A 121,896-nucleotide genomic window follows, 5' to 3' on the forward strand; every position below is an offset into this window, starting at 1 on the left:
GAATAAATACAAGAGAAAGAGTTAAAACTAAAGTACTGCAGAAAATTGAAAATTACAGACCTTTACTTAAACTAGAACTCCTAACTAATTGACTAAAAAATAGCTAACCACTTCTACAATTATTCCACAACTATTATTACACATAACAGATTTCTAAAAAATAAGAATAACAAAGACAACTTATAAACTAAGAGTCGGCGCATACATATCATATAATTACCGTATTTCATTCAATAGTGGAGAATTTTTAACGGCCTCGATTTATTTGCCACTGGCCAGATTAGAAATTTAAACTTCAGAAATAACAAGAGTTATTGTTAATAACAATATTTGCATCATGTTTCATGCAAACATATTATTGAGATGTCAATAATTCGACGCATGAATTTCTCCTGGGCGGCCAAACCGAGAAAGCAATGTTTACCGCACAGCAATAATGCGACACCGAGGCAAGGCAAAAAATGACAGGTATGTCGTAATATCATTTAAGCTTGAACAAGAGTGTGTTGATTACTATCTTGAAAAGATACTCTTTTGCGTTTGTGTACGAGTGGCTTGGCAGTGCATCGTACTACTACAACCCAAAATATGGACTCCTCTTTTTATTACCTACCAAACCTCATATCACAATCATAGAGATTATTATAGTAAATAAGAAATTCAAATTTGTTACACTATAAAATTAAATTAGAAAAATAGTAAAGAAGATTAACTTATTCTATTCGATTTAAAAATAGAAATTATTAATAATAAATTCTAAATTAAAACTAGTGTTAGCGACAACTGTTTAATATTTTAATATTGATTTAGTTATTTAAAAAGTTAATTAAATATTTTAATATAATTGTCGAGAATTAAGAAACTATAAGCTGTTGTGCAATATTTATATCAAAACCCTTCACTGAATCATAACATCCACCGTAAACGTTGGACCACAGTATGTGGGTTGGCGCCTCTTCTTTTTCTGAAAAAAGAAAATTGAATTCAGATATTAATTTATCTTTTGTAAGAGAAGAGTTCAACAGTACATATCTATGCTTGGTTTTTTATGTGCCAAAAGTCAAACTATGACCATATTTATTTCACGGAAAAGTCGAGAAACAAAATAGCTACTCCACTGCTATCATCCATTCACCACATACATATTAATATATGTAATATTTAATTATAATTTTATATTTAGAATAATTAATTCAAGCTCATAAATCAAAGTGTGAAATTAAAATTATCTATTTTATGCTATAAAATAAATTTACCACATAGTTTTCTTGGAGAAAGGAACAAGACAACTATCTTACACATTTGCAACTTATGGGCCGAATGACTTCTTTATATAGGGCTTCATTATGATTCTTTGGGCTATTTAGATTGGGCTGGCAAGGCTTGAACTCCGATTTGGATATTTCATGATATTATTGGTTTTTTTTTTCAATCTTTTTCTTTTAAAAAGCCCAGCTCGTTTATATTAATGAGTATATTTTCCCGAGCATGAAGTTACTTGGATCTCTGAAACAAATATCATAACAATTGTATTTATATCTAAAAAAGATTGCTTACAAAAACACTCCTTTCAAACTAAAAGTTTTGTGAAAATAGGCGCCTCTTTTCTCCTCAACTTGTAACCTTTGTTACCTGAAGCACGATATAAAACATATTTACCGTACCAATTGGTACTATCTTAGCTATCCTACAGCTGCAGAAAAAGTGACTGATAGCATCTCTCTAGTTCCTACAATTAGAAATGATAAAAAAGAACCGATTAAAAATAATATATATTGTTAGATTTTTAAAAATAACTAAGGGTTCGATTTTCTGTTTTTCATCACCTTTCCATCTTCTTTATTGTCATTTTCGTTATTTATATTATTCATTTAAAAATTACGATAAATATCAACTAAAATTTAATAGAAAAATATAACATGATGATATTCTATAATCACATTGACATAATAAATGATAACTTTCAATGAATGATTGGTAAAGAAATGATTAAAAAGAAAACTTATGCAATGTTTTTTAACTTTTTTTCACCTGGCCGATTAAATGCATTTTTATTGTCTACCACTTTATTTTTTGCATGGACATGCATCTCGGTTAGAGCACATCGATAAATAAAACAGGAACTCCAATTATTAACCACACCTTTAACCTTTTCGTGAAAAGAACTTTCTTGAAGAAAGAAATGTATAGGGATAATCTTATGCGGTGGTTGGATATGAAGTAATTATCTAAGTTAAGCTTCGATTCATTGCACCAATTCATGATTTTTCAATTGTTTGGTCACTGCTGTGTCTTGTCATGAAAAAAGTGAGAGCACATAGAATTCCATAATCACCAAAAGTTCATTTTAGATTCTGAAATTGTTCATTTCAACTACCTTTCAGGATTTCTAAAAATTAGAGAAAATATTCAACTAACAACTTTATTTCAAGGAATAATTACACTAATAGCCATTTATATTCTCCCTTCATTTCAATTCAGGTACGGAATTTCTTTTTATTTTATTTAATCATTTAATTTTAATTTTTTATAATTTAGTCCCTTTTAAAAAATTCATATGTTATAATTTTATTTTTTATTTTTTTTACCAATCTTTAATTACTAAAATGACTAAACTGTAATAAAAGTTAAAACTAAAACATATTAGATTGACATATTATTATCTAAGCTTTGTATATATACTGTAATAAATAGAAAAATGATAAGAATTATGAATATTTTAGATTTTGATAATAGATGATTGACACATATTTTATTATTTAAAATTAATAAATATATTATCAATCATCTATCAGTTTAATATATAGATAAAAACACATATCAAGCCTAGATAAAAAAACTTCTTTTAACAATAAAGAAAGTAATGCTTCGTCTAACTTTAAAATTTCTATCATTTTTAATAAAAAGAATATATAGCTCATATTTCAGCTTTAAACTAATATCATATGATTGATATAATTTGATATCTCATTTGTTTATTGATATAATTCACATTTCACCTATTTATTTGATGAGTATATAGATTGGGTTTGGACGTGTCACATGCGTGTAGTCCATAAACTGTCAAATTAATGTGCCTTTCTGAGTTTTACAATTGTAAGTTTCAAACACCTTTGGCAAAATGTGTTTGATGCTTTCTTAATAAGAAATGAGTACAAAATAATTATAATCTAATTTAATAAAATTACTTGTAAAAGAATACAAAGAAAGCTTGTTCATAAAATGAAAGTCCGGAGGATTTGGCATCTTGAATTTTGTGTTTATGTCCTTAATTGTGTGTCATCTTTCATTTTTATTTCTTGTCAGTGTTGTTGAGACGTAGAACTTCAAAATAACTCTCACTTTTAAAATCTTCCTCTACTTTGTTTGTTCTTATTCTTTTCATATTAACCGTGTTTATTAAATAAATTAACTAAACAATTTTAATTAATTTAATTTATTTCAGTAATTAATTACTTTGACCAGGCTTGAAATTTTAGGCCGAAGTCGGCATTCTGGGCCTCAATTGTTGGACCACAAAATTATGGTTGAAACATCCATCTCAATAGTTTTCTTGATCTTGTAATTGTCAGTGGAAAAACTTTAATTAAATGTATCACATACATCAAATTGCTCAATATTATATTAGGAATTGAAGAAGAGAAATTCTTGAAATTATGATCTACAAAATGTAAAGTTTGCTGAAAACGTTAAAGTCAAAATAATAAAAGAAGGACAAAAACAAAAGAAGAAATTGAAGAGAAAATATGAAAATTATAATCAAATTGCTCGATTTGAACTCTACCCTTGTAATTGGATTCATGAAATATATCATGAAGTTTTCTCCACAATATATTAAAAGAGAAAAAGAAAAACATTGAATTGATAACTAAAATTATATACTTTCAGAACTTTTCAAACTTGTTTAAAACGAGGTAGCTAGCTAGATTTTCTTGTCTGAATGCATGTTAGAGACTGAATGGCGATATTGGCACGGCTCAATCAGATTAAAGAACTCAGCAGGCAGCTGAGTGCTTCGATTTGATTGAACCATGCCAACATCAGATTTCCTCCAACTCTACATATTATATACGTACATGCTTTTTATCAAGAAAAACGAAGCACCGCCAATTAATTTGCATGCACCAATTTAATCACGACGACATATAAAAGAAAAGGGAGATCAGTAACAAACCAAGAAAAGAAAAAAAGAAGAAGAAGATGTATATAATATAATAACATAACAATAAGAATGGTTCCACAAATCTATGCTTTATATAAGCAATTGTAATGAGATATAGGAGTAAAATCTGTTGATTGTGTATGTTAATAATTTGACCACTATTCACCGAAAGGTTCCCACCTTGCTTCTTTATTATTATTATTATTATCATTATTATTTTTGGTTACAGAAAGTTGCTACTTTAATTCTTCTATTACACCTAATGGTTTGGGCAGGTTTGATCTATCAGGCGTGTCGGATAATTGTTGGAAATTACAACAATTATATGATTCTGCTATCATTAATTGGTTAATAATTGTCATCGCGTTGCTGTCATCCTATCATCACCATTCCTCAAATCTCTCTTCACCCTTTTGTGAAGAAGAAGATATATTTGATGTCATTGCATTTTATACTAAAAGTGTAATAGAACTAATAGTTACAGTAAATCTATCCAACCCAGTTTGATCCGGATTAGAAAGGGAATTATGTAAACTTTTCTGATTTTTTATGTATTTATATATAATGGTGTAAATGTGTAATGATTTGGGTGCTCTTAGTAAAATTTGTATTTGAGGTTAGAGTTTTTCTTTTCTTTTTTTAGAGTTTGAAATTTAAAATTAATTACTTGTCTTTATCTTAGTTAATGCTATTATGCATAAATTCTAAAGAGAGATTTTTACCTAAATTTAGTATATACACCGTAATTAATAAGAAAATGATATGTATGTATGAGTGTTTCACATTTTAATATTGAATAATTGACACATATTTCATTATTTAAAACTAATAAATATGTGCTAATTATTCATCGATTTGATGTATAGATGAGCTTATACACCAAATCTAAGTAAGAATTTTTCAACTTTAAATAACTTAATATCTCTCATTTATTCAATACTTTGATTTTTTTTTCTTTCTGTTTTATTATCTCTCTCTTCTTTTTTTTTTTCTTTTTTTTCTGTTTTTTAATCTATATAAATTTTCGCTCTTTCTCTCCTTCTTTGGAGTTTTCTTCTTATTTCTTCAAATGTCAATTAAGTCAATAAAGAAGAGCAGATAAATTATCTCCCCATGTTGCTCTTTTCCTGAGATTGTTTGGGAAAGAATCCTGCAGGCCAATCTCTTTCAAAGAGGTTGTTTATGGTGGAAAAGAGAAATCAATAACTTCTCTAGAAAGACAGAGGTAAGTCAATGTCGAGTTGTGTCAGAAGATAAAGCCTTTTTATAACATTCTTATCTAACCTATCAAATGTTATAACATTTTTATCTATTAGATTTGACTATAATTATTCTAAATTTATTAAAAATAAATTCTAATTTTCATAATCGAGTAAATCGTCATAAAATAATAATATTTTAGACATTCATTTTAAATTTAATGCATATAATTACTCAATTAATTAAATTAATAGAATAACATTTTAAGCGTTTATTTATTTGGTGGAATTGCCACGTATGAAATTAAATACGATTTTACAAAGAAATAGCTAATTTCTTTCTCAATAAAGATGGGAAACATGCCCAATATCATAAACATGGCCTGTTATATTTGCCCAACTTACGAGGATTCTAATCTGAATTTTTATTGCTTTGCCTCTTTAAAATTATCTTTAATACGGTGTAGTTAATTCAAGATAAATAAATGTTATAAAGCCATGAACTTGAGACTAAAATAAAAAAGAAATGTTCAATTAAAGAAACTGAAAATTGATGATGAAGCTAATGTTTTATAAGAGAGAGAAATTACGTAATGAAGACAATGACGGTTTTGATTATGGACTTTCCTATTCACGGATTGCAATAAATATCCTCATCTGCCTACTAAATATCTAGAGTTGGATATTTATTTTTCAGCATTCAAAAAGAAATATTATATTGGTCTACCTTAACATTACACTAAATCATAGTTAAATATTGAAAATAAAAATTCAATATTAAATTTTTATTGAATAAGAAGAAAATATAGCACACTCAGGAATATTTACTTTTTCTTTTTTATTTATTATTCTAGGTAAAGCAGTGCAGTAAGATGTTGGTGTGCTAATTGCAGAGGTACAGAGATATGGCTATGCAAGTGCCTTAATTTCCTTAACTAATTCTGCAATAAACTTATCCTGAATTTCTTCATTTAACAAGAACTCCCTCCACTTCTTATGGTTTGCTCTTATGGATTTACTTGGCTCTTTCTCAACTTCCACCATCACTCTTCTCACAGCTTTGTCAATATCCTCCTTCCCAAAGTACCCATCTTCATTTCTCCTATTTACCTCAACCCCAGCCTTCATGCACTCGGAAAAAAGCTTGGAGTTCAAGCACTGGTCACCTTTTAAAGGCAGCAGCACCAATTGACAGTCATTGATCACGGCTTCAATTAAAGAGCTAAAACCTGAGTGGCACAAGTAGCATCCTACACTTTTATGCGCTAAAAGAAGCTGCTGTTGAACCCAACCTGTATGCACAATCCCTCTATCCTTCGTCCTCTCCAAGAATCCTTCTGGCAAAGTCCTGTTGATCTCGTCATACGCATCAACCCCAACTGAGAAATTCATGATTAGAATAAATGGCAAACCAGTGAGTTCCAAACCAAGAGCAAGCTCTTTTATTTGGTCATCTTGCAAGAACGTTTCGCTTCCAAAAGAGCATAAGATGACAGATTTAGGAGGAAACTGGCCTAACCATTTATCCCATTTTTCCTCAAGCAAACCTGACGTTGGCTCAGGGACAAGAGGGCCGGCCAAGAGAACCCGTTTCTGAAACTGGTTCAATAAGAAATTTATATAAGGTCCTTCCATTTCGTTGCATGTCTTAAAGACAATGGCATCACATTTATGATGGCCTTCGGTGACTCTATCGAATACACTAGGGCCATTGTCAAAATGCTTAAATACATATGATATGTTTTGAGCTTGGAATTCTTTCATTGAAATAAGTGGAGATGAAGGAAACCCCGTTGGCGGTTTCATGAGATCGTCAACATTTGTTGCGGTAGATCTAGCAGGGACCATAATGTAAGCTCCAGATATGGCAGAGAAAACAGAGAATCCTATTGTTTTAATACCAAGTTCAGAGGCAATTTCTGGTATCCATTGTATAAGGAAATCAAACAGAATGAAATGGGGTTTGAGTTGAGATAAAAGGGTCTTGATTTGAGGCTGCATGAGATCTATAGCCTTCTTGAAAAGATCAGCCATGGCTGGAGTCATTTCTGAAGTGTTGTCAAGGCCTTGAGGAAGACCCGCAACAGGAGGGATTGAGATGGGGATGATCCTGGAATTAGGAGTTGGTAAAAGAGAAGACTTAATGCGAGGGATATTACCTGAAGCAGATAGGAAAGACACTTCAATTCCATGTAGAGAAAGCTTGTTGCAAAGCTGCACAAATGGATTTATGTGACCAAATGCAAGCCATGGAAACATCACTATGTGAATCTGAGATGGGATTCTGGTGCAGGTGGACATCTTTGTTGTTGAATGTTCAAGTGCTCTTACTATCTTTTTCCTGAAAATGACCAAGAAGCTCGCGTCATTTAAAGTGAGAAATACATAGAGAATCAATCATCTGCTTGAGGTGGTAGCTAGATCTTGTGGTTGGAAAAGTTTGCTAGGATTAGTTGAGTTACAACTTGCAACTAATGGTCTAGTAAAAAGTTATTGCAATCGAGACCGATTACTCATCAATGCAGACAATACTGACGGTGCAGTCAAAATTTTTTACTGATGACTTACCTAAGAATATAATGAAATGAGCCTTCTAGAAATCCTGCAAAGGAAGAAAAGTTAGAGAGAATATAAGCTTACCTTTACATATCCTTGCCTCTCCTAATCCCAGTAGTCTAAGGAGATGTCTTTTTATTTAATAATATCATGGCCCATCCGAGCTACTTTGCCTCTCCTACCTTTATAGGATTCAGCTTTCTTTGTCCTTTTTGTATTTGTGGTGTCATCATTTACTATTCTTTGATCATATAAATAAATGCATTACATAGCTGGCTTGGAGTGAACCGTAATTCCAACTGAAATAATGTGCGAACAACCTCGTCGAATTTTATTTTTTTTATTGAAACTTAATATTGAATAACACCAAAAAAAAAAAACCGAGTAAAATTCTAAAAAAACCAAAAATCAGACTGAACTATTCTTGTTAGGACCGTTAGATTATTTTTTATAAGTTCAATTTAGATTTTATAAAAATCAAAATTATATCGGTTGAATTTTATATTAAAAAATTGAAATCCACTCCAAATCAGCTTATTGTTTTTGACTTTTTCATCAAATCAAGCTCAGACAAATTTCAATGGATTTGCATGCTTGAAAACAAAACCAATAGCCTAATCCATTAACCAATCATCAGTTACAGCTGCAGCTAGGGTTAGAGCACGGATCGGTCCAATTCGGTTATTTATAAATCATCAGTATCGTACCAAACCTCGGTTCTTTTAAAATTGAAGGTACCAGTATTGTACCAAACATAAAAGGATCCATACCGTATTGTATCAATTTTTACGGTTAAATATAGTTCGGTTCGGTGCTATTTTCGGTTCTAAAAAATTTAAAAAACACAATTTTAATCTCATCTTTAATCAAATACATATAGAGAAAATATGATTACCAACCTAAAGAAAGTAGCATGAAAATCTGAATTAGAATTGTAATCTCATTCTTGAACAACCTGTTTTGCAATTCAGTCATTTGCAAATATAATAATTCATTTAATGTTCAAATACAAACCATTAAAATATATGTTACTGCTCGCATAAAAATATTTTGTAGATGGCAATCATTAAAACAAATAAATTTACAAACTTTATGTAGCATTAAGTCCAAAACATTATAAGAGCTCTAAAGAATACAAACTACAATCTAGAACAGCAATATAACAACTTCAAATCCAAAAAAGAACATCAGCTCCACAAAAGAAGAACATCAGCAACATGAGTACTCACCCCAACAACTGTAAAAAGAAAAAAGCAAATCAACTAATAAAATGAACCATAATTTTTTTATAACTTAATTTTAACCAAAATTAAATTAACAATACTATATACATTATATACAAAATTAGCAATGACAACACAGTTATGGGAAGAGAGAGCGCTAAAGAGGAAGACGTCTACGCAAGCCAACTCTTACTTCTCCATTTCTGCGAGCCAATTATGCGTGGCGCTAAAGAGGAAGACGTCTAGGCAAGCCAACTCTTGCTTCTGCTTGAGCAACGACAGCATAGTTTTGGGAAGAGAGAGCACTAAAGAGCAAGACGTCTACGCGAGCGAACTCTTGGTTCTGCCTTTCTGCGAGCCAATTATGTGTGGTGCTAAAGAGGAAGACGTCTAGGCAAGCCAATTTCTTCCTTCTTCCTTTTGATTTTTTGTCCACAAATTTACTTTATAAATTTTATTTTTCTGAATTGCAAAATAGGAGGTGCGGTGGTGTGGTCTGTTCTAAAGAGGAAGACGGTGTGTTCAAATTGTTAGGGGCAGGGTTGTAGTATGTGGTAAGTGAAAAATGTATTAGGGTTAAGTTAGTAGATAGTAAATTTAGTATTATAGTATGTATTACAGTATCAAGATACTATATGATATATTAATATATATAAAAGTACATTATAATATAGTTATTTTTAATATGTTTTATTTTTTTCTTATTTTGATAATAATTGTTTGAATTATATAAAATGATAAATATAAAATAATTTTTTATGGAGTAAAGTATTTTATAATATTATAGTTATTTTTAATAGGTATTATTTATATAATATAAATAATTATTAATAAATATATATAAAAATTCGGTTCTACGGTTTGGTCCGGATCAGTACAAGACGGATAGGTTCTAGTACGGTTATGGTACGGTTTTTACTAAAGAACCAGTACCATACCGTAATAGTAAAAAAATCCAAATCAGTTTAATTCGGTTATAAAAAAATTTGGTTATTTCGATTATGGTATTTTTTGATACGGTTATTCAGTTCGGGCGGGAATCACCGAGATCCATGCTCAGCCCTAGCTGTAGCCTACGTTGACTGTGTTTCTGATATGGCTTTGCATATTTTATAAAGAAAAAGAGTGTTTGCATTTTTATAATATGAGAAATTAGAAGATTTCAAATGAATTTTCTGTTTTACTTTTTGTTTGCAAGAAAGCTGAAGAGAGAGAAAGGCAAAGCTGATGAGTTTTTATTAGTGAGAAAAGAGACATCTTATTTGTGATTTAGAAGTTGGAAATCTGCGGTTATTTATTTTATTCAATATCTAAATATTTATAATTCACCTCAGCCTTAAAAATTAGCCTCACTATTACCTGTATGTTATATCATAGCCTGCAAATTTCTCCTTCTCGCACGAAGGTTCAAAAGGCCCAAGAATCCTTCAAAGTTCGCTAGAAAGCAAGAGAGGATTCTAGAACATTCTAGCATCATCTGGAACATTCTAGAATAATATAGAAGCATGTAAAATATGCAGATAAGTATGAAATTGTATAGAACATTCTAGATACTTAATCTTAGCCATTAGATCAAATGTATCATCACCGTCCATTGAGGAGGCGGAGGCTTATTGTAACACCCCAACTCAAACATCCAATTGTATAGCAATATATATATAATTAACTTTATAAACATAATTTATTACTTAGTTACAATATACATTCATAAAATATAAGTGGCATAACATACTTAATATACATAAGGAATATTTATACAATAGTTTAATTCACACAAGTACCCAAAACGCCACAATGCTTGAGATAACTCCTCTGACCCACCTGATAATGTTGATTGATGCAAAGAGAGCAATGCACAGCTAAGGCTATCTACAACTGCACTAACCTGAAAAAAATTATTAAGGAATGAGCTAGTGACTCAATAAGCATTTAATTTACTAAACTATAGTATATTAGGCTAGAATTATCAAGTCTTTATCAAATACAAAAAATTATACAAACACTTAACTGACAATCACAAAATCAACCATTTCAATTATTCTTATAAACAAATAATTTCATCTCACATAATGCAAATAATCTCAAACTCAACCAAGTCAAAAAATTCAATTCCATATTATTTCTATCAAATTAGGATCAGATGACTCATCTTCACATTTCCTCACATTTTCATATTTCAGTGACCACTTGACAAGACTATCCGCCCGGCTCAGTCTTGCCATTTTACATACTCGGGTAGCTATCCGCCCGGCTCAGCTTTCCCGATCACACAATATCCGATCAAGAGTCATCAATCCTTAATCACAATCAATTCACTTCACAACACATCACAATCAATTATCTTTACAACAAGCCAAAAACATAACCATTATCAACTCAGTCAACCAAGAGATTATCAAGTAATCAAACAGCAGTTCCTATTCAATATACACAAAGTTTAGTCTATTAAATACTTACCAAAATTTATAGGATAACAAAGTAATCCTATTCTTTTTCTCTTACCACTTCCTTGCCTTTGAACGAACATATTCACATGTTCAATACAAATACAATTCAATCACAAGGCATAAATATACATATCTTTAATATCGATAAAATATCACATTTCAACAAAATAACATATATTCTTGATGTTAATATGATGCATGAGATGAATGACAATAAATCAACATATTTGTTGATGAAGGCAGCTTGTAGGTACTGACTTAGAAATTACACCAAAACTTATGTACAATTAATAAAAATCTCATCTTTTTTAGAATTACACTTCTATTTTTATAGAAATCATAGTAGAAAGAATCACTTCAAAATCATTGGTATAAAAATAGTTATGGCATTTTCAATACAGCTGCTCCAATTTCCATTTAAACAGAACAGTAAAAAGTTTCCTATTAAATGACTAGGCAAAAAAATAAATTTTCTGATGAAACTCTTCAGATATAAAGTTAACATCCTAAAGTTTCTATAGACACTAATCTTACTCAATTTGGACTTCTCTAGCTCAAGTTGTGAAACATAAAATTAGTAACAAATTTCTGAATCCTAAGTCCGATTTCTGCTTAAAACAGTTTCGAGCATGCCATATTAAGTTCAACATATCTCAAGCTATACTCAACCACAAATTATGAAATCTTACAGACATATACTAGATATATAAATGAACAACTTTCATGTTAACTATTTGCTTGGTTCAGCCTCTAAATGCCTCAAAATGTCAGCACAAAAACCAGGTCACCTGCTGAACCACAAACAGAGCAGCAGCAAATTGTTACCTTATAAGTTCATACTCACTCAACGTTCTGAAAACCCATTTTATAGAAATATTCCTAAAACAGATACCTACAACTTTCATGTTTGGAAATTTTCGAGATTAAGCCTCTAAAGTCACGAAATCATAGGTGAAAAATTCTGCCCATAAATTTCTGCTTCAAGATCACAAGTAATAGCATGTTCACTGTTGATTAAACAATTCTAAAACACATAATCATCAATAATTTCATATCATTAATCCTAATTTACAGCAAAATAAAGAAATTAAAATTACTCACATTTGTTTTCCTTGATTATGAAAGCCCAAATCTTTCAAACTTATAAGAAGAAATAGATTTTCACTTACTAAAAGTTGTAGAGTTTGATTAGAAAATCTAGGTTTGAAGAAGAAAAGGAGAAGAAAGAGAGAGACAGAGAAGAAGATGCAATAGAAAGTATATGTAAAAATGAAGAAATAAAGAGGTGGTAAATTGGTGTAAATATAGAAATTTTGCAATTTAATCCTCTTTCTTTCTAACTTTCCAATTTAGTCCAAAATCATTACTTTTCAATTAAATCAATATGTAACTAAATAATTTATTTATCTACCACATAGTATAATAAAATAGGTCATACATAATCATGATGCAAATGATATATTTAATGACATGCTAATGAATATTAATTATTAATTAAAAATAAATAAATAAATTCGGTTGTGACACTTATATATAGCTTAGAGATTTCATTTGTAATCATCAAGTAGAATCAAGCTTAAACAAGCAAAAGTTCAATAGAAGAGCAAACAATTTCTCTCTCTAAAAGCTCTCCAAGCTTTCTTAAGTTCTCTATTGTTCTTCTTGCTATCTTAGCTAGCATTCAAAGAGTAAGGCTGACTAGCTTACTTGTCTGCGTGTAGAAAATAGCTAGTGCCGCACGGTTCATTGGTAGAAAAACCAAGCCCGTGACAGTTACCACGCGCACTAATATTTGGAGTTTGTGTTGTTCAGTAAAAAAAAAAGTAAAATCTTCTCAAAAAAAAGAAAGTTAAATTAGAATTAGGAGATTATGTGTAGTAAAATTACTAGTTCAAATATCTAAAAGGTCCTATATAAGAATAATGACTACACAAAGATAAAAAATTACGGTTTCAATTTGAACCAGTAATATATTGAAATAAAATTTCTATTGTAATAAGTTATACATTCTTAAGTCACACTTTAAAAAAATATTCTTTTATATAGAATATTTATATATATTTTTAATAAATATATGATTATATTATATTTTTTCTTACTGTAGTATTGTTTTGCCTCATCAATCTTATTTGTATAATATCACAAAATATTTACGTATTTTATCTCTGATTACTATCATTTCTTTCACCAATAAGATTAAAAATTAAATCTAAAGAAAAAAATTTAGTACTTAAATCTCTATTAAATTATAATTTTCTCATAATTATAAATTTTATTTGTCTGAAATATATGTCTATGACCATTGAGAGGTTTATAGATAAAGACTAAAAAAGATATTAGATTTTGCATTTATATTTTGACAATGAAATGAAATTTTTAGGTGATGAAGAGAAATAGAACAAATAAAATGAAATTTATAAACTACTGATGGGTCAATCCTTATACAGAGAAAGTATTCCTATTTTTCATTGTAATATTAATTCCTTAGATTATCTTCATATTGGAAACCAAATTCGACTAGAAGTACAAAATCCTCGCTTGACCGAACCACTGTTCTCCTAAACGAATTTGGACTGTTATTAAGTAGAAATTTTTGTCATTTTGAAGGGTTTAATTGATTCTTATTAAAGAAATCGTTCAAACAGACATAAATTAACCAAATAATATTTTTGTTGTAATTGGGTTATAGATTTTTAGTTATGAAGGGTAGTATAAGATCTACATAGCAGGCGAGAAGATTACTCGTATAGTTTGAGGATTATATCAATCTATTTTTATATCTTATTTTGGTGTGTTCCAAAAAATCATGCATACAAAGAACATTATTTCAACCGGATGCAACTAGTATAAATATTAAGAAATGAAATTTTTTTTATTTATATCTACATTAGAGTGACACATATATATAAATATTTTATATTTTGATATTAGATGATTAACACATATTCATTTATTTAAAATTATTGAATATATATCAATCGTTTATCAGTTCGATATATAGGTGTCAACATACATCAAACCTAGAAAAAAAAATATTTATTTTCTATTAAAAATTGTGTGCAGTTATAGAGTATACTTATTTTTTCTAAAAATATACCTTCGCTTATAGATTAAGCTAGAGGAGGAACATCTAATTATTATTAGAAAATATATATTTACTTCAAAAGTAAAGGAGGAATAAGAGAAAGATATTGATGCTCAAAACCACTGCAATCACAGTAACAGTAATCTCACAAACTCTATCAGATTCCCAAAGATTGAGATTTTCGTACATATGGGAGGAAACTTCAATGGAAAAGAAGCTCCATAGCCGAGCACGGGATTTTTCTCTGGCCTTTTGGCCGGAAAATAACCCTTTCCCTTTAATACTTTTTATGTTTCTATGAGCTTTCTCTAATAAATTTTAAATGTTACTTTTACTTAGTGTTAGTTGAAGGACTACATATCCTCTCTTTTGCCGCGTATTAGTTGGGAGACTCTATTCTCTCTCTTTTCTGCATTGTAAATCTACAGATTTATTATGTCTTTTGGTCATTCCTTTGATGGATATGGTTTCTTCTTTCTCAAGAGATCCTTGCCTTGATAGTCCTCAGTATGGATCTGGGATCTGGTTTTAAGGTTTTGGATGGAGCCTCCCTTAGATGCTTGGTACATTTATTTGTTGGAAGAATCCATTTAGCATCGACATTGAGTCAATCATTGGTGGTGACGCCTGAAGCAGAGAGTGGTGGTGCATTATGGCACCGGTATCGAACGGCGCTGGAGCTCTAGCTACCAAGAATGCAGCCACAAGTGTAGATCTTGTTCCATTTTCTGTTAGATTTGTACAGTGTTAGGGTTAGCCACTGGGTTTGTTATTGGACCTAATTTTATATCTTGCCTTTTCAGGCTTTCCCATTATTTAAGCTTGTATTAAGCTCTCCCCATATTGGACTCTTGATTTGAAATGAATTATCATTTCTATTGGTAGAAAAAAATAAAGGAAATTAGACCGTACACGCTATTTCTTTTTCTTTTATATTTATTCGCTGCATTCTTTTTTATGCTTTCTATTTTTTTTTTTTTTACATTTACATTTTTGAGCTAGGTTTTATTATTTTTTTGTCTCTAACCGTTTCCTTCACTACTTCTACTTCTCTCTCACACCATTTTTTACTTTTAGTTTTTGATTCTGCGATTTTCTCAACATTTTCTTCTATTTTTTTTTTTTTTCTCTTTCAATCTCTATCTAACTTCTCATTATTCCTTCATCTTCAGTGATTCAATACTTCATGCAAGTGATTTTAAGAGTTTCATTTTCTGTTTTTGTGTGGGTTGTTATGGTTCATATTTAATTATCATTTTCTCTAAGAAAAAAATTTCATTCTAATTCATAAATTATTAGAGATTTAATTTATAGATTTAGGTCTAATGGGTAAGAAAAAAAATTCTCGTTCTACAGTATACAGTATTTACTGTACACTTTTAAAATTGTTATTTGGTAATAGAATACCCTTTACATCAAAGTTTATGTATATGATATTTTCTTCCCGATGTCCGTTGTGATGAAGAAAAATAAATATTATTGCAATGTTTGTATATGAGAAAAAATATAAAAGATTTTTTCATAATCAGTAATAGTCGCAGTATAATATATTTGAAATATACTAGTTATATACTCATTATATACCTTTTATTGTTTACTTTTAATTTTTTTTTTATATGCTTATTGTAAGTATATACATATTGTATACCTGCATATACTCACTAATTCTCAATATATAAATTTTATACAATATATATATGAATAAAAATTATTTAAATATTAATTTCCTATAATTTTATAATAGATACTTATTACCTGCCTCTATATATTTATAGTATACTTTTTTCTCCTAATATATACTCATTATATACTCATTTATAAATTTTAAAGCTTATTTTATATTTTATTTTTAACTAATTTTTATACTCTATTATTGATTTATTCTTTATTTTTTATTTATATCAATATAATAGTCAATACAAGTACTTTATAGGATATATATCTATAACATATGAATTTGAACCTATTTTTGTAAAATTTCAAAAGATATACTTATAATATACTTCTGTATATTCATTATATATAATTTTTTGGGTTCTCTATAGATAAGTTTTGATTACTTACTTACCTTCATATGAAAACTTAAATTCTTTAATCATCTTATTCTACATGTAAATAGTTAAATAAATCATATAATATACTTGTTTTAAAGGATTTTAAGGTATTTTTTTAAACAACAACTAATCAAAAAGATAGATGGATGAGATTGGATTATCTGTTTTCAACTCTCTGTTCTCTCATTTTCTATTATTTATTGCAGATTATTGTCGAAATTGCGATTGTTTATTTTAGATTATTTTAGAATTCTTTAGATTTTAGTGTGTTCGATTTTATTTGAATAAGTTGCTACGATTTTTTTGGCTTTTAGATATGTTGTTTTTGAACAAAACACATCTGTTTTTGCATAGGTAGTATGCAAATAAGTTTCTTGGCTTTGGAACATATTTTTGTAAGATTTTGGAGACGGTGGTATAAAAGTTAGCAGCTCTTACTTTTAGACATTCTTGTAAATTTCCAAAAAAAATAGTATTACCAATGTTATCTCTGTTTGCTCCCTTAATTAATGAGGGGTACAAAGTAAATGCAAATTTTTCGTTTTATGTATATATCTGCATCCAAAAATAGTTTAAGAACTAATTTATTCATCGTACTAAATGTTAGGGGCATAAATGCTTGTATTTCTTATTTATTATAACATGTATAATGCAAAGAGAGAGTGATAAATTTACTAAAGCTCCTTATGATTATAGTGTTATTAAGATTGATCAATTTAGTCTTTTATAAATTTAATATTCCTTCTATCTCATACTAATTGTTTATTTTTTAAATAATTTTTTTTAATTATCTGTCACTTTTATATAACCTTAATTTTTTTTTCATATTTTATCCTTATATTGTAATAAGTATAATAAAATTTGCAATATATATAGAAAGATAATTTAGCTAATTTTTCATTATAAGTAAATCTATTAAATGTTTTCTTAATTCATGTGAATTAGTAAAAAGTGACAATTAGGAGGGTGTATTTAACTAAAATTTTTATAGACTTTTTTAAATGAATTACTTTTAAAGGTTTCTAATTTTCAATGACTTACACATAAAGTTATGATTTTATGAATGACTTTCACAAATTTTACTTAAAAATACTTTTAGAGACATTGATAGACTTTTATTGATTTTCATAGACTATTATTTATCTATTATTTAATTCTTTAAAAATAAATTTAATCATTTTACAATTCTTTTTTTTTCTGTTATTTTTCTTATGTTTACTTTAATATTATTCCACATAATGTTATATGGAACTCCATATATAAGTAACGGACTTCATTTCATTGTTGTATTAAATTCATACTAATTTTAAATTTTTTTATCTCACAACATGAACTATTTCTTTTGTCAAGAGAATGATTTAAAAAAAAAAAGAAATTATCATATTACAATTTATCTCAAATTAAACTACCAAATTCATGTCATTCTAATTATATTTTATTTATTACTTATTTGATAAATACTTAAACCAATAATAATCACACTTGCTAGTTATTTGATAAATGCTTAAACCGACAATTACGCTTACCAACAGAAAAAATTATCCAAATAATCTAATAAAACCTAGAAGTCTATATATGGTGGGGTTGTTTGCTCAAAATAATTCATTAAATCTTTTATTTAAAATTCATATTTTTTATACAGGTCCTTTAAAATTAAATAAAAGCTTTTAATTAATCTTTTGTATGTGTAAGTACAAGAAAATATTATTTGTAAATAGTTTTTAACTTCTAAAGTCTCATATAATTTCTTATATTTTTGAAAATGGAGAATATAGCAAAGAGAAAGGAAGGCGATATTGCAGGAGAATTTGAAAAGGAGAAAAATGATATTTTTTTTTAAATAAATCTATTGAAATGTTGAAGAAAAGTGAAAGAGAAATGTTGAGAATCTTTATTCATAATAATGCATAAAAAGTCATTAAAAATATGTAAAAGTCAATATTTATAAAAGTCAATGACTTTTTAAATACTAGCTTACTTTTAAAGACTTTATAAAAAATGTAATTGAATATCTCTTAATTTTTGAAGACTTTAAAAGTTCTGATTGAATATACCCTCCTTAGTATGGATTAGAGGGAATATAACTTAATAAAAAAGATAATAAAGGACTAAAGCCTTGTTTGGGTTGATGGATATCTGGATTTATGCAACTTTATGAATTTAAAATTAATGAATTTAAAATCTATAAATTTTAAAATTTTCATCATTTGGATTAGCATAAAAACAATAGATTTATTTACAGTTACAAATAATTTTGAAATAATATAAATATATTAAAGATAAAATTGAAATAAAAAAAGTATCATAATAATCTATCATTTTTTTTTTTGAAATGATAGATTTTGTAATTTTTCACATCATATGTAAGAAACTAAAACCTAAAAAAATAAGGAATTTTAAAGGATAATTTTTTTTTTTAAATTTATACCACTTATTTTCTTATGAAACAATGAATTTAAGATAAATTCATAAATTTTATAAAACCTTTCGTTTAAGATTCCTCAATCCAAATGACTCCTAAGGATATAGTTATTAGTCTTAGCTATTACAAACTATAGTTATTTTATAACACCTTATTATTACTAAAAACTAAAATATAGTGAAGAATTCTAAAATATATTAAAATATTCTAAGCTGAAGAAAATTAAAAGAAAGACGAGGGTTCAATATATTAATTGGTTTAGAATAAATATTAATAAAATTTATTTGTAAAGTATTAATTAATAATAATAAACCAATTTAATTATTGCTTTAGAATTTTAGATAAATTAGTCTAATTTAGAATTAGTGTTTATAATTCTAAATGTAATAATTATTTTACTTTTTTTAATTTAATATAATAAGTTCAATAATTAAATTTGATGTGTATCGCATGTGAATAAAAAAAACTAATAATTATTAAAAAGATGGGATAAATGTTAATCATATCTAATTCAAAAAATGTGAAACATTTAGGCTCTACTTCTATAGTAGGGCAATTAATTAATTAATGTCATTATTCTGCATATTATAAAGAAAAGAAATTGCAGGGCGTTGAATTCATTGAATATTTCCACTCAGATATTTTGCTAGGCTACTGCAATTCCACGACATACACTTACAGTGATATAGACTGATTCAAGAAACCACCCAAACCAATGGATAAATATGAATTCTCAGCAGTTATCTATAGATCTTTTTTTGGATAGTAACATCCTAAACAGAGAGAGGCTTTCAGTCTACTCTTTTGTATGAATACCTATAATCTCTATAATATATAAAAGTATTCATATTTATATATACTAAGTTTTAATAGTTGAATTCATTATTATTAATTTTTTATGTAAATTTTTGTATGCATTAATTCGAATATTAAAGAATATTTACTTAGACTAATTATTATTTTTATACTAATTTTATAATAATAACAGTCAAATTCTTAATTATTTTACAAATTGTGTTGCTAAGTTGCTTCTTTTAGAAAATTAATAGAAAAATGCATGAAATAAGCTAAAAGATTATAATCTATTAAATTAATATTTTAATTAGGAGCTACTCTGTAATACAGTAAATAGTGAATATTAAAACTATAGCTTTAGTAAGTATTCCCTTATACCATTGCTTGAAATTATCTATTTTATACATTCTTTTCAAAATTTATTTATAGCATGTTCATTAATGATACACTATTCACTCTTCTCATAATCAATAATAAAAGATAAATAGTTTTCTTACTATTATAATGTAGTTGATATCAAGATGGCACATATCTAGCTCCGTAAATTTAAAATCATCATAAATTGAAGAACATATTTAAATTGAATGATTCATTAAACAACCTCTTGTCAAATTCATATTTCTTTTTAAGATATTTCTATTGATTGAGAAATTTTAAAATTGATTCATTTTCTTTTCACATATCAACAACTCAACTATAATGCATATGCACAATTGTATCTCTATTCACGGATATTTAATATTAGTAGAACTTACATGAGGTATTTACATATTAGAAATTATGTAGATTGTACATTATTAAAATAGTGTTTCAATTACTTTTTATGTTATTTGCATGAGAATTCATTTTTTTCAAGCTGCAATAATAATAATGCTGAAGAGATATATTCTTAAAGAAAAATTAATTTCAATTTGTATAAAAAAACAAGCTAGAAATATCTTTTTAAATAAAAAGATCTATTATTAAGATAAAAGATTTTAAATTAAAAGAAAATATGAAATTGCTTAAACTAGAACTAAATTGCCATATTACCCCATTTTAAAATCATTCAAATAATTGGACGTGAATAAAAGAATCAAATAACATACATAACAAATGACTTCTTTTACACTATCAAACATCGACCTCATTATACTATAATTAAAATAATTAACTTTTTAGATAAATATATGTATATATAATTTTAGATAATTATAATTATAATGGAACTCATTTAATAATTAAATAATATCATATGTTGCGACACATAAATCATTTGACATTAAGGTCGGGAGATAAAATATAGATTTAATCCAAAATAATGTATTTCAAGGTCTTTAGAAGTTGATTCATTGTCTTAAAACCTGAATTTTCAAAAAGCATTCAACTTGATATTTTTCTCAAACTAACTTTTAGAGATATGAAATTTTCATTAAAAAAATCATATTATCATTAGAGAAAAATCTTAAAGTTTTTTCATTACCATAATAATTTAATATATTTGCAAGTTTGAATATAAATCATACTCAAATATTTTTATTTATTTGTAAATGTAAATATAAATTATTATTTTTCATTTATTCCTTTAATCTAATTTTCAAAAGCATATCAGTTTGGCCGTCCACTTTTTATATTATTTTCTTAATTAATTGATTTTATTTATGTTTATAGTTATTTTTATTTTTATTTTAATATTATAATTTATTTGTTATATTTTCAATAGCATGCCTGATATGAATTACCATATGCACTTTTTAGTTATTTTGATTACATCAATAGTTCAAACACGTTAATAAAGTATTCTAATTATATTAATAATTTTATTTAACTAATACTAATTATTATATAGAGTTAGATATGTATATAGAGTTGTTAAAAACTTCAATAAGATAAAAATTTGATTGAATGAGATATCTATTTATTAGAGAATTTTTGTTTTAACTTAAGATTTGTGAATTTTAAGTCAACAATTTTTGATATTATTTTTTGTTTGTTTTCTTTTTTATTTTGTTTCACATAAGATAATTTAATTAGGAAATTACTATATTATTCAATCCTTATTGAATGACATATTAGGATTATATGTATATATATATATATGCAGTTTATAGGTGATCAATAGAAACTCTTGGAACTCTTTTTGCTGACAATCTAGTGCGAGATTGAGATTGTCAAATAACTCTTTCATGGCTCCTTGCTACTATTATAATATTTACATCGAATTTCACTACAAATTGCACCTGCAACATCAATCTTTAATGTTAAATTCTATAAAATTGTTAATGCAACAAAACTACTTTTGGAGATAGAGAATATGGCTTCACTTTATTTTGTCAAATCCAATTCCTATGTCAGTATTCTATCAGCTGTTAGAATGCCAAAAGTGAATAGGGTCCTTCGTGGAAAGATCTGTGGGGTCAATAGAATTTTCTTTTGCAAAAACAAGAAAATGTTGAGCCAATGCATTATAAGTAGAGAGAATTTCTTTAGAGATTTAAGATAAAAAAGAAGACAAAAAACTTGCTCCACTTTCTCATAATATTTGTGGAATACAGTTCTGTACATCTAATCCTGAATCTACCAATTTGGATAAAAAGCAAATGAACTTTTTGATCCACAATAATATTCTCTGACTCAGATGAGATCTTGCACTTACTGCAGTATTTTCATTCCGATGCACAACTTTGTCTCTTATTGACACTTAATTAAAGGTTAAGTTCAAATTTTAAACTTTCTTTTTATCAGCTTTTGTATGTAAATAAAGGTTAGTAATCAAAGGGTGCAATACATTACGAGAAATTCTACACACAACGACTAATTAAATAATTATTGCTTATAGATTGTCTGCCATCACTTCTAATTTTACTTATAATGATTTATTACACTAATTTATTTTATTAGTACGGATGACTAAGAGTTCTCTTCGTATACTAAAATTAGTTCAGGAAACTCTTCAGACTTCATAAAAGAATAAAAATGGCATAGTAGGAAAAATACAGCTTCAGATTGAGTAATCAAAACTTGCGAAGAAGCAACAGGAATCGAAGCAGAAAATGGAAATCAGTGGTGGATGGATAAAGAGAGATGAAAATCAGGCGGAATATCTTCCCCATGACTATTCAGCAAACTTGATAAACTTTATGGCTGTGTTGTACATGTCTGATTAAAGCAAACCGAGCCCAACTTGCATTGCATCAGTAGTATTACAGTATCCTTAACCGTAGCTTGATCCATCACATATACAAAAAGACTACTGCACTTACTTTGATACCATTCAATGGGTCAAAGAACCATCTTATGGACTTATTCTCAATCCTGTGCTAAAGGGTGCATTATAATCTAATTTTCTGTGTTAAAAGGGAGAATTATTTAGTGAAGTATCATCCATATGTGGAGCCTATGACACTTCGAAACCAGCCAAAGAAATAAACAGGAGTTTTTTCGAATTCAAAATTTTCTCCGATTTTCAAACTTTTGGTGCGAAATGTTTTACACACTGCCAAAAGGCTTAGTGGAAATTAAAGGTAAAATGCAGAATCTTAGTATCGTCTCTCTTAATCTCTTATAATTGTATTAATTTTGCTATTGGTTAACAGTATCCTTTTTCCTGGTTTTGGAAAAGTTCTTCTTCTACAAGTCGCAAATGCTTTGAGTGGGACAAGGAAAGGGGTGAAAAAGACATTAATCTTATCTAGTCCCACCCATGAACGAAAGGTTATTTTTTCTTTTTAATTGTCTACTAGACCAACAATTTGCACTTTCCAAATTCTGATATATAATTGGGGAATTCTATACACATACACATAGCAAAATTATTCATTACACAAAAGGTAAAATTTCAAGAACTCATGTTATAGTACTCCTGTTGTTGGAATATGCCTTGAGCATAAACTACACAACAAACATTGCCATTGTTTCACTAGTTAGTTACATTCATCTATGATCTATGATATTGGTTGAAGGATACTTTTCCATTACAGCCACTTAATGCACAAGTGGATCTTGAAGATGCATTACCCATTAATTCTTACCTCATCCTCATGGCTACCTGAAGCAGTACTGAAAAGTAAAAAGGAAACAGAAAAAAGAAAAAGAAAAAAAAAAAAGAGAAACCTACAATTAAGATTATTATTCTTCTTGCCTCTATCCAATTTGTAGTCTAAGTTAAAAGTATCAAAAACTGTTCGTGATTTTTGATTTGCTGCTTTTTAACAGAAAGATCTATAGACTAACGTAACGAAATATATATATATATATATATATATATATATATATATATATATATATATATATATATATAACTTAAATAGAATTTTATATTTAATTCTATTAAAAAATGATTACACCTAAATCACAATTTTACCTTATAAGAAATATATAAAGATGATCAATGATCGAACTTTATACATTTAAATTAGATGTTATGATACTATAATAAAAATAATTACTCCATTTAAAAATCTAAATTATTGGTTGAGATCCAAAAACTAGTTTATATATCTCTAATAGAATCTACCAGTTATAATAGAAAAAAAAAAAAAAAACTCGTTACGATATTAGAAAACTTTGAAATGCCAAAAAAGAAAATTGCATCTTCTAAAGCAGTATTATTGCATTTTTAATTTATCCCCATGTCCCTAATTTGATTTGCAAGTGAAAGCAGCTTGATTCGCATCTTTTCTTTAGAAGAAAAAATATCTAGATAATGGGAAAATGTTAATACAGAAACATCTTAAAATTAATTATTCTTTATTGCATGCCTAACTGATAATGGTATACTTTGTCTGTTGGACACAAATTCCCCTTGACAAAGTGTGTAGGAAGGTGCTAATCTTTGGGGGGAAGAAAGATATTAAGAGAACTCGAGTTTGTTTTGGCATTACATTAATGATTATGGAATCATATAAAGACAGGAGTTTTCTGTTATCCATATCTTAAAAAGCATTATTTATTTAAAGTATTCAAATAGTAATTGGTTATTTTGTATCTTACCCATAATTTAGTCCCAGGATTTATAATTATAAAATTAGATTATAGATATGCTTTCAAGATATTTTAGAATACAGGCTACCTACAGGGACCACAACTAGCTAGTATTCTCATGTCTATCTCTGTATTACCTCAATAGAATGCTCACATACGTACAAGAATAACTTGTCCTATATAAAGGCCACCATATCCGATGAAAATAATCACCCATTCAACAATTTCAGTGACTAAAACTTTCTAGCTAGCATGGAGTCCAACCGCAAGCGCAGAGTAGGTTTCATGAAGGGCAAGCTGATGCCATTCTATCGATCGCCCAAGCCGACCACTACTAATGTTAATCAGTACAGCAGCAAGGTTATTAAGCCTAGTCAATCATCCAGTACTTATAACGTTGTTCATCATCACCATCATCATCAGGACTATATTATTGCTCCGCCGAAGCAGAAGGTCTCATTTGTAGTACCTGCTGCTGCTGAGAACAACCGCGCCGATAAGTTATTAAGCCAATTGGATAAGCTCTATGGGATTTCTGTGGATGAGAGTGTAGATGTCAGAACTGCTACTTATATCTCTTCTGTTCAAGAGCGTTTCAAGCTTGAACGAAGCAACTCAGAACGGGTGAAATTTGAAGATAAGAAATAACGATTATTATTATTATTATAAAAATACAGATAGCCTGTCCTGCAGCAAGTGATCATGATACTTTATAGTAATAAATATAGTATCATTTCTGAAGAGAGGTGTGTGTTACATTTATTGTTAATTAAAAATCTCTGTAGGATTAGGGCTAGATCTTAGATTAATGCATACGTTTGCATTGCTTAATGAAGTACTCATGAGAATTTTATCTTAACTATTCATTCTGTATTTGAACTTTCTCACAAAAATGAACTATGCTTACCGAAATTGATTCTATTATACATTTATGTCTAATTCTTAATAATATGCCTTTATCACCCTTAAAAACCCAGGTCGGGCTTAGCCGGGGGCTTGGATTTTTCTTAAAACTAAGCTTAAGTTTGGCCAGCTTTAATTACTCGACATTAAAGTTTTGATTTACAATTAAAAATATATGATTTCTTACACTCAATTTATTATGTACTTGGAGCGTCAATGACATAAATTATCCTTAACTTAAATGTCCGTTCTTATTGATAAAATTTGTTAAGCTGCTCTATATACTATTTACTAAACAAATTGCACCTCCTTTATAAAACAATAATTTCTTACAAATGTATTAATCAATAAATTATCAAAGTCCTCTCGTTTTACACGTTATATTACCAATTATGCCTTTTTATTAATATATTATTACATCTGTTCCATTTAGTATAATCAAATTTTATACATATAAATATGTATTAAATAAAAAATTCAATCTAAATCTTAGAAGTTAAAAGTATTTATAATCAATGGTTATGTAATATGCAAGCAGAAACAAACAACTCCATACACGAGCCTTGACGGGCTAAAATATAAATAAATATATATCCACTATAGCTTATGCTTAAATATTTAATTAATAATATAAAAAAAGCAATGATTGAACTCTCGACTTCTTAATTATAGATGCTTTAATAACAAGTTGGTTGAAGTTGCTAGATGAATCTCTAACAATAATTTTATATCTCTAAGAGTTCCAAATAACATTAATTAAGGATGAACGAGTGAAGAAATTTCACCTATTTTATTATATATTGTTATTTCAAATCGAATTTATTAGGTTAGTTTCAATAAATGTTATTTTTAAAAATGGCCTATAATTAATAAACTCTTAAAAGGTCGGACCAAGCAGGTCTAAGAGACAAATTATATATCTAATTTGAATTTTTATTTTCCTAATTGACCATATGAATGTTCTAATTGCAAATTTCCTTTTTTGGATATACTGTCTTAAAACATTTTATTATTTTTCTTAATTTTACTAACAATTTATTTTCTTTATGTATTAAATATCAAAGTTATAAATTTCATTCCCGCTGTTTTCCAGATTTATCATTAGAACGAAATATATATATATAATCCGAAACAGAATGCCGAAATACTCCGGTACCGAAATATCTTGTTATAATATATTTATAATTTTGGACCATTAAAATACAACACTACAAAATTATTACTCATAATCTAATTAAATAACATATTAGAAAGCAACAAGCAAACATAAAACTTTTCATTATTACAAAATTACAATAATAAAATTCTTTTTAATAATACAATAGACTAAAATACAAAATTTATCTTGTGGTATAAAATTATGAAAATCAAATTACATAAATCTTGAGTTGTTATTACTAAATAATATAAATTAAATCAAAAAAATATTTTAATGAATTAGTAAAAAGAATGCATGGCTATTGTAGAGCACAAGATGAGATGATAGATAAAGATAAAGAAATTAATATACATGATTTTAGATTTTTATTTTTTAAAAATTTTAGATTTAATTTGTTTTTATCGATAGAAAAAGAAAAGATTTTATCGAGTTAAATATTGTCGAACTATTTAATTCAATTCAATGATATAATACTTTTTATAAAGTCATTTTATCTCGGACTATCTTGTTAATCTCGGCCAGAATGACCATTTCAGTCTAATCTTGATCGTTCTGGTCAGAGATTTTGGCCGATACAGAATAAAAGATATTAAGTTCCATTTTTTTTTTTAATAAAATGAAATATTTTGACCATTCCAGTTGGAACGGAACGGATTCAATAACCATGTTAATATGAAAACTTTTAATGTTTTAATGTTTTGATTTGTGTATTAAAAATCACCTCTAAATATCGGTTTAGAAGATCCAAACTTGCCTCTTTGAAGTTTTGTTGGATGCACGTAGTAGAGGTATGTATTTCCTCTAAGCAGCTAACTATTAGAAGTATTGATGATTAATTGAAAAACACATAATTTGCCTAAGATATTGACCAAGCTACCTTAATCATATTTTACTTCGTGAGAAACCCACTTTGGGTGTCTTTCTGAGATTAAGAATTTAATACAAACCCCTAATATTTACTGATGTTTGCCTGATGAATTTCTATGATCAATGAAGAGTGTGTTTTTATTTATAAATTCTAAGATTACATTGTTTGATGATTGTAAGTATATATACATGAAGTGCAACGGTAGCCTAATCTATACTGGTTGCCTTGTAAACTCTATCCAACGTTCCTTTCTGTTTAGGGAAGGTAGAAGTGACTATTCCCTGCCACAGGGATGGTTGCTTCCTTTTTTTCCTGCAGCCTGTGATGAGTAGCTCGCAGGCTTTCCCGAGGCTCTCTTTCCACTGCTCTTCCGTTACAGTCTTCAACACTCCCCCTCAAGATGGGTTCGTAGAGGTTAATCGAACCCATTTTGCTGAGAATGATTTTGTGACTATTTTTGTTGAGGGCTTTTGTAAAGATATCGGCCAACTGATCTTAGCTTCTCACGAATGGTGTTTCAATTTCCCTTGATTATACTTTTTCTCTGATGAAGTGACAATCCACTTCAATGTGCTTTGTACGTTCATGAAACACTGGATTGGATGCAATGTGACGTGCTGCCTGATTGTCGCAGTACATCTTCATAGATCCTTTACATTCAATCTTTAAGTCCTAGAGTACTTGCTTGATCCAGATAAGCTCACTGGCTATAGAGGCCATGGCTCGATACTCAGCTTCTGCACTTGACCTTGCCACAACATTTTGTTTCTTGCTTTTCCAAGTCACCAAGTTTTCTCCTACGAAGGTGCAAAAACCTGTGGTTGATTTCCTATCACAGCTTCCTGCTCAATCTGCATCAAAGAAGCCAACTATGGTGTTAGTGTTGTTTTTCTTCATCCAGATTCCTTGTCCTGGGGTGCCCTTGAGATATCTAAGTATCCTGTCGATAGCTTCTGAGTGACTAGTACGGGGTGCGTGCATGAATTGGCTTACCATACTCATAGCGTATACAATATCAGGCCTTGTGACGGTTAGATAAATTAACTTTCCTACCAGACGCTGATATTGGCCTATGTCTGAGACAGGCTCACCATCTTTTAAATTAAGTCTGACATTGGTTTCCATTGGAGTGTTGGCTGGCTTGACTCCCAGTTTCCCTGTCTCCTTTAGTAGGTAAAGGACATACTTCCTTTGAGATAGGACCAGTCCTTTGTCTGACTTGGCCATTTCTATTCCGAGAAAATATGACAGTTGACCTAAGTCTTTGATATCGAATTCTCTTTTTAGACTTTGCTTGACCTTTTCAATTTCTTGGTCATCATTTCCTGTTATTATGATGTCATCAACATATACAAGGACAACAATAGTATGTGAGTGTGCATGCTTGACAAACATAGAGGAATCAGAGGTGCTTTTACTGAAATTAATATTCAAAAGAAAGAGGCTCAGTTTGGCATACCATGCTCGTGGAGACTATTTTAATCCGTAAATTTCCTTTCTTAGTTTACATACCAGAGAGGAATCCGATGAAGATTTATGGCTGGGGGGAAGAGTCATGTAAACTTCTTCTACTAGGTTTCCTTGAAGGAATGCATTCTTTACGTCCATTTGAAAAAGGTTCCACCCTAGGTTAGTAGCAACAGATAATAGAATTCGAACGGTGTTCATTTTGGCAACGGGGGCAAAAGTTTCTTGGTAATCAACTCCATATGTTTGAGTGAATCCCCTGGCTACTAACCTAGCTTTGTGCCTCTCAATTGTCCCATTACACTTATATTTTATCTTGTATACCCATTTGCACCCTACGGTTTTTTTGGTTGGTGGTAGAGGCACTATGTCCCATGTGTTATTTTTTTCTAGGGCTTGAAGTTCTTCTTTCATGGCCTGACACCATTTTGGGTCGGTGTTGGCTTCATAAAAGGATGTGGGTTCGGTGTGAGCTGTAATATTGCTTAGGTAGGCCCGTTATGTGTTTGAGATGTGATCATATGTGATGAAGTGTTGGATTGGATACGATACCTGGTGAGACACATAGTCTCAAAGTTTTACGGGAGGGCGAGTCTGTCAAGTGGATCGTCTCAAGGCAATTTCTTCTTGAGTAGCTTCAGATCCATCTTCTAAATTCTCGGTGTTGTCACTTTCTCCCCTGAAGGAATTGCACTTGAGGGAATATTTGGTTCTGAGTCCCCTTCGGGGGGAGCATCCTGATTCGGTTAGCTGTAATCAGAAGAAACAAAGTTGTGCAGAAATAAAGGAGTGTGTGGCCCATGAGTGTGTGTAGAAGGAATCTGAGGATAGTTGGAGTCATTTTCTTTAAAGGAGATATCGCGAAATACATAAGTCTTGTGAGTGGAGGGGTCGTAGCATTTGTACCCCTTTTTTTGTGAGGAATACCCTAAGAAAATGATTTTAACGGAACTTTGTCAAACTTATGGTAGCGTTTGACATGGACATAACAAACGCAGCCAAAGACTCGGATGTGCCCTAATTCTATTTTGCGTCCTTTCAGAATTTCTAATGGACTTAGATTCTATAAGGTGACGCTTGGTAAACGATTAATTAGGTAAGTAGCAGTGAGAATGGCATCGGACCAATAGATATTAGGGACATGATTATGAAAGAGCAAAGTCCTAGTAACTTCAAGAAGATGGCGATTTTTTCATTCAGAAACTCCATTTTGCTCAGGGGTGTTAATGCACATGGTTTGATGCAAAATACCCTTTTGTTTAAAAAAATCAGAAAAATATTTGTTGACATACTCAGTACCATTATCTGACCGGAAGATTTTAATGTTGGTATCATACTGATTTTGAATAAAATGAAAAAATTCTTGAAAGTAAGTGAAAACCTCATTTTTTCCTTTAAGTAAAAAAACCCAAGTAGTGCGGGAATAGTCATCAATGAATGTGATAAAATATCTGTAGTGATTATAAGTTTCAACAGGGGCAGGTCCCCAAACATCAGAATGGATTAATTCAAACGGTTTGGTAGAGACAGAGGAAGATAAAGGAAAAGGTAAGCGAGTATGTTTTGAAAATTTGCACACATCACAGCAACTAGAATTCAATTTATAACAAAATAATTTATTTAAGACAGAATCAGATGGATGCCTAAACCGCCAATGCATCAACATGCCTTGATTGACAGTGGGAGAGGCTGTGAGGCATTAGCTGGTTGGGTTGATAAGATAATACAGCCCTTTTTTTTGTCGCCCTTCACCAATTGTCTTCCCTGTTACTCGATCCTGAAATTGCACTGACGATGGTGAGAAAATAACATTGCAATTTAAATCACGAGTTAATTTGGCAACAGATAATAAATTGGATTTAAAATCAAGTAATAATAATACATTATGCAATTGTTTATTAAGTAGCATGGTGGTGCCTTGGCCATAAATAGTGGCCTTATTTCCATTGGCGACCGTCACATGTTGGGAATCAGCAATGGGTGCAAGATTTTGCAGATTCATTGGATTCCAGGACACGTGATCGGTGGCTCCGGAATCAATTATCCATTGATCATTTTGATAAAAATTTACAGTTTTTAAAGAAGAGTGAGATACCGAACCTGACCTATTTGACTGCTGTTGGTCCATGGCTTGGATTTGGGACATCAAATGGGTGAGATGTATGTTGGAAACTGCTGGGTCGGGTTGTTGGGCCGGAGCAGATGGACCGGGTCGAGTCGAGGTAGAACCGGGTGGGGTCGGGTTGAACGAACCGGGTCGGGCCGGGTTGGCGGAACCGGGTGGGTCGAGAAAGAAAAATCGGATCCCATATACCCTTTCCATTAGGGTTTTTTCTTCCTTCTCCTTCTTCTTCTCTCCCCGCCTCCCCTAACCTCTTCTCACCTGCAGCCTCAGCCGATCACTTTTCTCCTCGCTCCTCTCTCCCATCCCCGAAGATTTGGTTTTAGCTTGGGATGAAGAAACCAGTAGGCGTCGCGGTGATGACCCTATTTTTTATAGTGGTCACACCGTTCTACGCTGCTTGGTTCTCTCTTTGGCCGAGCCACGTCGTGGGTAGGGAGGCGTCGAGTGGAGCAAGCGCGGTTGTCGGCAGTTTCGAGTGAGAGAGAGGTGTTCATAAGGCTTCGGCGAGTTTCTTTTCGCTGGATGATTGCAATTGCGGCATCTATTTTCGGAAGCTCGGTCGACAGGAGGATTTGCGATCTCAAGCTTTCGTAGCTCGAGTCCAATCCTTCCAGGTAAGTGTAAACTAGATCTTGCTCAGTCCTTTTTTGAATTTCTTGTGAATCTGTTGTCGGGGGAAGATAATTTTGAAGCTCTTCCCATCTGGTAAGAATTTCTGTGGCATATTCTGAGCCACTTTTCGTCCCTTGAGTGATTTATGCAAGTTCTTGTTTAAGGTTGAATATGTGTGCGAAGTTTTGTTGATGCCCGTATAATCCTTTTACTTTTGTCCGTATTGCCTTTGATGACTCTAACAACATGCGTAATCTTGATATTTGAGGTTCCATGGTGTTGGTTAACATTGACATTACCATGTGATTGTTGGTTTGCCATTCTTCAATTTTTTCTGCTTCTTCTTCGGTCGGGGCCTCTGGTCTCACTGGTTTGGGTCTGGGTTTTGTTCCTGTGACAAACCTAAGTTTCCTCCTGCTACTGAGGCCGATGTAGGCAAATTTTGACCATTCAAAGTAATTTTGATTTCCTTTCAAAATTACACTGGTTAGTTTGCTGTCGTTTTGAGACATTATGAACTTTTTAGTTCTGAGCAGAAAAAGAAAGGTTGGTTTATGTTTGATTGATTCTTCACAGGTTTGAAACCTGCTCTGATACCATGATGAATTTCCGTGATCAATGAAGAGTGTGTTTTTATTTATAAATTCTAAGATTACATTGTTTGATGACTGTGAGTATATATACATGAAGTGCAACGGTAGCCTAATCTATACTAGTTGCCTTGTAAACTCTGTCCAATGTTCCTTTTTGTTTAGGGAAGGTTGAAGTGACCATTCCCTGCCACAGGGATGGTTGCTCCCTTTTTTTCCTGCAGCCTGTGATGAGTAGCCCTGCACAGGCTTTTCTGCCTGTGCAGTGTCTGAGGCTCTCTTTCTAGCTATCTTCTGGTTACAGTCTTCAACATTGCCGTTTGTAAAAAGGAAAATCCTAGGACTTCATGCTGAAGCTTAATGTATTGTTTTCTTTTGGACTTGAGCACAGGCCAATTTCAGATCTAATATAACAAATCAAGTTCCTGGCTGTCTTAGGCATACGGAAGAAGAGTCCAAGAATTGATTATAATTCATAAAGGCGAAAGCCAGCATCATTTTATTCTATGCTTAAGAAAAAGAGGTACATTCAGTACTGTTGTTGAATCAGATTATCATACTGCTTCACGTGCCTCTTTGCAAAAGTGGAACTCTTTTTCTAATTCTAAATCAATCTCTGGACTTTGTGATTTGTGTGAAGTTAAGAGAAGTGGAGAGAGAATCTGAAATCTGGAATGTCCCTATATACTATGAAAATATTTGGAGCTTTCCAAGGGCACTATGGCTTGTTTCGCAAGAGGGAGGTTCTATTTCTAATCTTATTTTTTGTATTCCTTTCTTCCAAAAATTCTCTCTATATATCAAAAAATTATTTAAAAAGCCTATCGATCGCAAAGAGAAACCAAAGTTGTCTAGAAGCAACTAAGTCGCATAAAGACAACAAATATATCACTAAGTATCCTAAAAGTGACTCGATTGCAAAAGAGACTAAAATTGCCTAGGAAGTGACTAAATCACAATAACACAGTTGCCGACTACTTATGGAGAAACAGTACAATTATACCTGCCTATAAAAATCACAGAAATAAAAGAAAATTGTTAATTAGAAAGTTACAGTAGGAAGACCATCAAGGCAAATTATCTCCGATGGGAGGGAGGAGTAACAGTCGACGAGCTAAAGGTAGAGGAATAGACAGCAAACGGAGCTCCAGGCGTCTCAATCACCGAAGCATAATGTTCCTCGTCGACATAGATCTTATTTTCCAAAAAGGACAAGTCCAGGTCAGGGTATCAAACACGGGTAGGATCTGATCAACCAACTCCTCTATCTTCAATCAATCTAAAGTCTTCAACCTCACGCCTTATAATGCGCATCTTCAGAAGTCTTCTCCTCCCCTACGATCGACTCAAGAGACTTGCTCTGGTCACTGGTCAGCTCAGCTTTGATCTCTATTCTCCCAACCCTTGCATTGCAACTGCAAAAACGTTCATGAAAAGAAGAAAAAAACAAAAAAGTATAATCATGTTTATAGCAATCAACTCATTCTTCCTAGGAAATTTCTTACTTCATCTTTGTACCACTTGCAATAAGGCTGATTAAGCTAAGAAAGATTTTTCATGAGTCCATTTATAGTCTTTTCGTAGTAATTAAATTAGTTTGATTTCAAAAATATGACTATAATTAAGAAATCTACTATCCAAAATATCTATTAAAAATGTTATTATCTAAATAAATAGTTGATATTTATTTGTCTATATACTTGGTGCATTATATGAACTCATAAAAGTTATACTGTCGTTTCATAAGCCATTAAGCGTAAAATTAATGAGAAGTCGAGTTGAGAGAATTTTTCTTTTAATAAATTAGCTATAATCTGGATCAAACTCGAATTATTTCAGTATAAGTATGACTGAGCTAAAACTTATTGGTACTAAAACTTCTGAGCTACTCGTCAGTCTGGAATTCTTTTCCTATATTGACACTTGACGATAAATACTCAAATTATATATTGAAAGACCATAAATTGTTTCTAGTTGAAGAATGGAGCAGAGGATAAGGAGGAGTCAGGGTTACTCTTAGACCTCTGCTCCATTATCATTTAAAATCCTGAAACCACCTCCACTTGCAATTTCTAGAAGGACTGCAGAAAGCTTTTGACTTTTCTCTGAGAGAGCAACACTAGTCTACAGGTCCCCGTAATCTGTTTGAATTTATACGAACTTCTCAAGGCTTTTCGTTGGTTCAATTATGAATCTCTTGCACTTGGATACTAGTAGTAGTAAATATAATTTATCTTCAGTTTTTGGTTCTCATGATTCTCTTTCACTTGGATACTATTAATAAAATTCGTAGTCAGGTTTTGGTTCTTATTGATATGTTGGATTTGGACAAAAGAAATTGCTTGCCTTCTTTAAGTGAGTCTAACACTTCTAAATAAAGCAAGCCAACAACTCAGATGCTTCCTGAACATCAATAAACCAGATAGAAATTACTGATCGTCAACTTTAGCCACTCAGCAGTACACTGCAATCTTGCTAGTAATTAATGTGATGCGGCTAAATAATACAATCAATGCAAATTGAAGAGCAGAAAGTGAATACGTGCAGCTAAATTAACCAACATCCAGAAAACAAAAACCTACCCGAAAAAAAACACGACTAGCTGATCAAATAATTAAGTAGAGGAATCATGACAAACAAACAGCGGGCCGAATATCATCAGTCATCCTGTAGTGATGTGTACACCAATGGCAATAAGAAAAATGGTGATGAGGCCAAAAAATATGATGGTATGGACAAACACAGAAACTCCACTAGTTTGCAGATTGGCGAACTCAACCACTCTGCTATTTCCTGGTAGCTGAAACAACACCCCTGGCGACAGCACCACAAAAAGAACTACAGCTATAACCACTGGACCCCAATCCGCCATTCGCTGCTCTTCTTGCCAACTTCCTTACACCTTTCTTCTCTTACTTGCACACAGCACCAGACACGAACCGGACTTTGAAAATAAATGCGGAGCTCCATACTTATGGTCGGAGAAGGACAAGATGACGAGTTGAAAAAATCTAATTAAGGACAAAGAATAGGTTAAAGATCAAAGCAAATATGCAAGGAAGAGGGCATCGGTATCAACGGTAGTCTGATAGCTAAATTCCTACAGCGGACGGCGTATATTCTAACACGCTATTTCCAAATCTTTTTTTAATTTTTTTTAGTGGACGGCTGTTTTCTACTGACTAAATAAAATACAGTAGATTTTTGCAGTTCTAATCGCATGTTCAGGTAAGTTCAAAACGTTTGTTTGCATTTCTTTCCTTTAATCCCTCATGCATCTGGCATCTGCCATCTCATTTACTGTGAAGTTGATGTCATAAACTCGTATGGCCTTCTTAATTAGTTTTATCGAGATAAGAATTCTGCATGTGGTACATAAGCTATAGGTGGCATACATATACAGGGCACCACTCTGGAACAAGTTATCAACGTGGGCCATTTGTTTCTTTTAAGTCTCTCTTTGTTGCTTCTTGTTTGAGCAAATAACGAAGGTGGGTGCGTGTCCTATATATATATATATATATATAGGAACAGGCAAAACAAAAACGAATAGGAGCAGAAAATGGAAGGTTATTTTTCAGATATGAATAGGTGTTTTCTTTGCTTTTCTGTTCTTAGAAAAAGAAAAGGCACTCCAACCAAAGCCTCCAAGGAAATGCGACCAAAGTGCAGACAGTCAAACCGAGTCCCTTGTCTAGAGAAAAAGAGCTTCCTTTTACTATCCCAAATAACAATGTGACATCAGGTTCTGTTACTTAAATTTCCTTCAGTACTCAATGTTTCTGTTTTATGCCCAAATCTATATCCTTGATTAACCTTATCATCCAACATTAATATTTTAAGAACTAATTTATGCATTACTATGAGAATTGGTCCTCTTGAACTAAATGAGTGAGCTGAGTCATGTATTTGTGTTCATCAAAGATGATAATATAAAATGTAATTCTCAATCACCATATATATTTTTCTCCAAAGTTCTAGCAGCAAATATCTCGCATGAACATGTAATTATAATGAATGATCTTAAATTATAGTTCGTTTAAATCCGGTCAATACTTAATAGCTTGTAGTTAAATAGTAAGACGTAATGTTTAGCACCATATTTATCTGTTAATTGAATTTACCCACGATCATTCTTTTCTGCATGATACTAAAAAATACAGAGAAATGAATGTTCACGAGACTACTGAAATTTGGTTCAAGTCTGATCGAATTGGTGATCTAGGCTCGAGCTCAGTCTGAATACACAGATCTATAGTTTCATCCATAAAAAACAAATAGTCAAGTGGGCTGAACCAGAAAACAAAAAAAGAAGAAGAAAAAACCTTAAGCAAAAGCTCCTATGATTTTTGAGCCATGTAATTACTTGAGCTGAGCCCATTAAAATCCCCTATTGCTGAGGGTTATCTGTACTCTAGTTTCAGGTCTTTTTGACCATAAAGAGAAAGACTAAAACCCCAAAAACAGGAGAAAAGAGAAGTATGCTTCTTCTTCCTTAATGATCAAGGATACAGTTGTTTAATTGCGCTTCTAAAGAAGCTGAACAATGCAATAAGACAAGACAAGAAGCAATTGTACTATTAGCCAAGAATTAAGAGGACCTTTACACATGCATAAGCTTGTCCACTTCCCTTTTATTTTCTTTTGTTATTTCTTTAATAAAGTCTACATCTTCATCAATCTCTAAAGCTAGCAAAAAGAAGCCTTCAAGTGGTCAATTATTACAAGTTAGTGAAATAAAAGTTGGCTTCTTTCTTTCCATACTCATAAAGAAAAACCCACTATAGAGGCATACCTTTCCTCTCTTCTAAACCTACCCACACCCCCTTCTTTCTCACTAAGTTTCGCATCCCCATCTCCTTAATCACCAAGAAAATTAGCCCTATTCGTTTGCCTACATATTTGAATGTTGTATCACTGTCCCCTTCTTATCTATTCTTGAAGAAGTATTCCATCTCAAAATCCCATATCTCAATCCAAGTTGTTAAAAAAAAATAGAAAATCAAAGAAAGAAAAGATGAGTGCTGATTGGGGACCAGTTGTTGTAGCAGTGGCTTTGTTCATCCTATTGTCACCAGGGCTATTATTCCAGCTACCAGCAAGAACAAGGGTTGTAGAATTTGGGAACATGAATACAAGCGGGATTGCTATTTTGATTCATGCTGTAATATACTTTTGCATAGTCACCATTTTGATTGTTGCTATTGGTATTCACATACATGTTAATTAATTCATTCCAAAAACTTGTCAGGTTTTTCCATTTTTCTTCTTTTTTCTCTATTCGTCTTCCCTGATTTGATCTGACAGCATGTTAGCCGCTTCTGTAAGTCCAAAGCTATGAATTCTGAAAGCAAAGTCAATCACTTCTACTCGCATATCATATGTTTAAAGTTCTTAGAAGTAAAGTCCCTCATTTCCAACTTCTCAATCTTGCGTTCGTTCTTTTTCTTTTTCTTCTTTTCTTTATTTTTGGTTAACAGAAAGGATGGGAGGAGCAGGCTTTCTCACCCATTACACTCCTAGCTAACTGTTGCTGCCATAACTGGCTCTAAATATAATGCACATATTGAAATGTAAACTTTAGAGGTGTTTCATGTTCATAGACAATTAACCAATGAAATGCTAAATGCTACCTTTGAATCCTTTTCCTTTCTCTTTTTAAATCCTTGTAATTGTCCAGGTTTCAGAGGTGAGCAATAGAACAAATACCTCCTTAATCAGTTTTACCAATGGATACGATTTACAAACTAATCCACGATTTTTGTTTCTTTTTCTTCCTTTTTTTATTCTCTTTTGCAGACTGCAGAGTTGCATTACAAGGTCAAAATGACATAAATCAACTTAGAAACGTAGTATATAGACAAAATCACGAATTAAGCATGTGAACAAGGCTTGAGACATATGTATAATTAAATAGCAGCTAGTCATACACACCACACATTCAAAAATGAATCTTGATCTTGTTCAAATCCAAGAGCCACACAACCTGAAAGTTTCTATTCTCAAATCAAAGATCTATGCTCTTATATTTCACATTCATATGTATAATTAATTGAATGGAATTAGCAGCTCACAACATAAAACCATAATCAACTAACTACGACAAAAGAGCCCATCTCCTTTTAATCCAAGATTGATATTTCTATAATAGAAAAAGAAAAGAAAAAGCAGAGAGAGAGAGAGAGCAGAACAGAACATAGATCTACCATCTTATCACCATCGCATAAACATACCGGGTAGATCAACCAGCATAGATATGAACATGAACAGCCAAGATGAGAATAGCATAAAGAGTGAAAAAGATAAGAGTGTGAACTGCTATAGCTTTGCCGTTAGTCTTCAAGCTTCCAAACTCCAGAGTTCGGCTGTTTCCAGGTATCTGAAACAAAAGTCCAGGCGTTAGCAGCAGAAACAGCACCACTCCTATTAATACTGGCCCCCAGTCCGCCATTAATTTAATATGGCGGTCCTTCTTCTTTTTTCTTTGAATGGGAAGTAAGTGCAGAACTATAATGTAATTGTTAGCTTTAGAGAGATGAGGGAGTGAAGAGGATGTTGCAGAGAATGCGTAGCGACAGCTGGGGTAACTATGGCGATTGGAACTACTTGCTTCCTCGTAGTAATAACAAAGATGCACGCTCAGCAAGTCTTTCTTTTGTATTTCGCTTGACTAGGAAAGAGGCGGTGCACGCGAATCTAACACTATTTTATCACTAATCAGTAATCTCCTAAACAATATTAAAGAATCAACAAAATTAATTCCCATCCGTGCATCAGTAACGTTATCTTTTCAATTTAAAAACCTTGAGCTCTAATTTTTCTTTTCTTTTTCTTGAAATAATAATGTATACAATGAAAATTTAATAATAATTAATTATATAATAATATTAATAAAGTTGGCAATATCTAAACGAGAGTTTATCATTCATAATCTTTTCATAAAAAACCTTCAATATCGTAAGATTTCTTTTTTCTTTTTTAGAATTATTAATTAATATAATTATAATTAATTATAAAAATAATATTAATTAATAATTATATTTATATATAATTAGACTAGAATTATATAAATATGAAGATTATAAATTATTTTTATCTAACATATTTTAAAAGTAATCTCTTTTTATAGTAGTTGTCATCTTTTAAAATTCATAAAATTTAAATTAAATCTTTTATCTAAAAATATCTATACATAAATTTATTAATATAGATTAAGTATATATAATAACAATTCAATAGAATATATGATTAGTATTATTATATAAATAGAAGATTTAATAGTCCATTGATATATTAATTATAATTCTATAGAATAATGTGTAAAATGTGCTTTATCCATTATAAAAAGAAACGCCACTTTCTAATTTTTCGATCATGCAAAATTATTGTTTGTCTTTTTATTTAATAATTAACAGTTAATAGTCAAAAGAGTTTCTATTTTAGCATAAAAATATTATCATATAAAATTAAATCTTAATTTTCTTGTATCGAAATATAAGTTTTTATTAAATGTATTTTGAGTTTTAGTATAATGGACCTCTTATTCAAATTTAATTAATTTTAAATTAAATAGTAATAATGAGTAAATTGTTAAGTCCAATAAAAATAATGTAAATAATTGATATTTAGAATATTTAAGTAAAATATTTTAGTAAAAAATAGTAAAAACGGATGATATATGATATTAAACTAAATTTATTTTAATTTCTACGTAAGTGGAAAATATATTTTGTAAATAAAAAATTTTGTTAGAAAAGATCTAAATAGAGAGAATACTATAAATAGAAAACAGGAAATATTACAGTGAGAGAAAGAGAAGGAGAGAATTAGGAGTAATTATCATATCATATCACAATTGGCATATATAATGTCAAAACGAGAAAATGATAGGCATATATAATATTAATAGATAAAATATTTTACGATTTAAATAAAATATAGTCCTAAAGTTAAAGGCATCGCAGTGGTTGTGATGTAGGATAGTAAAGGACAGCCGTCGATCTTCCCGACATCGAGATTGAGGCCAGAAGTAGCACATAAGAATGCCTATAATCAAAAGAAAAAGAAAAATCCACTAAAACCCACCTTAAACGACCATCCATCAGTTTTCAAGGGATCCACTGTTCTTATTAACAACTTTAGCCTATAAGAAGACAAAGACAGTCAGAGGAATAATGCACTAAATTAGGAAAAAGAGATGTAATTAGATTTTTTTTTTATCATCTTAATCTTTAAATGTATTTTAATTAAATATTTGATATTATAATGTTTGATATAATTTAATACATAATTTTATTCAATATATTTATATATACTGCATGTAAGTATTGAGACATTATCTAAAAATAAAATTTAAATATATTTTAAATTAAATAAAATGATAGGTTAGAGTTTAAATATTTATTATATTAAATTTAAAGTAATTAAATAATTAAATTTATACATCTATTTATGCAGTCGGCCGTTCTTTGACTAGTCTTGTGTGGGCCTTATTTTATTTTCTTTTTCTTAACAAAACAAAAAGAAAAAAGAAAGCATAATAAAAAGAATATGTATGGTTTAGGCAAGTTGCAAGGGATGGAATCAGGAGATGATCTGCAAGTTATTCGAATTGCTCGTCGAGAAACTCCACCTCCTGCTATTGCTTAAGCTTTCTTTGCATATATTCATCTAATAGCTTCTAAATTTAGATCCATCTCTCACCATTTTATTTATCATTCCTTTTAACACTATAGCTCATAAAATAGCTCGGGATGTATCCAAATTTTAATTTTTTTTATTTTTTTTATATTATCTCAATTAAAAAAATTTATTTATGATAACGCATGTATGGATTATATATATATATATATATATTTTACAAAAAATAAACTGAATACATAATTCGGACTTAGTCTAAATGGTTAAACATTTTATTGTTGAGAGAAAAAGGACAGGATTCATTTTTTTTTTTAATTTCTGATATTAAGTGTGCTATCACTATATACTTAATTATGGTCTCCCATATGTATGTATATACTAATTATGAATGGTGCATCCCACCAACTAATTATTTTTGAGTCTATGGAATTGTAAATGATTACAAATTTACAATTAATCATGGTTAACTGGAGAAAGTGATGTTCTTTGCCTTATCCAACAAACCAGAAAGTCTTGTTAAAAGTATAATACTCCAATATAATAAAGTGAATATTTGATCATGATAAGGTATTTCATATTTTAGCTTTTTTGTTGGAATCCTATTCTTCCCTCCCTGCTATAAAGGTCTTTTATTAGTCATTCTTTTCTATACCCTTCACTTTATTCTTAATTCTTCTTCTCCTTCTTCTTTGTACAAGTGTAGGTTTTGAAGAGCTGAAAAAGTGAAACTGGGTTCCTATTATTATTAGAAGAAGAAGAATGAACGATTGGGCTGCTCCTCTGATAGCTGCTGCACTGTTTGCATTTTTATCACCAGGTTTGGTTTTCCAAATTCCAGGAAAGGAAAGACCGTTTGATTTCATGAACATGAAGACTAGTATAGCTTCAATTTTTGCTCACTTGGTTATCTATGGTTTGTTTCTTATTTTGTTTTTTGTGGTTCTTCATGTCCATCTCTACGTCTAGGTAGCTCACGAGTGATTACTTCTGTTTCATGCTCTACTAGCTAGCTAAGAGCAGGATGATGTTATTCTTCTCCATTTGTCAAATGAGAACTGATTTGGGTGAATATATAGATATATATATATATAAAATTCCTAGAAGGTTACTTATTAGTTCTTATTATCGTATTTCAAGCAAATTCTTTTGATTTTGTCTAATATTCGGATGACCCAGCACAATTTGCTTTTGATCCAGCATGACCATCTTAATTAGTCATAACAAGTTCTTCCGAGAATAATCAAATGATTTGTTATCCAAAATTGTGGCTTTTGGTCTTCACATAACGAAATGGGTCAAGAGAGTCATTTGAGAGGACATAGCTCAATGGCCATAATTGTCTCAAATTGAAAGCACTGTTGATAGCCAAATATGAGGGATATGTTAGTGGTGGCAATCATTATTATTAGAATATTCTAATAAAAAAATTCTAGCCTATAAATAAAAAAGACCACAATGTCTTAATTAGAATAATATAACAATTATGATCCGAAACATTAATAATCAGCGGCCTCTTCACAAATCTCCAATTATAAACGAAAGCTCTTGGCTGTTGAGGGGAGGGATTTACTTTTACTCAATTACTCGTACGCATCCTGCGAGGAAAATGCTGGAGTGATGACACAACACTCACGACCAAACTCTTTAACAACTTGGATGGCTCCAGAAGACAAGAAGATGGTTTATTTTGCAACCAAAAAGGAGGGATTGTCCGTTTCATTGATTCTGAGGGAATCACTTGCCTCTGCACTGGATATTACATTATACGGTTGAATTAGGAATTGCTTAATCATAAATATTTTTGTATTAAGTAATAAAAAAACCTGATTAATATATTATAATAATTATACAACAATTGAGACCGAAGTGAATTAAAAGGTGCCATCTGGATCACTTTTCAGCTTTAATTGGTTCACTGCAGTTTCCTATGCATTTGATCGGAACTTGGTGTTTCTAATTCCAGAACACATGAAGCAAGTCCACAAATTCAAGCTCAATTAAATGTATATCCACCTCATCAACCCCATCTCATTGACAATTGCACATGTAAACCAAATCTACAACATCATTCGCTCCTTCCTGGATTGCCTAGAAGCCACCAAAAATTGTTTTGCCTAGTGGTACTAGAGTCGATGAGCCGATCCAATTCTAATCACTAATCACAATCATAACCCAGTTAACCAAAAAGTTTAAAAAAAAAAAAAAAACCTGAATTTCCAATTCCTTTGCTAATTATTAACAGATATGCTGGATATAAAATGAATTTTTTTGCTTATGATATAATCCAGTCTGTTTTTACTGATGGTAAAGAATTCAACTTGCAATCAGAAGGACAAAGACGTCACTGCATAGAATTACACATTCAGCCAAAGATTGTTGAAATCAAGAAATTCCACACCCCAACAAAAATTAATTTTCTACATTTGATTCTGACAAACCAAGTTCATATTACCAGCACAAATCCTCAGAAGTTCCACACAAGAAAAAAAGAAAAAGATCATGAAACCACATTGCAGTTCCAGAAAATTAGAATGATTATGAACCAATATACATGTGGACTCCAACAGCTAACAAAAAGATGCACATGAGAGCAAAATATAGGATGGCATGAACCAGTATGGAAACTCCACTAGTCTGAAAGTTGCCAAACTCAATGAATCGGTGACGACCCGGAATCTGAATCAGCAAACCTGGTGTTAAGAGTATAAACAGCACAACAGCAACAAAAACTGGTCCCCAATCCGACATCTTTTTCTTTCTTGATGATGATCTACTTAATGTGCGTGTATCTCAGTTCTCTCAAGTGATCACTCTCGATGGGACTATTGATGACAATGATAATAGAGTGAAAATGGTAGGAAAGATTGTGATTATAAAGATGTGGTATTTCTTTAAGAAGAAGAGACAAAGATTGATGACTAGGAAAAGCAAAGGTTAGAGAATCAAGCTATTCAGATTCATAGTTCCATAGCTCATCTCATCACATGCATTACATCAGAAGAAAGGAAGCTTCCAGGTAAATACTCACTTGCTACTGGTAACAATAAAAACAAGTGAGAACTCGGCATGGAACAAGTACAAGATCACACGCACAGCCAATTCTAACTCTTTTTCTTAGTTACCTAAGCACAAAACTAACTGATTAAAACATGGTGCTAATTAAAAAGCAACTTTATATGTTTTTCTTCTTCTTTTTAGTATGGAAAAGCTCATTCCAATTGCTTGTGGAGTGGAGATCCTGATAATGGATGTCTTCCATTATAGCCACCGCTATACTAAAGGGGCTCTTCTTCAATGATATTGTTCAATTTGACATGTCTCTCCTCCCCCCACCCCCCCATCCCCCACACCCCACTAAAGTCTTACCAAATTGGTGATTTTCCAATTGACAATGATGCGGATTTTTCATCTTTTTTCTTCTTTTCCTCGTAATCAATGATGTGGATCTTTGGTTTTGCTTCGTCACTAGGAATAGCCTTTTGGAGTCCACTGAAGTCTCGTGCTTTCAAATAGAAAGTATTTAATTATTATTAATTAGCTATTCTTCTTCGTGTTGTCTACTCATAGTTATTATTATATATTGTTACATTCAATTTATAAAAAAAAATTAACAAGAATTTCAAGTTTTATAATTATTTATAATATTTTACAAAATAACAATAAATATTTCAAAAAAATTATTTTAAAATATTGTTAAGACAATAATATAAAAACTATTTCAAAATTATTTATTAATCGATTTTTGATATCATATAAATTAATATTATAAATATAATTGATATTATTATTTTTGAGATTATAAATTATTAAATAATTGATCTTATTAAAAAATTAATTTAGTAATTAATATATAATATTGAAAACATAATTCAAATTTCATTTTTAAAAATTATAATTATTGTTTAATTAGAATATGACTTATTTTAATTAATAAATTAATAAAATAAATTATAAAATTTTGAATAAATTTAAATTTCATATGTCAAAAGTAAATAGTGAGACACAAGTGAAAAGTATATATACGTATCAAAAATATGTGTTAAAAAAAATTATGTCTTAAAATTGATATAGTATATATATTGATATTTTACACTATTCATTGAGCAAGATTTTAAAATATAAATGGGCTTAACATGTGAGAGGCCGAGATTACTTACTCGGCAATTCTAATTCTGCAAATCGTAAATCCAACACTTAAAAAAGGTAAAAAAAGAATACGACATCAGCTTGCCTTATGAAATTAATTTCATGATATACAATTGAAAACTGAAAGAGTCACGTAATAATCTTTTGATGTTTCAACTCCCGAAACAAAGATACTTCTCTTATTGCCAAGCAAAGGACTTTCTCAAGTTCATTGAGGAGCATAAAAATTAAAAAAAAAAATGATATTAATAGCTACAATCTGATATGATCAGACATTGATCAAATAGCAGAAAAAAATATAAAAAATATAAAAAAATAATCAATAGTGTATGTGAGTTAATATAAGATAGAATTTATTTGGTCTTAAAAGCACATACAGAATTATGAAAACAAATTTGATCATGGAATCAGTTGCCAACTTTTGAAGAATGATCCATTCTATATTCCATTTGAATTATACATGAAGACAACTTACTAGCACATAAAATTGTAGTTACAAGAATAAGCTAAGCTTTAATATGCTTGTACATATGTACTACCACGCTAGCATCTTTTCAAGAAAAATATGATCATAGCTCATATTACTCTACAAAGACATTCAACGCAATATCTTCCCAGAAAATGAAGAAAAAAAATGAAAAATTCGTCGACAGCAGGGTTCGAACCTGCGCGGGCGAAGCCCAACAGATTTCAAGTCTGTCTCCTTAACCACTCGGACATATCGACATTGTTGAGATATCATCAAAATCTATGTAAAGCAAATAAGCAATAGAAAGAATAAAGCAATTTGTATTTTCCTTCCGAAAAGAAACTTCAGAAATAATAATTTTCTGACAAAAAAAAGAAGAAGTAGAGAAATAATATATTAGAAAATTGATTAGCAAAAGCAGCCAAATAGACAATTAAACAATTGATCTTCACTGCTGCTAGTCGGAGTATTTGACCCCACTTTCACCTACCAATACGGATAAGTTTTAGTAAATACTAATTAGTCTTTGCTAAAACAAGACTAAAAAGCTGAGATGAGAAAATTATTTTATTGTTGGACGAGATATCACAATCATTTTAGATCACATGAATCACACCTTTTTCGTTATTTCTTCGTGACTGCTAATCACAAATGATTTTTTTGACACCTTAAACAAATACCATAAAATCAGAAACACTGTTTGATGTGTGAACTCAGCACTTAAATGATAATAATAATATTATGCAGTTGAATGAGCTTAATTAGTTAAAATCTCTCTTAGTTTAGAAAATAATAATTTTCATTCGTAAAATATATTATAAAAATATGAAGAAAAATGATTAAATTTTCATTAATATCAAATAAAATACTAAACTTAAAATATTTTTAAATCTTTGCAAATAAAATATAGATTATTCTTAATTAGGGAGCCTAGACAACAATTCTCCTTACAGATTATTGACAATTGGTCATCGAGTAGCTAGCCACGGATGGTACGAATAGAGAACCAACGTGCCACATTAAGTTTTTTGTTTTTCTTTTTAGAAGAAAATTAAGTTTTTCTTTACTGGTCAACGTATCAATTAAATTACATAGAGATCTTGAATTATAATTCCTCAGCTAATAATTGATATTTAAAGATATATTTATATATTGGTTGTTTATAAAATTACAATTTAAAAAATTTGAGAATGAGTGTCATATATATTGAAATTTATATTTGTGGGTTTGAACTCAAACATAATATATTAAAACTACTTCCAACTCATCGTAAATGTATTAAGAAAGTGTCTCAAAAAATGTATTAAAAAATATAACTATACAAAATATATGCTTGATCCATAATTCTTCTTTTCTTTGGCATCGGATAAGCAAAGCAAAACCAGCTCAGCAATTGAGACCTTTAGTTTTCTATAATTCGGGCTGATCCAGCACACAACAAGTCTAGAACTTGACATGACATTGGAAGTTTATCCTTATTTTGGAGGAAAAGAACAAATAAAATAATAAAATTTCTAAATTCAAATAAAAAGTGTCATAACAGAAGATTGATAAGTTGTTGGAGTAAAGATGGAGCAAAGAATTTTAAGCCATTAGTATTAGATGTTACTCTCTTTCGCTTTCTCACACGCACATATAGATATCCTTTTCTTTTTCTTATTGGCTAATTAAGTGGATTTTTAATTCGTTATTTTATACACACAAGAAGAAACCCAATAAAAACAGATAATAAATGGTGGGGTGAAGCTTCGGATTTCATTACAAATTGTAGCATCAAAATTTGGGCTTTATTAGGTTGGCGATTCGGTATTTATTAGATTGAATTATAATAGTAGATTCAGTAAAACTGATCATTTGGAAAGAGAGATCGTGGTCGACCATGAAACAGTAAAACTGATTAGAAAATATAATTTAAATTTTTTAAAAAGCTAAAATCATTAATTTATGATGCGAGTTAGCCTAAACGGATATCTTCATACTCGCACGAACTCACCTAAAGTTGAATAATGACCAATCTATCAAAAAATCGGTGACTCTAAGAAGATGTTTTGTTAAGGTATTAGCCATCCTGTTGAAGGAGTTAAGACTAATACTCTATTTCTTAAAGGATGTGGTTAGTCCAATTAATGATTCTCTCCTTACATAAAAGACTTATCTCCTATAAAAGAGGAGAAATAGTATTAACTAAAATACCATTTCTCAACCTACAAATACACGGTTATATAATAAAAAAAGGTATCTAACTACTATTCTACTAAACACTTGTAGCGTTTGCCATCATCAAATATTAATTTGATTGTCGGAATATTTTTTTTTAATATCATATTTGGAAAGAGTAATTTTTCAAATACCACATGTAGAAAATCTTAACTCGCTAATTCATCGTATAAAGCGGTATAAAGATTGGATAATTTTTTACTTGTATCAATTTATATTATTAAATAAGAGTAAATACAATTCATTTGCCACTTATATATAATGCAAGTAAAAGGGTTGCACTTAAAATTGTATGATCCCTCAATCAAAAGAACATTTTAGGTACAATAAGAGACCAAAAAAAAAAAAAAAAACTGGACACAATTAATAAAATGCACGTATGAGCATCTTGTTGAAGAAGAGCAAAGTTAGAGACGAGCATAAATAGCATTAAGAAGAGGACCCCATTACATGCATGCATGAGCAGCAATTTAATTAATTAACTGCTATTAGAACTAGATCTGTGTCCCATACCATCTTTTTGTCCATTTTCGTCACAATCAAAATACAAATCCACATATGCTGTGTATCTCCGTATATATTCATACCATTTTGGATAAGAAAGAATTCAAATGAGATGGTTGTCTTGTCTCTTAGTTGTAGAATGATTTTATCCGGCTGTTTGCGGCCGGAAAGGACGTTTCTTAATAGTGTTTCTAAGTTCCATAACGTACTGCGTAGCAGGGTAAATTGTCCTTTTCGTATTACAATTTTTTTTGGATAGGTATAAAAAGAAATGTGGTTTTAGCATTTAATAATATTTAGTATGTAATTTCTTTTAGATAAAAGTTTGTTGTAATTTTACTATTTGACAATTTTTAGTATGTAATTTTTATTGGAATAAAAAATATTTTATTATTAAAATACATCGATTAATAAAAATTTAGCTATTTGTACTCCAATCGGTCATTAATATTATTTTTTTGTATTTAATAATATAAATTTAGAGATTAACAACTCAAAATGTTATTGTTTGACTATTAAACCAATTTTATTATATCAATAACTAATTTTAAATAATTTTTTAAACTGCTATTTGATGGTAGAAAAATAAAATTAAAAATTATTAATTTCTAAACTCAAGTTATCAAATACGGACAATAAGACAATGATGACTAATCAAAGTAAAAATGATTAAATTATTACAAATTGAATTTTTTTTAATAATAAAAATATATTTTCTTATAAAATTTATAACTACCTGTCTCTCTTTGTTTTAAAAAAATTACATACTAAAAGGTATAAAATATTAAAACATAAATATTTTTCATACTTATTCACTTCGATGGTTGATTTAATCATGGGATGATATTTATTTGTTTTAAGCCACAGTCACAGCTCACAAACATATCAACTAATTTAAATAGTACCTATACAAATTTTGTTTATTTTTGTACTATAATTCTGTTATAAAGAGTCAATTGGATTTGTTTATAATTTATCACTTTTTTTCATAAATATATAATTAAAGCAATTAATTTGGAACACACAAACTAAATCTTAAAGTACATTTTCAAACTCGTGAAAAATAAATAAAATTAAAATAGTTACATAATTGAGTGCAAAAGTGTTTTTTTTCTCTTTTAATAAAAAATTTGTAGCCATTTCATGGCTTATTACAGAGAGAAATGGGATATAATCGTCGCATCAACGAAGTGAAGGGCAGAATTAGAGAGAAAAAGATGCAACTTAATCAGTTTGTTTGAACTAGGATTGTTCTTTTTGAAGAGTAGAAATTGATGTACCGGAAAAGGACCAGACGCTGTAGAGAACGTGGTCTCTTTTCTTATGTAACCCTCAACATATTTCACACGTGGTTTCTTACATTCATTTATGAAGACACGAATAAACTCATGAATCATTTGACGTCATAATATATCGCTAGCTGACAAAGAAATATCCCCTGTAGTCTTCTCCAACTAATATTTTCTACATTATATGGAAAAGAAAATCCTACTTTTATTGCTGATAGATTAAAAATATAAATTCTTATCTAAAACATTTTTATTAAAATTTATACAAAAAACTATAATTTCAAAATATAAAGTATAAAAATTAATTTTTATTGATTAATAAAAAATATTTTTAACAACTATTTATTAAACTAATAATTAAAACATACACTACAATTTGTGACGCACCAAATTTGAAAAAAAAAAATATCTTTTTTGAAATAGAGGAAAGAGTACCGTTTATGAATTTTAATAGAAAAAAATACTTTTTCTCTTTTTATTTTTAAGAAAAATATCACATTAAAATATAATTACCTTTTTTTCAAGGTCGACTCATATTTTACTTAAAAAAAGAAGAAGGAAGCTAATAGACAGATTGGACTAGCGAGGTAACAACAGAATATATATTTGTCAAAAGATTTTTAGTGTGCAGAACATGTGCTGTTTTATATTTTATTTTATTTTTTCTGGTTGAAATCATGGAATAGTTTGACAAGCAGAGTTGGTGATAAATGAGAAGAGGACAACCTTTCTTCAGCAGGGTCCAGAGCTATTAAAAATGAAAGGGAGAACATGTGCATATTTATTATGAGAAATGAAAGACATGTTTACAACAAAATGATTGTCTGTCATAATAAAATTTCAAGAAGTTGAAAACTCTACAATAGAATTTCCATAGTACAAGCAAAGATAGCATTATCTTTTTCGTTTCTTGGGCCAGTCAAAATTCCCACTCTTTTTCTTAATCTTCATATCTTTCAATAATTGATGTCTGAAGAAAGATGATTGTAATTTTGCTTTTCCCAGTTAATGTTGGCTTAACTCAAAAAAAGAAAGAAAGGAAAGAACCAAATGCATATTTGGTTATGCAATACATCTCAAAAGTAGGGAATACATATCTGTATGTTTAAGATAATTTTAGGTTTTCTTTCTGTTATGGCATTTTCCCTTCTTCTTTTACCCCCCTCTCCCCCTACCCCCCAAAATAAAAAAGATATATTTGGTTCTATTAGGCAGTCATGCTCATGTTAATCTTCTACTTATGTAGTTATATATTTCGGCATTTAGCTGGTCGAGAATCTTGAAGATAAAAATCCATGGACAATTTATAAAAATTGGAAAAAAAGTGCCAAAGACAAAGCATAAATCCAACTTGTGCTATTATATATACAAAAGAAGCCAATCTACTTATCTCATCCAAAATAAATGACCAACTTTACTCAAATATACAATTACTCCTGCTTGTATCACAACTAACAAAATTTAATCCTAAAGTGTTTCTACACTTTAATCTTTGTTTATGAGAAATATAATTATTATTTGATTATTACTTTAATCCTGATGTTATAATAATGCTAGTTCTACTTTAGATTTTTCTCACAAAAGAAAATACCTACTTATTCTCAAAGTAATTCTCACGTCGATATATTGGATTAACAGAAAACTAATATGCATTTGATATTAATTAATACACTCCGTGTGATTAGTGCTAATTCTGAATGAAGAGTATGTCAAGATAACTTCAAGGGTGTTTTAGAAACTCTGAAAAATCTCATCTTCTCCCTAAAATATGGCGATCAGCCGCATAGAGAGAAGCCATAGCCGAATCAAATGAGCTAATAATAGCCAACCCAGAGGATAGAAACAGTCAAAAATGTCAATTTACCTGTAAAGAGAAACCTAAACTGGATCATCTTCTGCCTGTTTTAGATAAAACAGACACTCGCTATTTATATTTTTACAGCATAATGCAACACTTCCCACTTACTTTTTTTTTTTTTTTTTGTTATGGCATAATTCAACGCTTCCATCTCCATCTTCTGTTTTTTGTTTTTATTTTTTCACTTTATCTTGTCGCGTCAGGCCAAGTGGCATTTCTGCAAATACATCCAACAGTGATGTGTCTTTATGTACATAGGGATAAAATACTGACCGATAAAACACAGTGCTTCATTTCATCATTATCACACAGTGTTTCATTTCACCATTAGCATCCTCTGTTTCTGAGCTTCTGTGTTATTCCTTCTTCTTGTATATTTATATAGAACCTACAATTAAGCTCATATCTTGATATATATATACATACACACATATATATATATATATATATATAAAACAAGCTGATCTTGGTTCTTCTGGGCTATCCTTTTTCTTTATTTGATCAAATTCAGGAAAATAAAGATTTAGAACAAGAACAAGAAACATTGACTCAAGAAGCTTCCTTTATCTGTTGTTGGTTCGGTGATGATGGGTAGATTACAAGAGAGACTTTATGCGTTTATTAATAATAGATGGCTGGTTTTTGTAGCTGCAATGTGGATACAGTCTTGTGCAGGAGTTGGGTATTTATTTGGTAGTATATCACCTGTTATAAAGAGTTCTTTGAATTATAATCAAAGGCAGCTTGCTAGTTTGGGTGTGGCTAAGGATCTTGGTGATAGTGTTGGGTTCTTAGCTGGCAGTTTATCTGAAATCTTGCCTTTATGGGGTGCTTTATTGGTTGGTGCTTTGCAGAATCTTGTTGGGTATGGCTGGGTTTGGCTTGTTGTTACTGGCAAAGCTCCAGTTTTGCCTTTGTGGGTTGTAAGTATTAATTAATCTTTTGATTCTTATCACTGTCTGTTGTTTTATATGATTTGAAATTGATGATTTAATTGGTCTAATTATTGAAAATTGATCTTTGCTGAAAATGGATACCTTGCACTCCAATTTTTCTTTCTTCTCATTTCTGTTACTGCAAAATTATGATTTCTAAAGGCTGAGTTCTTCATTGGGAATTTTTTTCATTTTATTCTACTATTTTATTGGAGTTTTCTTTGTGTTGCTTTGAGTCTCCTTCTATTTGGAGATGTTATCATCAATGAAGAAGATGCAAGTCCTTTATTTCCTTTTTGTTCACTCCTTACATTAACTTCAACATTATCCCTTTCTCTTCTTTTTTTCAATGTGATTTTGGCTGATTTACGCGATAATTAGGGTGGTAATCTGAAGTTGCTTACTGAGATTTCATTTATCTTGAATTGCAACCTTTTGTTTATTTAACTCTCACATAATTGCTGAATTGAAACAGTCAATTACATTCTTCAACAGTAGTTTGTTACCACGTTAGTTAGTTATTCCATTTCAGTTCAGATTGTACTTCTGAAAACAAATTGTTCCTTTGGCTCATATTTTGTCGCTATGCATGGACGAGTTCTAGTTTATGACTGATACGGCTCTTTTCTGTTAAAACCATATGATCTGCGTACTTCTGGGAAAATGTAGGCTTTCACGGAGTTTCTGTACAAGTTCCTTTGGTCGTATCATAAAAGACTACGCGTATGGTGTACATGGGAAATCTTTTTCCTGCCTCATAATGTACTTCTTTGTGCAATGGATTATTGAAAACTATTGAACTTCTGATACTGTAACAATGGAAGCAAAAAGGAGAGCTGCATCTTATTTGAACAATTAAATGACTTATTTGTACTGTAATATGGGAATTTTAATATCATCAGACTTAGTTTTTCCTTGATTGCTGATTTGACGTTATCTTGGCTGCCAAATTCACCTCCTGTATTCCTGTATACTGTTTCCACTATTTTTTTTTTTTCTTGGTTCAGGATATTTAGGAAAACCTTTTGTATCTTATATCCTGTCTTAGTTTAGAAAATGGTTTAACATAAGTTCATTATGCAGATGTGCATTCTTATATTCGTGGGGAACAATGGTGAAACTTACTTCAATACAGCTGCTCTGGTTTCTTGTGTGCAAAACTTTCCTAAAAGCCGGGGTCCTGTAGTTGGAATACTCAAAGGCTTTGCTGGCTTAAGTGGTGCAATTTTGACCCAAATATATACAATGATCCATTCCCCCAATCACGCATCTCTCATATTTATGGTTGCAGTAGGGCCAGCAATGGTAGTTGTCACTCTAATGTTCATTATAAGACCTGTGGGAGGTCACAGACAAGTTAGACCATCTGATGGCACCAGCTTTACATTTGTATACAGTGTATGCCTTCTATTGGCTGCCTATCTAATGGGGGTTATGCTGCTTGAAGACCTTGTTGATCTGAGCCACACTTTAATTATTGTTTTTACAGTGGTTTTATTTGTTCTCCTTTTGCTCCCTATTGTGATTCCTATTTGGTTGAGCTTTTTCCATGAACCTAGAGATCCGGCAGAAGAAACTCTTCTACCTGAGTCAGAGAAACAAGAGGCTGGAAAATCTGAACAAGATGGTCATGAGGTAATACTTAGTGAGGTGGAAGATGAGAAACCCAAGGAAGTAGACCTGCTTCCAGCATCAGAGAGGAAAAAACGAATTGCACAGTTGCAGACAAAACTATTCCAAGCAGCTGCAGAAGGAGCAGTAAGGATCAAAAGGAGAAGAGGTCCACACAGAGGCGAGGATTTCACCTTGATGCAGGCATTGATCAAGGCAGATTTTTGGCTTATTTTTGTCTCACTTTTATTAGGATCAGGATCTGGGTTGACCGTCATTGATAACCTTGGTCAAATGAGCCAGTCTCTAGGTTATGATAATACACATATATTTGTGTCCATGATCAGCATTTGGAACTTTCTTGGTCGTGTTGGTGGGGGTTATTTCTCTGAGATTATTGTGAGGTAAAAACGAATTTCGTTTTCTTGTAGATATTTGAATGTATCTAAATGTGAATTTTTTTATTGGAATATTGTTCTCATATATATATTTGATGATACTCAGGGACTATGCTTACCCAAGGCCAATTGCAATGGCTGTTGCCCAATTTGTTATGGCAATTGGGCATGTATTCTTTGCTTTTGACTGGCCTGGCACAATGTACATCGGGACTTTACTAATTGGCCTTGGCTATGGGGCTCATTGGGCAATTGTGCCTGCTGCTGCATCTGAGTTGTTTGGATTGAAAAAGTTCGGGGCTCTGTACAATTTCCTCACTCTAGCCAATCCTGCAGGTTCACTCGTCTTCTCTGGTCTAATTGCCAGTAGAATATACGACCGAGAAGCGGAAAGGCAAGCTCATGAGCACCATATGCGGACTGCAGGATCACTCTTTTCAGGCTTATTTGGTCCGGATGAGCCACTGAAGTGTGAAGGTGCTGTATGCTATTTCCTTACTTCCATGATTATGTCAGGATTTTGCATTATTGCAGTCATATTAAGCCTGATTCTTGTGCATCGGACAAAGATTGTCTATGCAAACCTCTACGGCAAATCTCGAACTTGACTCTTGGAAGAGAACTCGATCAAGCTTTGTACCTAGACTACTACATCCATTTTATGGTGGTGTTTGTATACTCCAAGCAAGCTTTTTGTGACTTCCTCATGTTTATGAGAACACACGTTGTATTGCTAGAAAGACAGCAGAAAAGGCCTACTCCAGAGCAGTTCTCCTATGAAGTCCCCAATCTTTTTCCATTTTTTTGTTATAATTATATTGTTTTTTTACCTGGATGCAACCATTTACCTTTGGGTGATCATTATGCTTTGGCATGTTCGAAGTGTTGTAGATTTTTCTCTTGTTCAATCAATTAATGATTCTCTTCATGATTTTCTTCATCGTTTTTCTTTCGGAGACAGTAATATAAATGATTACTGAATTTTGTACTTTTAGTTCCATTTTGCTCACAAAATTTTAATTTATTTTATATGATCCATTCAACTTCAATTTTGGTTACAATTTAATTAAATTCTCAATAAGAAATTAATACGTCTATTTTATATATGCAAGTAATATACTTGTAATAGACATCTATGCATTATCAGATTATTAATTAAATGATCCTGCAACCATAACTGAAATTTTACAAGTAGAACAAAGCAATAGATGAATTGCATCAAGAATCAATGTTGGTACAGTCCGTTCTTATTCGTCCTTGGTTACCAGTCTTGATTCCTACTCTACCAAGCTTTCTCATGGCTGTGACAAAAGCTCCATTAAATTCTCCTTCGCTATTTGCAAAATCAATGGCAGTAGACTTCGATGAAGGGTCAGTAAACAGCACCTGATCTGAAGTAAACAAACCCTTTCCGGCAACTAAATTTTGATAATACACATTGTCAAAGATTCGCGGTGTCGTTGGGTCCATGTCTACGGCTATAACAGGGTCTACATTTTGAGGACATGCATCCATCAGCTGCTTGGCATAGTTTGGATCCAGAGTAGGATCCACAGGGGATGCTGGAGAGAACGAATAAAGGCGATTCGCAAAGCGATTGCAATGAGAGAATCCCAATGTATGGGCTCCTGAAAGTGCAATCATGTCGATTTGGCTAAGGTTGTTTTTGCCAAACATGTCGTTAAGTTGCGAAAGCGTGAAGTCTGGTTCTGGTAAATTTCCTACCACAAGTGATGCTTGAGATACCAAGCTATCACGACGCCCCAATTCTACACTGAATGAAGGACCTCCAGCCTGAAAAACATTTAATAATTACCATGCATGACGATCAGTTAAGTTATTTTGGTGCTATTTAATTGTGCTCATACTAGCTAAAAGTAAAAGAAAAACAGTGCGGCGTGAATCTACATCAACTTTGTTAAGTTGTACAGAATTAATGGTAGGTTCCTTACCAGGACTACAACATCCCTGGCAGCAATGGCTATAATATCTGCACAAGAGACCACCTGTGGGCATTGTGCTTCTACTGCTTGCTTTGCTTTCGTTACGGTGTCAAATCCATCTCCTGCAAGGGAAAGATTATCCTCAGCATCTTTTTCCGCACCTCCATTTGGTGATGAAATCATAATCGAGGCATCACAACCCTATGATCAGGAACAGGCAAATAAGATTACTAGAAAACCGAATCTTATAATTACTTGTTTTCTTTCTTCTTATTTTTCTTCTCAAATTGCGAACGCAACTGTCCACAAATAATATGAATAAACAAGAGTATAATCAACCAACTACTCTGCCCATATAAGAAATAACTTCAGATATTGAAACATTTACTACTGTCAGAATTTAATTTTGAAATTAATCTACTGTGGCGTCTGGTGAGTTTGAGTTTTATTATGACATTCTCTGGCAGTAAAGTTAAAAATAGTTTTTGAAATTGCTAGGTGCCCCCGATGAAAAGTTAAATCAGTTCTTTCATAAGTAGAACAAAAGAATTTGACTTCAAAATTAACATTTTAGATTAATCGAGTAATTAGACACGCAATGGTAATTCAATTAAAAATCATCGGAAAGAAAAGAAAATAAAATGATGGACAAGTAATCTACGTCAGGTAGAGGTGCAGGTTCAGCCCTTCTGATCAATTTCCTATTACAATAACAATCCAAGCAAATAGGTTGCAGAGAAGACAGCAAATTGTAACAAACGACCCAAAAAGGACCATGTGTCTGCGGCCACGGGGAATAGAGGGCTGAGACAATAAAGGCGTGGACCAGTTTTAATTGTTTCCACAATACATATGGATAACTTGTAGTAAGAGGAAATAAAAGTGTCAGGCCTCTTGAAAGGGTCATACTCGACGTATGATCAAATAAATATATATATAAAAAGAAAGGGAAAGTTTCTGCCTTAATTTACTTTTTTAAATAATTAACGATGCTTAGATCAACTTTATATACATTTTTACTCAGCCACTAATTTGTTCGAGTCTAAAAATACACCCCCACGTTAATTTATATATTCATAATTTACCTCCGAAAGTATTGATCCAAAACGGTAAAATTGAAAACAAATTCAGCTAGCGCACTAATTAATCTTTCATCGTTTTTGGAGTCTGTATAACAAGTCACCCAGCCAAATGGAGCATCTATGTCAAACATATGCTAATTGAGTAACATGGTCATCATTCTTATTTGATATAAGAACTCCAGAAGAAAATGGATTTTTCTGAGGAACGAACATAATCGTTACTTTATCTACAGTAAATAAATCATCACTGGATTATAGAAACATGCAAATTCATCATGCGTGAACAAAACCAGCAAATGAACGAGGAAAAGATAAACTTAAATTGGTATATAAAATGAATATTGTTGATCATTACCGTGACAAAACAATCATGGAAAAATAGACGAAGAGTGGCTGGGATTGTAGTGAAGGTCTGCCTGAACTTTGTGGACACTACCTGCTTCACTATAGCTTCCACATTCGGACAGTTAGAGCTGTAGAAATTCTCTGTTAGTTGCCCCTCTCCTCTACCTATCATCGAAGAAACTATTATCATTATCATTATCATTTTCATCATCAGCAAATCTCTCCTTGCCTCCATTCCTTTTACCTGCATCATTAAGCTTAACCAACCTCTCTCTATATCTCTCTCCTTTTGGACTATGACCTCTTATTTATATAACCAGAGTATATTATTTAATTATTTTAATAAAGGAGAAGAACTAGTCCAAATTAATAATCCTCAGTAGCCCACATGAAAATACTAGCTAGAATGGGTTTACTTGAAAACTATATATTTGAAAGCCAATAGGGTCATCTAGACCAGCAGTGTGATATATGATTCGTTCCAAGTAATCCACGTATTGAGTAAATCTTTGTTTTAAGCCTACAAGTCAAATGAAGACCTTTTGCTTCTTGGTATTGTAAAAACTGAAAAGCTTGGGTCTTTTATCTTTTTATTGAATTGGTAGCTGTTATTTGTTGTAAATTAGGTATGCTTACTAGATGGGATTAGGACTTGAAATCGGACCATGACCTTCCCTTGTGAGTTTGAAATGACAATGACACAATAACAAATCTGTTATTTTAATATTGAATGTTCACATAAGAAATTATATAAGCTGTGGTTTATACTTGAAGTAATGTGTTTAGCTTTCTTATGTAAATTTACCTGGCTAGTGCACCTCAACAGTTTGTTGTTTGACACAGAGTATTCAGAAAAGTCAAAGCTTTCCAAGATGTTAATGCCCGTTGGTGGAAGAAGGTGCATCAGACATTAGATAATGGATTATTGGGAACATTTGTTCTCATGGACTATGATCATGATTTATATTAGCATAATAATTAATTAAGCAAGTAAAAATAATAAGAATCAGTTGGAATGATAATTGGATTTACTTTCCTCAATCAATCATTTGGCAAGTGTACCTCTTCTTGATTTATTTATAAACTTAATTTTGAAAATGAGTTATTTCCATTTAATAATTAACTGAGTTTTTTTATATATACATCTAAAATTTCCCAAGTGATGTATGTATTAAAATCCTTCAATATTGGCATAGGAATTTATGCTGTAGGAGCGAGTATTAATTCATAAAAAAAGACCTAGATTAATCAATTGGGCTTAAACTATTCCTTATGGCCAAGTCATACCGTCTTTTTAGATAAAGATACATTTATAAATAGATTAATGCCCTTTTGTCCTTTTTTTTTTTTTTTAACTATAAGTATTAACATGTCTCTAAAATTGGATGTTGTATAAAGATTATTTCTGAAAACATACATAGTTGACAGAAATTAGGTAATTATTTATTTGAAATTGTTAGCTTTAAGCATGAAGCATGATCCCATTAGTTTCATTATTCAATTTTATTTTTTTAACAATCATATCCAATTCACTCAACCATTAGTATTCAAATCACTCATAGTTAATTTAATCAAGTCACATCAAAGTCATGGCTAATCAGCCTTTAGGCCCATCTAATTCATTCCCTCTTTTTAGAAATCGTCAAAAAAAGTAACTACTATATGATTTTGAGAAATGGCAATAACGTGTAAATTAATTTTCCTTTTTTTTTTTGTTTTCTTTAGCGAATGACAGTAACGTGTTTAAGCAAGCAAGATATTGTCCTCGCACGTGTTATTGTATGCAAGAACATGGTCTTTCATCAAAACTAATTAGAGTCCTCTTATTACAGAAGATGGAAGTAAAAAAATGCGTTGACCATATATCGATACGTTTTACTGTTATACAATTATATTGTAAGATTATTTCAAAGTTTCCCAGAGGTTGCCACGAGCTCTTGAATGCTCGTCAATCAGTTATTGGTTAGGGATGAAATAGGTGTTGTGTTATTTCTTTGTCCCTCTGTTCTTTCTTTTTCTTTTGCTGTTAGCCTCCTTTGTATCAAAAGAAATTCTCCAAGCACCAAAAGAATTGCTATAATCTTTTAGTTTTTTAAGAGGTCGCATGTGACTTCAGCTCATGACATTCAATATAAGGTGTGGGTTCTTTTCAATTAAACGTTTAATTTCTCAAAGCAAATTGTATATAGTATACACATTCCCTAGGTCACTGATCATTATCATTCATGAATATACTGTTAAAAGGAAAAATAATAATATGTGTTAAAATCGTTAAAACAATTAATTTCATTTTGTAAAAAAAAAAAAAAAAAAAAAAGTGTTGATCTGTAAAATGGACAAGCTTAACATCATGTCTAAGTTTTCATTCTGTAAATGTTTTCTTTTCCCAGTTTGCAAGAACGAAACAAAAACATCATGTCTAAGTTTAGAGCCCAAAATATTCATAAGGCCAATTATAATGGACTCAAAATGGGCTCGAAACCTCCAGAATTAGACTTCCCCATAAATTGGGGAAAGAGACACGGAAAAAAGAAAAAGAAATATACAAACTGTCTCAGTCTCTCAACGGTCCATTTCAATTTTGATTTTGAAATCAGAAAACAAAAAAAAGAAAAATCTGTTGTACAGTAGCAGAACGATCACTGATGGCCATGGTGGTAGATGTAGATACAAAAGGAGGAGAATTAGGGTTTCCGTACTGGACACCAATTCGTCGACGTTTTGGCCCTGAATCTCCTTTCTTTGCTTATGGCAACATCGAAAGAGAGCTTCTTGCCAAACAGGTTTTATATCTTTGTTTGGAAATTAAGAATGAGTGTAAATTAGATTTTGTTTTTATGCATTTTTTATTTTTTTGAAATTTGATAATTCCAGATTGCATTGGATTTAACTGAAGATGAGAAACCTCAATTGCAGAATTTGATAGATGAGGATGATAGGTATGCGTTGGTTTTGATTAAATTTCTCATTTTCAATTTTTCCTGTTTAGTATGTATGTATATTGACTATTCAGCTGGTATCTGATATTGTTAATATACTTGTTGAATCATGAAGGGCTAGTGTATGTATATGTACTTAATTCCTTATTATGAATCATTTGAAGAGGAAGTGCAATTATGGCTTTGCTTGGAACACATCATGTGCAAGAGTTCAATTGCATTGAGTAATCATGTCATTATTTTGGTATGATTTAACTTCTTTCTGAATGCCTTGTTTTTTAATAGTTGGAAAAATTTGAATTCTAGCAACTATGGTGTCTTTAAACATGAGAATGCTCTTATTTGTTTGGCCAAAATACATGGTTTTGACAACTTGGCGACTTGATTCTGCTTGAGAGAAAAGATCAGCATTTCAAGTTTTGTACTTCTGGAAATGAGAATAAGCAATTTCAGGGTTTTACAATTAATGGTTCATATACCTACTTGTAGATTTATTCCTCATTTTCTACTAATCATGCTTGACCTCAAAAAACCATTGTTTGAGCAGGGAGGTTTCCTGTCCCATTGTTGGATGCGGCGCACACTTGACATCTTTGGAAGATTTTGAAGATCACTACAATGCGCGACACACTGCATCCTGTTCAGTCTGCTCTAGAGTGTACCCAACTTCGCGATTGTTGGGCATACATGTATCTGAAGCACATGATTCATTTTTCCAGGCTAAAGTTGCACGTGGTTACCCCATGGTATATCTTTTGTTAGATAGTTATTTTGTATTCTCTTTTTTAGTTGATCTCTTAAATTTCTTATGCTTCATTTAATTTTAGTTGAGCATTTATGCAGTTAATTACTTTTAACAAGTTGTCAATGCTTCTATTCATGATTCCTTATTTCCTGGCGATTATTTACATTTGCTGCTCACTTATAATGATTTGATTATCAACAATACCTATACCGCTCCATGATGAACTATAAGAATCGCTTAAAAATGGAAAACAGAAAATAAATGTGGGAATAGAAGTGGAGTACAATTACACTCTAGGGATGGATGGAACAATTGTTTATGGAAGCCAATGTCTTTCTTTTCCTTTTTGTGGACTTTAATTGTCTCGCTCTCTTATATCCAAGCTTGTGTCTAGAGCCGACTAGCAATTGTAAAACTTCTGTATTTGTGCATGTTTATGCTTCTTATCAAAGCTATGTTGTTCAATGCTGATATTGTTGTGTGCTTGTGTGACAGTATGAATGCCTGGTGGAGGGATGTGGTCTTAAATTGATTAACTACAAGAGTAGGCAACAGCACTTGGTGGACAAGCATAAATTCCCCAGTGCATTTGAATTCTTTAAGAAAGCCCATCCATCCAAGAAAGCAAGACAGAAGCACAAGCATCAAAGAGTGATCCCAAAGGAGGAGGCTCCGAGCAAAATGGAAGTAGAAGGTGAAACCATCGATGGCCTCGTTTCAGCAGTCTCTAGACTAAGTACTTCAGATTCATCTCCTTCATCTATTAGCTTTGGTCGCCGCCACAATCGTGGGCTCACATTTGTCCCTCGAGCTGTTCAGCAAGGAAACAGCAAACAAACTGGAACAAGGAGATAGCCGCCTCATATGTAAATAACTTGCCTGCTTCCACCAACAACATCAATGGGTTCTCTTAAGTAACTAAGAATCTGATTACAACAGAGATGTAGGAGATGTCTAAAATTTCACTTGCATGATTGCGCGAAGTCAATCGATGGGGACAAGTCAGCTGACTGCTAAATTTATTTATTTATTTTTTAAAACAGGAAGTTTTCTGCTTGTTGTTTGCGGTAGTAGCATTACTTCATCCAGGCATTCGTGATATTTGTTCCGCAGAATGATATTTCACTTGTGGAGTTGAAATGAATATGGAAAGTTTGCTTCGAGGAAAAGCAGCAATTGGTGGTTAAACAAACATCAATGTTATAAAATTGATTTGATTCTTGTGCAGCAAACCGAGACACAAACAAGATAATTTTCTCTTCTTTTTATTTCCTTCTTTTGTAATGCAAAAGAGAGAGGCATTTGATTTGTTACATAACAGACAAGTCTTTGGTCTTTCACTTGAAATATGTATGATTCCCCTTTTTTTCATTATTAATTGGACAAGACTATCCCTCCACTAAACGCACCGTTCTCAATACAAAGACCAATTTGTCCAGTTAACTGAACAAGTAGCAGGGGCATTTCTGGTCAAAATCTTAGAAAAACTCGATGTATATAAAAATGGTAGTTTTCAATCTCCGTTCTTCTTCAATCTGTTAAATAACATAAATCTCATCGCCAACCTCTCAGATCTCAAATTCTAAATCTAATTATCAAAAAGGATGGACGCAATTGATTCAGTATTGGATCCATTGCGAGACTTTTCCAAGGACAGCGTCCGCCTCGTCAAGCGTTGTCACAAGCCCGATCGCAAAGGTTTCCTTCTTATTATTGTCATCATAATTTCCTCCTTCTGATCGTTGTGGATTTTGATTCAAACACATATGTTCTTGCAATTTTTGATGTTTGGATTTTGTGATTGTGTTGTTGTAGAGTTCACGAAGGTGGCTTTCCGTACAGCGATAGGATTTGTAGTGATGGGATTCGTTGGTTTCTTTGTCAAATTGATATTCATTCCTATTAACAATATCATTGTTGGGTCTGTTTAGCTTAAGGTAATTGTAAGTTGTTATTATTATTATCTTATATTTACACGCTTTATTTATCGTTGTACTCTTTGTTTATATGATGGTTAAAGTGATTAATTTACTACATTAGGAATTTAAACTTTATTTAGCTCTTTTTTTTTCTTTTGTTGTTTCATTTACATAATCTACCTAAACCTACAGGAAGATTTAATCATGGAACGTGAGGTTCCAATCATTAGGAATTTAACTTTTATCTAGAAAGTTATTGATTGTGTATAATTTACATAGACAAATTTGAGCAAATAGAGATTTACCTTTTCTTTAATTTTGAATGTGTGCTTGTCGAGAGATGGTTGCTACATGAACCGGATCTCAATAAAGTAGGTAATTAGTATCTAATGAGCCTATTGAGCAACTTAAAAATATGGTCTATATAAGCTTGCCCCCTGCCCACCCAAGAACTTTGTTAACCAAAGAGCGGCTGTGTGGATCTAAGTTGGTCTTAAGTTGAAGATAGAGTTGCTTCTTGCTCTTGCTTTTGTGTTTTCACATCCAAATAAGAGAACATAAAAATCGTGCGGTTATAGATAATGGCTGCACTACATCATATTCACATACCTTTACTAGGGGAAAGTTTTTTAGGGAGTTTGGTTCATACAAAGGTTAACCTCATCTTCTTGATATACTGTGTTGTTGGAAGCAAGCCTTAATATAATTTTTATGTTTGTGCTGGATTGGGATGTCTAATGTTTATGTTAATGTTGCAGGTCAACTTGGATTTGCTACAATGGAAAATGGTTGTTCATTAGCTTGATTACAATATCCAGAGAAAACCTAGTGTAGTGAAAAGGAACATTGTTAGTATTTACAAACTTTACATTGCTTTGGTTGTTTAGATGTGCTAGACTATAAGGTTAACAGATATGATATGCAAATTTCTGGTCATTTGCACCTGGTGATCTGATCTTGGTTTCCCCTTTTCTTTATTCTGGTGGTATGTTTGGAGTTATCCCTCAAACATGTCAATCAGGTTCTTTTATAGTTCACTTCAAAGTGAAGGAACTCAAAAGGAGTTTTTTTTTTTTTTTTTTTTTTTTTCCATTTTTTTCATTAGCTCCTGATAATCTAAAGTATCAAGGAAAAGATGTACTTCGTAATATATGATGTTTCTGAAGTGTGAAGTATAATTAATATCTGCTGATTAACTTTTCTTCCTGGCTCTGGTTGGATTCCCTAAGTTTTGGACTCCCTGCACAATTTATGTTAATGAGGCATAATTCGCTACCCAAATCCTCCATTTACATTTCCTGTTCCTAGTTTGCCTGCAATTTAGATGCTGTAGGGAGCAAATATGGACATCAGGCTCAATAAGCTCATTTGCTGACATGCACAAGTCGCTATAAGCTCTTGCTTAGAAAGCTATAGATTTTGGGGTACAATGACCAAGCTTGCTACAGCTTCTTGTCGATTAATTCCAACATAATTATCAAGACTTGTTTCATACCATTTACAGTTGTACCTAGCAAATTACAGTAACTGTGTTTTCATTCTAATGATACGGATGCTAAAGCAGCATATAGTATCATATGCACTAAATTCAAACCACAGACTGAACTCGCTGTAGCAAAATGGAGATTGTATTGAAGTAGACAAGAAGAAACTAGAATTTGCATATTTAGTACAGCAACTATGAACACATCTAAAGAGCATTAATAAAATAGAAGCCACTGAAGTAAACAATATTTTCATGGGTTTGCCAGTTAAGGAAAAAGACAATCCAAAATTGGAGTCCCTTTCGGAATCAACAGTCAGGGTTGTCATCTGTAGCATCAACGTTGGAAGCAAGTACCAGCTGAGGCTCGGCAATAAGGCCTTCCTTTCTAGCCTTCTTACGTTCACGCTGCAGCCTAAAGTACTCTCTCTTTCTTGCTCGATAGCTGTTAGGATTCTCAGGCTGAACTTCCCGTGGATAAACACTCACCTGCAGTCAAAATTCAATGAAATGTGTCATTGGAATACGCAGCATTAAGAATCGCACTGTGAGGTTCAGAAATTCACAAGTCAAACCTTCTTCCTGTCAGGTCCAAACTTCTCAAATTTTACAAGTCCATCAATCAACGAGAAAATGGTGTGATCCTTGCCAAGCCCCACATTTTTCCCGGGATGAAACTGAGAATATTGTCAAGACAACCAAGGTCATACAATTCTTTTCATTTAAGAAAACATGCAGAGTTTTCATGAAGCGACATAAACATGCAATAACCTTGCATTTTGCATCCATGCATTTGAATATGAAATACTAACTTTTGAATATTAGAATTTCAAATTACATATAGATATGTGTGGTTTCAAATCGTCATTAACTAGGCGTTCAACCTTACTATGGATTTGTCTCAAATGATCGTTAATACAGTTCCATGTGGTTCCCAAACAAAGTAATTGTTAACAAATCCAAATGAATGATTCAAATCTTGATGTCCAGATGTAGCATAATGCATATGGATGAAGTTAAAGTGGAATGAGAATAGAAGCAGTGTATATATGATGTTGAGGAGCAGTGTTTTGATATCAAATTCAACAACAGAAGAAAACCTTATACCAATTAGGTATGCGAACACCATGTCCTCATTCAATATTCGGCTACTCAAAGATTAGCTACCTCTTTTGAACTTTCAGACCCAACAAACAACGAACTTCGACATCATTCAATTGGCCTTTCAGTTGGCAGACAGTTAAATCTCACAATCACATTGATCAAAAACTCCTTTTACTACTGAAATCACACCTATAAATTTAAAATTGCAAAATTGTTGATTTTACCTTGGTGCCACGCTGGCGGACGATAATAGCGCCGGGTTTGGCAGCTTGATTGCCGAAAATCTTGACGCCAAGACGTTGGCCGGGAGAATCACGGCCGTTCTTTGTACTACCAGCTCCTTTCTTGTGAGCCATTTCAATTGTTAATGGAAACGGAGCCTTTAACGGCAACGAAACGCAGTTTCTTGAAAGCGAAAGATTCAATGTTGTATCGCCTTTGAAAAAAGAAGAGCTTGAAGATAAAGAGAGACCTTTGAATGTGCCTATTAGATTGAAGCTAATAGCACCTGCAGTAGCTATTGCTGCCATCCTTTCTCTTTTTTTCAATTACCTGAAGATTGGAAAAGCAAAAACAGAAAGAAAAAACAAAATTAATTATATTTTCTTTTAAATTTACGAAACTGAGAACCGTTGAAGGATTGCAGAGCTTGCAGTGAGAGAGGAAGAAAGTAAGGTTCCAAAGGAAGGAGAAGAAAATGGGAATTGATAAGAGCTTTTATCTTTCGACTGAGTATGCACGTGCCACGTTAATGCACGTGAGAGTGCTCCATGTAGCAGGAGCAAGGGGAATAGGATAGGTTTTTGTTGATTTCTAAGTAAAAGATAATAATTAATTATTTTGGTTAGATAGTAAAGTTAATTTATATTGAGAATAGAATTTTATTTTAATTTAAAAAATAAGTTAAATTCTAAATGAATTTCAGATTTAATAATAATTTATAATTTAATTATAATGTTAATTTAATTTTTTAATTAATAGAAAGATAATAGTTAATTTTATTAAAATTTAAAATATTTTTATATAAGAAAAAAAAAGAAAAACACAGATGGACTCGTGCATTAAGGCGAACCTCACAAGATAGTAGGACTGAGCACGGATCGGTCAAATTCGGTTATCTATAAATCACCAGTACCATACCAAATCTCGGTTATTTTAAAATTAAAGGTACCAGTACCGTACCAAACATAAAAGGATCCAATACCGTATTGTACCAATTTTACGGTTAAATACAGTTCGGTTCGGTGCTATTTTCGGCTCTAAAAAATTTAAAAAACACAACTTTAATATCATTTTTAATCAAATACATTTAGAAAAAATATGATTACCAATCTAAAAAAAGTAGCATGAAAATCTGAATTAGAATTACAATCACATTCTTGAACAACCTGTGTTGCAATTCAGTCACTTGCAAATATAATAATTCATTCAATATTCAAATACAAACCATTAAAATATATATTACTGCTAGCATAAAAATATTTTGCAGATAACAATTATTAAAATAAATAAAACTACAGACTTTATGTAGCACTAAAATACAAGTCCAAAATTAGCAAAAAAATATTATTATCGCCTTACTGTGAAAGTAACTTGATTAATATTTAACATGTGAGTATTAAAAAAATTCAAACTCAAATCTCTTTATTTAGCATCCATAAAAATCAGTAAAACTTTATCACCGTATAATAAATGTTAAGAATTCTCGTACACCTTAGATTAAAAAATAAAAATAAATAATATATATGTAAAAACAAAAAAAAAAAAAAAAATCACCTGCTTTTCCATTAAAATTTACTAACAATGGTACTCTGATCATATGACCCAGTTCATGTTCGTCTTACTACTCTCTATTTCTAGCGTCCAGTCTGGAATAGCACAAAACAATACAGCTTTTTTAACTCTCCTGATTACTCAAAAGTGGCATTCGTGCCGGTCGATCCAAAGAAGATAATCAGTGATGTGTTTTATCATCCGTTAATCAGTCCAATAAGTACTGTCAAAGGAAATGTTTAATTCACATTAGAGGGGCTGTAATCAAATACTTTCTTTAAGAGCTTCTTCTAATCCTGATGATGCAAAACTGAGAAATATGTTAATAATACAATTAGGCAGAGATGCTTACGCTTTGCAATAGAACGATTATCTTAACTCCAAAAATAAAATTATGACCTGGTTGACATCCTTCAGATTTATCTTTATACAGCAACACTTACCCCTCTGCATCGAAACACAGTATTGCAACAAAAAAAGTTCATTGCATCTGTTGCAAACTTATGATAAGGCATATTCGCATTGCAATTGGTATCCAAAGATGAAATTTTGGGGGCATCAGATAATGCAAAACAAAGCAATAATATCTGCAGCTGAACACAATGGAGTCAAAAATCCAACCACTTGCTATAGTAGACACAAGTTTGTGGAGAGATAATACCATCAGGTGTACATTGACTTATACGCGGACAAACTCCACATGGAATGGAAGCCATTGCCCCAATTCTTGGCTCTCCTCCAGTGCTTCCCTTACCAACGCATTTATAACAAACTTTTCCAATTGGAATAAAACTAAACTCTCCCATTCCATTACTCTTAACTTCTATGAGTGCATTATCTAAAACCAATGCCTTCACAATCTCTTCAATTTGCTCTTTTGTTAATTCAGTATTAAAGATTCCGCTCCTTTTGATCGAGTCGGTAATTCCTTCCAATGTAGCAACTTTCAGCTTAAGTACTTGCTTGGTGCAGACCTCTTTCAAGAGCTTTATGAACTCCGTATCGAGGTTCCCTTCAACATACCATGCCCCTCCAGTTATTTCCTTTGATGGTTCAAATTCTGTTGCCATGTAATGTTTCCTCCCCTTGTTTTGAATGTTTACCACCTCTTTTATCAAATTCTTGGCCTGAAGTACCTTTAGGGATTTATTTACCACATTGTCAGGAAGGTTGGTTTCCCGTTTCATGTCTCGTGTCCAAATTCCCATATCTTGTTTGCTCCATATCACATTATAGAGGGTGCGTTCATGTTCCGTCACAGATTGAGCTGGAGAACTTGATTCTGGCTGTTTCCGTTTTAGTGCCTGTGATCGGTTCATTCCTATTCAAAGGAATGGAAAAATAAGTATATCATACATGGGGTACATCAAGTAAGCAATTTGAAGGTACTTCTTCTGCAAGGAACTATACATTGAAAGTTCCAGCATATGCATCAAAAAGCCATACAAGCCTTCCTTTTCTTTTTCTTTTTTTGATCAAGCAAAAAGTCATGCAAGCCTAGTAGCTCTATTTGGCTGCTGAGAAATCGTAAATAAAATTGAGCAACAAGAAGAAATAAAACTCTCAATCTTTACACTTATGGTCATATCTTCAACAAGAGAAAATAAAAAATCTGCATCAACTATATCTACTACCCTTGCAATCAAGCTGAATTCACATCTTATAAAACACTTTAGGCATAGAAGTCGTTAATCTATTTTCTTTAATTATCCAACTGTCCTCAATCTTATTATTGTTGAAGGAGATTTCGATGCAAACTATAACATTCAATTTTATGTTAAACTCTCAAAACAGATTGTCAAACGAAATCTCTCCAAAGCTTTAAGGAAATGACTTTTGATTCAATAACAACACCCTTATTTTTGTTTTCTATGCACTCCAAATCTAACTGCAATTGCAACAAGCAATTCAGTTGTCATTATATAAGTTTTTCTAGCTAGTGAAAGCTTTATTTTCTTCGTAAAAGTGGCAATACATAGAGAAAGATATTTCCTTGCTTTTAATTTAACAAAGATTAAACAAAGAAATAATTTTCATTTTTTCTTTTAGGCAAACAATCAAACGCCTTATGCTAAAGAAACCAACAAAATGGAGTCCATTTATATCATACAAGATATCGAAAAGGTTAAAAGAATCTTACTTGATGGAGAATGAGACGTCAAGTGTTCACTAAAACCTAAGTTTTTTAATGTTCAGGCTCGGCTCGTGAAAAATTGACTGAGCTCGAGCTCGGCTCATAATTAGCTGCATAATATATATAAATGAATTGCACTCAAGCTCGACTTGTTATTACCTCAATATTTTATATAAACGAGCTAATTTCGGGCTCGACTCATATACAAGCTCGAATTCACAAAATAAATAAATTATTTTATTCACAAAATAAAATATGTAAATAACTTCCCAAACCTAAATAATTAAACCAAGTTCTTGACAAAAAAAAAAAGAATTTAGCAAACTCCATAGTAGCAAATAAGAAAACAAAATTACCAATAGCAAATTAGAATACAATAAAGAAAACTCCAACAACAACATGTCATAACACAAGTGATATAAGGCAGCTTGGAATAATCTGAATCCTGCAAAAATAATGAACGATTTAATACCTCTTGGATATTATAATCACTTGTTGAATCCTTCTGAGAAAGGAATACAAAATCACTTGTCTTAATCAAATTTGCAATGTGTAAAAACATCAAACTTTGGCCTGAAACAATAAAAAAAAGAAAGAAAAAAGAAAAAGAGAAACAAACAAGAAAAGAACGACATAAACACTAGTAGAAGTTAGAATCATTTGCGGGTGGAAAATTTTCGAACCAAATGTTTCATAGATGATAATATTGGTCGACTTGAATTATTTTAATGCAATACTTTTCTATTATAAATTATAAATTATTATTAAATCTGAAATTCATTTAGAATTAAACTTATTTTTTAAATTAAAATAAAATTCTATTCTCAATATAAATTAACTTTACTATCTAACCAAAATAATTAATTATTATCTTTTACTTAGAAATCAACAAAAACCTATCCTATTCCCCCTGCTCCTGCTACATGGAGCACTCTCACGTGCATTAACGTGGCACGTGCATACTCAGTCGAAAGATAATAGTTAATTTTACAAAATTCAAAGATAATATAATAAAGATTATATAAGAATTAATTTATATATTAGACTAAACTTTAGCTTAATCTTATTTTATTTGGCTTAACTACTAAAAAAATCCTATATTTTGCATTTGTTATCAATTTTAGTATGTAGTTCTAATTTTGTTTTTAAAATTTTAATGCCATACTTCAATATTGATTTCACTTTTAACCTTTAGTAAAATTATTTATTAAATTTTTTGATCTGGCATAAACTCCGGTAATAATAAAAAAGAGTTGAATCAAAATTAAAGTTAGTTAACCTCTTTCATTACTAAAATATTATCATTTAAGCATATTAAATTATTATTATTTTTAATTTTAGAGTTTTATTAATTTAATATAATTAAATCATAACATTTTAATACAGCAAAAGTAGTGACTCAGTTTTTTTTAGCAAACTCCATACTAGCAAATTAGAAAACAAAATTACCAATAGCAAATTAGAATACAATAAAGAAAACTCCAATAACAACATGTCATAACACAAGTGATATAAGGAAGCTTGGAATAATCTGAATCCTACAAAAATAATGAACGATTTAATACCTCTTGGATATTATAATCACTTGTTGAATCCTTCACCTGGAGAAAGGAATACAAAATCACTTGCCTTAATCAAATTTATAATATGTAAAAACATCAAACTTTGGCCTGAAACAATAAAGAAAAGAAAGAAAAAGAAAAAAAAAACAAACAAGAAAAGAACGACATAAACACTAGTAGAAGTTAGAATCATTTGCGGGTGGAAAATTTTCGAACCAAATATTTCATAGATGATAATATTGGTCGACTTGAATTATTTCAATGCAATACTTTTCTAGCTAATGGAAACATAGTGTCTGAAACCCAAAAAGTTCTTTGAGTAAATTGCGCACAGCGTTTAACATAGAAGTTCACCTCTTTTCTTTTTTTTCTTTTAATACTCGGAAGCTAGATTTATAACTTGAAGGCCATTAAACTAAGAAGATATCAGTTTTAAACTACAAACAGTTCAATAATGCAGTTCAATAATGCAACGGGAACAGCAATAAAAATGGCAGCACTAAGACAATATTTCATCGTTAAAATAGTAAAACAGTATACCAACCATACAGTATTTCATCGTTAAAAATGGCAGCAATAATACCTGATGGGAACAGCAACAACGATGGGCGACGGAAAGCGACGAGAACAACGGCAATGATGGGCGACGGGAATAGCGACAACGATGGGCGATGGGAAGCAATGGGAACAACAACAACAATGGGCGACAGGAAGCAAAGGGAACAACAGATGGGCGACGGGAATGGCAGCAATGATGGGCGATTGGGAACGGCAGCAATGAAAAAACCCTAACTTTGTTATGTTTTGACAATTTTTTTTATCAAGTTTTGTTTCATCCTTTTCAAAAAAAATTAAACTGTAAATATAATTTAATATATTTTTTTATATTTTAATTAAATCACCTTGTCGACGCCAACACAGCCGTGTTTATTCCTGTGTTCCCAACACGGGCTGGTGTTTATGCCCGTGTTACTCTCTGTGGCCGTGCTCCCTAAAAGCTTCTTTTTCTTTGATGTTTGATACATCCAACACGGCCGTGTTGGTGGCCGGTGTTGAAATCAACACGGCCATGTTCAGCTTCCTCATGCCCATACTTAGCTCATTTCGGCAGCTTTGACGTCCAATTATACTCTAATTTTTTCCTTTATCATTATTTGACTTCTTTTGGACCTAATGTACACAAACAGATGCATAGGGTGAGTGTTGGGACCAATTCACATCCAAATATCCGTAGAATCAATCTTAAAAACTCCATTTAGATGTGTGTATTTTACGCACATCAAATAACCTCACACTTAGCTCATTGCTTGTCCTCAAGCAATCAAAAGTAAAATAAGGAAAAATAACATGTATACTAGATTACTAGTATCAATATACTATGTGACATATTAATATATATCTTATATTTTTTTATAGAGTATAAAGTATATTATAATATTATAGTTATTTTTAATATGTATTATTTTTTGTATTTTGATAACAATTGTTTCAATTATATAAATGATAAATATAAGATAGTTTTTTATTGAGTATATGTATTATTTTTTTAAATGTATTATTTATATAATATAAATAATTATTTATAAATATATGTAAAAAATTCGGTTCTACGGTTTGGTCCGGATCAAGATAAGAATCGGTTCTGCAGTCTAAAGACGGTTTTTCGAACCAGTACCATACCGTAATAGTAAAAAAAATTGGATCGGTACAATTCGATTATAAAAACTTTCGGTCTTTTTCGGTTTTGGTACTTTTTGGTACGGTTATTCGGTTCGGGCGGAAATCACCGAAATCCATGCTCAACCCTACAAGATAGAGAGTTATTAACCCCATAAAGTAACATGTTCACAAAAGGATAGGCCTATTTCTATTTTTACACAGATAAAAAATAATAATAATTTACTAATAATAATGATTTTTATTTAGTATTCTACATAAAAATATCTCTACTTATATCAATAAATGATTCATTTTGGAAATGGCATTTTATTTTATTATATTTACTGTAACCCTCAGACAAAGTACAATAATAAAATTTGCCATTTTGATTTCAAGAAAAAAAAAATACAAGATAAAATTGACCAACTTGCCAAGTCCAACGGTGATGGTAATCTTCTTAACCTCTAATCTTTTCAACCAAAACCAAAGAACATGGTTGGGCCTATAATTGTGCCTTTTAACTTAGGGCTGGCACAGTTGTTTAGGTTAGGGTTTACTTTTGTGTGTGATATGAATTGTTGAAAACCGAAAAGGCCCGCAGTGCAGATACGTAGGTTGAACTTCTAGTCAATTGCCAGCCTTCTGAACAGTATTGCATCAGGCAAGATGCAAACACCAGTTTGGAGAAGAATCTCTCTCATTAGCTCACCCTTCTAAGTTGGGACGTAAACTTTATTTGATACTCCACATATATCATATCATCTTGTTTTCTTCGCTATCTTCACATTTTTATGTCTTTTTCTGTATGGGAAAAGGGAAAAATAAGTGCAAAATAAATTATACAGCAGGAAAACTTAGAGCATGAAACTTAAATGATGTAAAAATGAAAAAGATTAAATGGTTTGGAACAACGTTTAATAATAGAATTAAGTTCAAAACACAAAAAGAAACAATGATTGAAGTAAAAAAAGAAAAGGAAGTATAAAAATAAAAAGCTAAACTGAAAACAAAAAGAAAAATGCCAATGCCAATAGACAATTGAGTGTTGGACTTGTTATTTATTGTTTATTCTGATATTTATAGTGTCATTCTTTTTATTTGGCTACTAAAGTCGTCCCAGGATAAGTGTCCATTTGGGCTATTGCAATAAGAGGTGGGGATAGATAACTTATGTAAGCTTTTGGCTCCTTTGTACTGTTGGTCTCTTTGGCTGTTTATGGATGAAATTCACGTTCTACGTGCTGTATTATATTATATATGGTTTTAGAACATGGCTGGAACATTTCTTAAAAGCGATTATTAGCACTTGATTAGTTCTGGGGCTCTGATGGCCAATATTTAGCCCATTACTGCTCCTTTATTCGCATTTGGCCATGCATGTCTTATCCTGCTGATGTCTCAGAACATGCTTATGGCCATGCCTTAGCCTATTTTCATTTTGCCTTTGCTTCCTTCAGTTAAGGGTCTTCCTACAGGTCTCTCTCTCTATATATAGTGGGTTTCAGGGATATCTGTACCTCTCTTCCCTTATTAGGTCATTCCGCATCCATTATCCTGGTTGTTCGGCCATGCGTTGTCATGGTAATAGGTTGGCTTTACCAGTCACTTATTTCAGCGCATCAATCTTTAGCCCCAACTCATAAACTGGTTTCTAAACAATTTCTTTTTAAGACAACCAAAAAAATAAAATTAAGATCATATTTTTGAAATTTTAATCTTCTACACACCAGCTAGATATTTTTGTAAAAAAAGAAAATAGCTTTATCATTTAAAATACCACTTAACCATATATGTATTTTTAAAGAAAAATTAATGAAGAGATATGTTTGTTTATGAGTAATAATTTACATTTATCTTAAATTAATATTTGATGCATATATCACTCAAGAAGTGTGAGAGGTTCCTTGTCATTTAATGGATTGCCTAGCAATCATTCAACTTTTGGGTTGAGATTTAACACCTTATCGTGTTAAAAGAAACGTGTAGTTGCCCCATCATCCTCTCTAAAATTTGAGGGAATCACAAGTTTAATCCTAAATCAATGCAATGTCGCCACTTTTATAGTATATGAGTTACTTTGAAATTTAATTTCCTTCACAAAAGTTGAATTACTAACCATTTTTCTCTTCCTCACTTACATCCTTTATTTATTTAGAATGTACTTGTCTCACTGATCCATAAATAGGTCATATTTTGCTCTTAATTAGCTGGATAAGCATTCCTTGTCGCACCACTTCTATAATAATTTGCTTCCTTTATCCTCTTTCTCCTTAAAGAAAGAAACCCTTCATCCTCATCATTTCCTCTTCACTTTTCTTTCTTTATTTTCTTGTACCACATATATCTATATATATAGAAACACGCAGACAGTGAACAAGACTGAGCTTCTTTCGTCTTTTTTTTTTTTCTTTTTCCTTTTTTTTTCCTCATAAAAATTTCACAATGAAGAAACAACAAAGCATCTATTCGGAGATGAAGAGCCACCGCCAATTCTTATCAGAAAGGCCATGGTTTCTTGCTGTTCTCATTGCTGTGCCTTTCACCGCTGCTCTTCTTATAGCAGGCAGCATTACAAGTTCATCTTCTTCACGCCCTTTCTTATGCTCCTTAAGCGGCGCGTACACAACTGCTGCCACTGAAGACTACGCCGCGACCCCAACGCAACTCTTAGCCATCCTCCATTACGCCACCTCTCGGGTTGTTCCACAGCAATCACGCGCTGAAATCAGTCTCTCTTTTGACGTTCTACAATCGCTGGCTCCTTGCAATTTTCTTGTCTTTGGTTTGGGACATGATTCACTAATGTGGACCTCACTTAACCCACGAGGCAACACCTTATTCCTTGAAGAAGATCCTAAGTGGGTCCATACAGTTCTCCAACGCGCTCCTAATCTACGAGCGCACGTGGTCAAGTATCCTACACAGCTTCATGAGGCAGACAAGCTTCTTGCATCTTACAAGGAAGAAAAAGAATGCATGGGGCCTGACGTGCGCCTAAAGGGCAACACAGAGTGCAAGTTAGCCTTGAATACGTTGCCTGACGAGGTGTATGGTAAAGAATGGGATGTGATAATGATAGACGCGCCGCGTGGGTATTTCGCTCAGGCCCCGGGGAGGATGGGGGCTATATTCTCTGCGGCGGTCATGTCACGAGCTAGGACGCGCCCTGGTGTGACTCATGTTTTCTTGCATGATGTGGATAGAAGGGTAGAGAAGCTTTATGCAATGGAGTTCTTGTGCAAGAAGTATTTGGTTAAGGGTGTAAGTAGGCTTTGGCATTTTGAGATACCTTCTCTTGCTAATAGGAACGATAGTGATCCTTTTACCAGTTTTTGTTGACCATGTATACGGGACTCTTAATATTTTTTTCCTTTTTTTTTCTTTTTTCTGTAACATAATCTATTATACAGTGTAATTTTATCGGATCTTGATGTATACATTATATACATCGGAGTAAATAGATGAGTAAAATATATATTTATAAAAATTTATTATCTAATTTAAATGTATATCTCAATCTATATATTAAATTAATAAATTATAGACACATATTTATAAATTTAAATTTATAATAAATATATATGTATCAAACTTTTAATGTTAAAATGTAAATGATATATATAACGTTCTTTATTTATTATAGGGTATATATTTTATTTAAATTAATCAAATATTTTTTTCTTTATTCATCAATTTGTTGAATGTTTAAGTGAAATTTGATGAAGTAATTAGGTTTATTGAATGCATTCTGTATGAAGCAAATACAGAACTTATTTTATGTATATATAAACATTAAACTCATATGAATTACAAAAAGGAAAAACAGAAAAGGAATGATATTGATAACATGCAGCACAGACTCTTCTTTGGTAATTATAAGTGAGAAATAGTTCACACTAAAAATTAAGCAACCTTTGTCCGTTTAGATGCATCATTCATACCACACATTAACGGCAGTATGAAATTGTCTGCAGGTTTGAAAAAAATGAATAAAAGAAAACAAAAACTAATAAAATAAATAAACATAATGCCATAGCTCTATAATTATGTACCGACATGCAAGCAAAAGGATTGCAAAGGCAATGATTTTTCTTTATTAGTTGATTAGGACACGATTATGATTAATCAATATTTACTTTTGTCTTACTTCTAATTAATACTACTTGTGGCTGAATTGATTACCGTCACTACAGTCTGCTAAGTGCAAGATGAGAGTATAAAATAGTGATGGGGAAATTGTTATTCAAATCTAATTAAGAATGAAGGCAATTTGTTGGGTGTATGTGTGTCACTGTCAACAAACACATGATTTGAAGGTTGCAAAGGTTATTGTCCGGATATATATATCCGAACATTTTTATTTATATTTAGTGTATATATCATAACTAATAAGAAAGTAATATATATATATATATATATATATATATATGAGTATTTTATATTTTAGTATTGGATTATTAAAATATATTTTATTATTTAAAACTAATAAATATATTTCAATTACCTATCGGTTTAATGTATAAGTAGAGATATACACCAAGTCTAGATAGAAATTTTTCATATATGTGTTAGTTGTAGGGAAATTCTTGTCTAAGCTTGGTATATATAAACCAAACTGATAGATAATTGACACATATTTTTAAATAATAAAATATGAATCAACAATTCAATACTAAAATATAAAGTAGTCATATATATGTGTCATTTTTTATTAGTTTTTAGTTTAAAATAATTAAATATATGGATCACTTCTTTATTTGTTGCATGAACTCTTGAGCAAAGCCAGCAAGAACAAAACATACACAGAAAAAGTAATGAAAGACAATCATAGAGCAAAAGCTTTGCAGACAATTTTGTCTCTTAAATTATAGTCAAATAACATGGAAAAAAGGAAAAAGAGATCTTGGGTGAAGAAATGGTGCGGCAATCTAACAAATTAAATTCGTTCATAATTAAATAATAAAACTAAAAGAGAAGGTAGTAAAAACATAATCAGAACAGATGTTGAGAGTGGGATTTGAACCCACGCCCTTTCGGACCAGAACCTTAATCTGGCGCCTTAGACCAACTCGGCCATCTCAACTTTGTTGGATGGGAAATTACTGGGACGTACTTATACCAGGGTTAGCATAATTAACAGGACCGACCTATCACATACTCCATTTTAGAGCATTTGTTTAGTTTCCCCAGTTTTGGAGGATTTTACGACTAACAGTAGACGTTCGATGTTAATGATGGATGGCAACATTAAGAAATCCTTTTAAGACCCTATACTAGATAGAGGAGAGGTCATTAAAGTTATAGCTTTTCAATTAGCATCACTGCTTGCCTATCATCTTAACAAGAAATCTTAATTCTAATAATAGCTGTTGGAGCACTGGGTATTCTGATAGATGCAATTTAGGCAACGTATGCTTGCTTTGTTTAGATGGTGGGCAGCATGATCATAGATTTTGCTTGCTCCGAATTCATTACCTCCATCTCATCGGCTGTTCCTTTCCCGTTCATACTATCAATCAGAGTCATTTATTCTTTCCATATAGCCAATTGCTCAAAGCAGCTTTCCTTCACTATCCCCTGCCTAATATTCCTACTATATATTGTTGATGTGAAATAGAAAGCCGAGGCAGGTCTGTTTAATTCAAACTTTATTATCTTTTAAAACAATAGAAATAGATACCACTTCATCCTTGTTTCTGATGCCTGAATTTTAGTTGCACAATCGGTTTTACTGCTTCCATAACAATACATGTATTTAATGTCATGTGATACCGATATAGATACAGCATAAATTAAACTGTGCCCTTTGCTTTTATGGGCTGAAGATGGCATAGATTGAGGTTAAAAGGAAAAAAAAAAAAAAAAGAGTTAACCAGCATAATGGTCCAAATACGGACAGCAGGGTTTACAGTGCTATAAAGTCGAAAAGATGATGCAGGTTTTGGGATAGGAAGGTGACAGCTGAAATTACATGGCTTTTGACTGATAATAATCAAACATCTGACAGATGTATTTTAAGCCCATAATAATGTGCTAAAAGAAGATGCAATACAATGAATTCAAATACAACGGGAAAACACAACTCCCAGCAAAGTTTCATTGTACATGATGAGCATTTGATACAACAAACAATTGCCAACATAAAGATGCACAATGTAGCAAGCCAAATCGGAGCTAAAAGTATCTGACCATTGAGTACTGATCTACCTGGGCATAAACAAAGGTGATACTCTCCTTCGAACAATGTCCTGAATCTGTTCTGATGACAAAACTGATGCCTCGCCTATAAAATCGGCATTTTGCAGCTGCTGGTGCAACTGAAAGGCAAAACGACCAGTTGAGACTACAGCATGAAGCAAATTATCCAATACATAAACTGATTTACTACATTTTTCTTGCAAGCAACAAATGACATGAAAAATCATTTTCATGTCCTACGGATACAAACAAGAAAACAGAGGCATGTAGCCATGTACCTTCTCAAGTATTGCAGACTGGTCATCTAGGTGAAATTTACGCATGTGCTTTAGCATCTCCAATTGCTAAACATATAAATAAATTAAAAGTGAAAACCAAGCAACCTTTAGCAGTATGCTTCTTCAACCAACCTTGCACCAAACAGTAGATAGAAAATACCTGATCCTGTAATTTTTGTTGAAATTGCATTTTATCAGCAAACTCATCTGTTCCAAGTTCAGCTTCATCACAGGCAATCTCTTCACTGCCATTTGATAAAAATATTAACATTAACTATACGGAAAAGATAATGAAATATGTGATGCCAGAGCTTATACAATGAAAACAATGTTCTCCATTCACAAATGCAGGGAGAACAACACTTTATAATGAGATGAGAGTTTTACTTCCCTAAGCAAGCTAAAACTCAGTGCCCATTTATTTCAGACAAATAACCAAGTGTGTAAAGGTGCATGTTTTTACCTGTTTCAATACAATAGCAAGGCGGCAGTGGCTAGATATATGATAAAATATATGCCCCTACCTATACCAAGCAAGCACCTATAGTAAAACACCATTCCAAACAGGAAATGGAAGAGGGACCACATGTTCAAAAAATCTATGAAAGAGTTTTAAGCCTGTCCTGTCCTGTCCTGTCCTGTCCTTGCTTGAATACACAGGAAAAGAACTTCAAGTATCAAAATCAGTAACGCCAGTATTTAGTATAAAGTATAAAGAAATAAGTTTGCAAAGCCATGAAAGAGAAGATAGAGGCTTAAGGTGTCTTGCACAAGTTACAAGGTATTCATCATCAGTATCTATATGCCCATAATTGTCATAGTGGTGTCATGGCACTTGGATGTACCATGAGTCACAAACTAGTTGATAAAGATAGGTTCAATCTTTTATCAAATTTCCAGTCCCATCGTCTCTCCTCACCCATGCTCTTAGAATACCGTAAACAGAACATATAAAACCTTCTACATTGGAAGAATTATTTCTTAACTATATGAAAAACTTAAGAAAAATGTTGAAAGTAGTGCATCAGTCAAAACATTCAGTGCTATAAGGTGTTAGACAGAAGATCGCAAGATTGAAAATTCGTTCAAATTCTTGACATATATTAGAAAAACTCATGAGACAGCATGTGCAACTGAAAGCAGGAGAGTATACCAAGTCTCTTGCATCTTTGGGCAGTTGGTCAAAGGCATAAATACCAAAATGCCTAAAGTATTTAGAGCAGGGAAAGGAAGAGGGATTTCAACATTAGGAAACACCACAAAAATGATACTGTCCTACACAAAAGGTCATAAGAACTATTATTTAAAGCAAAATTCCAAAAATGACCAATTGGAATTCTATCACAAATTCATGGCTCCAGAAAACTATATCAAGGAAAGAGACAAAATGAGAGCTTACTTTGCAACAAACTTGTAAAACCGAATCATCAAATCCCTATTAGTCTCATACACCATATTCACTTTCCCCAGGCATGAAATACCAAAACTTGGATCTGCAATAGTCAGAAAATACGAAATTAAGCTTTGAAAATGGCCTTACAATAGATCACATATGAAACAAAAATAACAGAAAATGGCCTTTAATCGTCAAGAATTATGGTATTAAAACTACAACTTCGTAGTCTCATAACTCAGAACTCTCGATTAAGCTAAAAGAATGAATCACTTTGGCATCTATAACTTAACATGCAAGATTATGATAGAGGAAGAAAATAAGGGATTCAGCAATAATAAAACCACAATGGCATTGTACATGCTTTTAACCAACCTAGCAAACTCTACGCATATGCTAAACTAGATGGACAAGTAACAGTTTCTACTTCTTCTACACACTTTAAACATGCAAAGCTGCCGTAGCATTATAAAATTCCAAGACCTAACAACAAAATTGCTATAATCAAAGTGATCCATGAGATCAAAAAAACAAACATCACACTCAACCAGAAGGAAAAAAATAATGAACAAAGCGTAACATGACAGTGAATCAATCTCAACCCAAAGGGAAATACATTATATTACAATAGGATTATAGGGCACCAGAACTTGGAGCAGCTTAGGATTTAGGGTGAATACCAGGAGTAAAGAAGATTCTTCTCCCAACTTAATACTACAAATTTGCAGACTATTCAATACTAGGCTATTATTTCGACTAGCTCAAATAATGCATATATAGAAAACTTTGCCCCAGTATACCAATATACTGCCAAACGGGCCAAAACTCACCAACCCCCATCTCCAAAAATATGCCTTCCTGGATTGCAGTGGTAACAGCAACAGCTTCCTGCATAACATTACAACTAGATTGTCGGGAAAAAAACTCCAGCTAACCAATTAGGTAAATATTATCTTCAGTCGCTATAAATTAAAATGTAACATATAACTCTCAACCGTCAACTTTCAGACCCATAAATTATATGAGCATGAAATACTAAAAATCAAGCAGCAGCTAAAGCAAAATGCAGAAAAATGAGTATCACCTGTTTATCATTCACTGCATCCACAATCTTTTGCTTTACATCTGAATCAAAATGCTAGACAATTAACAAGCGAAGAAAAGGAGAAGGAACGCGAGCTCAAAATAAAAGTAGGTAATTTAATTTATTACCAGGCTGAGAAGTGAGTTGGCAGAAGCGATCAAAAAGATAAAGTAACTGTTCTATAGATAGCATTCCTGAGCTTTGCAGCTCTGAATTATTAGCCATATTCAATTTTGAATGTAAATTGCAACTCAAAGAAAATGGAACCCTTCACTTCGGAAAAAGAGAAAAAATAGTGGCTCAAGGGAGGACACAACGGCCAGTCTCTTTTTTCTCCACATATTTTATACCCAATTTCACAGCACCCACACATTTTTTAACCCCTCAAATTTCATCAAATTGCAAATTAACCAAAAACAATTAAAACAAATATTGTACCTTTAGAAAATTTAACAAACACCCATTTCATTAATTTTTGTTTCAAATAAAAAAGGGCAAACTAACAAATAATATAATATATCTTCTTTTTCTTCATTCATTTCATTTTAATGAACAAATAAAAACTCAAAAAAAATTATGAGAAAAGAAAAAAAGAGCACCATCAGAGTACTAAATTATCATAAAGTAATATTACAACATAAAATTGAAAGCGGTGTCTATCAAACTAAAAATCCTCATCCATTTTAAAAACATGGGTCCCACCGTTCCCATTAATACTAGACATAACAGCCGCTTTCTGATACTCTCCAACTCTCTTCTCAAAAAAATTAGTCTTCCCTTGTAAACTAATCAGCTCCATCCAATCAAAAGGATTTGACACATTATACTCCTTGCCGCACCCAAGCGCACCCAACAACCTGTCTGCAACAAACTCAATATACTGACTCATTAACTCCCCATTCATCCCCACCAACGCGCAAGGAAGCGCGTCACATACAAACTCCCTCTCGATGTTCACCGCATCTCGCACTATTCCCTTCACGCGCTCCTCACTCAATTTTTTCTTTAACAGACTGTAAATCAAACACGCGAAATCGCAGTGTAAGCCCTCATCTCGTGAGATTAACTCGTTTGAAAATGTCAGACCCGGCATTAACCCACGCTTTTTAAGCCAAAATATCGCGCAGAAACTTCCAGAGAAGAAAATCCCTTCAACACAAGCGAAAGCAATAATCCTCTCAGCAAAAGATTCCGAGCCGTCTATCCATTTCAAAGCCCACTCCGCTTTCTTCGCTATGCAAGGAACCGTCTCGATAGCGTGAAACAAACGGTTCTTTTCATTGGAGTCTTTGATATAAGTCTCCAACAAAAGAGAGTACATTTCAGAGTGGATGTTCTCAATAGCGATTTGGAAACCGTAGAAAGCACGCGCCTCAGCCACTTGAACCTCTTTCATAAAACGGCCGGCGAGGTTTTCAAGGACGATACCGTCGGAGGCGGCGAAGAAGGCGAGGACGTGAGAGATGAAGTGCTTTTCATCGGGAGTTAGGGATTCCCAGTGACGGAGATCTTGAGAGAGATCCACTTCCTCTGCCGTCCAAAATGATGCTTCGGCTTTTTTGTACATTTCCCAAATTTCTGGGTATTGGATTGGGAACATACAGAATCGGTCTGGGTTGGGAGCGAGAAGGGGTTCTTCGGGGATCGCAGGCATATTGTAGGGTTTGACTTCCTAAAAGATAAAAGATTGGGTTTTGGAGAGTAATTGGAGGGTTCGGGTGTAGTTATATAGGGAAATAAAAAAAAATTAAAGAAAAGAAAAATAGCGGGGGATTTTGAAATTGTTTTTGAGAAGCTTGCGCGATACTGAACTGATAGAGCGCGGGGAAGGGTAGTTTTGGGATTGTGGATAACTTTATTTTCACGGTTGGCAGGATTTGACAAAAATGTTGATTTTGATGAGCGGGGGATTATTGAATTTTATTTATGATTTTGTATTTGAGAAGCTTGCGGAAGACACAACTTAAAGTGCGCGGGACGGAGAGGGTAGTTTTGGGATTGTGATTTGAGTTTTTAATTATGGATATTTTTTGGTAATTAGAGGGAAGAACGGAGGGTCAGATAGGAAAGTCAAAACATTAGGGTTTTGATTTTGAGTTTAAAACGTTGAGAGGGAGGAAGTAGAAAAGATAAGATTGAAAAATTGGGAGGGAAGCTGTGTTTTCAGGGGACCATTTATTTTTAAGTTTTGGGCGGGACATTAGTTGGCGCCAATTGTTATTCTCCTAAGAGTTTGAAAACGGCACGCAGTTTTGGCCATTTGTTAGCTGTCACCGTCGCACACTCTGGCCGCGGAAGCACTGGTGGTGGCACACGCTCTCCACGTGCTTTTTCACAAGCCGCTGGCTTAGGTGGATCACGCACATTTTCTCACAAATGATATACCAAATTTTACAGCGGAAATACAAGAGAATCTTTTTTCTTTTATGGTAAAGAAAATTATTTGTTTGAGGTTAATTAAACATAAAAGTTTTACATTGTTTTTTTTAAGGATTATTATTGTTGAAATTGAATTCTATGTTCGGCTATTAAATTTTAGTTTTTTAATTACTTACATAACGTATTGATAATATTAAAAGTTAAATTACTCACACTGTTTTCGTAAACTTTCAAAATAATAAAATCTTTAGTTTGTAATGGTAAAAGTCTGAATTTCGTTTTTTAAGTATATTATGGAAATTCTTGACCAAATATGCCGCTAGCAAGAAAGGTGATGTAATATAACCACGTGGCAGAAAAACCTTTGATCACAGCTTTTGGCCCTTGGTGGTTGCACAGGCCGATCCATTTATGCAAAATTTGACACGTTTGACGCCCAAAAAATCCTCTAACTGAATTTGCATCAAATTCAATCCTCTACGTTTCTAGGATTGATTGGATATGGCAAAAGCAGTTGGGTGCTAGTAATGTTTACCTGTGCGTGCCATTCTCAGTTGTTCAGCATGATAATGTTAACTAAGAAGATTTACTTTGGGAAAAGGTTCATGTATGCCCCTCATGTTTATCCTGGAAGTCACTTAAGCCCCTCTTCTTTTTTCAGGTCTAAATATATTCTTAATGTGTACCAAATCAATCTCGTATGCCCTTTATCCACTTATATAACTTACGGAGCAAACATTTGTTGATTGAAAGTTGACGTGGAGAATATATGTCCCAGTACAAACACTAAAATATTATATCAAATATGTTTCTCTATCTCTCCCTCTGTTTCTATTTTTTGTTTCTCTCAAGTTGAAATTCGTTAAAATTTCTCAAGTTTAATATCGGGTGACTTCAAAGATTGCTTATGCCCAAGCTTTGAAAATTACCTGGGTTCATTTTACAAAAAATGAGTTTTAGAACTTTGAGATTTGGCTTTATCCAGTTCAAATCTTGGTGATTTTGATGGTTGCTTTAGGTTTATTTACATAATTATGTGGGTTTGTTGCAAATGGTGTTTTTCTTAAAGGAATTGAAAGGCGAGTTTTTGCTAAATGGGGTACTATGGGTATTATTTCTTTTCTTGATTATTATACTCTTAGTTACTTTAAATTGTTAAGATTTATTGGGGTTAAGGTGGTTCAAGGAGAATTGGGTGTGAGTCTATATTTTATTGGTAATGTCTAGAGAAATCGAAATAAACTAAAATTTTAGAGCATGGATTTTATTTTTTTGCAATTTAATGAAGAAAAGTCACTTTCTTGATTGGGGATGTGCGTGCTCATTGTTTTCAACAAAAAGAATTAGTATTGAAGGATCGTATATAGCAGGATCAAGACATTATCAATTCAGTTTTTATATACACATCCATCTAAAAAATTATGTTTGATTATTGTTAAAAGTGCTAATGAATAGAGTTGTTAATTGTTATCTTGGAATGTTGGGCAGAAGCCGGTATAGTGTTGCCTAATGTACATATTACTGATTTTAAGAATTGGTCCTTGTTGAGTAAAGTATTATTATTGTCGATTATGGAAAAATTGTGCATGTTGCTTTGGGGTATATAGGGACAAAGGAATGCATGAGTTTGGTCTTCTAACAATACAGACTTCATCTCAGTGCTTCAGATCATGCATGACTTTTTATGAGGAATGGATTCATGCTCGCAGGGGTTTAGCTTCAGGTGAGCAGTCCACAACATTGACGCCATCCCTGAAATGGCAAAAGCACTCGCCTTCAACATTAAAATGCAATGTTGATGCGGCTTGTTTCAGAAATTTTTAAAGCATTATTTTCAGTGCGATTATACGGCTTGTTCGAAGGGTTGCAAGTATAATATATGGACAGGTTTCGCTTCTACTCGTATTGTTGAATATTTGGGTTTGGGGAAGCTGTCAAATGGGTGCTGGAGCTGGGTATGGCAATATCGTGTTTGAGATGGACACAAAGAGAGTGGCTGATGCACTACGGTCGAATGAGGAACATAATAATGAGTATCTGATTTCTGATCGTGCTAAGTTGTTATCTTTTGGACATAATTTTTCTGTCCAATTTGTTAAGAGACATGCTAATGGGGTTCTCGTTTTTTTTTTTTATTTTTTTTATCCTATTTGTGCTCTTATCTTCTGTTTGGACTACATCTCTTGAATTTGTTTAGAGCCTGTCTTGCTTTATGCTTCTTAATATATTCCATTTTTTTTAATAATGATTATTGACAAAAAAAATTAATTTAAAAAAATATAAAGAGAGAGAAATGCTTAAAAATATTTGATTTAATGTTTTTTTTTTATAGTGGGGCCTATATTCCCACGTCAACTTTCATTTTACAGATCCTTAACTCCGTAAGTTAAAAAATTAAAGAAAGAGCACATAAGATTGGTTTTAGCACACATTAAAAGTATATTTAGACCTAAAAAATAAAAAGGGGCTTAAGTTTCGGGTAAACATGAGAAGTATATATACACCTTTTCCGATCAACCAAGAAAAAATCTTATCTAATTACTAATATATATAAGAACATGAAAAATAAAATAATTACTAACTTTATCGTATTTTAATTATAGAAATAGTTAATCTATTTACTATTCTAATAAATTAATTAATAATTAATTTTTTAATTTTAATATAATTAATTAGTAAATTAATTAATCTATTTCTGTTATAGCACTATTAAAATTTCATGTATTTTTAATAAAATTATATTTATATCTAATTATAATATTACTATTAAAATTATTATATTATAAAATTAAAAATTAAAATAATAAATTATTTTTATTTTTTTATTAATATACTGATTTTATTTCAAATATATTTATATATTAATTTTTATAATAATAATTTATACGTATAACATATTTGAAGAATAATATTAATATATATATATTAGAAAAGAAAAAGGTAGATAATATTAAAAATTGAAAGTCATATGATAATCCAGTTTAATAAAAGGGAGAATATAAAAAGCAACGTCTTCAATAAACAGAATTAACGTTTTTTAAATTTGTTTATGTGGTAAATAGGAGGAATCCAAATCAAAACACAAAGCAACAGAGGTAACAAAAAATGAAACTCGAATGTGTGGTTTGTATATTCTTACTTTGATTTCACATAATTTGAAATGCTAATGTATGCTCAAAATATTAAAAGAAAAAAATGGTAATTTCAACTCTATGGTTTTTATATTGTAATAAAATATCAAATATATTTGAAAGCGAATGGCAATTAAGTTGGAATTTCAACCTTAGAGAATCTCCATCTGTATTTTGTTTCCTTAACAGCAAGAAGAAAAATATTTCAATTAAAAATATTGCTTAAATCTTTGTCAATTTCCACATAGAAGGCGGAAGTAAATTGGTGGAATTAATTACAAAACCGAAAAGTTAGCAAAGTGACGAAGCCATCATGTTCTTCTTCTCCATTTTTTTAATAGGAAAAAAAAAAAAAAGTGTGACTTGGACGATCAAGATTTTCTTAAATCATGCCAATCGATGCCCTTCCTTTGTTGCTATATATTTATAATAAAAAAGGCCAAATACCTAAATTTGTTATTGCTATTGAATTCAGAAATTAAGGTCATCAAAAAAAAAAAAAAAACCTCCATTGTTGTGGCGTTGAGTGGTGCTAGTGGTTAAAAATTAGGGAATTACAGTACAAGGAAGGTAATCCGCCACTTTCCACTTGTGTAATTTTCATAGTAAGGCAAGAAAAGCCTTCTACTTTTGAAACCCTTTCGTTCGTCTGTTTGTGAATGCTTAAACAGATATGAATCTTATGTATATGTTTGCATGTCTGCACATGCTTAGGCAACAGTATTCTTCTGTACTTGGGTGTATCAGTAACAATATGTTAAATCTTTTCTCTTTTCTTAAATGTTCGTATAAAAGGGTTGGAACTGTTCTGGTGCAATTTTCTGTGTAATTCTGTATACTGATCCATCTGATATGGTGTGTGTTTGCATAAATATTTTACTCCAGGAAGAACACAAATGAAGTAAAAAACAGAGTATGCAGGAATTATATATAACATTCAGTGTTATTGTTTTATTTATGAAGCATGTTTTATGTCATAGTAGATACGGTTCTTAATTACTGTTTGCGCTTTCATTAGTTGTCTAAAATTAATTAGGGTTGTTTTGAAGTTAATTACTCTTGGACAGGACATAGCATATAATGTGATTAAATGGGAGAATTGTTTAAATTCCATTTTAATTAGGTTTGATGGCTGCAACATAAGACCGTTACCTATATCTTTAAGAAATTAGTTTTCTTTTTAAAGAGTTCAGGTGATATCGCGAGTTAACTTTACAAACATAACGTAATCAAGTGTTTTTTTTATGACCTAGAAAGAAATTACAGAAGTATTATTATTATTATCATTATGATTTGGCAATTTCTTTGTTTTACTAGATCAAACGATGGGTCACAGCAGAATAAAAATGGAATTGATAGAGAAAGAGAGCACTCGAATGCTTACTTACCAGAAAAGAAAGAAAAGCTTAGTGAAGAAAGTTTCAGAATTCTCGATTCTTTGTGGTGTTGAAGCTTGCTTGATCATTTTTGCACCTAAACATAAAGATCAGCCTGTCAAGAAGCTAGACACTGTCTGGCCACCGAATTCCGATGAAGCTAAAAGTATTATCAACAAGTACAAGAAAACTGATCAGGCAAGATGTTATCTTGTTTCTCACTACTTCTTAGACAAGAAGAAGAAACTTGATGTGGAGATTTCAAAATTGCAAAAGCAAGTTTATGAAGCCATTTATCCATCATGGGATATTCATCTCGACAATTTCTCTGAAGATCGATTAAGAGTGCTTCTTACTCGATTAGAAAGTAAATTACAAGTTGCAGATCAAAAACTTAACTTGTTTCAAGATAATCAGAACAATCAAATGGATATGTTCGTGCCGAGAATGATATATAACTCTCATAACATGGAATGCTACATGACCAGAAGCGACAACTTGCAGGTTTTTCCTGAGCTCATGAGGCCATTGGACGTTCAATTTCCTATCAGCTTCATTCGAGGGCAGAACCCATATTCAAATTTCATGGCAAGCAACAAGGAAAATGTCTGCTCGACTAGCTTGCAGCTTTTGTCTGATTCTCATTCGACTATAGCTGGTCGAAGTTTGGCAGACATGAACAACGAGAACAATAACAGCAACTCAAGGAACTTGCAGTGGCAGTTGTTTTCTCCGAAATCATTGGATGTTCAGTTGCCAATTGATTGTCAGACTAAGCAGAGTTTTCAAGGCATGCCATTAAATCGAAATCTAATGGAGGATGTGATAACGAAGATGTCGAACAATCAGAATTTTAGCAACCAATTTGGTGACAGAGGTATTAGTAACATTCCAAGCTTGTCAGGACTGTCTTATGTTAACCCTCAATTCATGATGCCAGCGAATTTTGTGCAATCCAATGTCGATGTCTCTATGCCCTTACAAACTATGCTGCCACGACCACAACCGCAAGTTCCGCTATCAAGCCTTCTTGATCAGGCGTACCCTTCTGAAGTAGACAAGTTCTGTTATGGCATTGGATTTCTAAAGCAGGAACATAACTACAAGTAGACGTATTCAAGTAGACTAGGGTTTTTGAAGATCTAATGATTTTTTAAATAATAGAAAACAAGTGGGTTTGGCTTCTAAATCTTGATGTAACAGTCCTTCCAAGGTTTTGGCTTCAGGTTTTCCAAGTGAGACAGGAATTCTTTTCATATGCTGCATAACTTGTAGCATTTTTAGCATTTTCAGATCCCTTTATCTTTCAATTTTCATGGACATATAATTACAGCATATAAATTCAACTCATTCTTCTCATTTGGTGTTTGATTATAAGTTTTTCTCCTTCTTTTTTTTTTTTAAGAAAAGAAAGTCTTTTGAGGACATGTTTTAATAGCAGAACAGGAAACCCTCAAATTGCTATCAGTATATACAGGCATCGGTGGTTTTGATTGTGAAGTATTCAGATTTTGAGCTGTAATTTCGATTTTGGTAGCTTTTCAGAAATATTTTAAAATAAAATAAACTATTTTTATTATATAATTTTTTTAAACAAGTTGTGGTTATTTTTTAGTTAGTTTTTATTTTTTAATTGTTTTACCAAAAAAAAAAAGATTAAAATTGTATTTTAAAAAATTTAAAAATAATATTTTTTACTTCATTACAGAAAAAAATAATCTGAAGAATGATAAAACAATGCGAATTTTGGTCAAAAGATTATTCTAAAGCTCTTTTTTTTTTTTTTTTTTTTTTTTTGCTTCCTCCGCTTAAAAATCTGATATTAGAGTTACAATGAGTTTGGCAAGTCACAATATTGTCATTGCTTATGGATGTATTAATTCTTATTTTTCTAAATACTTGATGATCACAGAATGTGAATTCCAAAATTTAAGTTTTTTTTTTTTTTTTTCTGATTATTATTTTTGTCTTACCAATATGTCAAGTATTATGATAATATAGTATGCTATCGAATATCTAATTTTAAATGTTGAAGGAAAATTAGTTCTTATAAAAAGTAAATAACTCATTTTATTTATTTCTCATTAACACAAATACGTCTTATAATCAATTTTTAAAATAATAATAGAAAAAGAAATTAAAAACTCCTGAAAAGCTACAGTAGAAAATCTCCATACAATTTTGTAAGATGTCTTTTTTAGAAAACATTTTTGTACTAATTTTTATACCAAAATATCATACTACACCATATTTCAAGTGCTCCCAAGTACCCTTTGATTCCTACCTTTTTTCTCTTCAACTTTAACTATATATATATATATATATATATATATAAATATAAATACAATACAATACATCCTAAAAGAAAAAAGAAATCTTACGAAGTCGTTGGGATATATATATATATGTGTAATAAAGTTCATCAAATGCAGAAACGCAAGATCAACAATGTTGTTTGACTTTGCTTATGTGCCTATTTCAATTTCAACAATTTATAATTATGTATAAGGTAATAAAAATAAATAATAAATATAATATCAAAATCTTAGATGGCTATTATATTAGCAGCCCGTGGATGAATACGACAAGAAAAAAACATTTATTTGGATATAAAAAAAGCTTATATTTAAGAAAAAAAAATAAAACATCGCATATGAGAATTCAGGTTTTATATGAAACAAAGAACCCTAAATTTATAAATTTTAAACACAACACAGGAGTGATTTCTACTATAATTTTAGTTGCAAACACAAGCTGAAAATATTTGGCTAACATTAAAATCCTGAATACAAATTAAATACATTTTGTAATAATTTATCCTCTTCCTCAAGAGCTTATCAGTTGAAGAATATCAATACTATTATTGATATTGATTATCTTTAGTTAAGCAGATGTAGGTAGCTTGGGGCCCCTTCAGCTAGTGATTTTGATTATCTATAATTCACATGCATTTATTTGTTCACCTGCGACAAATTCTGTTATGTGAGTCTCAACAGAAGATACTTAAATCATTGCAGGGTATTAATGAACAGGATGATGCTTACAATAAGATGAAATAGTATACATATATGTCCTTACTCATCCTCTACAATTATACATTAGTCTCTGGTTTTAGAAGTGGAGGCTTGAGGATGACATGACGTTTTAGGAGAGAAATTTTGCTCTTTAAATTTATAGCTTGCACTTCTACCTTCATCGCTCTTCGAAACGCCTGCAAAACTAGCTTTTGCTAGCTCCCTCAGCTTCTTCAGCTCGTTCTTTCGTTCACATTTCGATGTTTTCCCTTTTCCTGCTCTCTGCTCAGTAAGTGTTGCTTCTGCAGGAGTGGAACTTGTTCTCAGAGTAACATCCAGGTCTGATGGTGAACCAGGGCTTAGCACAGGAACAACTGTGGCTGTCATGGCCCTATAAGGTTCTACATTTTCTATTGTTGCATCTCTTGTTACGAATTCTGTTTCTGGAGGCAGGATGGTGGATAAGCCTGTTTTCATTTGGGAAGAATTAGGTATAACTCCTGACCAATGCTTCCTTGGAAGGAAAGGCAATACAAGACCTTTAGCAGCAAACTTCAATCCAAGCCTGAAAGAATTCCTCTTAGGCCTAGAGAGTCCTAAAATGCATTTTATCAGTGCATACCACTCATTTATAATTTGAGCAATGAAGGTTAGGAAGAGGAGAGCCAACATTATATATCCCGGATTCCTTGCTTCTAAGGGATTCAAATGATTAGAAGCGATGGACAAACCAAAAATGCCTACCTCACACAATAGAGAAATACTTTCTACCACCTGAACTCCCCTTCTGATATATGGTTTGAGAAGAAACAGGAATATGAACTGTAATAATGTGATCACCAGTGCAAAATGGCTTTTCCTTGATGTTTGAGAAGATCGAGCTCCAGATATGATACCCAAGCTGACTCTTCTTAGAAGATCAAGAATAATGTAGGATGATCTAACACACCCTAATATTCTCCTTGCTAAGGGTGTTTTGATTTCTTCATTGCTTTCATCTGAGCTTAGAGCCCTCATTCTGCCTATCCCAGTTTGGCCACTTCCAGTCCATTTCAGTCTGGTGCTAGGGTCATTTTGATCGACAAAGACATATAATGGAGGACCTTTTCGATCCTCAAATAGGATTCCAAAGCGTGGAAGAAAAGAGGAAGGCAGTCCTTCCCCAAAAAACCATTTTCCAAATACTGGCCTACCAATGAAGAAGAGCCATAGCTTTGTATACCATGATTCTGTTATATCCACATGCCTCATTTCCTTATACTGAGCAAAACTGCCTGGGAAGACAGCAATTAAAAGAAAAATGCTAACTGAGAAAATAAGTGCTGCTGGAATAACCAGCAACAAAGCACCAGTGATGATTCCTCCAACTGTACCGCCTGCGAATTTACATGTTTTCTCAGTTAAACTCTTGGGAAATGTCCAGTCAATTCAGGAGGCATTTGTCTGTAATTCCTTACCTCTCATAACAAATGCTGATGCCTGAGAGACGCAAGGTAATGCGAGAATCAGAAGAAGAAGCTCAAACCTAGGAAATGAAAGTATCCCATGAGCTGATGATGCTCCAATTCTCCATCTTAGGAAAAGCAAAATTAGAATATGAATCATAAACAAACTGCCGCCTCCTACTCCAAGAAAGAACAAGTTCATCTCCAAGTCTTCCCACCTGTTGCAGAAACAATGTCATCAATTTTACTAACTGTATTACTTGTTTTAAACATCTGCACTTTCTTTTACTTTTTCATAAAGTAAATTCCGAATGATTTTGATGCTACCCTTTGTAATTTGCCATTCTCTTCACAACATTGCTAGCAGACAGCGGCTCTCCTCTCTGCAGGACATGTAAATATAGCTCTAATAATATCTTACAGATTATAGTTAATAACTTAACTATGGATGCTAGATAACAGATACCAACCAAAAAATTAGTGAAATACTCTCTGGAATTAAGCGGTAGTCCGTATGGCGCACTTTTCATGCTTATATTATGTTCATGAAGCCAAGCAAAGTTTGGGTCTATTACAGCAAGAAAGGGTCGTTGATCTTGCAAATCGAAAGAATAAGTTAAATCTAGATTAAATGAAGTGTCATCTCTTATATGATAGGGAAATCCAAGGGGTAATCTGTAGAAATTTTTGTCAGCCAAATAAACATGGTTAGGCCAGGTTGGACTGCCATTCTTTTTCCATGGAAGCTTTTGACGGGGTATGATCCATCTCAAACCTTTTGTTGTCTCTGAATATTCAATTGGATGGTTAGCTGAGAACCAATCCGAGAGGACAAACACTTGAAGATGCCCATACAGTCCCTATGATAGAAAAAGTTATAGATGCTCATTTTTCAACCAAGCATAAATGATATGTTGCATAAAGTTACATACTTACATGTAGATTCATTGACGGGTTTGGAGCGACATTGTTGGTATTACCTGGGGCAAGAGCGCCTATTGCTCCAAGATTTGCTGAAGCAAGGGACAGTGCAGCAGCTGCCAGTGATGTAGCTAATACTCCAGCAGTAATGAAGGAGTGTAGTGCCATTGATATTGCAGGGGTTGAGTCTTTCATCCAGTAAAATAAAACAAAAGCAGAAAGTTATTGATAATAAAAGAGCATATATGGACAATAAATCCTGGAAGAAAGAATGAATAAGCATAAAATTCTTACAATGTTTAACTTCAAGTTGGTTAGAAGCCAAATTTAGATTTCCTGAAATGTCATTTACTTTTCCTTCAGGAATAACGATGAAGACCATGTTTGGAGTTATGGCAAGGACAGTGAATGAATAAAGAGCTCCTGAAAGCTCGCGAAACCTAGAGGAAGTAAAAGTCAACGTATTTTCAAGCTGATTTTCAAGCTTTTTGGCTATTCTATATTTATGCAGTAAAAAGAAAAAAGAACCAAAAAAAAAAAAACATTATGTGATTACGTGTGAAATATGGTAAGAACAGTTTTGAGAGCCGCCTATGCACCTGCCTTGTAAGTTTCCCCCCTTCTACTTTTACCATGGAAGCCTCAAACCCAAAAACTGGCTTTGTAAACTCAACAATCACATTGATGTTGGATGCCTTCGTCGCATTCAGTGAGCTGGTACTTAGCCCTACCTCAGGCTTCGTTGAATCTTAGAATAACATGTATGAATTAGTTAGTAAAGCTATTTAACAGAAAATACTAAACTAATGAGGAGAGCAAAATCAATGAATTTGCATACCAAATAGTACTGTGAGTGCTCCCACAGGTGAGACAGGAGTGCCTGTCTTGCCAATTACTAATCCAGCATCTAGTTGAACTGTGATAATTTCAGTCTTCGATATATTGTTGAGCTACAAATTTTTGAAATTCAACATTGCTATCATGCATCAATAGAACTGCAATTCTGTGTTCATATCATTTAAGTTGAAGTAGGACTTACTTGATAAACAAATTTGCGATTGCCATGATTTGCACTAAAAACAGGTAATATATTACCCGAATTCACCCGCAAGGCATTAAGGAGTTCTTCTGTTGAATTCATAATGGGAATGCTAAAATCCAAGAATATTTTTAGGTCCTCCATTTTGTTAGTTGCTAGAACAGTTCTTGGGAACCCACTGATCTCCATCACATATGATGGAACTGGCATCCACAAATCCACTAATACTGGTCTTCTATCTAAGACAGCAAATGAAGTAAAAAACAACAGCAGAGCTATCCATACATTGCAACTCAAACAAGTAAAATATGATATATGGTAACTCACCAAAGTGAAGAACCATAATGGAATCATTACTCCTCTTAAAACTGTTTCCGGCCTTGTCTGTACAAAAGTTATCTGCCACTCTAACTACTACTCGCCCGTAAATACTTTTCATAGAAACAATTATGTCTAGTCTGAATTTAATGTTAGGTTCAATCACGTGTAATGAAGAAGCTTCAACGTAAGCTGGACCATCTAAGAGGACCTACAAAAATATAATTGCATCTTAAGTTCATTCAATTAGTATCTTTCTTCCACAGTTTTAATGTACACGGCAAGAATTAGTATTGTCTCCGCATACAGAACATATAGCAGCTAAACTGCTGATATAACTTGGACCGATAATGCTAGGATTAGTACATCTTAAGAGTCTTTAGACTATAAACCCACTTACATCACAATTTGACGAGTTAATACATTTGAAGCCTCTCATTCCGGTACAAACTTCACTGAATGTAACATCAATGGTTACTTTTTGAGCATCTGTGTAGTTCTGATCACTAGATATTGTTGCAGTCGGTGGAACTGTGTCTGGAATATAATTATGTAACAAAGAAGAACTAATGCTTTATAAATGACGATTTAGCTTATACCTCTTGATAGAAAATTAAGCTTGAAATTTCCATTGCCAAGAAATTAACAAAGTTAAAAGTGATTGAATTTGTACTAACCAATAAACCAGGAATAAGATGATGTGTTTTTCTCTCCATCATGAGTTGTGACATTGAGAAGAAAATTGTGTTCCTGATTTGCAGTTAAGTTTTTCAACTCTATGGCATTAGCTGGGCATGATCTCAAAATATGGCCATCAATCTGTTCAAGATTTCGAGTGAAATGAGTGCATGCATTCAAGAATGCTTAAGTAAAAATAGCAAAATCTCAAGAAGGATAAAAAGAAATCTAATTTCTGCCATAGCTTTATTCTGCTATAAACTAATTCAAGAAAATATTTCTCTCCACAATATTTATTTATTTTGTTTTTTGTTTTCCTTGTTATGAGCATGAGTCAGCAGGCCATTGTACACAAATTACTTCAGAAGTGCAGAAAGATAATGAAGAGGAACTTTACCTTACAAGAAATTGAACACCCAACATTGTTACAAGCATCGGTACCATCTGGCCTTTGTACCGAGTACCGAAAAGCAGCATTAGTAAACCTTGAATGTTTTGGAGGAGCCCCATGAATATGGATGAGAAGTATTGACTCAGCTGAGTGTAATGCACCTAATGCCATTACTGCAATGCAAATAAAAAGTCTTAAAAACACTAGGATTCCCATTTTAGGAGATGCCATGCATTCATTCACTTGATATTCAAGTAAAATCAAGGAGAAGAAAGAGGGTAAAAAAGAAGAGAGAGCAGTAGTTGAAAACTTTAAGAGGCAGCTTGGAGTTATCAGTCTAATGTAGATTATGAATTTATGTAGGAAAGGTTGAGGGCAACTACCCCCAGCTATTATTGTCAGTGCGTAATAACTGCTTATTTAAAGATGTTCACATTTCTAGTCTAGCCATCAACCACCTTGGTCAGCTCGAGACCTACCTTTTTTTTTAATCATTTTTAACTCAGGTGTTTTTTGCCTTGCCAATTAGCTTAAAAGGATAGAAGGAAGGAAAATGTACAATTATTGACTGCATCACTACTTCAATTGAAATGGGCATTAGGAGGAAAAGCAGCATTGTTTTCGCATTTCCCAAAAGCTTTTTCTCTTGCTCTTCACCAGTAGATTGCTCGAGTGACAGTGAAGCACAAGGCAAACCTTCATTGTTATTAATAGAGGGAGTAGAAACAGGAAAGGCTGTTGAAAATTCAAAAGATAGTTCAAATGTTAGAATCTTTATTTTTGTTCGTCTAGCTTCCTTCATTGATGCATAAATTTGAATTGCCGAGGAAGCGGTAAATGCAATTTAGAGTTTGTGTATGAAATAAAATGTCACAGAAGACAAAAGAAAAAATGCATTAAAAGCAGACGATCTTTTAAGCAATGAGTAATTTCTGAATAATAGATTATTGCATTGAGTTGTAGAAGGAAAAGGGGTGTTGATGCAGTAAGCAACAGATACTGCTATTGGTCTCATCTCTCATGCAATGTTAACAATGGATATGACTGGGGACCCTACGATATAAAGAGTCGAAATTAATGATGGATAAACATGTGGTCCTCTATAGAACCCTGCTCCCTGTTTAATGCCTAACACAGTATTAACATATCAACATTTAAAGTCAATCTTCAAAGCGACAAAAGTTGAACTACAGAAAATTTGGATTTTCTCCACAAATGATTTAAACTAAAGGCAGCGATTTTCTCCTCGTAACTCCTTTGTATCTATACGTCACCCTTATTATAACCTTAGGAGCTTGAAGGTACAAATTCGGATAGCAATGACCTAAAACAGTAACACACGAATCCATGAGATGGGTAATAAGGTGGTTGAACCACCAACTGCATGCGGAGTTTCGGGAGGTGGATTAAAGAAATCCAGGACATAGCCACACCAAGAATTATCAATCAACCCTGCAGCTTGATTAAACAATGAAGTGATTTTATGTACAAATTGTTCGGTTTCAAAATCAACTTCAGTAAGCTCCCCAAAAAGAAGTTTCAGATGTGGCTTCAATCCATTATGCACAAGCTCTCTCCATTAAAACTAGTTTTGTGCTATAGTTGTTTGCCATTAACATGTCTTTATTAGGACATTTACAGAATGTGTTGCCGAGTTAACAGAGAAAGGTGCTAAATCTCCCATAAAAAAACTGGTGCCTTTAGCATAAGCAATGAGATCTTCACCCCTGAAAATATTTGTAAAGTCGTTATGCACAGTGTCTTTTGTTCAACTGGCAGAAGGTATGAGGTTTTCAGCATGCCATCCAGTTTCATTATCATCTTCTGCTACCATCCAGTGTAATTTAGGTCCCTGACCATTATAACCGATGATGAAATCAATAGTGTTAAGCAATAAAAGCAGCAGACTGGCAATAATCCTACCATGCCCTGAATTCATACTTTCTTTTATTCTGGGGGGTTTGGAGTGTTTAAGAAAAAAGGCGACAGAATGCTCTTTTCAATTTTTTTTAGATAAGTCAAGGGGATGATACAAATGCTATTCACACGAGACAACACAAAATCAAAAATAATTACAGAAATGAGCAAAGGATCTCCATCATAGAAATATTTTTACCTTTCCTTGCCGTATAATTTTTGGAGGCACTCTGGTCATGTCAACCACAGTGGACGGATCAGCCACCCTCATGCCGCCATCAACAACAAAATCAAGACCCTATATTTATTAGAACATGGATTAACCATTGAAGTAGGAACACAATTGAACTGTAAGTATAGTATTGTCTAACCCCAAAAGGACAAGATAGAAAAAATAGAATAATATTTGAGCTTGTCATGTCTATCTCAAAGCAAATATTAGAAAGAAACTAAAGTATTTTTATGGCTAGCACTATTATATGAATAACAGAGAGATCTGGGTATATAATGGTTTTGATGAGCAACATCCTCGCTTTAAAGCCAGCGAATGCAAAACTAATGCCATTATTGAAAAGGTGAAATTAATCAAGAAATTAACATTATTCAAAATATTTCTTTTCATTATTTTCTTCTTCAGGTCATATACTTGCATAATAAGTAAACATTTCTATAGTCAAGACATCATATTAAACGACACCAAGAACATGTTCAGCAAGTACTCAAGATATGCATAATAAGCTCCTATCCAGGAATCATCTCATAGATAAGAGTCACCTAAAAGCATATGCAAATTCCAACATGCATAACTATCCATCTATAGCAAAATATAAGTAATAATCATAACTTGTTATCTGACAGATGTAAAATCATACCTCTGGTCCATATGTATCAGCTATTACAACAGGATCTATCATCCACTCATTATCCTTGGGCCCCTTAACACTGACACAGTGAAACAAAAATTCACTCTACATCACAGTAGTGAAAGTCATTGTTTTGCATCAGCAATCATAATGCTATGAAGCCACAAAAGATGCACTAAAACAAATAATGAGCAAATGAAATCAAACCTACCTCGTGGAAATAAGTGGTACATCCATCTTCTCTAGCATTGCTTGACAAATGGCATCATCCGGGATACGAACACCCACATTTTTCCTAGAGGCATATTTGGCAGTTGTAGTCCCATACCTCACGCACTGTTTAGGTAATTCTTTACTTGAGGTCAAAATGAAAGTGTACTGTCATAGAGAGGTAAAATTATGGGTCAAAGCATTCAGCATGAGGAACTCATGTACTCCTACCCATGAACATCCAATACAGAGAGTAATTTCATTGTCATATCTAATGCCAGCAAAAAAACTTGCAGACCAAAAATGTGTGACTCGCATCAGAAATCGAGTTGTGCAAAAACAATCTCAAGGTGGGAATTACATTCATCGAGTTGGAATTATTTCCAGGGAAAGTTTCCATAATGTCAGCTCTCTAGAGAGAAAACACAATTAAGAAAGAATAATCCATGTGGAGGAAATGCAAGGGGAAAAAAAAAATTGGATGGTCATTCGTGGATAAAGTAATGGCCACATCCCTTTGTGTGCTTTAGACTATCTCTAATTTGCATTTTATAATTCCGTCTACTATCAGTGAAATAGATTAAACACATCCTTACAGGTCCAGGCAAGCAATGCTTGACAGCTCGAAATATATTTGCATGTCCTTGGCCATCACTACGAGGAAACCCAGTCGTATATATGTCTATATCTCTCAAAGAGCGGCATAAGATGCTGAGAGGCTGCAAAAAATGACAAAACTGTAATGATAATAACAAAATTAAGAAAAGACGCATCAAGTAGAGGCTAGTTCAGTGTCACCCAAAGCTTCTGCTGAAGCAGATTATGGTGCATGAAGAGAAGCAACATATCTTGCCTTGGAAGGTTCTATATCTTTTATTCTGCAACGGTAGACATACAAAACAGATGTCACCAGATGTTTTTAAGATTGAAGATTATAATTTACAAGCATGAAGCTTCAAATTTACTACAACATAAAAACACCTTTTACCTACGCAGACGTTCAACGGCTGAGTGGCTTTTCAAATGACAAACCATTGCATATCTAAAAACAGAGGAAGAAAAGTCAAGCACAATACTAGGTTAGCTTGTCATACACTATTGAACCCAATATCTTAACTATGAAAAATGCAAGTAAGGATGAAGGATAAATAGATTCCTAAACTCTAGGTTCTGGTTATAAAAATGGGTGCAGAAAAAGGGAAAAAGTAATGTTTCTCAAACTCTCCATCGCGTCAAACTCTTTTCACTTTTATTATTCATTTGAAACTTTCAGACCTATATCTGCCAAGAATCTGTATCATACACAAATTGGCAGAATTCTCCACTTATGGTGACAGAAGTTCCCATCTAACAAAAATACAAAAAAGAAATACAAGTGAAAAACAGTAGTAATAAGAAGAGGAAGAAAAAGGGAAATATAACTGAATATCCTAGCATTAAAGATGCACATAATGCAATCCAGAGCCATCCAGTTCCAGAAATCTAAAAACCAAGTTTACATGAAAAAGGGTGTTGCTGCTAGACAATCAATAAACCACATGCTATAGGCACGCAACTATGACAATTCATGCAAAGTCCTAATATGAGATAGAGAAAGTGATTTCAATTCCAACATACACAGTATCTGTAGGAATGACCCCAACGGCACCCTCATTCAAAAGTTCAATGACTGGATCTAACTTCCAACTGTCTGCTCCTGATGCATCAGCTTCTACATAAACTAATGCGTCCTCCTAATTTTCACATTGTATACCAAATGTAAGTAATAACACTCATCAAATATTACGAAAATTTCAGTAGGCTCTATATATATATTTTTAACTTTTAAATCAAGAAAATAAAAGACCTAAAGTTTTTCTTTTTTAATCATTTACTTATATTATTAGAATCATTAGCAAGACTTATGTTAGATTTCTGGATGATCTGAGCGCATAATCAACGGATATTGAAATAATTAACTAAATATTTTCTCATTTTCCCTACACTACTTTCTTAGCTAGCAACCAACAAGCATTTACATTTAAAGACTAAGAAAAATTTAACAAAAAGCAAGTAATGATCAATCATTGAAATAGCAGAAAATAGTAAGACAATGGTCTTATTAACAATACATTATAAGTTTTTTTTTTTTTAATTTCCGTTCAAAGCCTAAAGTAAACCTTATTTCTTATTAAAAAGAAAAGATTGCTTTATCTAGACAAGTACTGTCATATATGCGCAAAGATAAAAGTAAGAGAGAGACCTTAGTGAAACGAGGAGTAGAGTATTTGAGACGCTTCGGACTTCTCTTAGTGGCCATAGCTAAGACAAGGAGGCGAGGGGGTTTCCTCGAGTGAAAGGACACGCGGCTTGCAAACGGAGCAACATATTTAGCTAAGGATGATGATGATGATGAGAAGCAGAGTGACAGAGCGGAACTCCGACCGTATAGTTTCGTATCCGCCATTTTTTGGTTTTGTTTCTTTTGCTTGATAGTGCTCTCTTTGCAACTTTATTTATGCCTTTCGACTCGCTATATTGTTAATTAAGATATTATAGAAAAAATATCTTCGTTTTCAGGAATAAGAGGCAGTAATTTGACTTAAGTGCTTTCTAGCTGACTTTGTTTAAAACAAAAATAATGTTAATTTGTTTTAAACATTATTAATTTTTAATTAGTTTAAAATTTTATATTTTAAATTTTATAAGTAAAAATAACCGACAATATATTGAGCCCTCCATAATTTTATAATTATAAAAATAATTAATATTTTATAAAAAATAAAAATATTTTTTATATTTTTTATAAATTATAATAATTCTTGTAGGTGTTACTAATTGCAAAAAATAATTATTTTTATAAAATTTAATAATTTATAAAAAATAATTACTTTTGTAAAATTTAATAATTTATAAAAAATAATAAATTTATGAAAATACTAAATTTTCATAATCATAAAATATATTGCTAAATTATGAAATAACAATCTTTTTTATATTTTTTTATAAATTATAATAATTTTTCGTAAGTGTTATTAGTTATGAAAAAATGAATGATATTATAAAAAATTATTATTTTTATGAAATTTAATAATTTATAAAAAAATTGATAAATTTATAAAGAATATTAAATTTTTCGTGATCGCGAAATATATTACTAAATTACAGAAAATGATAATTCTTTTTATATTTTTTCGTAAGTGTTACTAGTCACGAAAAATAATAACTTTTGCGAAATTTAATGATTTATGAAAAATTGATAAATTTATAAAAAATATTAAATTTTTTCATAATTACGAAATATATTGCTAAATTACGAAAAATAACAATCATTTTTGTATTTTTTCACAAATTATATTATTTCTTAGTAAGTGAAACTAGTTGCAAAAAAATGAATGATATTACAAAAAAAATGATAACTTTGTGAAGTTTAATGATTTACAAAAAATATTATATCTTTTCGTAATCGCAAAATTTATTGCTGAATTATGAAAATTGACAATCATCTCCATATTTTTTTACAAATTAAATTAATTTTTCATATATTTTAAAAATATGGATTTTTAAAACTACTTTATGTTATTTTAGCAAATTTCATTTTAATTAGTAACTTGCAATTACATATTAGTAATTTTTTTTAAAGATTATCTTATTACTTTATTTTAAAACAAAGTAATCATAGAGTAACCATAAAATTTACCTACTGGAATGAATTCTCTACTACACATTTAATTTAGTCGACTTGTATCGCATGGAGTAATTTCTTTTTAGGAACAAAGGTCAAGTGAATTTTATTTTTTTAATTTCATCGACAGAAAATTTAAGGCATTATACTAAAGTTTCTTACCACCAAAACATTAATGAAAAGAGTATTATATAATATGATATCATTATATTTTTTGACAAAATAAATTGAGTAAATACTCACCAGTCGCTTTATGTAATTATTGTAATCAATTGTTTTTTCATGGTAAACCTAATGCCGTTCTAACTAAAATTATCCATGCAACTCCCATCTCCTCCAATCCAATGGGCTTGAGATTCAATGAACTTTTCATTTAGAAGTTGGCATCTAGGAAATGCCATACATTATCAATTGCAGCACAGCAAAGTATTTATTCTACTGCAACTAACAAGTACCCACAGCAAACTAACTTCTCATATAGACAGTAAAACAATCTACTAAACTCAGCAGATGAGGTTCAAACACCATAGAAGCGACACCATCAGCCTATTTTTTATCAGGTTATCACGAAAGAATAAGAGAAATTGAAGCCGATAGCACATACTGAAAAAGAACAGCTCATTCATCTGTGTTGCAGGCAAAAATCAATATTTCATATCAAATATAACCCCTAATACTTATTTATCAGTTTACACAGAGAAAGGTCAAAAATCAACTAATGATGAAAGACCACCATATGTGCTTCTCAGTGTTCTCTGCAAGTTCATCTTAAAACTCCGACAGACACTTCTGAGTTCTCAGAAGTGAGCCGCATTCTTTGCTTATCTTGGAGGAGGTGGAGGCATCTGAGATTTTGCAAATCCAATCCAAGCAACAATCCCAACAGCTAAAATTACCCATCCAAATATGTCATACTTAAGATCACTGTCTTTCTTCTTTTTTGAAGTCTGTAAAAGGAAACAAACAGGAAAAATGAAATCATCAACTTCAACTTATAGATGCATCAACTGGTGATGATACTGTGCCTAACAACATTGCAAGAATAGTATGATTACCATCAAACATGAGTAATTAGACTAAAATCATGCACCATTTGCACATACATCTGCCAATTTAGATAGAAAGCAGTAACTCATTCATGGTACCTTTTTTCTTAACCAATAATTAGCCATGACCTAAACAAATCCAAAAACATACCAAACAACATGCAAATCAACCTTTAAAGTGCCAGCTTTGCCAGCCCCTTTGAAATTCCAAGCCAGCATATATAATTAGCAAAACAAATCATTAATTCTAAGATCGGACGTCTATAGCCAGAAGGCAGGGAAATTCTAGACCCTAGACAGCAATTAAAAGTTCAATAATGAGAAAAACAAAAGCTGGCCTTTAAGGATTAACTATAATATGGTTACCTTAGCACTTGATGAAGTAGAAGGCCCAGAAGCAGGAGCAGCCCCCATTGCCTGTTGACCTAAACCATGCCTATGAATCTCCATGTGCAACTCTGGAGCCTAAGAACATGAAAGCATAGTCACAAACAAGATACTTCCTTTTAAGAAATGCAAAAGAAGATAATTAGATCAAAGAAAAGCTTATAATTTCAAGATGTTAGTTTGATAACTAAATCAAGGAAAAGCTTATAATTTCAAGATATTACTTTGACCATCTATGAGACAAGACCTCATCAATTATCAACAAAAACTTACATTTCTCAATAAATATTTTCTAGTGAATTCCATAGATCTAATGAGGAATAAAAGCAGGTTTAAATGGGCAAAGCCCCCACCTCAAAATGGTCAAATGCCCATGGCTTTTGTGCTGAAAGAAAAGCAATAACATTTTCTTCTATCTATTCTAGCAAATGAGCAACCCCCACGCCCCTCTCTCTCTCCCCTTCTCCTCCTTCTCCACTTCCTCTGTCTGAGATACCAACAGTACTTGTATCGCCCTGTACCTAGGCATATTAGTAGTACCTGATACACCAAAGATTTAACTGGCAAAGTTCTCATCAGTACTGCTGTTTTCCATCACAAACTGCATCATATTTCAAATCCTGCTACCACTTAACAGCAAAGTTGATATTTCTAAGAACCTCAAAGAGTTAAGTATAAATGCTCTGCACAACCAGGTGAAACTCTACAACTAATACATCTACATACTGGTACATATCTATATTTGCCAAAAAGATAATATCCTTTTAAATAAAGACTACATCACTCCCAATAAAGAAAAGAGGTTGCATTTATGTCTCAATCGTTATGCAGGCATCTATACCTATATCAAGCATAGCACATTGCCAATGATCTAGCAGTTGCAGCTTACATTTCTCACTGTACATCTAGAATTAGTTAACTTGACATCTGCTTGCATTTTATTAGATAACAGGACCATCACATTTGATGTAAAACATTTACACCCAACAGTCAGATATTTTTCCTGCTCCTTGAAGTAAGAATAACCAATTAACCATAGCATCTCTGACTGGTCATGGAAAAAATAAAACAAGTTTCCTAGTTGCAACAAAAACCAGACAAAAATCTAGACGAGTTGCATGCTCTAAAATTTCAATCGGTTTTCTGGTTAAGGTTACTTAGAGCATTTGTAGCTACAAGTTTAAAACTAATAACGTATTAATCAAATCACCAAAACAATAGCCTATTGTTTAAGTTATTTCCTTTAATAACCAAAAAGAGACGATACCAAAAGAATAACAAACAAGTATCTTAACAGTCACTTCTAGAGCATTTGTAGATAAAATTCTAAATCTAATAACACATTGCCCAAATAACCAAAACAATAGCCTCTTTTAGGTTGTTTCCTTTAATAAACAAAGAGAGACGCTCCAAAAAGAATAACAAACAAGTACCTTAGCAGCCACTTCTAGTGACTTCCTATAGAGTTCATTCTCCGGATCCTACAAAAACCAAAAAAAACTCTCAAGATGCATCCACAATTAAAAAAAAAAATTCAACAAACACCAAATATACTCGCATTGCAGATTCACTGAAAAAGAAAAAACAAAAACAAACCTCCTCAACAGCTTGCTGAAAGTAGACAGTTGCTTTATCAAAAAACTCTTTTGCCTCATCAAGATCAGGGGTTAAAAATGCAAAAGAAGTATGAGCATTTCCAATGCACCAAAGAGTATCATGTTTCTTTGGTTGAATCAACAATGCCTCCTCCAGCTTCGTTATTCCATCTATTGAATCAATCAATCATAACCATTCAACAAAGGAATAACTATACTTACTTTCAAAGCTATCTACAAAAGAAACTATTGGACAAAGAAAAGAAAGAACAAAGGCAACGAATTCGTATTCAATTTGAATAAAAACATAGAAAATCACATTAGCACCAGTTCAGATTTATTTCATTTTCAGTTTTGAACTATAAAGTTAATTGATTAGACACTATACCTAATATCATCTTTTTTGAATCTGGAACATTCTGAAACTGAGCTAACTCCAGCAAAGCTCCTCCCCATCTCGTTAGATTCTGTGCAAAACCAAAATTAACAAAAATCAATATATTGACTATAATGGTTATTACAAAATAATAATTCTAACAGCAAACAAATTAAAAGCTTTATTTTCTCGATTTCTCAGCAACTAAACAAACCTCTGCATCGAGAGGATTCTTAGCGTAAGTAGCCTCAGCAGTTTTGCGAGCGTGTTCAAAGAACAGTATTCTATCGAAATCATTTTGCATGTCCATGATCTCTAAATTTTTCCTAGGGTTTTTTTTTCTCTCTGTCGCTTTATATTTTTTTTTTTTTTGGTTGAGTTTAGAATTTTTCCTTTTTTACTGAACAGTTACTAAAAGCGCTTTCTGCTTGACGGCCAGTTGAGGTTTGGCGGCCTTTGTTTTTTTTTCTTATCTTTCTCTCTTTTTTTTAGCACAAATGTGGAAGGGTAAATTTGGTATTGTACTCGCGGTCATCATCGCGTGCTCTACACCTTTTTTGTCCACGACGTGGAGGCTTTTAAGGTTTGGGATTGTTGCTAATGAGTAACGTGTATGCCTACACGCGTTCCTTTGTGGGATTCTTATTATTTTTTGGACGTATCATATACTACCACTATTATATAATCCGAGAGTTACTGGCTGGACCCGAGTTTGATTAAAAAGTGCAGCGGCTGTTAGGTTACGGCTAAAATTGGGTGTGGGATTTTATCAAGACCCAACTGGGTCCAGTTTGTTCGGGTCAAAGCAAAACTCCACTCAGCCCACTTTTTTCTTTCTCAAGAAAACTTATCTATGCAACATACTTCTCTTTCTTCTTCTTTTTTTCCCTCCTTTTTCTTTCGACTTTCCTCATACAGTAATAATTTTTCTTTTGTTGTTTCATGGTTTACTTGATGCAGCAGTGCTCATACAATATGAAAATAAAACAATAATAATAATAATAATAATAATGAAAGAAGATTGATTTTCTGCGCAGCATATTATTTTTCTCCGCGAACTTAACTTCTTTCCAATTACTTTCATTACTTCGTAAAGTTTCTTATAATTTTAACAAAGAGTTTTTATCTCTGAAAGGGTATTTACTATTATTTATCATTTTAAAAAATTTTATCTAAATTTAAACGATATTTCAAGCTATGTATCAAATTTATAAATAATTAATATATTTATTAATATTAAATAATAAAATACGTGATAATAATTTAATATTAAAATATAAAATTATTTATATAATCATATTATTTTTTATTAATTATGATGTATAAAATTCTCTTATACTTTTACAATACCATATTTTGAGAGAAATTTTAGGAGAACTCTTTTCTTTTTTTAATAAAAAAGGAAAGGAATAAAAAAAAAATGAGACATCGAAACTCCACATCTGCATTGGTTGCAACATCAAACGGTCTTTTTTTTTTTTTTTTCTGTTAAGAGTATCCTAAGACTATTTAATCAAACTTATCAGCAACAAATTTGAAACTGCAAATCTTAAGTTAGAGATCATGGTATTGTATTCTTGAGTTGTCTTTAACTCATTAATTTTTTAAGTTTTTGTTACATTAATAGAGTTAAAATTGGATGCTTCATTAACAGTTTCAATTTTTAGAGTCCAAACTCATTTAAATTATTTTATTATTCATAGCAATCCCATTTAAAATATAAGTGAATTGTTGAGGGGCCAAATTCATCCTTTAATCGAATGAAATATAGAGAGAGGCAAATTAAAAACAAAAGCGTAGGTCACTAAGAATAGACAGATAATAAAATGGGTTCCACCAGTAAAAAGTAGAGGTGGACGTCTGCTGAATATCATATTAACATCTAATTTTGTGGAAGGCAAAGAGATACATTGAACCTGGACATACGAAACTTAGGCTATAAAGATAAGAGCTGCTAACACACATTGTGAAGCAGTCCATTATACAGTAGAAAAAGAAAGTAAATAGTCATACTAGCAGCAATGGAAGGCGACAGGAAGCAGAAGAAGCAAGAGGAGGAGCAGCTAAAGATGAGAAACGAGGAACTAGAGAAAGCGCTTAAAGAAAGCAAAGAAAGAGAAGGAGAAATGAGAGAAGAGTTGCAAAGAGCATGGCACAGATTGAGAATTGCGGAGGAGGCTGAAGAGAGGCTGTGCTCTCAGCTTGGCGAACTGGAGGCTGAGGCTGTCAATCAGGCGCGTGCTTACAACGCTCGCATACTCTTTCTCATGGATCAACTTTCTCATCTCTCTCCCGCTGCCCCTTGATCAAAATTAGTCACTGTACTTCTATTTCCTGTATCCAACCCAATTTTTGTCTAGTATACGGAAGATAATATTGAGGCACATTCCGTGCATGCCTAATTTTAGCTAATTTTCTTGTATCCTTAGTGCCGTTCAAATTTTCCTTTTCGTTACCATGGATAGCTCTAGCGTTCAATTTAATCCAAATCTAAAATTGGGAATGGCACTCAATTGTCAACATAGGATCCTCTCTTTTCTCATCTAATCACAGCAAACCATGGGCTCGAAACCCATCCATCCGAGCTTACCTTAAAATTTCAGATTTGGATAATATGTTCTATTAATCCATTCAAGCTACGGATTCGAGTATCCACACGAACTCACGTGAAAAGAATTCAAATTTAAATATGTACTTTTTCTTTGAGGACTGTTTGAGAAAGGTTTAATCATTCAGTTGGGATATAAGTCTGATTGCAACTAATAATACAGCTGGCCAACCCGCAGCAATTGACTCATTCTGCTTGCCTATTTGAGCAAAAGTTCATTTCATTAAACTTTTGAATTTAAGTAATTTTTTCATAATAATTGTGCTATCGATTTTGTGATTACGGCTTTTTTTTTTTCTCATTTTCAATAAAAGTATTGCTGTCATGTTTTTTCTTTTGCAGAATACATATTCTCACACTTAAATTTTACTAATTTTAATTTTTGATCTCTCAACTTTTATTTTTTTAATCAATTTCTACTTGTAACTTCTTTTATCTATATATTATATTTTTATTCAATTATATAAATATAAAAATATATGTTAGAAAATGAAAAATGCTAAAATCGGAATTGGAGAAGTGCTACAGATTAAAAATAACAGTTGAAAAATGTCAAAAATTAAATTGGTAAATTTCTTATAGTAAAAAAATAGTTGGAGAGTATCAAAGGCTAAATTTGAAAAGTTTAGGGTTAGCTGTTTCTTTTCTTTAAATCATTTCTCAACAAACAAGGCAAAAGATTTAGAAAAACATCCGGCTTTCTGTTGATACTGAGGTAAAAAAAGATTAAGTTAGTGGGTAGAATTATGACGAACCCTTCCATTATAGTTTCATTGGCCGAAATAAATCATGTTTCTGCTATCATAACACAGATGCCAATTTCCCGTTTGAATCTTAACTTTAGCAGTTGGAAGATGTAGAAATGAACTTTTTGTTTTATTTTAAACTGAAAAAAGACGTATTAAAAAATATGAAATTTCCTTATATTTAAAAGGAAAAAGTACATATTTTATGATTTTACAAAGTAAGTATATCACTAGTACAGTTGAAATATAGATCAATCTAACACTGTCAATTATTTTTTTAGCATTGGAGTGATATTTAAAAAATTAATGAGGTAAATTCATTATTTCAATTGTAAAAAAAAAGAAAAAGATTGTAAATCTCTAATTAAGAAATTACACATTATATATATATATATATATTTATTCCGGAAGCATAGCTAATTCATATCTTTCTCACATTCCGCGAATAGCCGGAAAAATAATAAATTGTCCGCAAATGCTAGGTGCATCACCAGGAAATCAAAAAAGAATTGGTGTGGCGGCAACCCTTATTCAAATGTTCGATTTGTCCCGCTAAGCCTTAGATATTTTAATTGAAGCAAAACTTCTACGTTACGTTGATATGTCTTTTTTAGTATTTGGAAGTGCACGAACCGTTTCTATAGTAAGGGTAAGTTCAGCACGAGTTCGATCTCTCAAGGAACTATGAGGCCACTTATTATAAAAACTAATTATTAACACAAAATAATAAAAGTAAATCTAAACACTCTAAATCAGTATTTTGAGAGAATGAAATTCATAAAGTAAAATAACTAAACAATAAATAAATATGCAATGCAATGCAAATACAAATGCTTATGATCTAAAACTATATGCTAAAACAGTATTTAATATAGCAATTTACTTAGTAATCTTCTTATTTTACTTTAAGCCTAGATCTAATAAATGAGATGGTAATGTGCCTTTTTTCCTAAGTCACTCAAGCTAATGATGCAACCTAGATTTTTTATACCAATATAGATTAAAGTAAAGATGATGTTTCTAAAACTTTTAAACCTAAAGATTCTCATAACAATTACTATTGCTAAATTAATATGATGGTTAACTAACAATAATAACTGAAATTAATAAAGATATGAAGGTAAAGAAATCATTCATTAAATAAATAAATAACAAGGTTCATACAAAAGTAAAAAGACTAAACTAAACACTTATGAAACTAGTCTAACATATTTAACCCAATAATCATGGTATTAAATAGAAAGACATAAAACAATAAAATAAAAAGCTCCCTCAAGATCTAGAATTTCTTCAAGTAGGAAGAAAATTGGTCATCGGTCTCCACTTCTTGAAAAGCTCTTTAGATCCTAAAAGAACAATGGAAACTAAAACTAAAGTGTTTATGGAAAACTGTAGAGAATTATGGAGAAAATAATGGTGGCAGGTAGGAGAAAACTCCCCTCATTATTTTTCCTTCCTCTTCCTCCTTCTCTTTTTTAGGATTTTGCAGAGATTTATATAGACGAAAGTCCTCCTCTAAATAAATTTATCTAGAGATGAGTATACTAATATAAGTCTATCTAATAGATAAGATTTTAAGTATCTTAATCTCCACCAAATACTATCTCATAAATAACTCTTAATATAAATTCTAATAATTATATAAAAATGACTCAAATATCCCTTGGGCCTTATAATTAGCTGTCCATGCGTCTTAATCTTGGGTCTTGATACGAATATGTCCCATTAAGCTTCTTTTAGCTCCATATTTTTCTCTTTTTGCTAATATTCATGTAAATCAAATATTCCTACACTTAAACTTTTACTTGTCCTCAAATAAATAGCAACTGAGAATTAACTTTTGCAAAAATCATGAAAAACACCCATACTCGGCTTAAAGATATTATTTAAAAGAATCTCACTAATACAAAGATCGTGTCAACCCAAGAACACTTAGTCATAATAATTTTCTTTAAAAATATAAACTCAATCATTGTTAATCAAAAGATTCAAGCATCCAATCCTTCACACCTGTTTCACAATAAATAGTCTAACTCATCTTCAAAAGATACAACTATGATGCATAATCTAAATTATTATAACACTATTCAAGAAGCCAAAACCTTCATTCAAAAACAAGAGATCAATAGGCACTTATTACTTGCTTTTGAAGCTCTTATACTTTTTCTTTTCTTTTCTTTATACTCCTTGGATTTTAATTTTTGATACTTGGGGTACTTCTTTCTTTCTCGAGATGTTATGCCTTTTTACGCAAATATAAACATGGGTAATGAATGCACCTGGTTACTCAACAAAATATACATCAAGATGCTTTGCATACTCATAATCTTAATTGCCTTTTTACGCGAAAATCGACATTGGTCATGAAGATTCCCGGTTACTAAGCAACTAAAATTAGCGGAGTAGAGTTATTAAACTTAGAGCTTTAAACTTGCCCATATCATATCTCACAAACTTAGGCAAGCCAATTTAATAACAAGGAAATCATAATCTAAGTCATACACTTCTAATCATACCCATGTAGAATGTTGCTAAACTATTCATCATGTCCATATACAAAAGATGAACACTTAATCATTTAAGTGCAAATAACTCATGAATTCATATTTATACATGTTAAAAATTAACTCAAAAGTTCAAGAATCTTAACATAATAGCATTCTTTCATCGACTCTTATATAAAACAATAAGAAAAAGCTGAGTAGAAGAATTTAAAATTTTGTAAAAGATTAACCAAAGTTGCTAATTCTCATGGCATATGACGTATAAAGTTTAATCGAAGAAATATTCTATTTCCCTCCCCCACACTTAAATTTGACATTGTCCTCAATGTCATTGCATATAGAAAAATAAAGAACAAAAAGAGAGAGAAAAGATAGAATACTTCCCTGGAATTTTGCAATGCATAGTAAGCCATGAACTTGAATTCCAATCTCCACCATCCAAACCTTAGAAGCACATTTGAACACACATAATTGATAATTATAAAAGAAATAAAGAAATAAAGAACTAAAAATAATAATAATAAATTATCCTAAACATACTAGAAAGATTAAATCCTAAGATAATTAAAAGTTAGGTCCTAATAAATAAATATAAATTCTAGAATAAAATTTAAAATAAAGTCCTAAATTAATGATATGACTATTTATGTGGAGGAGATAGATATATTTTTAATTTTAAAAGAGGGTATTTTAACTAAAAATAATTCATAATTAATCTCAATTTCTTGGATTTAGTTATTTTAATTTTTGCTCAATTTTTTTTTTGCCGCTGCGTCGTTAAATTTGCATCGCTGCCACTGCGGCCTGTTCATTCGCGCTACGTGCCTATACTGCAGGCCCGTTCGTCTGCTGCCTGTCGATGCTGCGGGCATATGGCCGGCGTGCTCGCGGCCTATCCTCGCCTCACGATAGCATATAGTTGTTGGCTTCCTTGGCGTCTAGCTGCTTGGGGGTCCGTGTTGTCTCTGTCGGCCGGGGCTGTGTCGCTCTGCCGGTTCTACGGGACCGTGTGAAAATTCGCTGCCGCAACGTGGCTCGCTCAAATTTTTTTAATCTTTTTTGGTTGGAGCTTTAATTGCTTCTCATGGAGACATATTGCCTTTTTGGAAATCAAATATAAGCCTACAAGATAAATATAAAATAAATAAAAAATAGAAAAATAATAAATAAAATAATGAAAATAATGAAAATAAAAATAAAAAAATAACTTAAATACATAAAAATAAAAATAAAAATAAAATTGTTAAGTTTATTGTCTATAGCTAAACATTCTTGATTATGCTCATGGTGGGCATTCATCTGCGCACTCCACCTCTTCGTCATAAATCATTCCTTTCAAGTATGGCTTTATACTTTTAATGCGAACATCTAAAGTGTCACGAAAGCTCTTGTCAATTAAGAATGGAACATCATCATATAATTATTCATAAATAAGAGAATCTAAATAATTATATGAACACTTATCGATAATAGATTTAGGAGAGAAAGTTAGAGAATCAAACACTTTAAATTCCATAGTTTCTCCTAAAACTGTCATGGTAAGTTTTTCATCATGCACATCAATCACAGTTTTAGTAGTTGCCATGAAAGGTCTACCAAGGAGTATAGTTTGCTCTTTATCCCTTGGTGGTGTGTTTTCCATGTCAAGCACTATAAAATCAACAGGAATTATTAACATACCTACTTGTACTAGCAAGTCTTCCATTATACATCTAGGATATTTTATCGATCTATCAGCAAATTGTAGAGACATAATGGTAGGCTTCAACTCTCCCAAGCCAAGTCGTTCATACATCGAATAAGACATCAAGTTGATGCTTGCTCCCAAATCTAACATGGTTTTTGTATGCTTTTTATCACCTATTGTAATATCAATGGTGAAGCTACCAAGATCCTTCATCTTAAAGGGCAATTGATGTTGAAGCATTACACTTGCTACTTGTACTTTTTCGTTGTTCACATATCGCATTTTGTTGGTGTTCAACTCTTTAAATTTTTTTGCAGAAGCCGGCTTATTCCTGATAACATCCAACAAAGGTAAATTAGTATTAACTTTAGAGAGCATCTCAATATTTTCAAAAAAAAAATGTCATTTTTGCTCTCTTTTGGTTGGTTTAGAAAATGAATAGGGGGTCTATAAGGGTGAGCTGCCTTATGAAATTCAGGTCTACAAAATGCTTCCTTTTCTTTCTTCTCAAGCCTAAGATTAGGCTCTCTTTTTTCTTCCTTTTGCATACTATCCTTATTGATTTGCACTAATCCATCATTTTTAGGTGTACCTGCATAAGAAAATGAATTTCTTTCAGTTTCCATAGCAATATTATCGACAACCTCACCTCTTCTAATAGTAGTAATGGAATTAGCTTGTTCAGGTTGACTTGATATTTCCTCTTTATTGAGCTCTTCAACAATTTGTTCCATTTGAGATTCTAAACATTTCAGTGAAGCCTCAATGGAATTTGTCTTTTTCTCATTCCTCTCCATCCTATCATGAGAAGCCATCATAAATGATTAAAGTGTTTCTACCAAATTTGGTTTCCTTTGTTTATTAGATCGAAGAGTTTATTCTTGATCTTGAAAGAAATGATTGGAGTCCCTTTGAAATTGAGAATATTGGTTTTGGTAATGAGGTTGATTTTGATTTCTCAATAATTGTGGTGGATTTTGGTCATTGTATTTCCAAGAAAAATTTGGATGGTTTCTCCAACCTGTATTATATGTGTTGGAATAAGGGTCATTCATAGGATGCATGGGTCGGTAAAAATCTATCAAATTTGTTTGATTATATATATTTCCTCTATAATTATCAAAAGATGAACAAACACTAGCACAATGACCATAAATACCACAAATACCACATACCTCATTATTTGGTGAGTTTTTTGTTGAAGTAAACATCTTAACTTGCTTAGTTAATTAAACCAATTACATTGTCATCTCACTACTAGCTACTACTTCATTTACTTCTACTCTCTTTATCCTTACACTCTTTTGTTGAGAATTGGCTCCTAACATCTCAAAGATGTCATAAACCTCATCAGGTGTCCTTTCTAACATAGCACCTTCAGCTGCATTATCAAATAATTGGTTGATTATTGAGAGTGGGAATTCATGGTGTGGGCATTGTAATAAAAGTGATTTGAAGCGATCTCATGCTTCATGAAAAGATTCAACATTCTTTTAATAAAAATTAGAAATTTCAGCTCTTAATTCTTTGGTCTTTTGCTGTGAGTAAAATCTACTCATAAACTCTTGATATATTTCATCCCAATTTCTCAAAGAATTAGGAGGCAAGGTCATTAAACAAGCCTTTACTCTATCTTTCAATGAATAAAGGAAACACCTCATTTTTAGTTGATTCTCATTAAATTCAGATTATGGGAAAGTATGAACTATAGCATAAAATTCTTTAATGAATGTTAATGCATCCTCACTAGGCATACCATAAAATGAAGGAAGCATATTAAAATGAATGCTCTTAAGTTCATAATTCCTAGATGCATCACCTAGAACTATGCATGAAGTAGTTTTACCAATTATAGGCAATGCATAATCTTTCATAACCATTCGCCTTTCAACTCCTACTTCTCTTAGTGGGTTTGTCATGATATAAACTTCTTTTGTTGATTCTTCTTCTAGTTGTTTCCTGCTAAGCATACAAAACAAAAGAAAATTTCAGACTAAAAAGAAACTTAAAAATAAAATTTACAAACAAAATAAAAATACATAAACAAAACAAATCAGAAAACACAAAACAAACTAACAAACATAAGAATTTTTTTATAATCAATCAATATAATAAATTTGGACACAGTTCCCCGGCAATGGCGCCAAAAACTTGATGTGTCTTTTTTAGTACTTGCAAGTGCACGAACCGTTCCTATAGTAAGGGTAAGTTCACCACGAGGTCGATCTCTCAAGGAACTATGAGGCCACTTATTATAAAGACTAATTATCAACACAAAATAATAAAAGTAAATCTAAACACTCTAAATCAGTATTTTTGAGAGAATGAAATTAATAAAGTAAAGTAACTAAACAATAAATAAATATGCAATGTAATGCAAATGCAAATGCTTATGATCTAAAACTATATGCTAAAACAGTATTTAATCTAGCCATTTACTTAGTAATCTCCTTGTTTTACTTTAAGCCTAGATGTAATGAATAAGATGGTGATGTGCCTTTTTCCATAAGTCACTCAAGCTAATGATGCAACCTAGGTTTCTTATACCAACATAGATTAAAGTAAAGATGATGATTCTAATACTTTTAAACCTAAAGATTCTCATAACAATTATTATTGCTAAATTAATATTATGGTTAACTACAATAATAATTGAAATTAATAAAGATATGAAGGTAAAGAAATCATTCATTAAATAAATAAATAACAAGGTTCATACAAAAGTAAAAAGACTAAACTAAACACTTATGAAACTAGCCTAATATATTTAACACAATGATCATGGTATTAAATAGAAAGACATAAAATAATAAAATAAAAATCTCCATCAAGATCCAAAATTTCTTCAAGTAGGAAGAAAATCGGTCCTCAGTCTCCACTTTTTGAAAAGCTCCTTTAGATCCTAAAAGAACAATGAAAACTAAAACTAAAGTGTTTATGGATAACTGTAGAGAATTATAGAGAAAATAATGGTGGCAGGTGTAGAGAGCAGGTAGGAGAAAACTCCCCTCCTTCTTCTTCCTTCCTCTTCCTCCTCTTTTTTAGGGGTTTTGCAGAGATTTATATAGAGGAGAGTCCTCCTCTAAATAAATCTCTCTAGAGATGAGTATACTAATATAAGTCTATCTAATAGATAAGACTTTAAGTATCTTAATCTCCATCAAATACTATCTCATAAATAACTCTTAATATAAATCCTAATAATTATACAAAATGACTAAAATATCCCTTGGGCTTTATAATTAGCAGTCTATGTATCTTAATCTTGGGCCTTGACACAAATATGTCACATTAAGCTTCTTTTAGCTCCATGTTTATCTCTTTTTGCTAATATTCCTGAAAATAGACAATTAAGCTCAAGTGAGGCAAAAACATATATTTTCACCATTTTTCATATATATAAATATATAATTAAAGCTTTAAAATATCATTAAATATCTATACATAATTTGGACTGATCATCCGTCCAGCGGCAAAGAGTACATTGGGACAGTAATGAGCAAAATGTCCCACTCCTCCACATTCATAATAGTTACCGGCACTTGATGCAGCTGAGGATGTCAAGAGTGAAAAGTAAATTAGAGTGCATACGACTGGGACTGCTCTTAGGACCAACATACTCTTATATGATTCTTCTGCCTCTGAATCATCGAGGTACAAAGGTCTAGTAAATAGTGAAGAAATCACTATTGAAGATTTTTCAAAGCATATAAATGATTGAAAAATTTCCAAAGTCCAAAAGAAACAAATTTATGAGTTTTCAAAGTTCCCTCTCTTCAAGACTGATTTTACAATCAAAACTGAAGAAAGAGACATTCAAATTTCAAAGCCTTTTGAAGAGATTTATCTCTTAAATCCAAAGACCCTCCAAAAGCATATGGAAAAGGATTACAAGTATATCCATATAGGCCTTGTCCAGGTAGGAATAAAGCCCCTTACCAGAGAAGGTTTAGATACTTCCATATTAGCAGTCCTTAGGGATGTTAGGTTTATAAATTTCTATGATTCCTTGTTAGGTACTGTTGAGTCGAGTCTCAATAAAGGACCTATTTCTTTCAATTATTTTCCAAATATCACGATTTCTTTAAACGACAAAAATATTTTAAAGAGCATCGTTCTTCAAATAAAGATACACAATTACAAAATGCTTGAAGGATCTATTCCGATAGCATTAATTTTTAAAATTCATTACAAAGCTATGATTTATGCCTTTGGTTCCAAACACAAACTTCACTCACCAAAAGGAGAAACACTATTCCTACAAACAGATCTATCCAAATCCAACGCAACTATTCCAAAAACCATTCAATGGAAAGACATTACACTTCCAGAAGAATGGATCCTTGAAGGTGCAACCCAACCTACATTTCCAAAGCAAACAGAACCAAACACAAACCTTAAACACATAGCCCAATACCCAGATGGAAAGGTAAAGATCACATTCAACAGAAAATCAACCTCCTCTAGATTTTCTGATGATGGTTCTTCAACCTCGACCATAAATATTGGAAGGGTATCCAAAATACCTTATGTTATCTATGCTCCTTACAAAGAACCAATTCCATCTCAAACTCAACCCAGATTTTCAACATCTGACGTTCCAAATATACTTCAGAATGTTGATTACCAAAGCAATATCCCCAGACCAGTTTACACTGATCCAAAGAAAGATGACGAAGATATAGAGATAACCTCTACCCCATCTTCACCATCACCATCAGCCATAACCCAAAACCTTAAAGCAGAGATCAATATGATTTCAAAAGAGTTTGAAATTGACAAAAACCTCTTGCATGAAGATTTCTATTCAAAGAAAAACCATCTTAAAAAACTTTAGTTTTTTAAGAATTTTTTAAAAGAAAAAGATAGTATTCAGGAAAAATACTATCAATTTTGCATTCAAAACAAAGCCCAAATCAAATTTTTTGATTGGTTTCAAATTTACTGCAAAGAAAATGGTATCCTATATCCCTTTAAGGATAAGACCATTAGTCCTGTCACAGTAAGGAACAAAGCCCCTAAGTGGAAGGTAGGAGAAAACCTAACTGTCCAGTCAGAACATCCTCCCCTTAGGAAGATAACCATTCCTTATGGAGAGAGTGAGATAGAGGCTACACCTTACAAATTGGTAGGTGAAGACCTAGATAGGAATGTCAAGAACATTGTTCAGCAGAATAATTTCTCAAATACCTGTTTAAACACTATAGGAAAGCAACTGGTTAGGATAGAAAACCAGATTCAAAAGCCTCCTGTAGTTGTGACCTCTCCAATCCCCAATACTGGTCAACCAAAATAGTCGAACCAGTCCGAAAAGCTTAAAAACCCAGTTTTTAAGCCATATCAGCTTACAAAGCCAAGCCAAGACCATTTCCAAAAGCAAAATGAGTTTGCCAAAGCAGTTAGAGAACAGCTAAGTAGATTAGCAACCTCTGAGTCATCCAAAAACCTAGTACCAGATACTCCTCAAAGTAGTAGGAATATCAATGTTATAGGACAAGCCCAAAGCGATGAGTCTAACTATTGAGAGCTTGAAAGCCCTATTCAAAAACTCTTCAATATCAACAGATTGGGAATCCAATCCCCTGGATTGACATGGAATACTCCTAGGAGTACTGCTCCAGATCTAGGAATTGAGAATAGGAATAACATCCTAACCCAGTCTAGATTCAATGCCTCCTCCGTCTATGAATGGAATATAGATGGAATGTCTGAGTACAATATCCTTGGTCTCTTGCAATGATGACCATGGCGTACCAATGCCTACAAAACCCAAAGTGGTACCTCCCGATAGAGCCATTCTTTGAGCTCACGATGGTGGATTTTCGGCCGACTTAAAGGATGGTGGGATTATCATCTCACTCAAGCAAAATAACTCCAAATCCTAGGTGCTATCCAAACCACAGTAGAAGGAACTCCCATTCTAGATGAAATAGAAAATCCGATTGAGGATGCAGTGTCAACTCTAATCCTCACTATTTCCCTTCATTTCATAGGAGACCCTTCTCTGCTCAAAGACAAAAATGCCGAGCTCCTTAGCAACCTTACCTGTAAGAAGCTTAGCAACTTCCAAAGTTACAAAGACACTTTCCTAACCAGAGTCATGTTTAGGGAAGATTCTAGCCAACATTTCTAGAAAGAAAAATTCTTAGCCGGTTTACCAAAGATTTTAGGTGAAAGAGTTAGGAATACCATAAGAAAAGCCCATAACGGTCAAATCCCTTATAATTTCTATACTTATGGTGAGTTAGTTAGTCTAACCCAGAAAGAAGGATTAAAGATTTGTCATGACCTTAAGCTTCAAAGACAGCTCAAATGGGAGATGAAAAAGACTAGGCATGAACTAGGTAGTTTCTGTAACCAGTTTGAGTACAACCCAATAGAGCCCTCTTCTAGTTGCAAAGGGAAATGCAAAGTTGATTCTTATTCAAAGTCTTTCAAAAAGAAACAATTTTCAAAACATAGAAAGCCTTCTAAAAGCAAGGAAAATTTCTATAAAAAACCGTCTTCTTCCAAATTTTCAAAGAAAGATTCCAAAAAAAGATTTTTCAAAAATTACATGCTTTAAATGTGGTAAGAAAAGCCATACTTCAAAGTATTGTAAGTTTTCAAAGAGACTCCATGAGCTCCAAATAGAAGAAGAAGTTTTAGCAAAAATTTCTGCTCTTCTAGTTGATTCTTCTGAATCAGAGTTCTCAAACAGTGAGGAAGAATTTCAAATTGTTGAAATCAAACCTCAACTGATTGTTCTGAGACAGATTCAGAAAGCTCTTCAAAGAACATTAATATGCTCACTAGGCAACAAGAAGCTCTTCTTGAAGCTGTAAAGCATATTAGTGATTCTCTTATTCAAAAATAGGTTTTAAAAGAGATTTTAAAAACTGAATCTCTGTTTTCTTCTTCTAGTAAGAATACTTATGATCTTACTATGATTTTGGACAAAGGGAAGAAGTTAAAAAACCCTCTTCCTACTGTTCAGGAACTCCAGAAGGAGATTAAAACCATCAAAACAGAACTCAAAGAGTTGAAAGAAAAACAACAAAATGATTACATTTTGCTTCAAAGCCCGATCCTCAGCGAGAATAGTGATTCGATTCGATGAGGAAAATGATTTTCAAAACCTTGAAGTTTCCGAAATGTTCCTGAAAACTTTATCAATGTTTTAAAGGAAATTACTTCAAGAAAATATTTGATTCAAATAAAGCTTGCTTTCCTGGTGATTTCAGGATAGAAACCATCGCCTTGTTTGATCTGAGCGGACCTCAAT

The 121,896-nt window shown here is 32.0% G+C and overlaps 21 protein-coding genes and 3 non-coding genes across 29 annotated transcripts; 10 read left to right on the forward strand and 14 right to left on the reverse strand.

The window, feature by feature from the left end:
* Positions 1 to 6,118: 6,118 nt before the first annotated feature.
* LOC8271431 (anthocyanidin-3-O-glucoside rhamnosyltransferase) lies at positions 6,119 to 8,019 on the reverse strand. 2 transcript variants are annotated; one of them, XM_025156346.2, is made up of 2 exons: positions 8,002 to 8,019; positions 6,119 to 7,702 (listed from the first exon to the last, which is right to left on the reverse strand). In XM_025156346.2, the coding sequence occupies exon 2, from the start codon at positions 7,660 to 7,662 to the stop codon at positions 6,271 to 6,273; it is 1,392 nt and encodes a 463-aa protein (XP_025012114.1). In that variant the 5' UTR covers positions 7,663 to 7,702; positions 8,002 to 8,019; the 3' UTR covers positions 6,119 to 6,270. The 2 variants fall into 2 exon arrangements, with proteins under 2 accessions (XP_025012114.1, XP_048229487.1); XM_048373530.1 differs by lacking the exon at positions 8,002 to 8,019 and adding an exon at positions 7,930 to 7,948.
* Positions 8,020 to 25,094: 17,075 nt separating this feature from the next.
* Positions 25,095 to 25,817, forward strand: LOC8271432. Its single transcript, XM_002509451.4, has one exon. The coding sequence runs from the start codon at positions 25,158 to 25,160 to the stop codon at positions 25,551 to 25,553; it is 396 nt and encodes a 131-aa protein (XP_002509497.1). The 5' UTR covers positions 25,095 to 25,157; the 3' UTR covers positions 25,554 to 25,817.
* An 8,953-nt stretch (positions 25,818 to 34,770) lies between these two features.
* LOC8271433 lies at positions 34,771 to 37,202 on the reverse strand. Its single transcript, XM_048375057.1, has one exon. It carries the CDS (start codon positions 35,499 to 35,501, stop codon positions 35,292 to 35,294), a length of 210 nt encoding a protein of 69 aa, XP_048231014.1. The 5' UTR covers positions 35,502 to 37,202; the 3' UTR covers positions 34,771 to 35,291.
* Positions 37,203 to 37,364: 162 nt separating this feature from the next.
* LOC8271434 lies at positions 37,365 to 38,004 on the forward strand. Its single transcript, XM_015716096.3, has one exon. It carries the CDS (start codon positions 37,647 to 37,649, stop codon positions 37,857 to 37,859), a length of 213 nt encoding a protein of 70 aa, XP_015571582.1. The 5' UTR covers positions 37,365 to 37,646; the 3' UTR covers positions 37,860 to 38,004.
* A 565-nt stretch (positions 38,005 to 38,569) lies between these two features.
* On the reverse strand, positions 38,570 to 39,309 carry LOC8271435. The gene has a single exon (XM_015716152.3). The coding sequence runs from the start codon at positions 39,078 to 39,080 to the stop codon at positions 38,871 to 38,873; it is 210 nt and encodes a 69-aa protein (XP_015571638.1). The 5' UTR covers positions 39,081 to 39,309; the 3' UTR covers positions 38,570 to 38,870.
* A 2,564-nt stretch (positions 39,310 to 41,873) lies between these two features.
* LOC107262693 lies at positions 41,874 to 42,384 on the forward strand. The gene has a single exon (XM_015729094.3). The coding sequence runs from the start codon at positions 42,029 to 42,031 to the stop codon at positions 42,233 to 42,235; it is 207 nt and encodes a 68-aa protein (XP_015584580.1). The 5' UTR covers positions 41,874 to 42,028; the 3' UTR covers positions 42,236 to 42,384.
* A 1,275-nt stretch (positions 42,385 to 43,659) lies between these two features.
* On the reverse strand, positions 43,660 to 44,606 carry LOC8271436. Its single transcript, XM_025156304.2, has one exon. The coding sequence runs from the start codon at positions 44,015 to 44,017 to the stop codon at positions 43,805 to 43,807; it is 213 nt and encodes a 70-aa protein (XP_025012072.1). The 5' UTR covers positions 44,018 to 44,606; the 3' UTR covers positions 43,660 to 43,804.
* A 1,453-nt stretch (positions 44,607 to 46,059) lies between these two features.
* Positions 46,060 to 46,141, reverse strand: TRNAS-UGA. Its single transcript has one exon. It is a non-coding gene; the product is annotated as a tRNA-Ser (tRNA).
* Positions 46,142 to 52,045: 5,904 nt separating this feature from the next.
* LOC8288058 (protein NUCLEAR FUSION DEFECTIVE 4) lies at positions 52,046 to 55,636 on the forward strand. The gene is made up of 3 exons (XM_002509456.4): positions 52,046 to 52,675; positions 53,771 to 54,702; positions 54,803 to 55,636. Exons 1-3 carry the CDS (start codon positions 52,337 to 52,339, stop codon positions 55,302 to 55,304), a joined length of 1,773 nt encoding a protein of 590 aa, XP_002509502.2. The 5' UTR covers positions 52,046 to 52,336; the 3' UTR covers positions 55,305 to 55,636.
* A 177-nt stretch (positions 55,637 to 55,813) lies between these two features.
* LOC8271438 (peroxidase 55) lies at positions 55,814 to 58,417 on the reverse strand. The gene is made up of 3 exons (XM_002509457.4): positions 58,077 to 58,417; positions 56,649 to 56,840; positions 55,814 to 56,490 (listed from the first exon to the last, which is right to left on the reverse strand). Exons 1-3 carry the CDS (start codon positions 58,317 to 58,319, stop codon positions 55,915 to 55,917), a joined length of 1,011 nt encoding a protein of 336 aa, XP_002509503.2. The 5' UTR covers positions 58,320 to 58,417; the 3' UTR covers positions 55,814 to 55,914.
* Positions 58,418 to 60,319: 1,902 nt separating this feature from the next.
* On the forward strand, positions 60,320 to 63,018 carry LOC8271439 (zinc finger protein 511). Its single transcript, XM_002509458.4, has 4 exons — positions 60,320 to 60,849; positions 60,941 to 61,005; positions 61,553 to 61,751; positions 62,246 to 63,018. Exons 1-4 carry the CDS (start codon positions 60,712 to 60,714, stop codon positions 62,603 to 62,605), a joined length of 762 nt encoding a protein of 253 aa, XP_002509504.2. The 5' UTR covers positions 60,320 to 60,711; the 3' UTR covers positions 62,606 to 63,018.
* A 205-nt stretch (positions 63,019 to 63,223) lies between these two features.
* LOC8271440 (protein transport protein Sec61 subunit gamma-1) lies at positions 63,224 to 64,605 on the forward strand. The gene is made up of 3 exons (XM_002509459.4): positions 63,224 to 63,448; positions 63,566 to 63,687; positions 64,428 to 64,605. Exons 1-2 carry the CDS (start codon positions 63,355 to 63,357, stop codon positions 63,679 to 63,681), a joined length of 210 nt encoding a protein of 69 aa, XP_002509505.1. The 5' UTR covers positions 63,224 to 63,354; the 3' UTR covers positions 63,682 to 63,687; positions 64,428 to 64,605.
* A 676-nt stretch (positions 64,606 to 65,281) lies between these two features.
* Positions 65,282 to 67,007, reverse strand: LOC8271441 (50S ribosomal protein L27, chloroplastic). The gene is made up of 3 exons (XM_002509460.3): positions 66,481 to 67,007; positions 65,728 to 65,829; positions 65,282 to 65,641 (listed from the first exon to the last, which is right to left on the reverse strand). The coding sequence occupies exons 1-3, from the start codon at positions 66,784 to 66,786 to the stop codon at positions 65,462 to 65,464; spliced, it is 588 nt and encodes a 195-aa protein (XP_002509506.1). The 5' UTR covers positions 66,787 to 67,007; the 3' UTR covers positions 65,282 to 65,461.
* Positions 67,008 to 68,520: 1,513 nt separating this feature from the next.
* LOC125368565 (DNA-directed RNA polymerase III subunit RPC6-like) lies at positions 68,521 to 71,747 on the reverse strand. The gene is made up of 2 exons (XM_048374805.1): positions 71,729 to 71,747; positions 68,521 to 69,350 (listed from the first exon to the last, which is right to left on the reverse strand). Exon 2 carries the CDS (start codon positions 69,346 to 69,348, stop codon positions 68,638 to 68,640), a length of 711 nt encoding a protein of 236 aa, XP_048230762.1. The 5' UTR covers positions 69,349 to 69,350; positions 71,729 to 71,747; the 3' UTR covers positions 68,521 to 68,637.
* Positions 71,748 to 75,584: 3,837 nt separating this feature from the next.
* Positions 75,585 to 76,871, forward strand: LOC8271443 (probable methyltransferase At1g27930). Its single transcript, XM_002509462.3, has one exon. It carries the CDS (start codon positions 75,827 to 75,829, stop codon positions 76,721 to 76,723), a length of 897 nt encoding a protein of 298 aa, XP_002509508.2. The 5' UTR covers positions 75,585 to 75,826; the 3' UTR covers positions 76,724 to 76,871.
* Positions 76,872 to 78,386: 1,515 nt separating this feature from the next.
* On the reverse strand, positions 78,387 to 78,467 carry TRNAL-AAG. The gene has a single exon. It is a non-coding gene; the product is annotated as a tRNA-Leu (tRNA).
* An 872-nt stretch (positions 78,468 to 79,339) lies between these two features.
* LOC8288053 lies at positions 79,340 to 82,727 on the reverse strand. 2 transcript variants are annotated; one of them, XM_048374701.1, is made up of 7 exons: positions 82,466 to 82,727; positions 82,338 to 82,378; positions 82,054 to 82,141; positions 81,260 to 81,353; positions 80,021 to 80,105; positions 79,861 to 79,926; positions 79,340 to 79,701 (listed from the first exon to the last, which is right to left on the reverse strand). In XM_048374701.1, exons 1-7 carry the CDS (start codon positions 82,560 to 82,562, stop codon positions 79,588 to 79,590), a joined length of 585 nt encoding a protein of 194 aa, XP_048230658.1. In that variant the 5' UTR covers positions 82,563 to 82,727; the 3' UTR covers positions 79,340 to 79,587. The 2 variants fall into 2 exon arrangements, with proteins under 2 accessions (XP_048230658.1, XP_002509509.1); XM_002509463.4 differs by having other exon boundaries at positions 82,084 to 82,141; positions 82,466 to 82,684.
* Positions 82,728 to 82,911: 184 nt separating this feature from the next.
* Positions 82,912 to 84,442, reverse strand: LOC8271445 (ribonucleoside-diphosphate reductase small chain). The gene has a single exon (XM_002509464.4). It carries the CDS (start codon positions 83,989 to 83,991, stop codon positions 83,002 to 83,004), a length of 990 nt encoding a protein of 329 aa, XP_002509510.1. The 5' UTR covers positions 83,992 to 84,442; the 3' UTR covers positions 82,912 to 83,001.
* Positions 84,443 to 87,943: 3,501 nt separating this feature from the next.
* Positions 87,944 to 90,597, forward strand: LOC8271446 (agamous-like MADS-box protein AGL90). The gene is made up of 2 exons (XM_002509465.3): positions 87,944 to 88,417; positions 89,165 to 90,597. The coding sequence occupies exon 2, from the start codon at positions 89,173 to 89,175 to the stop codon at positions 90,331 to 90,333; it is 1,161 nt and encodes a 386-aa protein (XP_002509511.1). The 5' UTR covers positions 87,944 to 88,417; positions 89,165 to 89,172; the 3' UTR covers positions 90,334 to 90,597.
* A 1,647-nt stretch (positions 90,598 to 92,244) lies between these two features.
* LOC8271447 lies at positions 92,245 to 97,363 on the reverse strand. 3 transcript variants are annotated; one of them, XM_015716423.3, is made up of 13 exons: positions 97,036 to 97,363; positions 96,638 to 96,779; positions 96,361 to 96,497; positions 95,970 to 96,171; positions 95,643 to 95,881; positions 95,442 to 95,553; positions 95,207 to 95,351; positions 94,898 to 95,043; positions 94,619 to 94,791; positions 94,153 to 94,542; positions 94,010 to 94,065; positions 93,695 to 93,900; positions 92,245 to 93,613 (listed from the first exon to the last, which is right to left on the reverse strand). In XM_015716423.3, exons 1-13 carry the CDS (start codon positions 97,258 to 97,260, stop codon positions 92,322 to 92,324), a joined length of 3,465 nt encoding a protein of 1,154 aa, XP_015571909.2. In that variant the 5' UTR covers positions 97,261 to 97,363; the 3' UTR covers positions 92,245 to 92,321. The 3 variants fall into 3 exon arrangements, with proteins under 3 accessions (XP_015571909.2, XP_048230126.1, XP_048230127.1); XM_048374169.1 differs by having other exon boundaries at positions 94,010 to 94,542; XM_048374170.1 differs by lacking the exons at positions 96,361 to 96,497; positions 96,638 to 96,779; positions 97,036 to 97,363 and having other exon boundaries at positions 94,010 to 94,542; positions 95,643 to 95,877; positions 95,970 to 96,354.
* A 1,105-nt stretch (positions 97,364 to 98,468) lies between these two features.
* Positions 98,469 to 102,531, reverse strand: LOC8271448 (uncharacterized protein YciO). 2 transcript variants are annotated; one of them, XM_015716504.2, is made up of 9 exons: positions 102,262 to 102,531; positions 101,637 to 101,752; positions 101,008 to 101,061; positions 100,873 to 100,897; positions 100,616 to 100,738; positions 100,021 to 100,145; positions 99,819 to 99,888; positions 99,146 to 99,244; positions 98,469 to 98,881 (listed from the first exon to the last, which is right to left on the reverse strand). In XM_015716504.2, exons 1-9 carry the CDS (start codon positions 102,463 to 102,465, stop codon positions 98,798 to 98,800), a joined length of 900 nt encoding a protein of 299 aa, XP_015571990.2. In that variant the 5' UTR covers positions 102,466 to 102,531; the 3' UTR covers positions 98,469 to 98,797. The 2 variants fall into 2 exon arrangements, with proteins under 2 accessions (XP_015571990.2, XP_015571989.2); XM_015716503.2 differs by having other exon boundaries at positions 100,021 to 100,187; positions 102,262 to 102,528.
* A 1,753-nt stretch (positions 102,532 to 104,284) lies between these two features.
* LOC8271449 (mitochondrial import receptor subunit TOM20) lies at positions 104,285 to 107,545 on the reverse strand. The gene is made up of 6 exons (XM_002509468.4): positions 107,302 to 107,545; positions 107,100 to 107,178; positions 106,713 to 106,882; positions 106,550 to 106,597; positions 105,096 to 105,194; positions 104,285 to 104,630 (listed from the first exon to the last, which is right to left on the reverse strand). The coding sequence occupies exons 1-6, from the start codon at positions 107,395 to 107,397 to the stop codon at positions 104,505 to 104,507; spliced, it is 618 nt and encodes a 205-aa protein (XP_002509514.2). The 5' UTR covers positions 107,398 to 107,545; the 3' UTR covers positions 104,285 to 104,504.
* A 1,485-nt stretch (positions 107,546 to 109,030) lies between these two features.
* On the forward strand, positions 109,031 to 109,595 carry LOC8271450 (protein RESPONSE TO LOW SULFUR 2). Its single transcript, XM_015727789.3, has one exon. The coding sequence runs from the start codon at positions 109,109 to 109,111 to the stop codon at positions 109,391 to 109,393; it is 285 nt and encodes a 94-aa protein (XP_015583275.1). The 5' UTR covers positions 109,031 to 109,108; the 3' UTR covers positions 109,394 to 109,595.
* A 6,456-nt stretch (positions 109,596 to 116,051) lies between these two features.
* LOC112534059 lies at positions 116,052 to 116,158 on the forward strand. Its single transcript, XR_003078380.1, has one exon. It is a non-coding gene; the product is annotated as a small nucleolar RNA R71 (small nucleolar RNA).
* The last annotated feature ends 5,738 nt before the right edge of the window (positions 116,159 to 121,896 follow it).

Source organism: Ricinus communis, chromosome 5, assembly GCF_019578655.1.
Source record: "Ricinus communis isolate WT05 ecotype wild-type chromosome 5, ASM1957865v1, whole genome shotgun sequence".
In the NCBI taxonomy this organism is placed as follows: domain Eukaryota; kingdom Viridiplantae; phylum Streptophyta; class Magnoliopsida; order Malpighiales; family Euphorbiaceae; genus Ricinus; species Ricinus communis.

Coding starts and splice junctions, on each gene's coding strand:
- LOC8271431 (XM_025156346.2), bottom strand. CDS start 7,662: ATGTCCACCTGCACCAGAATCCCATCTCAGATTCACATAGTGATGTTT.
- LOC8271432 (XM_002509451.4), top strand. CDS start 25,158: ATGGAGTCCAACCGCAAGCGCAGAGTAGGTTTCATGAAGGGCAAGCTG.
- LOC8271433 (XM_048375057.1), bottom strand. CDS start 35,501: ATGGCGGATTGGGGTCCAGTGGTTATAGCTGTAGTTCTTTTTGTGGTG.
- LOC8271434 (XM_015716096.3), top strand. CDS start 37,647: ATGAGTGCTGATTGGGGACCAGTTGTTGTAGCAGTGGCTTTGTTCATC.
- LOC8271435 (XM_015716152.3), bottom strand. CDS start 39,080: ATGGCGGACTGGGGGCCAGTATTAATAGGAGTGGTGCTGTTTCTGCTG.
- LOC107262693 (XM_015729094.3), top strand. CDS start 42,029: ATGAACGATTGGGCTGCTCCTCTGATAGCTGCTGCACTGTTTGCATTT.
- LOC8271436 (XM_025156304.2), bottom strand. CDS start 44,017: ATGTCGGATTGGGGACCAGTTTTTGTTGCTGTTGTGCTGTTTATACTC.
- LOC8288058 (XM_002509456.4), top strand. CDS start 52,337: ATGATGGGTAGATTACAAGAGAGACTTTATGCGTTTATTAATAATAGA. Junction 52,676..53,770: donor CAGTTTTGCCTTTGTGGGTT/GTAAGTATTAAT, acceptor TTCATTATGCAG/ATGTGCATTCTTATATTCGT. Junction 54,703..54,802: donor TTCTCTGAGATTATTGTGAG/GTAAAAACGAAT, acceptor GATGATACTCAG/GGACTATGCTTACCCAAGGC.
- LOC8271438 (XM_002509457.4), bottom strand. CDS start 58,319: ATGATGCAGGTAAAAGGAATGGAGGCAAGGAGAGATTTGCTGATGATG. Junction 56,841..58,076: donor TCCATGATTGTTTTGTCACG/GTAATGATCAAC, acceptor TCCTGATCATAG/GGTTGTGATGCCTCGATTAT. Junction 56,491..56,648: donor CCAGGGATGTTGTAGTCCTG/GTAAGGAACCTA, acceptor AATGTTTTTCAG/GCTGGAGGTCCTTCATTCAG.
- LOC8271439 (XM_002509458.4), top strand. CDS start 60,712: ATGGCCATGGTGGTAGATGTAGATACAAAAGGAGGAGAATTAGGGTTT. Junction 61,006..61,552: donor TTGATAGATGAGGATGATAG/GTATGCGTTGGT, acceptor TTGTTTGAGCAG/GGAGGTTTCCTGTCCCATTG. Junction 61,752..62,245: donor TTGCACGTGGTTACCCCATG/GTATATCTTTTG, acceptor CTTGTGTGACAG/TATGAATGCCTGGTGGAGGG.
- LOC8271440 (XM_002509459.4), top strand. CDS start 63,355: ATGGACGCAATTGATTCAGTATTGGATCCATTGCGAGACTTTTCCAAG. Junction 63,449..63,565: donor TCACAAGCCCGATCGCAAAG/GTTTCCTTCTTA, acceptor GTGTTGTTGTAG/AGTTCACGAAGGTGGCTTTC.
- LOC8271441 (XM_002509460.3), bottom strand. CDS start 66,786: ATGGCAGCAATAGCTACTGCAGGTGCTATTAGCTTCAATCTAATAGGC. Junction 65,830..66,480: donor TCCGCCAGCGTGGCACCAAG/GTAAAATCAACA, acceptor CAATATTCTCAG/TTTCATCCCGGGAAAAATGT. Junction 65,642..65,727: donor TTGGACCTGACAGGAAGAAG/GTTTGACTTGTG, acceptor TTTTGACTGCAG/GTGAGTGTTTATCCACGGGA.
- LOC125368565 (XM_048374805.1), bottom strand. CDS start 69,348: ATGAACCGATCACAGGCACTAAAACGGAAACAGCCAGAATCAAGTTCT.
- LOC8271443 (XM_002509462.3), top strand. CDS start 75,827: ATGAAGAAACAACAAAGCATCTATTCGGAGATGAAGAGCCACCGCCAA.
- LOC8288053 (XM_048374701.1), bottom strand. CDS start 82,562: ATGGCTAATAATTCAGAGCTGCAAAGCTCAGGAATGCTATCTATAGAA. Junction 82,142..82,337: donor ATGCAGTGAATGATAAACAG/GTGATACTCATT, acceptor AATGTTATGCAG/GAAGCTGTTGCTGTTACCAC. Junction 79,927..80,020: donor AACAAAAATTACAGGATCAG/GTATTTTCTATC, acceptor TTATATGTTTAG/CAATTGGAGATGCTAAAGCA.
- LOC8271445 (XM_002509464.4), bottom strand. CDS start 83,991: ATGCCTGCGATCCCCGAAGAACCCCTTCTCGCTCCCAACCCAGACCGA.
- LOC8271446 (XM_002509465.3), top strand. CDS start 89,173: ATGGGTCACAGCAGAATAAAAATGGAATTGATAGAGAAAGAGAGCACT.
- LOC8271447 (XM_048374169.1), bottom strand. CDS start 97,260: ATGGCATCTCCTAAAATGGGAATCCTAGTGTTTTTAAGACTTTTTATT. Junction 96,172..96,360: donor TTAACTCGTCAAATTGTGAT/GTAAGTGGGTTT, acceptor ATATTTTTGTAG/GTCCTCTTAGATGGTCCAGC. Junction 95,352..95,441: donor AGCACTCACAGTACTATTTG/GTATGCAAATTC, acceptor TGTTATTCTAAG/ATTCAACGAAGCCTGAGGTA.
- LOC8271448 (XM_015716503.2), bottom strand. CDS start 102,465: ATGGCGGATACGAAACTATACGGTCGGAGTTCCGCTCTGTCACTCTGC. Junction 101,753..102,261: donor CTACTCCTCGTTTCACTAAG/GTCTCTCTCTTA, acceptor TGTGAAAATTAG/GAGGACGCATTAGTTTATGT. Junction 100,188..100,615: donor AGCATTGCTTGCCTGGACCT/GTAAGGATGTGT, acceptor TCTCTATGACAG/TACACTTTCATTTTGACCTC.
- LOC8271449 (XM_002509468.4), bottom strand. CDS start 107,397: ATGGACATGCAAAATGATTTCGATAGAATACTGTTCTTTGAACACGCT. Junction 107,179..107,301: donor AGAATCCTCTCGATGCAGAG/GTTTGTTTAGTT, acceptor GGTTTTGCACAG/AATCTAACGAGATGGGGAGG. Junction 106,883..107,099: donor TTCAAAAAAGATGATATTAG/GTATAGTGTCTA, acceptor TTGATTCAATAG/ATGGAATAACGAAGCTGGAG.
- LOC8271450 (XM_015727789.3), top strand. CDS start 109,109: ATGGAAGGCGACAGGAAGCAGAAGAAGCAAGAGGAGGAGCAGCTAAAG.